Source organism: Epinephelus fuscoguttatus, linkage group LG21 (genome assembly GCF_011397635.1).
Source record: "Epinephelus fuscoguttatus linkage group LG21, E.fuscoguttatus.final_Chr_v1".
NCBI classification, from domain to species: Eukaryota; Metazoa; Chordata; class Actinopteri; order Perciformes; family Serranidae; genus Epinephelus; species Epinephelus fuscoguttatus.
This window is the reverse complement of record NC_064772.1, coordinates 11,524,665-11,668,843: the sequence shown is the minus strand read 5'-3', so window position 1 is coordinate 11,668,843 and position 144,179 is coordinate 11,524,665. Positions and strand designations below refer to the sequence as shown.

Here is a 144,179-nt window from a genome sequence, read left to right as displayed (position 1 = left end):
GTAATTCTACATGAATTTATGAACGGTTCACTTAATCACACAATCATTCCTCTAATAAAAAGTTTGTGCCAAAGTGCACTCCAGCACTTGGAATGAATATTTCATGTCTAAAACAAGCCAACTCGCTAGCTAGCACTAGCTAATGTCTATGGAGAATTGTTTTGCCTCTAGCTAAGCCCCGCCCACTAAAACACGTCATATATATTGTTTACTACAGTAAGAGGTTTATAACACTAAGACTAATAATATCTACACTGCCTTACAAGAACAATACTTTATCTATTTCCATTCCTTTGCATGTGTCACTATGGTGAGGATGCTGACTTTTAGCCCTGGTCCTGTTAGCTTTAGCCTCAGCCTTTTAGCACAATACCACGTATGTACCATGTGAGTTTTTAAGATCTCTTTCACAGGGTTACTGTTTTAGAACAAGTCAGCTGGAAACATTAAGAAGTCAGACACATTAAGAAGTCAGAAATATTAAAAAGTCAGCTGGACGTTTCCAATAAACTCATTGAGCTTACAGTACGTTAGCTTAATCCGCTAGCTATCCAGAGCTGATAAAATCTACTTGCAATGTAGCTGTCATTTTAGCCAATCTAAGACTAGAAATAAAAGTTTTCTATCTGAAATTAAGCAACATAATGTTTTTTCAGAACAGGGTGAATTCCAGATGCTGCTTTGCGTCACTGGAATCCCGGTGGCTGTTGCAAACTTGCATCACTTCAGACAAATCTATTTGCATTAAAAGTTTTTATTGAACAAGTGTTGCAACTGCAAATTGGAATTGCTGTGGTATGAAATATTTCACAATATGTCTTTAATTCATGAGCCCCTGGTGTGTAACAGCCTTAAGGTTTAGCAAATGGTCAATTACTAATGCATCAGTTAACATCAGTCATTTGGAACAGTTTATAGATAACATTAAAAGCTGGTGTTTTGTGAATGAGATTTTGCATCTCCACTGGAGGATGGAGGGAGGACTACCTGGCAGATTTTGTGTATGTGGACAGTAAAAGACCCTCTTTGTGATGTAATGCATGCACACTCCTATGTATGCGCACACACACACTCCCACGCCACCATCCCCCTCCCTTTGAATTCACCGTGCTCTGGCCTTAAGAGGAGTTCTGTTGTCGTGTATAATGAAGAGGAGGGAGGCGGCGAGGCAGGTGCTGCTGCCGGGGGAACAGTGGGCCACTTGTGGCTCTTTTGAGTGTCTCTCCACACTCGTCCATCTCTGTGGTTCCCCCCCACCCCCAACCTCCTCCACATTCACTTCATCTCACATGGTTCACCCCCACCATCATCACAAACAGGTGTGAGTGTCATTCCTCCTGCCTGTCAGTTCTCCCACTCCTCTTCATCATTTTCTTTTTTTAACCTTTACCTACAGAGTCTATCTACGACTGAACACATCTGAATTCTGATTAGCACATTTACATACAAGACAAAGACAGTCTAATTTCAGTCCCTGGACCACGTGGCTATGTCAGATCCTGAGGTGTGCAACCTACGTGCAACTCAGCTTATGTTCTAATGTTACATCGTTTTTCCAGCCGGCTATATTTTCATGCCCACTGCTCGGCTATTTTCTTGGAGGATTATGGAAAATGCAAAGAAAAGGAAGCTAATAAAATCTTTGGAAATAGTTGGCAGTCATAGTTTTTAGCTCTTAAAGTATGCACTGATTCAGCACAGACTAGAAATCATTCAGCTTCACAGACACTAAGCAAGATTCCCTCAGAGACTTGACTTTATTTGAATTTTTTACTGCTGCATTGTATTCTCTCTCGGTCAATGTGAGCAACACCTGCTCTGCAGATGAGCCTTTCACCACCATGACAATTCTCTCAAGGGTAATGGGCTCTGAAAGAGGCGATGAACTATTAAGAAGTGATCAAACTCCCATTTAGACCATCAGTACAGCTCATTTCTCTGTGCTTTGTCTCACAACAGATGGATAGCTCTGCCAAAACAAAACCCATGTCACATTTCGACTGGCGCATGAAGTCTTCTTTTTTCTCTCAAAGATGCCATTTGACATTTTAACGTCAGCAAATCAATATCACATCCATTCTGTGTAGTAAGGTCATCCCGTGTGGAGTATTTATTTGATTATAATTTATATTAAATTGTCAACCTTCATACACCGTAAACACAATAACAATGACCTATACACCAATTATACCATATCTTCTTATGCATAAATAATGCAGTGTTAAAGGAGCACTTTGGCATTTTAAGAAAATGTCACACTATTCCTTTAAACAATGGAGGTACATTGTTTTATCTGCATATTAAGCCTCTGTTGTGTATTGTTACACCTGATCAATGAACTGTGTTGAAACTGATTATCTCTATGTGTTGTGGAACTGTGTAAAACATCTACGCGGTTCACTTGTCTTTAAAAACAACTGAATGTCACTGAATATCTTTTACAGCTTATAATGCCTCATGAGAAAACACATTTAATGTCTAGATGTAATTTAGTGACATAGAAAACTGTGCTAACAGTTTCCACTAGATGAACCAAGAAGCCTGGAGAGAAATCTTTACATATTCATGAAGTTAAAAAATTGATAAGCACATTTTTATCACCTACTGCTGCGCTTGAAATTTGATGGCATTATCAATATTAATATATTTACAGACTGCTGGTACTTATATTTGCATTATCCTATCACTCTCACAGGGTGGTATCAGATAATTTTAAACCAAGTTTAAGACAGATTATTGGACAAATCATCTTTTTCTTATTCAAGCATTGCAGGTTAGTGTAAAAGTAAGTAGTAAGCTATATATGTAGTACATGCAGAGGTAGGTTTTATGTAGTAATATCATTACTGGAGTGAGTCAGGTTAATCTATATTTTGCCAACAGATAAGTAAAGGTATAAACATAAAATGCCATATTTCAGTCAGGACTTAAGCCACTTTAGTCAAAGAAAGCGTTATTTCCATTTGTAGTATTATATTTGGCAGTATGACTCTGTTCTGGGGCCTCTCTTCTTTTAATCGGGCCTACACAGAAAGCCTCTTCCACGCTCCTACTGTACATGGAAAGCCTAAGGGCACACCTCTCTGCCCTTCCACACGCAAACGAGGAAAGCCTGAGGCAGAGGGAGCAAACCTCCCTGCCCTTCCATGTGCCTATGTGGAAAGCCTAACTGTGCATTCACACCAAAAGCGTCATGAGCGTCATAAGCGGCCGGCAGCCATTCATTTTCAATGTACGCTTGCTATGAAGGGCGTCTGGAGTGTCGGCGGCAGCGAGCGGCGCGATGCCAGCAACCAGAGCATCACTGTGAAGTTGAGAGAAGCTCAACTTTATGCAAATGAGCAGCGCCGCTGCCGAAGCAGCAGCCAATTGCAGACCGAGATTCGGGTACGAAGGTCTGGGCTCTCCTGGAGCTGTACGAGCCGGTGTAATTCACCGTGGAGTTGCCGTGTTTGCAGGACACTGTGGACCCAGACGGCCCGACGGCTCCGGGCCCAGTGTTTCCTCAGCAAATACGGCAATGCAATAAAAAGGAGGCTTCCGAAAGTGCGATTAATGAGCTCCCGCTTATTTACCACCAATTACATTTCTCAGTGGTCCTACAACAGGAGAGTAAAATCATAATTATAAAAGACTCATAAAGGCTATATTGACTGTGTTTATTAGCGTTATTTTAATTGTGCAATGAAAGTCATGGATAATACAAAGTGAAGACATAAATGATATATTTGTTCATCCTTGTAAAATGAACAGCCGTGTCAGCCTTATATCTGCAGCAGCCGGCCCCGCCCCTTTGGCCGCTGCAAGCGCCTGCTGGAGCTGCTGCCAGGCAGCGCGATGCCAGCGACCTGAGCGACCGCTGATGCTCATGACGCTTTTGGTGTGAATGCACAGTAAGATAGGGAGAGCAGCAACAAAGACTCAGTTAATGATTTTTGTGATTATTAGAATTATTTTCTATTGAAGAGATTATGACCTGTTTAGGACTCATAACCTAAAGTTTAGGACTTGGGACTTGAGTGCAAGGACCTGAGACTTACTTGTGACTTGCAAAATAATAACTTGGTCCCACCTTTGGTTCTCTGCCTCCATAGTTTTAGCTTTGGTAGATAATTTTCTGTCCACGTAAACCTGCATTGCTCAGAGTAAAAAGATAATTGAACAAACAGATTTTTGGGGCCTTTTTGGACCTGTATTTCCATAAGATTTGCAAAAAAGAGGAAAAAACTACACCATGACCATAACACAGCCCTGCAAAACTTTTTAATTCATGCCACAGCACACACCGATAATTAATGTGTCATCGTCCATCCAGGATGTTCAATTAAGGCCCTTCCACTCTCCAGCCAATAGGGAGTTGTCTTGATTGTATTTTCCCATGGCTAACACTTGAGATGACTCACACTACAGTAATTTCAAGGTCATTTGCCATTGCGGGGATATGACAATTACCGGTGTGACATATACAGAAAAGAGCACGTCCGTGAACGCCGCTCTGAACAGTCTGAACCTCGAGCCCAGCGAGGAGCTCTCACTCACAGGGCGGCCTTGAATCAAATGCCCTCTCATCTCCAGCGACCAGGCAGCAATCTATTTCTCATTCTCTTCTCATTGTTGACACACTGTCATTGCGGGGTCTTGCTGCCTAGCAACAAAATCCGGGCGGACGTTTTTCCAATCTTCTGTCAGGGGGAAGCTCCGCCTCTCTCCGTCCCTGGAGGAATGATTGAAAGGTCACTTCACTCCTTGCCTTGTCTGACAGAGCACAGATTGTCTTTCCTGAAAACACTGAGGAGTATGTGTGTATGTTGGTGGTGGTGGTGGTGGAGGGGGGGCACTTCACTGTGGGTACAAAACACTCAGTGATGATGAGTGGGCAGAGCGGCAGTGGTTCTCCCCCCCACCCCCCCACCCCCACCACAGGCCCGCTGATCGAAGTGCTGAAGGGGGGTTTGCAACCAGATCGATGATGCCACACTTTCCTCATCACAGACTGAATGTGACCCCCATCGGATTGCCCCATTGTTGTTCTTGGAGAGGTCAGAGGCCCTGTGGAGTGGCATTAAAGGAAAAGTCTGTTTCTTTTTTTGTGTGGTTGTTACAAACTGAGTCATAGTATTGTATTTTTGGCCATCTTTTATATCAGCTATAGGAACGTTTTACTCACCTCCTTCATGCTGAGATGTGAGAACACGCTGACTACTCTTGAAACAGCTTTACAGTGAAGCCCACAGGACTACCCACACGAGAGATCAGGCAGGTTTGAAGGGAAAATATAGAATCTGCTCACTGTTTTATGCTCTCAAAATAACTGTCAGTATATATTACAGATGCTATGTTTGTCATAGATTTTCATCCAGCTCAAAAGGTTGTATCTCATGAAGGATACATGGATAGTAAGGCAGGTAGTCAGGAGTAGTAGTATAGCAGGATTTATACTTTCGCATCAAATCAACGCCATACCCACGGCGTAGACTCTGCACCTCCCCAGAGATTTAATTACACATTGTGGCAAAGCAGACCTCTTATTTATTTTTGTAAACTAAAAAAAAACATTTTCCTCAGTGGAAACAAAACTTGTATTTTCTTTGATTTCACAGATAAAAAAACAATAAATTGTGAAGACAAGAAAGCCCCCGCGAAATAGGATTTTAAGTCTTGAATGTGATTCATATGAGCCGAAGAAAGTCCACTAGCCACTAGGCTAGTTTATGTGATGTAAAATGTCACAGGTGCATGCTAATAATGTTAGCGGAAAACAAGTCTAGTATAAGGCCGTTGTTTTTTTATGGTGAAGCATATGAGCAGCGTCTGAAATTAACTTTTTGACTCATCGACCAAGGGGGTCGGTAGATGAAAAAATCCATCAGCCATCATATTTTTTTTTCACAGGGTAAAATAATATATCGTGCCTTTTTGTGTCACATATACATTTGTTTCAGTGCATTTAACTGATATAATTAAGTATTATGTTGAATACAAAAACCTTCCATACTGCAAGCGGCAATGCATTAGCTTCACTTCTTCTGTTTTTACCTTTCACAATAAAAGCCCTAGACACATACACTGCTTCACTGCTTCACAGAGGGAACTCATTCACATTCTGAGGCTGTGGTGATGAGCTCTTCAGTATGTCATATTCATTTTACTTCAGATTGTGCTCAGGCCTCTTCTGTAAGTTTGTTTTTCATGCTAAGGTTGTTAGCATAAGCCTATGACATTTTACATTGCATAAATTAGCCTTGTGGCTAGTGGACTTTCTTTTGTTCACTTTCTTCTGTTTCATTCTTCATTCTTCATACTTCTTCATTCATATGTATTTTCAAGCAGTTATTTTAATATTGCAACAATGTATTAAAAAGGAAAATATACTTTTGCATATTAAAGTGAAAATTTGTTAAATTAAGTAATATTTGACCAGGAGTATCTACACTTTGACTCAAGTAATGAAGGTGTGTACTTTTTCACCACTGCAGGTAGTAAATAATGATGCTTTGCTGCTACCTGCCACATGTTGGTGACAGAAACCGTCTTACTGATCATGTGTAAAGGCCCTAGCAGCATGTGTCCACTCTGAAAAGCCATTAGCTGCAACAAAAGATAACCATGAATTAATTTTCACCAGACAATGACTCATGATTGCTCGGTTGCCAATTAGACAGATTTTAAACTACAAACTCTAACCATGTTCTTTAAACCACTTATTTCAAGGACAACATAAATGTGAATCTTAATGCTGATGATGAAAGAAAAGGGCTGCACTCAGCATGAAGCAGGAGCTGCTTTCCGGCATCAGGCCTTAATAAATGCACATCCTCATTTTGAAGCATTTACTGAACAAGTCAGGCAGACACATGCACAGATAGACCCCAGGTGGTCCTCAAGCACCTTACCCTCTGTCTGGATAAGTGCCCTTTTTGTAAGATGGGTTTTTTTTCTTTTCCTTTTAATAATTTTAGTTTTTATTTTTTGAATTTGGCCCATTGCATCAATTTTTAGTTAAAACGTTGTTGTATGCCCGACAACTGCATTTGAGCCAAGCCTCTACCCATCCCTGTTCAACTTCCCTTGTGGCAGCTACACACAAATCGAGCGACCTGCCTTCATAGACAGCCAGGTAATGATACTGTTTGCCCTAAGCCTCAGCTTTGTTTGTCACTATTCTGAAATTAAACTACAATTGAAACCTCTCAGTACAGCCAGACTAATTTAGGCAATAACCCACCATTAACAACAAGCAAACCAGTCTGGTATAAAATCACAAAGTCTCCCTCCAACTCTGCCAGATTCAGGTTCACCAACTGCCCTCTGCAAGCATAGACTGACGCCAAATTGCATTCCCACTTCCACATGTCTTTTTAAACTAAAACTCAGTATGAAATGTAGTTTTATGTCTCCCATGTTGCATCTCTGATAATTAATTTAAAATAAAATGACACGCAGTTTGGGGCTGCGGTGCGTAAAGAGCGCAGAGGAGGAGAGGAGAAGCTGTACACATCCATTCTGTGGGACTCTTCAAGAATATTTAAAGCTTATTTAAAAGATTATTATAAGAACAAAAGTGGGACTATTTAAGACAAAAAAGAGGAAAAGAGACAGAGGAGAGGAGAGGAGAACGTCCTTAGCCTGATTGTTGCAGCTGAACACAGGCTTGCCTTGTGGTTTGGAGGGTACATTGGTTGGTTTATTTCATTAATTCAGAGAAAAGCGTTTTTCAGTTTTGTGTAAAGATTTGTTGACTGTAATAGTTTTTATATCGACCACTAAAGTGTACACAATGTGGCATTGTTTTCTTCGTTGTTGCCTGCTATAAATAAATGATACATGTAGAGAGTAAGCTAGACAGACATTTCCCTGCTCATTACTGTGCACAAATGTATTGTATATACTGAGGCCTCAAGCTGAAGAAACTCTCTGGTGCTGGCAGAAAAAAACCTCCCGGCAAGGTGCACGTTGTGTACACACACACTTGTTCATAAGTGCACAGCACTGGTCAGGTGCTTGCAATCGAGTGAGTAGCCTCTGGTATAGAACTGGATCATCTGGAGTCAGTAGATTAACATCCCTTTCAGAATGACAATCAGTCTATACATACATAAACACAAAAATAGTGTGTTCAAGGAAAAAAAAAATTTCCTGAGGTTTTACATCAATACCTCAATTTCATATTTTTGGAACAAGGGTGGAATGACTTGCTTGTGAAAATGATGAGGCGGAAATTAAAACAAAATGAGATTTATCTTTGTCTGTGGTGCTGCGGTACAATCTGACCCACACCATTAACTGCACTGTGTTTTCTCTGAAACAGCAATGACGTGAACATACAGCAGTGAGGGTCACAATGAAGGGAAAAAGAAGGACGGGTCCGTGGAGGTGGAGAGCTATATGTTTATTTAACGGAGCAACAGAGTGACTGTTTGATAGGAGACGTGATGTAACTGAACTTCCAACCATGTGCTTATTGCTGGCAGGGAACACAGATTGATACGGTTTGACTTTCTGCTCGGGGAGTTAAGTTATGTACTATAATGTATGTCCACAATTCTTTTCCATTACAGCAGATTATTGACCAATTATTGACCAAAACAGGTTTAATAAAGTTGCAGTTTGTGTCAGATGATGCAATGAATGTCAGATAAATTGTAGAACTAAAATGTGAGTAGAAAAAAAAGATGCAAGCAGAGAGAGATTTATTCGTTTGTAGCAAAACAATTATGTTTAATAGTGGCCAAACTGCAGAATTACAACTTCTGGATCTGTCATGTGATGCCATTGCACCCCACACATTTTCCACACTAATGGATCATTTATTTTAGGTGGATCAGCTTCCCAGTGAAACAGCTCTTATTTAAATTAATATGTCCTAAAAAGTTACTGTCACACATGTGAACAAGCCCAAAACAGTGGTTGGGAGGTGGAATGACAGAAAATGCTAACGCGTTAGCTCTATGGGCCCAGCGATGTGGAAGATCTGGATAATTTTATGCCTGCAAGTCAAACATTTTTGGCTTCATGCGCCACTGAGCAACTTTCATAGAAATTTGGGCCCTGCCTCCAACGCTGTATCCAGTTCTCTTTATACATCCATGTTTACGGCCAGGGAAAAGAGGGCAACATGAAATGCAGATTCTGTAAAGCAAGTTTGAGGTAAAAGTGTTTTAGCAGTAGCATTATGCTAGCTCGCCAGTGTGTTCCAAGAGTACCCAGCTGCAGACAAGATGGCGGACAAGGGCGCCGCCATATATCCAATCCATACTGTAAGTCCATACCGGAAGTTAATCTTCTTCGTGTCTACGATCCTGGAAGTCCATACCGGAAGTTGCATAATGGAAGTCAGGGGGGTTTTTTTTTCCTCAGAAGTTGGTTTTCAAGTCTGTCTTTTTAATATTATTTATGTTAGCAATACATTTACAAACTTTGAAGCAGTCAACAATTATAAATATACTGACCTCAACAAGTTAAACCTACAAAAATGGCACTTTCATTTATTGGGCTACAGTTGCAACATGCAGATTATTATCAGGTCACTCAAAACAACTGAAAACCATGGACACAACAAATGTCATACTTCGTCTTACATCAGTATGGTTAATTGTAACTATTTAACTATTAAATGAACGTAATAATTAGATTGTCATATTGTCAGATGTATTCTATTATATTTCAGGAACACATGTAAACACAATATTACACTGTTGCACTGGCAACATAAAGAAGTAGACTGAGAGTTATCTTTTTTGTGAGCAAGTTTTTATTCCAGATATTTAATTTTTGGTCTATAAAATCAACCACTGTTCTAGAAATCCCAAGATCCCAAGATGCAGCCTAAAATGTCTTGTTTTGTCCCAGACAAATATCATTTAACATTACTGTTATATGTAGAAGTATATGATCTCAAACAGATACTTCTCATCAACATACCATGGAAATGAACTGCATTTTCCGTATGGTTTTTCAGGTGCCTCTGGATCGCGCTCTCGTTTTTGGTTTTAAATTTGGGGCAGAGAGGACACCCAAACTCAGATGGTGAAAGGGTTGTGTGCCCCAGACTGGCTGCGTCACTCAAAATAGAGGGGTGCATCTGAAAAAAGGAGAAGTCAATCAACATTGATAGCTGGAAAACATACTGAACATCAACCATATTTTGCCGATCTAAAGGACTCATGGTGGGGGAGGCACTACAGCTATTTATGTATCCACATGTGTATGTGTATTAGTGCTCTGCATTACTAAAACATAATACAAATGTATTTTTCGCAGACACCCAGGGCTATGTATACGTTATTTATCTGACCCGGTTAACCCTCGGGGGGTCGCTCATGTCGTATACCACATGAGACGACTCTCGTTACTATTTTTAGAATATCTCCGGAAAAAAAAAATGTACAGGACTTGATCGAGCAGTGCAGGGTTGTGGTTATACAAGCATTAATACACAAGGTGACCAGGCGAACCAAAAATTGGGAACAAAATGTCTTGTGTGCAGTGAGTGTGTGCACAGATGTTTTACACCACAACACACCAAAAAGCAGAGGAACACATATTAACCCCGCTGCAAACTACACATCTAAATTAACCAACACATCAAGCGAGGGCAGTAATAGTCTCTGGCCAACATTAACACTGTTTACACACAGACATTGATGAAAGGGAGCACAACAGACCTTGAGCAGATAACGTTAAGTTAATACCAATCATGCCCTTGTTTTTACACAACAAATGTAGCTAAACCCACCATCCGGTGGTAGTAATTTGTGCATGCCGAGATTCCCCACATAGACGTCCCCCTAATGATTCGATACATTGCGTAGAATTGCATCTTAGAGAACATAACACATGTGTAAAAATATAATGAAGATGACAGTGTGTATAAACGCAGCGGCTTGGTACTCTATGCTAGTGCTAGCTACTAGCTAGTACTGCTAGTGCCGAACAGAATTTCGTTGTACAATGTACAATGACAATAAAGTCGTCTAATTCTAATAATTAAAAGACTCGTTCCCTTACCGCTCTTTCTCTTAGTCATGCGTGTATTGTTTGCATTCTTCTCTTCGTCTTCTCCGTTGTCTTCTTCTTCGGCGAATAATATACACACAGGCCAACTTCCGGTATGGACTTCCGGTATGGATTGGATATATGGCGGTGCCCATGTCCGCCATCATGTCTGCAGCTGGGTCCCTCTCATGTCTTCTGGGCCATTTAATGTTATATTCTGATTAGTTGGTTTGTAAACCCTGGTTGTAACAACATTTACACTTTAGGAATTTAGTCCTAAATTTTGGACATCATCAAAATTTAAGATCATTTGAAGGACTAAGCTTTGTGCAAAAAAATAATAATAAAAAAATAAATAACAGAAGCTCTCTGAGGCCCCTCTCACCCCTTAGAAGGCACAAAATGGTTTAGTCCGCCCCTGCAATAGGATTCATCTCTAAACACAGCTAAAGCAGAGTGAGTGACTGCTTATGTTGCTGGAACATGAACCTACACTGTCATGTTGTTCCCCAAGAGAGAAGGGGCTGGGGGCCCACAGAGACTGCCCAGAATTTGATGCTACACCCCTGTTTGTAAAGCCCAGTTCAGACCAAAGATTCACAACAAAAGAAGTTGAAACAGGCAACTACTTGCAATGTGCCATTCTACAATGTTCCAAAAACCTGCCGGTTCACACCAATGTAACTAGATGAGACGGTGTATCATCTCCATGCAGCAACTCTCTGTACCTCTGCTCTGTTTGCAGCTTTTTAGGCTTATTTTGTGGCTGAATATAATTAGTAGCTTCTTAAAATATGAATGAGGATAGTGATAGTGAGATACTGGCTACAGTTGCATTTGTAGTAGTGATGGAACAGCAATAAACAAACTAAACAAGCATCAGATGGACTGTGTTCATAATAGATATGCCACAATAACATAAATAACTAGCGCCAATTAATCAGTCAGTGAGAATGTGTGTGTGTGTGAGGGGGCATCAACACATACAGCGAGCAGCAGCAACCAACTGTCCAACACCAGCTCACCCTGAGGACAGAAACAGAGGGCTTGGCGGGCGAGCACCTGCCGCAGCAAGCACACACGCCAACTGCGGTCACTTTGGCATGACCAGCGGACTACACTACAAGCTGACTGGCTGTTGAAAGAGTTCGTGAGCATTATGTTCAAAAACCAGCCAATTTGACGAGTTGCAGATGACACCATTAGTGGCTTGAGTCGAGCTCAGACTGGCCAGTTCACACCACTTAACTTAAGACTTAACATAAGACTTAAGACAAAACATGCTAAGATTTGGTCAAAATATAATGAAACAGTAAAAGTTGTCAAAAAAATCCAGAAGCAAACAATGCATACTTTTTATTCACTATGTCTAAATCCAGTCTTTTTACTCTAAATCATTCTATTCAGTAAGAGTAGCGAATGATTCTTCCCAAAGTTCAAATGGTTGCACAACTTTTTATATTATACACGTTCAATGTATTAAAAACACTTAATACATATTATTTGCACTGTACATAAAAAATGGTTAGAAAAGAAGTAATAAATGTCACGCAAGTTACAGACTTAAGCATCTTTGCTGAAAATAGACCTTTTTCACAGCACTCATTTGGCCATATCATAGTACAGGTAGTTGTAGTAGTTTCACCTGTTCTTCTCCTACTATGACAAGTCAAAAGGTCTGCTATGAAAAAGGTCCATTTCACTTGACTTGGACCAGTGAAATATCTTAGGTAAGGAATGTCATAAAAAATAAAAAACATCATGACTTTCTTGCAAAGTTTTTAGCGACTTTGGCCACTGGTTTAGTGCTCCTGCTGCGTCACCACTCAACTAGGTAGAACATTTTTTAATGTAAAAGTTCTATCGTCAAAAAGAAAGCATCAGTGTTATGAAAAAGTTTAATTCAAAGCTACTTCTGTGAGTGTTCTTCTATCTTTAGATCCACTTTTCTGCTTTTCTGACCTGATCAATAAAACCTCACATAATTACCAGACGAAGAACACTAAGTCCCCTGGATGTATAATGGAAGAGAACTAAAGAGCCCGTCTCTCATTAACATTCCCCACAGTCACCTTCAACAATACATTCGCCTTACTGCGAGTGGCCGCACTCAGCAGGGAGATGGATTTCTCGCTTCTCATGTCAGAATATTTTAATGTGTCATCAAAGTGGCAGCTCATTTCTGGCACGGCGAAACACTAAGCCCGAGCCAAACACTGGAACGAGAAGTCTGTCTGTGGGATAATATTAGCATACTGCCTCCGCGGCTTGATACGAGAACCAATTCAGACACGACTTTTCATTTATGGTGCAGTGATTGTGGACCTTTGTGTCACTGGCATGAAATAGATTGCAGCACAGGGTGCGGATGCATGTAGTGCGTGTGAGAAACAGGGTGGATTCTTTTTTCTTCTGATTCAAGCAGAGCACTGTGACAAGTCTCTTAAATCCCAGTTCTGTTGAAACGCACCCAGCTTATCAGGCCTGTATTCCTCAGAGCATTCAAGAAACAGGCCTTTTCTCATATTTCAATCTGAGCACGAAAAAGTGCAAACTCAGAGAGCATTTAGATGCAAAAGTTAAAAGAACAATTTGACATTTTGGGGAACATGTCAGAGTGAGATAAGGAGATCGATATTCATTTAATCTTTGTGCTCCTTGTAAAGAAATCAGTTTGGGGGGTTTAGCACAAAGACCAGAGGGAAACATTTCAAAAAGTTGCAGAGAAATAAACTTGTCAGACATTCCTAATTTGTCCCATTCACATTAATCAGTGTCTGAAAACGTAAACATGGCACTGTGGTTTTAGCAGTAGGCAATTTGTGCAGTATCTTTTCCTCTTGTATGTGGCAAATCAGAAGTTTTCCTCCTTTAAACCAATCCCACAGAAAGGACTCTAATCTCAGAAAAGTTTTTAACTTTTTTGGACTGTGTAACAATTTTGGCTTGGTGGCCAGAGCTGGAACTGCTAGCTGTGTGACACCCTGAGGCACCAAAGCATTTTGCCGAACATATCCGTTACAAAATTCATGGTAATAAAAATAAATTTTACTCTCTGTCTGAAATTTTAAACAAGCATATTATTTATTTTAAAATTGTTTATTTATTTCAACCTACAAAATTAATGATTGCGTGTTCATAGAGGAGGTATAACTCGTGACCTGCCCTCTAGCTACATGACTCGCCCACCATACCTACATGTCAGTCCACGATCAGCCCCCTTCCCTCCTTGGTCTGGAAGTCCCAAGAAAATTGCTAAGTTAGCAAGGCTACATCTTGTTACTTATGCTAATGTTAAGGTAGCGAATAGCTAGCTATAAAGTTTAACATTAAAAAATAAGCAGTTACGTAAGGTTGGGGTAAGGCTAATGGGAAGGCTTTATCTCGTTACTTATGCTAATACTAAGTTAGCGATTAGCGATTAGCTAGCCATGAAGTGTGATGTTAAAATAGAGGCAGTTAAGGGTAAGGCTAATGGGAAGGCTACATCTCGTTACTTATGCTAATGTTAAGGTAGCGAATAGCTAGCTATAAAGTTTAACATTAAAAGATAAGCAGTTACGTAAGGTTGGGGTAAGGCTAATGGGAAGGCTACATCTTGTTACTTATCTAATGTTAAGTAAGCAATTAGCTAGCTATGAAGTTTAACATTAAAAGAGAAGCGGTTAAGGTTAGGGTAAGGCTAATGGGAAGGCAACATCTTCTTACTTACTAAGTAAATCACACCTTCATTGATTATGAATTATTACGTGGATTATTGCTACATTTGGTCTCATAGTAGGTCAGACAGTGTTGCATTGTAGCACAGTTCAGATAACTGTCGTGTTAGGGGGTTGTCTTGCACTAGTGGTTGGCACAGTTTGTGGGAATGTGTCATGTACGCTTCAAACAATGTGTCTGGAGCTGTCTACGGAAAGTTGGAGGAACCTCACCAACACCGACCTCAAAATCCAAAATGGCTACTCCTCACATCAACAGTGCTGAAAGCTGTAATAATTTACTGTTTATCAGCCCTTCTGTCTTATTTGTGTGCACAAAATACTGATATTGCTAACAATGGCTTACCTGGTCAGAATTGGTATCACTAACGACATCTTGGTTTGCCTGCTTGTTGTACTGGAAGGCCAAGGTAAAAGGAACGCAGCATGATCCAAGTCTCAACAATGCAGGGCTGCATGTCGAGTTTAGGCCTAAGTTGGAAGTGCAGGTCATGTGACACCCTGGGATCTGTGTTTTGCATGTCTTTTTGCTGTATAACCATTACACAACATACTGTAACTAAGAACAAAGATTACTGGCATTTAAAAAAATGTTCACTATGTATAAAATTAGGTAAGCCTGTCTGCAGAGGGTGCAGATCAACATGCAGTCTAACCTGTTAGAGAGCCATGTGGCAAAAAAAAAGAAAAGACAAATGCTTATTGGTGTTCACCCCCCTTTCATGCATCATGTTCTGTATGTACCCTGTACACTCTTAAAACTATAACATTACACATGGCAGACTATGATTAAAGCGGCTTGTCATGAACTGGCTCATGGTCCAGACAAAAGAAGGGGGACCACACAGAAGGGTGGAGGTCAGAAATGAAACTATTTATTACATAATGTTATTGACAAAACAAATAAATGAGATGTGAATCATCAGTAACAGCAGTGCTGTGTGTGAGTGCCAGGGTGAGTGAAATGTATGACAGTGTTGCATGCCAATAGAAAAGACAAAACAAAGGACCATGTGGGAGCTGAGAGAACTGCCAACCAGCTTGCTTGCTTATTAGCCCAGGTGAGCCAGCTCCCTAATTGTGAATGAACTTTAATAATTGTCATCTGACTCTGCAGCAAAACTGCTCTGATAAACCCACTACATATACCCTATTTACTGGTAGAGAAAACTGAGTATTTAGCAGCTAAATAACCAGATATTTCCTTTGGGAGTAGGTGGAGACCAAATAAGAGGGTAAATACTGAGCTTATATTTCTCAGGTGACCAAAAAGGAGACTCCAAATGAATGCTAATGTTGCTACGTGTCTGCTGAATGTATAAATAGGCAACTCTGTTAAAGGAATACTACAACCACAAAATGACATTGTTTCAATCAGGAGAGACAGAAGAATTAAGTAAAGATACTATTTAATACAGAATATGAGTGTGCAGATTAACAGATGATTTGTGCTGATTAAGATTTAACAGGAGTCTTTGGCGCTTGGACACCAGAGGGAGATATTTTGTGATTGAGAGACATCTGAGCGGCAGCAAGATAAATCCCCCCATGTAGGGGTGCTGAGGCAGATGAGGCTGAAGAATCTGTGAATACTAGATGGTGATGGGGAGGTGGAGGGCGCGCATGACTGCAGCAAGAACGAACTACGACAGAGAAAGAACCATATTTAAAATGAGGAGCAGTGAGAAAATAAGGCTGACAGAGAAGTTGTGTCGCTGTGCTGTTAGTTGATTGCGAACCAGCTGAAAACAGCTCATGACTCAATTGAAAGACACAGACAATGACACCTGGAGATAGTGAGTGAGCATGCGTGCAGAGTGGATGGCAGGGTGAGAAAAAGAACTTTCAGCTTAAGCATGGTCTTCATAACTCACTGTTTTACATTAAATTCTTGAAGAAAACTTTGTTTTCCTCAGTCATGACGAACAGAAGTAATCAGCGGCTGAGTTTAACAACAGAAAAACTAAATTGAAACATCTGTTAACAAACTCACACAACTCATGCAATATAATCCAAGTCTCATTTATCCAGTCTTGTGCTTAGTACTTCCCAAGTACATGCACTTTTACTAAAATATTAGGATTTAAAACACGGTAGTAGAAACAGTCTCATGCAGGCCGAGTGGCGTGCCTTGGCACATGCATACATTTGATCTCTGTTCAAGCAGCGCTTATTGTTTGCAAGTTTTCAGCCAGGCTCAGGACATGCTACTCCTAGGAGGAAGTGTTTAAATTGTAAAATTTTTAATGAATGTGTCTGGGAAGTACTGAGCATACCAGTGGATAAATGAGACTTAAATTATACTGCACGAGTTGCGTGTGTATTTGATATAGATTTTGTTAAACGTGGCCCCTAACAATTTTGATTTGTGAAGAATGTTCACGTATTTTGGATTCTCCATTCTTGGTGGAGGCAAGTGACAAAAACAATGTTTTCTTCTTGTTTTACAAACTGAACTTAACATGCGAGTGACTGAACTACAAATTATCAGTTTGAAGGTGAAATATCTTTTTAACATTTTTTGCAACCCTATAAAGTGATAATATGTCAGTATTGTGTTGAAGGTCTAAAGGCCCGGACTCACCAAACCAACTTCATAGATCTAAAAGTATTTTAAGGGCAGCAGTAGCTCAGTCCATAGGGACTTGAGTTGGGAACCGGAGGGTCGCCTGTTCGAGTCCCCGTCCGGACCAAAATATGGAGCGTTGAATTTCCCCTCAGGGGGATTAATAAAGTGAATAAACTTAAAACTTAAACTTAACTTAGCAGCAACGACAGCCTCCACTGCATTGCCTCACGTCATCTGTGTCTTCGCCAAAGATTTGCACATGAACACACCACAAAGACTTCAGATGATGGCCAACCAGTACGTTTTGCATCTGCATGAGAGGAAATAACTCTCCACAACAGCAGACAGCGGTCATCCGTAATCGTCATACAAAAAGGGAAATGGGAAGACCATCTCGATGCTAGTTAGCCAGTTAGCATTTTAACAACACAAGCCAATGCTGACAGAACAAAGGCTATTTACCATGCGCTAGTGAACAATCATGCAAACCATCAGGAAATGTTTCTGCTTAAGAATAATCTTACATTATACAACAAGTTTGTGTTGGTTTCACTCCCTCTTGACACTAGTTGTTTGTTTACTTTCCTCACTTCCATTTCTCTTCTCTCACACTGAGCTGAACTGCCAATCAGAGTGATTTCATTTACCGACAGGCGCCACAGTCATTGATGCTGATGAATCGGCAGGAAAAAGCTAACTACCGCTGATGAGAGCCACAGATGCTCACCAAAGGTCCAACACTGACAAACAGCCGACCTTCGGCTTGGTGTGTCAGGGCCTTAAAAGGAACCCTGACAACTTCTGAGGCGTGTAACCTGGATAGGTAACTTTCTGTAGAATCAATGATTTAGATTTTTGTATATCGAGGTATAGTGCTGGCAGGCAGATTCTGACATTTTTTTTCACCACACAAGCTAAGCTAATTGCAACTGACAAATGTGAGAGGTATCAATGTTCTCATCTAATTCTTGGCAAGAAACCCAAATGTCACACTGTTTCTTTCACACGTATGTATTAAGAAAGTAAACACATGGGATTCTCACCTAGGCGCTGCAGTGGTACATTATCTCTCATATCACAGCATTCAGGCTGAAACCATCTCACCTGTGGTTAACAGTCAGCACTAGCAGCTCGTCACCCTCTCATTTCCCTGAACTGCCGTGTGAGAAAAAGCTCTACTTTTGCTGCCACTGCTTCAAACCTCACTGTCCACACAGCCTGTGTGACTCATCTCCTTTGCAGAAGGTTTGAGCACTACAAAGCCTGCACAGGGCCACAGCCAATGCCACTGCACTGCCTCCAGTATTTTCACAGCAGCAGACAGGAAAAATCAAATTCAACATGCTTGGCAGTGTCTATCTAAAAATCCAAATTCTGCTCCCCTTGTCCTGACTTGTAATTAAGTGTGCATGTCAATTCCTGTTCTTGAAAGTGGAGTCACCTTACACAGAACCAGGGTGTCAGTTGCCACCGCCTGAACCGCTGCCTCCGGCCTCGCACCTGTTGTCTGAGACCGCAGGGAGCGTGAGCGCTGTTTACAGGTCTGCCTCTCTGCCTGTCCAATCACAACCCTGATCGCGACATCTGATCCAGTGGTGGCCAACAGCTGCACCATGTTTTTGGCACCGCCATGCCTGTCAGGCCTTTACATCCCCCTGATTGAATGCGTCATGGATGCAGAGGAATCTGTTTGCAAAAGCCAAAAGACTTTTTTCTTTTTTTAGGTAAACATGCAACTTTGACTAAACTCTCCTGCTGAGAACGTGGCCCGAGATGACAAGTTACTCAACAGTGAAAAAAATAAAGCCTGGTCGCCTTCTGGTCTGCAAGAGTGGACATTAACCTTCACACATGCTTAGTTTCCATTACAGACCAAATTATAGCTGAGAGAAAGAGAAAGAAGCTGCAGACTCTTGTTTGCACACACATAAGTCATTTCAGGAAAAAAAAATTGTGTAGTGAGTTTAATGGAAAAATACCAAGATATGAGCAACAGTTCCCCAGAGGACATCAGTGATTTACTTCCTCCACAAAGCTACTGTTAACACCCAGAAAAGTTGATGAGAAAAACAACTTTATTTCAGGTCTGCACCAAAATCCCTCAGTCTGGTAATGAGGAAGCATGTGGCAGGGTTAACGCCCACCCTGCAGATTGCGAGGTGGGCCAGTTGTCTTACTGCTGACTGATTTCTCTTCTCCAACATAAATAATCTGAGGCTGAATAATGCTGGCAGCGCTCCAGCAGGGCGAAATTGGAAAACTTGGTAGTAATTTGGCCTCTGATGGGAAAGTGATATCTATACAGCTGAGTTGCTACAGGGAATTTGTGTTGGTTTATTCTTCCTGAGACACTGATGCAGAACAAACTGTAAAGTGTTTCAGATGTGCAGCTCCACCTTACAGGACCACTGCTGTGACTAATTAACACATTACATCCAGTTGTTTTTTAATACATACAGAAACAGAAGAATAACTGGGGTTTATGTGCTAGACTAGCCAGCCATAGCTAGTTAATGGTTTCCCTCTGCTTCCAATATTTATTCTAAGCTAAGCTAACTGACTGCTGGCTGTAGCCTACACCTTGCTAGTACTGGGTTGGACCCCTTTTGCCTTCAAATCCACTCTAATTCTTGGTGGCATAGATTCAACAAGGTGCTGGAAACATTCCTCAGAGATTTTGGTCCAAAATGGTTAACATTGCCCAGGTTCCTTTGGCCTATAGGATCTTTCCATTGGATTTTGGATTATTGCAGATAATAAGCTCTGTGGCAACCAATAGTTTATGACACCTACACATTTGTTCAGCAAGCTAATCTTCACAAATAAACACCACTTTTATGAGGCAAGACAAGACCAAAACATGAAAGTCTCTTTAGCTTGTGTGTGACCTCTTTCAGCCATCTAATCAAAAACCCATTAAAAAACAATCTATTGACTGACGAGAGAACTAGGAGTGCTAAAATGCTAACTCATTTCTGGGTTTTAGGACTCATTCCTGCTCGACTTTACAACAGTGAAGCCATAAATGATGAAACACACTCCAGGACTTAACAGATAGCGCTTGCTAACTTTACTCACTCGTAAGACATTCCTGCCACCAACTAGCTGCGTTTGCCCACAGATGAGATCTGCACATACGGTCACTTTGCGAAACAGCGAGGCCACGCCACTTTTTGGGGGATAGAAGTTGAGATGCATTTGGATTATAAGTTGTATGCATTTATTTGTTAAACATATTTATGGACTTGTCTAATGATTTTATTGTGACCTTGTCTGAACAGAAACGCTCAGGTTCAGCACAGTGGCCGGACATGGACAATACCAGGTGATTCAATCAAATATGTAGATTTGATTAAATCACCGGTATGGTTAGGCTAAGTGTTGTCTGTAATTAACCAACCTGTTAACAGCCAACTGTTTGATCTACAGGCTGAGATTTAGCTGTGAAGTCTGATGTTCTGTATTTCTGTACCCCACTCAAGCTAATGTTAGCTCTCCATCAGTAGTAACTGTCACCAGCATCATTAAGTGATGTACCACACTGACAGTGAATATTTACAGATATTATGTGGCTAAAATCTTACAGTGAAGGCCTCAGTTAAGCAGTTAACAGGTTTTCACATTTTGTGGTCTTGGCGATGATGCGAGGCCAGTCTAGTCTATGTGTATCATGTGATATGAGTTTCCACTGTCATACAGCGCAGCGCTAGACTGTAAATTAGCAATACTGGACCCGATTTTGTTTCACGTGTTTTGGGATTTTTATGAACAGATTTTAGACAACAGCCAAAACAAAGTAAATTCAAAACTTTTCCAAAACATTCTGTCACCGTAACACTTCAATTAAATGCCTAGTCCCTATTACTACCCCGGTGTGGCTACATATTTGACAAATAAACACCTGTCTCAGGGTGCTTTCAGACCTAGAGTTTGCTTGCTTTGGTCTGAATCAGGGACTAATTTTGTTACAAAGTTGCCTAGAGCTGGTTCGTGTTCTCATGGCAGCATTTACAAGCTGACCAGATCAAATGCCTGCGTGAGAAAGCTGCTCTTGATTGGTCAGAATACCCATGTGGGAAAAATGTAGGAAGTAAACAAAATGTCGAAGAAGAGTACTCTTGAAAATTGAAGACTCAAAATTTAATTTGTCCAACAAAACATTACAGCGGTTTCGATCTTATCTGCTTGACCAAGAACAGTGTTTTATCATTGACGAGAAATCTTCTTTTCTATAGACTAGAACAGGAGTACCTCAGGGTTCTGTTCTTGGTCCACTCCTTTTTAGCGTGTACATTAATGACTTACCACAATCATGTGTTGGAGCAGGTTTTCAGATGTATGCAGATGATACAGTCATACATGTCTGTGAAAACTGCTCTGGCAGCTTCCAAACAGCTGTTACGTCATTTAGAGTCCATAGCAGCGTGGTTTGAAAAGTCACATCTTTCACTTAATATTAATAAAACAGTGTCAGTTTGCTTTTCTGCTAGGGCAAACTCATCAGCAGAAGCTGATGTGTTAAATCTAAATATTAATGGACAACATATCAAACAGGTCTCAGAGGTAAAATACCTTGGCCTCATGTTAGATTCACAGCTAAAATTCAAGAAGCACGTTAAGATGGTGGCAAAAGCAAACTTACATACATTTAGACTTATCAGGGACTGTCTGCCATTTCACACTGCAAACAGTTTCATGCATGCTATGATTTTTTCACATTTAAGTTACTGTGTAACCTCTTGGTCACAAGCAGCATCAACAAAAATTTAACCTCTTATGATGATATATAATCGAGCAATTAAAATTTTCCTGATTTCAATCACTTTAAACTGAAACTAAAACACTTTTGGAATAGGAATCAGTCATAAATAATTTGGTGCTTCCTATTCTATGGGGCTAATTATGTATTGCAGTTTGTGTCTTTTAGTGTTCCATCTGTATTTTTATGTGTGTGTACTTTACACGGTCACTTGTGTTTTTGTTGCTGAGTCTTTTGGATTTTGAGGCCCAGCTCGGGATGGGCATTGCAAATTAGCCTAGGCTATAAATGATGTAGTGTGTGGCATTTATGTATGCTATATACTTGTCCCTATACAAATAAACATTAAATAAATAAATAAAATAGTCTGTAAGAGTCCTCTGATCAAAAGAATCTAAAGGGTTTTTCATAAAAATTTATTCAAATTGTGAGTATTGTTTGAACAGGACAAAGTGGTGAGTCTGTGTGTCAGGGGCCATAATCCTGGAGTGCCATAACTTTCTCTGTTGCACTGTCACAGTAATGACTGATTCATAACTGATGTTATCAGAAGCCAAATTTTTATACAAGTAATAATCATATTGCTTTAAAAGAACAATTAGATTGTATTTCCTAATTTTTGCTGAGCAACAGTTTTTATGTGAAAGGAATTAAAGGCCTGTCCTAAATAGATACCTGTCCTTAATACAGGCCTGTTGATTTCAGTGGTTCAAGCAAATAATAGCCTGGGCTATTAATTGAAGTTTTACGGTAATTTCCAACCACTTCCAGTTGTGGAAGACAAGTTTTCGAGGACAGTGGTAACCCTGTATAGTGCACCTAGTTCCAGATCTGTGTGGACACTCACTCTCTCTCTCTCACACACACACACACGCACACACACGCATAAATGACACAGAGTCCGTAAGATTCACATTTAATGCCCTGGGCTTTATTGTCTTATTTTAGTGAGAGTTCTGTCACATTTTTTTTAGTCTTTTCAGCCTCCAGGTGGGACAAGTAAACCTCAAGGATATATCCTGCCATTGGACTGGGCATTCAGATTCTGACAAAGACGAGAAGCACTACTAAGTAATGCTGCCTTTGTGCCTAACTCTTCACAGAAGAGAGTACATAAAATTCCCCAAAGGAAGGCACCCAAATACTTGTGGTTTTTGGCCTTGCAGCCGTCTGGAGATTATTTTTTCAAAGAAAAAAAGAACATAAAGAAAAAGGGGAAGAGAGAGGAGAAAACATGTTTTCCCAACACCCCTCCATCCCCTCATTAGCATTTTTTTTTTTTTTATTAAAAACTGGAATGATGAAACACGTACAGCGATTACTGCCCATTCACCTCCCTTATCACCTATGCATGAACAAGTAACAAAAGAACCAAAGAATGAAGTCTTTCATTGAACAAAAAGCAAGTTACAATCAAGTTTACCACAAGGGAAGAAAAAAAAAAAAAAAAAAAAAAAAAAAAAAAGAAATACAAAAATAACTGAATTTTTGTTTTACAAAAATGTTTGTGGGATAAAACAAATAAAGGGGACTCCGCTTGCATGAAAATGAAGAACCCCTTTAAAAACAAACAAAATACAAAAGCAGCATTAATATTTTATCAAAACCATGGAGAAAAAAAAAAAAAAACATCACAAAAAAAAATAGTGCTTTAATCAGAAGCAGAAGAGGCTTCTGGGAACAGACTTCATCCCTGTTTTGTTACTTGTGTTTGGGACAATGTTAATGGAAGCTCCCAGGAAGAGAAGAGCGCCTCTCTTCAAGTGAACTGCAGTCACCCGCCAACACACTGCCTCATCTTCTTCATCCTCCTCCTCCTCCTCCTGGTTCTCCTGGCCTCCCGGTCTGTATGTATGTCACCATTGATTTTCACATGATCCACAGAGAGAAGCACAGGGACCCAAAATAAATGTGGGGGGGAACCTGCTTGGTGTTCACAATATACAAAAATACCCAGGAGTCCGTAGCTACCTAACATTTACTACAGCACAGGAACCAACGAAGGTACAGTGTACAAATAAAAAAACAAAACAAAACCAAAAACAAAACAAAAAAAACTGTAAACACAGCACAATAAATAGATAAAAACAGCAGGCTCCGCACCATGCACATGATGTGATAAAACTCTTGTCTATACAACTCCCACATCTCTCACACTCGCCACAAGTTACTTGGCTTACTTTTTTTTCCTTTAAGTTTGACTCCCAAGTGCAAAACATCACAAATGGACAGTTCTGTATTCAAGTAATATATACAAGGGGGATATTACAAATATGTAGTTACTGTACAGATACTAATTTTGCCATATTCATAATTTACAGATGTCATCTTTTACTTTTAACAGTAACAAAAAACAAAACAAAAAAAGGTTTAAAAAGTATGAGAGATGAGAATTGCAAGCGAGCGGCCTTGGCCACTCGTCATTCTGTCAGTCTGCATCAGAGTCCTGCTGTCCCTTTTGCATTCCCGATGCTACGATGCACAGCACCTAAAGAGCGGACTCTTCACTGCACCGCTACTACGTCACCTCCATGGCCACTGTGTTGTCTGCTATACTGTTCAGTGCTGGCTTGTCTTCGTCGTGATTATCCCTGTGGAGGAGAGCAGAGCCAAGATTAGCGCTGATGTTCTTTCATGTTTTATCTCCTGTGTGCCGTTACTTTGTCAAAACTATATCTTTAACTGTCCCAGATCTCACTCAACACATCTCCTCTGTGTGTGTGTGTGTGTGAATAGTGAAGAGCTGTGATGTAACATTATTTCAGCTCTTCTTTCAGGCAGATTTATGTGGATTCTCAGTTATCTCTGGCAGACACCGCTTTGGCAATATTTAGGTCCAACTGAATACTCCAACCAGAGATTGCATGTTGATGCAAAGGCTTAACTCTTACTTATCCACAAACAAACATTACATAAAATGTAATCTGTTACTGCTACAACAAAGCTCTCTTCTTCTGCATATTTAAATATATATATATTCTTGTTTTTCTTTATTAATGTGTGTCTTCTGTTGTGTCTGGGACACGGAGGCGTTGTTTGAGACAATGCCATAAGGAACTATCGTCTCATCGCCCACAACTGTGTGGAGGATTTAAGTCTTTGCAGCTTTAGTTTTAGTGTGAACTAATTACAGCCTGCGGCCAAACGTCTGTTTATTCTGCATCAGTATGAAGTCAATCAAAACAAATATCTCTTGTTTTGTCATTTCACATAGCTGGGGCGGTAAACACAGGAGCTGTGGTATCTGGTAATAAAAATGGAACCAACTGTAATACCTGGAATATTGTGCTATTTGCCAAAATGTGGATGAAATTTAAAAAAACAAAACAAAAAAAACACAGGGTTTTCCCGACCACAAGTGTTCTTTCACAGCACCTACAAAAAAAAGGACTATGCTGCTATGTTTTGGTGTCATCTTCAGGCTTGCTGCTTATGACCTCTGCTCCATGTTAAGCAGGATTTAGTTTCTGCTTTGAATCGACCCTGTACCTATGGCACAGACTCTTTAACCACATGTCAACGCGATGCAGACCTGCTGTTGATTTTGTAGAGTTCAGCTTTGGTTTATACAATCAGCAAGTTGATTGGGCCAATGCATGAAAAAATTGCCCCTGTGCCCCTGTATTCTGACCTGTAAATGTACTGAAACGTCTTGGCATACCCATGACTACCTCGTTCTGATGAAAGAATTCAGGAGTCTGGAAAAAATTAAAGTGGATTACACAGGGCCTGACTCATGGCGATGCCATACTGGTGTAACAAAGGCTCACCTTGAGCCCATGTCCATAGACGATGCTCCGGAGACTTTGGGCATCTGCAGGTTGGTGGTGGCGGACAGCTTTAAGGCAGAGGGTGGCACGTTGCCGAGGGTCCGGGGAATGTGGCGTCCGGCCAGGCTGGCGGCCGACGGCACGCTCAGACAGATGTTGTTCCCGATGAGGACCTGAGTGGTGGCAGGGGTGGCGTTGGCGGCGCTGCATCCCAGGATCCCCAGCGCTGCTGCTGCATGGGCGCTGGGGGTGGAGGTGAGGGAGGCGGGGACGGCGTTGGCGGGTGAAGGGGTGGCCGAGTTGGAGGAGGGCTGGAGGAAGGTCGGGGCCATGGAGGTGGTAGTGTGTGTCGACTGGTTGGTCTGGTGAAGAGCTGTGGTGGTGCTGGAGAGGTGCAAGCCTTTGAAAACACCTGACGAACAGAGAAACGGGGAAAAGCTCCCGTTAATGCAAATGAAAACAAGAACACCACATGAATCTGAATGTAGTAAAACCAACTTATGGCATATTCAGTGATAACACATGAGTTTGAGGGGCGCCTGTACAAGCTAATGCAATCTAATATAACCGCCAAACAACAAATCCTATCTTTGTGAAAGTTATTATGGTCAGTTTTTGTTGATTCTGAGGTAAATCTGAAGACATTTAGTAATGGTGTTAGCTGCAAAAGTGTTTTTAGTTTAGGTTTTTCCAAAAACTAGGCCACTAAGATACATTTTCCCTCAAGTTGCTTTCAGGATCTTTCAATTAGTAGTTCCCAGCTGTTTTTCCTTGTGACCCATAATCACAAGTTAAAGGAAAAGTTTTACTAAGTGACTAATAAGTTAACAATGTTTTAAAGTGGTTCGGTATTGCACTGCAGCAAAACAAGCTGCACTGTAAATTTATTTTTTTACTTAAAGAGCGTGGTTTTGCCACTGACAGGCTCAGAGTGTTATTTAGGTGTCTGATAACATTTGGAAAGCATCCCTACAGAGATAGAGCATTTTGTTTCAGAGCAAGATTTTTTTAACAACAACAAAAGCCCAGAGGTCGCCATTACCAGCTCCACCAGTCTCCATTTAAATAAACATTTATTTTAGTGTGTATAGAGCCAGTATATTTTCACATCTAACCAGGTAAATTGAAGGTTTATTTCAAGCAAACCAGAGTTGGTGATTGTTAAACACTGGGAAGATGACACAAGATGGGGTTTGTGAGTTTAATTTTGTTTCTGTCAACTGTGAATGAAGTGAGCATAACGATGATAAAATTACTGTTTATTCGAATGGAGTCTGGTGGGACTGGTCATGGTGATTTTGGTTAAGCAAAAAGGATGTTGCTCTTTAAAAAAACTGAAAGCATTATGGAAAGGACCCCTACAGAGAGACACTTAAAATAATAATCTGAGCCAGTTGGTGGCAAAAACAAGCACTTTCAGTGGACGTAAACTGACAGTGTAAACATGCCCCGAGTGGTGACACTGCAGCTTGTTTTGTGGCTGCCTGCTGCAGCCTTCTGGCTGAATCTTTGATCACTTTCAAAAAGCACTGTTCCCATTAGTCACTTAGACAAAAACAAACATGAGCAAATAGGGTCCAGGTTGGAAAATACTGAACTTAAACTTTCTGGCCTCATTGTGAACATGAGTTGAGGAAGTTAAACTACAGAGTGACTTTTTAGAGGCCTCAAAAGGCAAAAAATAATTAAGAAAAACAATAAAAGGAAACAAGGGATAAAAAAAAAAAAATCACTTCATGTAACAGAAATATTTTCATTAATAAAATAAGTGACACTCACCTGCACCTGCCAGGACCCCGTTGACTCCACTTGCCAGCACCAGCTCCTCTTTGGACTTGAAGGCCAGCAGCTGGTCCGTGGTGACGAGGGCCGAAGCAGCGAACTGGGCGCTGGCCTGGTCCAGCGTCTTGGACACGAGCGCCTAGATGGAACCACATAAAAAACATGTGGGTCCATGCCAAAGACTTGACCGCTCTGCAAAAATGTATGAAAACTGCTGAAAGTACCGAGTCAGCACTGCTGCTGCCTGACAGGAACTGAGCCAGTGGCATTAATATTGCTCGTGGGAATGAGGATGTGTCCCACTTCCTAAGGATGGGTGAACTGACCTTCAACTGTAAATGATTTCCATATTGGAAGAACTGGCTGATTCAGTTTAACAAAGCTCCCATTAACCTCCAATTGGTCATAACAAAACACTTGTCATGCACAAAAAGGCCTTTCAACACCTGCTGGATAAAACCTTTGACAAAACATTTACACCTGATATCGATCTGCTTTTTGGTTTTCAGTAAGTTTCCCTGTGAGCGCAGGTGGAGTGAGGGCTCTCAGTTGTGTGTCCATCCCTACTGACCTGTGTGTTGGTATTTGTTGCAGGGTTGTTGGCTTGTTGCTGCTGTTGGCTCTGCTCCAGCTGCTGTTTCTGCATGAGGGCCAGCTGCTCCTGGTGCTGCTGGTACTGCTCTGCTGTGTACACTGTGGACAGAAAGGAGAAGATGGCACCGCTCAAAACCAGAATTTAGACACTGTTTTTATTTGTTGGTTTACTTGGCATTCAGCTGAGACTCTGATCCAGAGAAAACAACACTGACAACAGACGAAACAAGCAGGGTATTTGATGTGTATGAATTTTACACAGCCAATATAAGAACTTTTGTTCAGATATTTAGCAACTTTTCAGGAGGGAAAAACCTCTGACATATATCAGTAATACAGTAAAGCAGTAACTGTGAAGCTGGCAACTTTTTAAGACAGGACAACCTCTATTCGAAAATGTGAGAAACATCTGGTGACATTTAGCCGTATCAAACTGCATTCCTAATCAACATGCTCCCAGGATGCTTGTCAATTCAAACAGCAGTCACTGACACAAACTGATTTTCTGTGTGGATACAACAGCGATGCCTCAGTGGGCTTTAGACAGAAAGAGCACTGTGGCACAACAACACAGTGGTCTGGTCGATGTGGGCATGTTGCCACGGGGTTCACGGTAAAGAAAATACAACACGAGCAGGAAATTCGAGTTTGCAGGCTTATCAAACACAAAGTCACAAACACACAGCGGTTTATGCTCCTGAGGCCTAATTGTACAGCCGTCAATCAAATTTGAACAATGGTGCAAGGTAAATGCTACGAGGTATTTTACCTGTAGGGTTATCTTGAGTGGTCAAAACTGAGTGTTACATTGTGTCGGGGAGGAGTCAAGCCAGAGCCAAACAACAAATGGGATGGGAGCATGTTTCATGTGTATTTCACTATCAGAAATAGAACTCCTATACTGTGTCCACACAGTGAGCAACACAGCAACAGGCTCATGAAGCAACAAACTCACACCAAACACTTGTTGCTGCATGACAGATGTGACGCACTACAAATCAAAGCAGAGCTGCTCTCAACTTTTTTCAGCGCTCCGATGACGTGGTGAAGCATCGACCAACCATGTTTGTTTCTAGCTGTGCCACTGTGTTATTTAGCTAAGTTAGGTGATGCTATGCTAGCTTTCTGTGAATTGCTCGACACATGGGGATGCAATGGGTGAATGAAAGGTAATGTAACGTTAAAATGAGAATCACTCATTGATCAAAAACTTAGATAAGTTTAAAAGTAGATACAAAAATTAAGATGAAAAATCATTCTGGGGCTTTGTCGCAAGGAGCACACACACATACACACACAAGCTATAAGTGACACTTCAACAGTGACTCTGCAATAATGTAGTTGGCCATGCTGTTCTGATGTGACACAGCATTAGGCTAGAGCAATAAACTAATAACAAATCACCAATCTGACATTACTACAAATGTGAACATCTACACAAAGAGATTTCAAAATGGTATCAGAATCAGGGCTGGGTATTAAACCTCAGTAAACAAGCCTGTTTGTCTTTTTGTATCAATCTGTGTCCTGTGTCTAAATTCTGTTTTGTGGGTCCACGAACGCAGCACAGCTGGAGCTTGTCATGAGTTCTGTTTTCTCCTCAGCAGCAGTTTGTGACTGGCTGGATGCATAATTGATCTACTGATCCGTTCAGAACTGATCAGAATGGATCAGTCGGTGAGAGGAGCAGCTGCTGTGAGTGAATGCAAACTTTTAGACCCAGCAGAATGGACATTCAAGTCTGTGTCTCTGCCCAGAGTGTGCTCTCCACTCCAACAATGTAGTTCCACAAATAATTGCACAGTTTATATATTCCAATAGTGCTGTTAATTAGGGATGTCCCGATCACAATTATTTTTTTTTTTATCTGATCCGATACTGAGTCCTTTATATTGAAACCGAGTCCGATAGAGTCTGATCCGATACATTGCAAAGCATTAAGAAAGAAAGAAAAATAAAAAAAAAAGATTGTCCCATAAGGTTTGTTTTTTATTTAAATAGTATCCAAAAAGCTTAATGGTGGTTCAGCAGCACAAAATGTAAACAAATTCAATATCTTCTTCTTGTCTTCAACAAACAAAATAGGCCTATATTTTTATATACTGGAAAGCGGAGGCAACAATAAACAACATAGATGAAAAACCTGGCCATTTTTGTTGTTTTGATTCCTCCAATCTTTTATTACCGATTCCGATTTTGTAAAAATAAAGTGATCAGAGCCGATACCCGATCCGACATCCCTACTGTTAATGAATGGTCCACCTCCAACAATCCATGGATGTTTTAATTGTGGCAAGCCACAACAAATAAATTAATGTGTGGGAAACCTTGTTATGTGACAATAAGCGAGCTTGCACAATAATTAATTAGATTAATTTTATCACTTAGCCTGCATCCATTTTCCCCTTATGTTGCATGTCAACTTGTCTTTCACAAAAACAATTTCAGAACCCATTGACTATCATCTGACGAAGCTAAAGCCTCTGGGGGTAATGGACAATATTTCCAGACATCCAGTGTAGCCAGCAGATATCCAGGCCAGCAATTCCTCTTCGGTGCACCAGTCATTGTTTACAGTTTGATAAGCATCTTGAGACAGGTCCAGACAAACATTTCAGTTAGTCACAACATGGAGATAAATTGGGAAAAAAAAAAAAAGCTAATAAAAACCCAGATCTTCATCAGATGATAGCCGATGGGTTTCAAGATTGCATTCTGACCGATGTGTTCTGCCTCTTTTGCTCTCCACCGTTTACCTGCAGGCAAACAAAGCCCACTCAAACTTGAATGTTCAATACTACTTGGACTACGAACAGAAACCACAACGTTTTCAATACCAGAATCTTGTACCATTGTCTCAACATGTCAGAGGAAATCTTTCAGTGCACTCTGAGGAAAATACTAGCCAGTAGTTTTTCAAATTATTCAAAAAAGAATAGGCTAAAATCCACTGCTGTTAACAACATGGACAAGGACTGACCAAAAGCATGATGCAACAGAGAAGTCTTCACTGACAGCTTGAATTCACCTGCTCCAACCAAGGGAGGAAAGGAAGAAAAATACTTAATTCCTACATGTGATAAGATTAGGCCTGAGATAAATGGCTCTCTTTAGAAAACCTCTGAAACAAAGCAACACCCACTCATGACTCCATGCTGTGGGCTTAATCTACAACAAATTATATATTTTCAACCCATTTCACTTTAATTACTGAAATAACCCTCAAGGCAGCAACTATTTATTATTTCCCTAAATACAGACATTGATCACAAAGATGAAAAACATAAATAAGCTGCCTTCTAATCCTCAACACATATTCCTAAACTTGATACCTTTAGTAGCAAACAATTTCATAACTTTATCTCAAAGTGAAATACGTTAGCAGCAATACAAAATAACTGGGAAAACAAATTCTATACATATTCCTCACTTATTACACTATGAAGATTTATGTAGAAAACCCATAATGTCTGACTGCACTGACACCAAGGGAATTATGAAACCTAAACAGAAGTAAATGTAAAAGTATCCAGAGACTAAAAAGTTATGGGCCACGTTTTAGATAACTTAACGTCCCTTGACATCCTCGCTCGACATCATGCTATTGTCCTGAACCAGCCCAGTGTGGTTCAAATATTCACTAAGTTACCCTTTCTACAGCCACCAGCCCAGACTCACACCAGCGCACTCATGAATCTATTTATACACAACCATTTCTAATTGACTCCCCCAAGCCATGGGAGCAGGAATTAATGTATTATAATATGGAGAGAGGGCTGAAAGCAAAGAGTTCATGTGATTTACCAGCAGCATGGGAGCCCGGCTGGAGCACAGCAATCTACCTTTGAGGTGCCTCATCAAAATGTGTTGCACAAGAGCAGCAGCAAGCCTCAACTAGACAACAACTGAGCTGGATTTTAAATCAAACATTTTTTTTCTAACCACTGAATATTCACATGCAGAAAATCAATAAAACAATAGCACCTCACATAATTTTATGCATGGAGAATTTTTTCAATTACAGCCCTCCACATGCACACCACAAAGGCAGTTTCCTGTGTTTTCTGTTCTCTGTACTAAGAGATGAAGAGCTGAAGTCCTACAGAGAGGATCCTCTAATGGTCAGAGCAGGCAGCCTGTCCTGCCACACCATCTGACTGAGCTTTTAACAGTCTATATACCTGACACTATGAGGCTGTCATTATTTATTCATTGAGCCTCTGTAAGTGTTGGCTGTTACGACAATATGTCCCATGAGATGTTAGAGGTTTTGCTATGTCATTCGTACTGAGGCAGTTACACCTTTTAAGGGGTATACTGTGGAGTTTTTGGCTATTAGCAGCGCTATGGAGCAATGTTTTTACAAGTGGATGCACTCATACAATGAAGCACACGCACACAGGTGATGCAATGTAAATTCCTGCAGCCCGTTTCACACAGTTCTGCCAATGACAGTTGCTTTGCTGTGCAGTGAAGCATATCAATGAGTCAAAGGCAAAGAAGAAAAGGAGGAAGAGAGCTAGTAAACATGTGTTAACAACGCAGGATTCTATATATTCAAAACAGTGGGATTACCACCTCATGGTTGTATACCTTTGCCAACAAGTTAAGTTGCAGTTAAGTGCAACACACACTGGTGCGGCGCTGTGGCCGTCACATACTGGCAGCGGCGCGTAGCGGCACTGTCAACGTGTATTTCCCACCCCAGCCCGCTAGGTGGCTGTACCTACACTAGTTGCCAACGGTTGCCAACTGCTAGTAATGGAAGAAGAAGAGGAAAAACTTTGAGGCAACAACTTGGATTTCACGGGTGAGTTTCTTATCAAAGTCGTCTTACTAAAAATTTGAAACAACCGGAGTTGATACAACGGCGGCCGGGACATACATAAAAGGCTTTTCTCGCAGCGCCGCCATGAGCGCCGGCCGTGCTGGAAATAGAGCAGTTGGCTGAAGCAGAGCAGCGCAGCGCGGCGGCCGGCGCCAGTGTGGTTGGTTCATAGAATATAATGGAGGCGGGCGTTTTGACGCGCGGTGTGTGTTGCACTTTACAGTTTACATCCATGTGTGTCCAGACTCATACGTACAGTAGACAATGCTTCAAATATGGATGTTTCTGCAAGAAACTACAAGTTCTACAACATGGTTGCTTCTACATATCTTCGACCAAACACTATACAATCAGCACAGTTCCAAAGTGGATACCCAAGATTAGTGTCACCAATTAATTATCTGTCCAATGTCTCCCCTTCTGCTCCTGAGTTTTGACGTTGAATAATGACCAAAGACGCGCAGAACATCATGATGTCACAGAGAAGCTGACCTTTTGCATATTAAAATGTCATCACTTTATCGTTTTATCATATTAGACATTTGTATGAAATTTTGCCATGATTACCGTATGAATTACTGAGTTCTGGCCGACAACACGCTCTGTGAGACCACAATGACCCTTGACTCCCATGATCTAATGAGTTCATCTTTGAGCTCAGGTGGAAGTATGTACCCAATCTGAGGAATTCCCTATAAACTGTTCTTGAGATGTTGAGTTCACAAGGATAGGGTGCCCAAAGGAACATATGACTGTACGAATACACAACCCAACAATATAACGCTTCGGGCCACAGCTGCACAGAGGCAAAGAAACCCAGCTTTGCAAGGAAATACATTTATCACATGTGTAAGGCCTTGAGGATACACACAATGCATTTGGTAAGAAATGCTGAATGTAAACACAACATCTGTTGGCTTGGAAGAAAACTCCATTGAGCACCTTTAATCTGTCTGGTTTTACTAGGCTATTGTAGACATTGTTGCTAATCAGTGACCAGGCAACTTCTTTTCCAAGCGTGTAGGCCAATATAGGCAGCAATATTACAAGTTCCCATAACAGATGACACTCTAAAACAAACTATAAGACAACCTGAAAGCGCTCTAAAACAATATAAAATCAATAAAAATAAGCAAGGCTCATCTAATCCTGCATACAATAAATAAAGGAGACAGAATCCAGAGTCATAACATGGCCTAAAGTGTGCTGGACCACAGGCCCTGAGAAAGCACCCTGAGTTCAAAGAGATTGATGTTGACATCTGATAGCAGCAGTTGCAAAACGAACTGAAGACAAACTGTATTTCTGACTGGTGTTCAGACTGATTCAGCTACTTTAATTACAGCATAGAGTGCACAAAGGGCGATCAGGCTTTGCTAAATTTACTCCCAGAAAGTGCTGCCAGAATCACCAACCGCAAAGACTGACAGCTTATCAACACTATATTAAATTCGATCCTTGTGACGCCAAGCCGCCTTTGCTTACATCGCAATAAAGCAACAAAATTAACTGTTCCACTTGGTGTTCAGACAAATGAAAACATTTAGCTGTACAACTTCAGGACGTACAATGCCAAAGTAAAAGAAAACAGTGAGCAGCATGGCAGAGAAAACAACTGACTCACCATTGACAGGGGTGGGGGCTGGGCCGGTGCGGTTCTGGGAGCTGGCTCCTCCAGACAGGGTCCGGGTTAGTCCTGACACTGTCCGGCTAAAATCCCTAAATCCTCTGCGAGACAAGTCTCCTCCACCCAAGGGGTGATGGGATAGCGTCCGTGGTCTGAAGTGCCTCCAGCGGCAAGATTTAATGTTCAAAAGAATCTGGCTGAGGTCCATAGGTGTTGGCGATGATGACGACAGGGGTGATGAGGAGGAGGGAAGGTGGGAGGAGCTGGTTGGGTCCGAGGTATTGGTTTCTGAGGTACTGGTGTTGGAGTTGCGGAGCGGAGAACTTGGAAGTGGTGAGGCGAGTGGTTCGGGCTCCGGGTCAGAGTCCAGGCTCTGACAGATGCTGTCGAGATCTGTGTGCGCTCTGTCCAACAAGATCCTGAAACAAACCCAAAACTTATTAAAATAAATCCCCACCAGCAAGCTGTTAAAAACCATTAAAGTCATCTGAGGTCAGATACAATGGAAAACATGCTGTAGTCATTATCAGCACATAACAACATCCTCATCCTTTGGTTATGGAGTATTGCACAAGTGTAGCTATTTCCTGCATACCATTCATGTAATTACAATGTCCACTGGGCCAGTACCAAGTATAGCTGGGTATTGCACAAAAAAAAAAACATAGGACAAAAACATGCAGTTCTGCCATGAGTAAAGAACACTTAGGAACACTTATGTAAGGGAACAAGACAAAGTTTACAGCTGCACTGATGTGCTTTGTAAAATCCAGAAAAAACACACAACATTGCTGAGGGGGGCAGTTCTGCAAACATGCACTTGCAAAGCTCAGTACTGGGACCAACCTGATATCCGTTACTATGTCTAAAACAAATCAAGACCAGCCCTGACATGTTGATAAAATTTCCCGCAACCCGACACATGATTAGATACACCATTACATTATTTTGCGAAAGACACTATCGCATTCAGACATGAAAAGCACACTCTCAGTGAGCTCCAACTTGTTGCTGACATAATGCAAAGTAACACACACTTTGAAAAGAAATAATAATTTTGCTGCTGTGTCTAAAGTAAACTTCTGGCCTCATCGGCCAAGGGGATCGGTAGGTGAAAAAAATCCACATGCCAAGTGCCCGTGAATCTATAGAAATGCATTTTGTACTTGTTACACAACTTTTGTGGACACCTGACCTGGTGAAGGACTCTGTAGTCTGGCTAAAATCTTTTTCAGTTAGGCATGAGACTGGTACCTTAGCAAAACTGTCCAGTAAGATTTTTAGGTGTTGAACAATTGTAAATTGTGCAGTGCTGGCTGAAACCTCAGGGAATAACTAAAGCCATAAGAATGTCTGTGCTAGATTTTATGGAGATCTGTGTTAAGATATTTAACTCTGGACCCATGTTGGAAAGAACAACAAATCAAACAACCAACAGAGCACAGACACACTGCTCCTCTGCCTAACCAAACATACCAAGCTCCCTGTATTCTAACATTATCAAGTATTGCTATCATAAGTACACCTCATATTGAAGTGGACTTTTAAATTCAGAGATAGACCAGTCCATCAGTCTCCCTAAGGGCAGGTGAGAAGGTTGACTGCAGAGAGAAGCAGAACATTGCTAATCTCATGTGCGCCTGTGAAACAGATACTGCCTCGACAACACCTGGCACTGTGGAAGCCGCTGGCTAACTCCTCCAGTCAGTGTGTTTTATTCAATCATCTGTGTAATTACTGAGGAGATATGAGACAAAGCTGCGGGACACGCTGCTGCTTAAACTCAGCGGTAGCAAAGTTTTCTGATTTGTCTGCAGGCCACAGTGACAGGTGAATCCCAAAATGGGACTGTCATGTTCATCACTTTACCAGCCAGCTTGATATTCATAAAAGAATGTGCCCGCCAAATGATCGCTGGTAACCTGCCAAAGAGCTGGTATGGTAAACAACCGCAGCAGATACAGCCAACGCTTGGCTGAATTTCCCCCGCTCAGTATTGGTACTGGCAGCATTCCTACACACATTTCATTTCAAATTTCAACATTTTCTCAGACTTCATTTTCTTCACTGAAATTGTAGTTTTCATGAATGTAATGAATACGTAGTGACAGAGCTACATGCTGATTATATCATACTTAATCTTTACATCACAAATGACAAAAATGTGAAAGAGTGGATTTAAAGCTCCACTAAATATAAAGTCATGCACACATCAGAATTTTCAATTGAGCCAAACTTCCACGACTTGGAAACAATCCACTTTTAATCTGCTTCTGTACCTGCGGAGGAATCCAAGCATTACTAATCAAATCAAGTGTGAGGAAGCCAAAACAGCCACATGGAACTCACCTGCCCCCTCTGCCCACACGGCGCCGTGCCAAACCTATGCAGCGCCGTGGCATGTTCAGCGAGGTCAGACAGAAGCGGAAGCGTGGGTCGCCAAGCCCACCCTCTGACGGGCTTACCCAGGGCCAGTTGCCATTCTTGTCTGGACGAGACTGCGGGAAGATGAAGAGGAGATGCAGGGAGAGAAAACAGGGGAGAGAAGATGTCACATATTTAAATAGAGAGAAAGGAGAGACATTGGGAAGAGAAAAAGGGGAGTCTTTGTTATTGCATTGTTGTGTCCAGCAGAGTGTGGAAGACTAACAGCCAGGGCAGCCAGACTGGCCAGCCTGCTGTTGGCACTATAAATAGAAGCACGGGGAGTCACAGGAGGGCACTCACAGCATAGTACTGACAGCCGGCCTTCCTCCTAAACGCATAGCAGCCATCTGGGTCATTCTCCTCTTCTGCCTCTGAGGAACCTGAATGGATCTATACAAGAAAAACAAAAGAAATGAATATTTTAGGATGTGAAATTACACACTTTTAAAGCTTGACAAAATCAGCATGATGTTTAGAGTTGCTTTACAACAAACAGTTTTTGAGTGGGTGATGACAGCTCATGTTTTCCGTTCCTTGTTTGTTCATTTTTGATATTAGTACCCACATGAAAAGTGAAACCACGTCATAACAAAATCCACTCACACTCATCTGAAAATAATTACCTGTGAGAAGGGTTCTTCATCTGAGCTGGGGAAATCATACTGGTTGAGGTCCTTGGGATTAAACACCGAGGGCCCTGAATGTTGAGGTGCCGACAAAGGAGGGATCTTGGGTTTCTTTACATATTGCCTTTTGGTTCGCACTGCCTCCGTCTTCTCCGGCTGTGAGGACAAGTGGGAAACCGTGCTTAGTGTTTATGCTACAGTCTGCGTAATCAGAAAGGCATTTCAAAATGCAGCGCAATACTGTTAGTGGCAGCGTGGTGTTGGTGGTCTATGCACAGGCGAGGAGTGTGTGCAGAAACAACAGTGAGTAAAAGAGGCATTGATATGCAGATGGCAGCATGTGCCAGATGCCGCTGCTGAGCCAGATGGCTGCCCCTCCCCTCAATCCAACCCGTGCCACCGTTCACCCCAACTTCCCCAGTGGGACGACCCCTCCCTGTCTGAACAGACTCCAACTCTACGAGGATTAGTCAGATTCTATTCAGTCCTTAGACGAAGGGGACAATGCAAACAGAGAGGCAGGGCCTCTACAGCGTAGAACTGCTGTGTCAAATCAGCGCAAGGAGGTGAGGGTTAGAGTGATGAGCGAGGAGGGGGCAGAGTTAAACCAAATCTGAGCGTCAGTAAACAAAAGGGAAAAGTCAACCAGCTGGTAGAGGAAAAGGGGGTGGAATGAAAAAGGGGGAAATAGTTGCCTCCCTGCAGGGCGGGGGGAGGGTTGTTGGACACAGGAGCTAATGAAGTTATAATGAGAAGAGGTGACGCAGAGTTCACAGTACTGCTGTGTAATGAAGTGCTACATTGTCAAAGCATATGGCAACTTAACATGAAATGTTTCGAGTTTGAAGGAGTCAGCAGATTAAGTATGTACCCTACTGCCTCAATGACATAACTCTGATTATCAGAATGTACATAACTTGATGCACAACTGTCAGTCTTTTTGTCCGAGGGGCCTGATAAAACTAATTCGTCATAAATGTGCACTACTTTATCTAAAAAAAAGTGAAACCATTTTCCTGAGGGAATTTACACATACATGAGAAAACTTGAACTGTAAATGGTGAGGCATACAGTAACATTTATTTCCTTATATCTATATCTATCTATCCATCCATCCATCCATCCATCCATCTATATCTAATTACTCTCAGTGTAGCAATGGTTTTCAATAATTTATATCTAGCTGCTGTTTAAAGGGGTCCTATTATGCAAATTTTCAGGTTCATACTTGTATTTTGGGCCTCTACTGGAAATATACATGCTTTAGTGTTCAAAAACCACTTCATTTTCCTCATACTGTCTGTGCTACAACACCTGAATTCATCCACTGTCTGAGACACTGTTTAACACCTTTCTCTTTATGTTCTTCCTGGAAAAGCCCAGCCTGCTCTGATTGGTTAGTGTTTTCAGGTCTTCCACATCTCAAAGTCTAGGCACCATCATTGCACCCCGGAAATGGCCACGACATCTGCAGCCAAATTTACATGTCTCCCTGATGTTTGCATGTAGCTACATGTACGTTAGCAGTGTACTTGTAGCCGCGGAATGACTGTACCAGAGATTAGCACCACTTTCTACCGTAAAAAAAAAACTGTGTGTTGCAGCAAGATGATCCTGTGATTATCCTAAATCAAGGAGATATTAACATCAGCAACCAAGATTACACGTTTCCCTGACGCTAGCATGTAGCTTCATGTAGCAGTTTTGGCTACGTAATGTAAACACTTGCAGTAACTTGTTAGAGCAGGTGACAATGTAAAGAAATCTGTCAAAAGCTGATGTAATTTGGTAAGCAAAGTAGAAAAAAAGAAACCTGTTGGAGACAGAGTATTCAGAGCAGGCTGAAACCTGAGGTTTCTGCTCACAGGGATTACATTTACATACCATTACCTTATTATTTGAAACTTTGCCCACATTTACTATGAGCATCTGACAAAGGAAAAGCATAATAGGCCCCTATAAATTATCCATCTTGCCAACAATGACAATGTCAAGATCTCCTGTGAGTCAGTGCTCAATGACAAGTATAATTTACAGCATTATACAGCTCCCCACTTCAATCCATCATCAACATGTGAATTGACTCAAGTGAAGGACAAATGTGAAGTCAATAATATTTTCTCTGGAAATCATTCCCCATTCTCTCCCTGACATTATTAGGAGGGAGCCACTGTGTTGTGAATGTAGGCGGCCTTACTTTCTTGTAGTCCTTCATATCCAAGTGGTCCTGGTGTCTGTACTGGTTACTGCTGGACGGGGGAATGATGGGGATGGTGTAGACAGGCTTCACCAGAGCTCGCTGTGCAAGTGCCTCTGCCATCACCTCGCTGCCAAAGTCTGGCATTGCATTCCTGGGGGACACAGAGAAAAGGAATGATACTTACAAATCAAATGCAGGACGGATTTAGAGATTATTTCATGGTTAAATTTAACCACTATTTATGAATTCACAGAAACAGGTCCCAGTACTATCAGTACAGGTACAAAAATACCTTTTACATTAACAGTCTAGTATGAAATCTGGACTAAAACTTTTGCATACTGTATTGTGATTTATACTGCAACATTCTGCTATATGAATGCTCATTAACGCATGATAGTCAACATCATATAGCTGCGGCCAACCGACAAAAGTACCCCAACGTCAGTGTGTAGGGACATGGCAAAACACGCTACTGTCAGGCTACACACACACCATGCTGTACACCTGGGTCACTATCTACACCAGCATAATATCATGAAGTGGGCTGGAGAAGCTATCTATTGAGAACAGAGCGGTCCAATCTGGGAGTGAACACTGGCAGTGATGCGCAGGCAGAAACCAGGCTGGGATAACAAGAGGAAATTGAAATGTCACTACAAATCAAAAGCACTTCAAGGAGAGGGGTCCAATTTAAGCTCACACTGACAGCTACTTTCAGAGTAAATTCATTCTATTCGCATGTCATGTTTAGATGGCTCACAAAGGCTCCACTGGGGGAAACAAAGAACAATTCATAGAGGAACTTGGAAAAGGAAACGAAAGAAAATGATTACAACACAAAATAATACAAACATGTAGTCTAGTGTACTTCCAAACAGACTGGGAGGAAAGATTCCAGCAGCCGCAGAGAAGTCAATAAGCTAATTTGCTCCTGACACTACTGAATAAAACAGGTGAACTCTAAATTGATAATGCATGCAAAACAGTGTGTGCATAACTGTGCCCCCAATTAACACAAGCAGCGGAGCCTGACTTCACAGAAAATATGTGGTTGACTCTTTTACACTATCAATCTTGCAGACAAGTGTCCTAATGGCCTCTACTTGGGATTTCAGCTTGACGAGTAAACAAAAGCCTAATCAAACATGAAGGTTAACCACATAAGCCATCCAAAACACCGCACGTAGTTAAAGGTCTGACACAGTCACCTTCTCAGCTTTCCGGAGTTGAACAATTAGTGCTTTAAAACCTTATCAGAAACCATTTCCAAAACACTGCTGGGGAGAACAGGAGCAAAGCTGCATGAAACAATATTATCCAAAAACAAAAAAGGATATCTGTTCATGAACATCTGTCATCTAATCAGACAAGTGAAGCATGCCTTTATCACACTCTTGCATTATAAATCCCAGTGAAAAAGCCTCCTAATAGCAACTACTTGCCTAACAAGGTAGCTGATGCAGTTCAGACAACCCTAACAAACGCTGCCAAACTCTCTCTGGGCCAATTTCACTCGCTGGTCTTTCCTACCTCTTCTCCACTATCTCCAGTGTGAGGTGCAGCAGTTCCCTCTTGCTCTTTTCCCTCCTCTTGATCATCTCCAGGATGGTGACAGCTCGGCTCAGGTCCCTGCGCAGTTTCAGCATCTTCTCATATGACACCTCGTCATTCTTTCGGTTCTGAAAATGGAACAGTGATAATTCAGGCATAAAGTGATCCCATTGATGCTGAAACTTTTTCAGACATCAAGTTACAGAGTCTCCTGCTACTAGGCCACCAAGACAGCACAATTTCTCCTATATGCCTTGTTGTCTGCCTCATTATCCTGGCTGCTGATTCCTACCTTCCTAGTCTGCATCTTCTCCGTCCGTCGGCGGAAGGCCACATAGGGGTCGCTGGTGCTAGAGCCATCCCGCTTCTCCTGCTTGACGTTGGGGATGAGGGAGCCACCCTTGCAGGTTTTCCTCTTTCGGCTCCAGTAGTCAAACACCTCCTTGATCAGCTCGTCGTCCTCCTTCAGCAGCAGTTTGGCCTCCTGGAGACTGACGAGCTGCAGAGTAACACAGGAGAGACCAAGTCAGTGCAACGCTCAGAGCCTCAGAACTGTGACGATTGATGGGACTCATTTGTTGCATGTATAATAACATAATAAACAGTACAGAGGAACCCAGTGTTTTAAACAAGCTGCAGTCATTTCAAACAGCCATAAATACTACAAAACAATCCTTTTTTGGCTTTCAGCAGTGTGGAGGAGTTGCGTTGCCTTCAGGCACATGTCATAACCTCATACTTCTAAGTTTGACAGTTGTATGACTTTAAGTAGCCTACGTATTAGTCAGAGATGACAAGAACTCCATGCAACAGCTCAGTGCACAAATGCAGTAGCTTTCCATAACTATTAAAGAAACCAGCCACTAAGGCAATGACCCACCTCTCGAATTACTAAATTACAGGGTCAAAACCAGAGAGTAAAGCACAGTCTGACTCAGTTAGTTTACTTAGTCTGTGTAAAAGCAAAACCAGAGATGTGTTTGTGCAAATACCGTGCAAACCAGTTCCTTCCCCCACACAGACTGACAAATACCTGCTGTCCGCTGCCTTTCTCCAGTCGGTCGATCATTTCTTCAAACTGCAGCGCCGTGATTTCCATTTTCTTCTTCAGCTTATTCACAAACGTCTCATCCTCTGAATCTAGGTCGTAGTCTGGCTGCTCTGTATCCAAACTGAAAGCTGTGAGATGGAGAGGAGTTTGTTACTAAAGAGACAGACACAGACACATTAATTCAAAGGCATTGCCAGGAACAGGACTGCCTGAAGTAGACACAACAGCGCTTCTGTAAACAATGCCTGAGCAGGCTGCACTGTGCATGAACCTGATGACATATTACTAAATAATTATGACATATTGAAGCATATTTACCATATTTCATTACTCAGCTCTTTACCTTACACGGACAAATTCACAATGTGCAGAAATTCTGTACCATTTGTTGAATAAGATGAGTTGGATGGAAATAAATTAAAAAGTGTGTTTTGAGAACAAAAGTGAAAAAGTGCCATGTCATGATTTCATAATGCATAGTCATTTTGGACTTAAGAAGCAGTACATTTCAGGCAAAGTCAATAAACACAGGCCACTGGGTATGAAATGCAGACGCCTTTGTCTTCAGACTACTGCCAACCTTCAAAAAATAAGCACACTATTTTAATCATGACAAAGCACTGTGCTTGTGCATGGTCATGTGCCCTCACCAACGCAATGAAGCAGTGCTTCAGGACAAACACCAGGATCCAGGCCAGGAACTTAACCAGCCACTTGCTCATAAATACTGCCTGTGGATAAGGTTTTCTGCCCTACCAGTCAGTCTTGCCAGAATTTCCAGCCATGGCCTGGAGATTCTCCAGACCGTAACATATTAGCCTGATATAATGTGGAAAATGTCTGTCCATCAGCTATTGTGACCACTGGACAAAAAGTATATGTTTACTGCACTGTCACTCTCAGAGCTGCACTCTAATAAACACATTAACCTGTCAAAACCTGAAGCATTTGGAAAGGCATGCATTCCCTCTCACCACCCCATATTTAAACTGTTAGATAACAGAAAGAGTGAGTGAGTTGAAAATTATGGTGAAAATATCTGCTAGAGCAGTCGCTGGGTTTACATGTTGCGAAATCAGACACAGCGCATTTAATGGCTGCAGTATTGAGCAAAACACACCGGATTTGTTCTCATATGTAAAATACGTCTTTGTTTAATGCCATCCCTGCAGATGAGGGAACTTTTGTAATCATTGTAGAAACCAGAAAACAAATCACTCTTGCACAAACTGCCACGAGTATCTTGTCACTGTTGACCAGATGCTGGTAACAGCATTTGAGTGTGTGTAAAATATTTGCACAGACGGATGTGTGAAATATTAGGCAGTAACACTGGTGATAGACAGCACACGCAGCACTTCATTTTGGTTGCAAACGTATTATTTTGCCTGTGCCAATATGCCAAATTCATTTTTGAACAGGGCGTTCTGTTGGTGCAATTCTCCTTTCAATCTCCCCCAATAACCTACTGACCTTTAATTTGTCTCATCTGTGGAGACTGCTCAAACACATTCAAACATTTTCTGAAATCACAGATCTGCTATCAGACTCTCTGGGGACAACAACAGTTCCAATGTAGCACATGGTGTGTGTCAAGACAGACATACAGATGTCCCTTTCCCACATGAAATCTGCAACACTGCTGTGTTTGATTATCCACACATGCTAGTGATATCCACAAGTGTCCACACTGAGACTCTATATGACAGCTCTACTTATTTTTTTTTAGCACATGATCTGACACAAACGCTGCATTAAGCAGCCAGGTGCACTGACCTCACAACCACAAAACTAACTGCTCTACAAACCCCAAACTCAAACACAAATCTCTCCATCAGCAGCACAAACCCCCTGAAACCATCTCCCAGTGCATCCAAACAGCAACAACATCACCACGTGCTCACAGACCACTAACACAGCTAAGAGGATAATCCTGTTGCAAGCGGCCCGCTACTCACGCTGTATGTGAATAAGCTGCTTTGGCATCTTGAACTCCCCGGGGTAGAGGGACTCGTAGTGCGTGATGTTGCGCTCTGCCTCTGGGACGGGGATAACCATGTTGTCCCGCTTCTCGCCATATACCTGCTGCGCCGAGATGGCCCGCTGGAGATGGTGCTCCTGCAAGAGAGACAGAAAACAGCTGTTTACAATAGACTGCTATTTAAGGAGCTCTGCAGACTTTGCTAATTTAGTTTTATAGTGTTCTTTTTCTCCCAGAGACATCCTCACACTCCCAAGGCAAAATGAATACCAGATTTATCAACCATTAGACCAAGACTGTTTTTGATAAATATTTCTTCATTACACGGATATGCATTGAGGAATAAAACACTTGGGTATGATGGGAATTAAAAGGAACAAGACTGATTTAGCTTGTGAAAAAATACAGCTGTTTAGTTTAATACATGTTTTATTTGTTTCCAGATGTTTTGAATACCCAGTCTCATTCAGAGAGGACTATCAACCACAGAACAACCCAATATTCCATATTACAAACATTAAAGTACAGGATTTAACAGCACAGGTTTGCTGTTTTAGTAACGTGGGTCTTCCACACAAGCTTCAGCACAATCACAAGTGACATCTCAGGAGGGATTACAATCCCAAACTCTCATTGGACTTGCAGGATAGTTTATGAGCACAATATGTTGCAGAAGCTATGAGGAAATAGTTGCACAATGTTTAAGAAATAGAAATCATAAATAACTGATAAAAAAAACCCATGAATTTCCTTTCTTTGCAGTTGTTTTTTTCTTCCCAGTATGAGTCCTGAAGCCTGTTAAAACGAGTGCAAAACATGCTGGCAATTATCCAAAAAGCAAGTATTTCAAAACAGGATCAGGCTGCCACAGTCACATATCATCCTAAATCCTTTTCCCTTCCTTTACTAATCATCTTCCAATGTTTTTCCTGGCATTTCTTAGCTCTTATTTTTCAACCCTATCTGTAATCATTTGTCTAGGCTTGTCTAACCAGGCAGAACACACTATTTGTCACAGTATGTTATGCTTATATATACCATCAGATCTCAGTGCTGTTTCTCAGGAGAAATGAGTCACTGGAAGAAAAATCGTGTAGGATTTGGGGAGCTGAGGGGGGCCTGTGAGATACAAGGAGCATCAGCAAGTGCACTGGTGTGTCAATCCACCGCCAACACACAGACGTGAGATTCACTCAGCGTAGTTGTACTTCAAAGCATGTGCTTTCTGGCAAAGACGTCATTTGGAGCCCTGCACAGGTAACCCTACTATCACAACAGTGACTCACTGTTTTCACTTGCTGCAACTGCCAGCTCAAGCCAGTCGCAAAGTTAGTCGAAGAAGTAAAAAAGTTTATGAAAATGCTGTTGCGCATTCTGAGACACGGGATCACAGATTAAATACCTGCATCTTTCTCCAGCAGCAAATCTGGTACTTTAACTAACTTGGCAACACAAGCAAGGACGTTGGCAAATGAGTCACACAGTTTGACTCTTGAACTCGGCGAGCACAGAATGTTTTTACATTATGCAATCTGATACAAACACCTAAAAAATGTGCCGCTGAGAGAAATCCCACACCATTAAATCACACACTGTTGAAATATGCCTGAATAGCATATTACTCGAGGGTCTTTAAAAGCACCCTTATTATTGAGTGATGAGAATGTAATGGTTGACTTTCATTGAAGAGACAGCTCATCCCAAAATCAAAAACATATTTTTTCCCCTCTTACCTACTTTTCAGTCTAGACTGTTTTGGTGTGATATGCCGAGCGTTGGGGATATTGGCCATCAAGATGTCCGCCTTCTCTCAAATATAGTAAAACTAGATGGCACTTGGCTTGTGGAGCTCAAAGTGCCCAAAAATATATTTGAGAAACACAACAGCAATGTCTTCTTCCAAAAAACATGATCTCATTACTCAAGACAAATCACAGACCTTGTTGTGAGCGGTTGCATACAGGAACTGTTTTTATTCCCCTGAACAACAGCCACCGACTGTGTCATGAGTATAAAGAGTGCTTATTAGTGCAATACTGCTAGCTCACCTGAGCTAGCTAAGGTTACAGCTAAGCTGTGGAGGACTCCATAAATGTTTACACTGTGCAATGCTATGAACACAAGCCTCTTATCCATTAGTAGTGTGTGGTGATATGGAAGAAGGGTGAAGTTTGGCAGAAAGAAAACAGCTCCTACATGACACTGCTGACAACGAGGTCTGTGGGTTATCTTGAGTAACTGGGAGGTGATTTCTGTAGGGGGGTAGAGTGGACGAGTGACATCTTGTTCCATTATTACGGGTGTGAATCACTAGTTTCATCCTGATGTGAAATGATGTTGATTTCCTTGGACAAAGGTACGATATTTGGAGATATCAGAAAGTCTGCCACAATACAATTTTGATTCTAATCAATTCAGGGGTCTACAATTGATTTGATTATGACAGTCAGTATCCTTATTATATTTTTTTTTTGGCTGCTTACCATTATCTGCATGGCACTAGGCTGCTAGCACTAATTAAATGTTTAGGAGGGAGGTTTTGCTTGGACAGAAGTAGTGACAATTTCAAAAATAAAGACGTATCTTAAAGGACATTATGGGTGGGGGAAAAAAACGATTTTTAGATGCATCAAGATTCTGTCTCGAACGATGCAAGCATCGATGTGGAAAACTCATAAATCGATTTTAATTTTATTCTTATATTTAATTTTCAAATTACTGCAACTCCTCGACCATTCACACTATCAATGTAATTCCAACGGATTCTGAAAGCTGAGAAGTGGTGCTATACGGTACATTACAGTAGTGACGTCATTACCTGTGGAGCAGGGGAGGGAAGTGAGCACAGCAGGAGGAGAGTTTGGGTGGCGTTTTTGTAAATAATATTTAGTGTTGGAATTAATAGTATTTGTGGTTTTTTGAGAGGTTTTGAGTTTTTTTATGCCATGTTTTTGGGTGTTTTTTGACGTGTTTTCATCGTGTTTTCACCATAGTTCGTAGTTTTGCAATCGTTCGTCTTTTTGCAATAGTTCGTTTTTTTATAGTTCATAGATAGTTATAGTCAGTTATAGTTTTGTAAATACTGGATGAGAAATGTCGAGGAGGTCGACGAGGGACAGGAGAGTCCTGTTGAGATTTCTGGATAAGAAGGATGGACCGGAGGAGACTGGTGGTGTGTAGTCATCTCAACCACAGTAAGTAATACAGTTTGTATGCACTGGATATGTATTCCCAGCTTCATTACAATAATGTTTTTCTGTTTTACAATCAAAATCGTTGCCCTTGGAATCGGAATTGAATCGAATTGTGAGCTGCCTAGAGATTCCCACCCCTAAACAACATGTACTGACATTTTCACTTTGCATCAACAATACTGGACCGTTAATTATTTCATTGATATATTGGTCCAGATTGATAAAACGCTGTAGCCCTATCCAATATATTATGGAAAAGGCAGCCGTCTCTGCAGCCAATATCTCCAATACTTGGCAACTCACACCAACACAGTATGGATTGATAAGAGGCACCACGGGTAAGAGGAAAATATTTTTATGATTTGGGGTGAACCACGTAAACTCTAGTAACATTTCCATCAAATAAATTGCAGCTTATTACAAATATATGCTCACTCTGTAGAGCACAATCTTTGAAGGCCTTCTCTTGGTGGTTGATGCAACAGATGGTCAATCCAGTCAAACTAACAGACCCATCTTGCTCTAACAAGTATTTTAACAGGGCTCCTACTCATTTTACACGTTACACACTTTCTTTTCACAGCCACAGTTTATTGGGTGGATTCTGAAATATGGGTCAGTGTTCAGTGACATACCAATTGAGGCTGGCAAATATGGCCATCGACGAAACCGCGTCTGTGCATGGCTAATTTTCATTACCCGGAAACCATTCAATTTTAGACACTTCCATACTTGCGTGGGAGCTTTAAGTGGTTAGGGCCTTAAGTATAATCCAAGGCCATGAGGAGCTCTGCATGGAGTAACAGGAGAACCATATCAGCGCTGTGAGCTGGCATGAAAGGACACAGCGTGTGTCCAGAGCTGAACCATCTGCCCCTGGTAAGCTTATCAACAAGCTGAGCGCTGTACACTTTCTCTGCAACCAATGGACAAAGAAAACAGCTTATTGCATGATCCAGACTATTGTGAAGTCTACCTCGAGGAGGTTGGGACTTAAGTGAAAGTGTTCACTCAAGAGGTTTCAGGCAGCATCCATCACCAAATGCCTGCTTGTTAAAGGCTGTAAATGATTTGGGATGTAAACATACATGTACCACAAACAAAACAGCCATCTATTCATAAATCACTAGTAAATTGTCACCAATATGAGCTGGCATGTTACTTTAAACACAACTGAATTTGGCATGTTCACACATGCAAATCACAGGTTTTGGAGGAAAGAAAGTGCCTCATTTGGCTTTGATTGTCGCAGTGTGTGCAGACAGTCAAGCCAAGCTCACTGAAACTTTCGCACAGCCCTGTTCGCTGCCCACAAACACACAACCACCCGCAATAAGCCAACAGTTTCTGCAGCCACTGTGGTTTTCTGTCCCCACATCTCAGCAACTTTCGACTTTAAATGTGTGTGTGTGTGTGTGTGTGTATATATATATATATATATATATATATATATATATATATATATATGTAGATAGATAGATAGATATACACACACTTTAAAAAACAAGCTCTGAACACTTAGTTGGGACTGCATTCTTGCAGTTCCTTCAGCTCTTCATGTAATGGCACTCTGACAACTGAGAACACAGCAAAATCAATTTTATTTATTTATTTTTTAATTATTGTTTGTGGGCTTTTTGCCTTTAATGACAGGACAGTTAGTGAAAGGGGGAGACAGAGAGAGAGTGGGGGCTGACCTGAGGGCCGTGAGCCAGATTCGAACCTGCAGCCGCTGCAGTGAGGCCATGCCTCTGTACATGGGGCGCCGGCACTATCCACTACGCTACCGACACCCCAGCAACAGTACACTGTCAGCCTTAACCAACGACTACAAGCAAAAGCTACTGTACATCTATGTTGACAGCAATTGCTACTTTTAATAGAGAAACATTTAAATGGCATGTATGTATGGGTCAGTACTGACCTAAGAACATGGTTTATTATGAGTAAAGATTACATTGTGTACATAAAAATAATAGCCCTGGTTTTGCTTCACATTATACAATGAGGCAAAAGTCTAAACAGGAGCATCCAAAGGAAACCTACCATATTTTGAAAGCCTAAATGTAAAATATGTTTCTTCCAAAACATCCATAAACATTGTATGCGCCATTACTCAGCGACAGCCACCTGGCATGACTGTGTGGACAGTAGTTACAGAGCTCTGATGACAAACAGACGCTGGCAAACACAAGAACAGATTCCTGCTTCATTAAGGAGTTGTCAGCCGATATGACATGACCTTATGTAAACTCTGTGAACCAACGCTTAACCGACACGGCGCTGGGGTTTGTTCTCTCATGTAGCTTGTCAAACACATCCTCAGACCTCGCCCTCTGTGAACCCCACTGTCTGACATGCTGATGAACCCTGAGCTTTGTGAGTTAAGGAACCTGCATAAAGAGTGAGCGTAAGGAACCAATTAAACCTGAGCCTGGCCCAGACTTCCTTTCGCATGCTTCTGTAGAGAATATCAGCCTGGCAGATTTGCAGCAGGCTACCCTGAGCTGCCTCTGACTTAAAGATATCCTGATCTTTCGCAGCTGTGATCCTCACAACCAAGGTGCACAGCCTAGGATTTCCTCTGTTGAGGAACTGGGTGAGTAGGGATAAAAGGGCTTTTGAGAATGGCACATGGGAAATAGTACACTAGGCTATTCTAGGACCTCTAGCAACTGTCTGTTTTAATCGAATTAAAAGCTGACAAGTCACTACTGTATGTTTGTTTCTGAAAAAGTCTACATTGTAAGATTGTTCAGGCTGAAACGCTGACTTCTCTTTATTCTCATTCTCCCCAAACAAACAAAAAAGCAGGCAAGAGTTCAAGGACACTTCCAAGAGAAAATGCAACTGAGTGTTAATGCTGGCCAGATGCACAGCGGGCACAAATGTTACAACGTCTCAGCGACAGAGTAGTTCCTAACTGCTCTGCCTCTCACCCCAGAAAACACAAGCTAATATCGAACCTACAATTCTCTTTCTTTCTACACAAAATGTTCTGGGACTGTGGAGACTTCACAGTGGCAGTGCTGCTTTCTGTCATGGCCACAGATGCAGATAGAGGAGAGACAAATGAAAATCTATTTTTCACAGCACCACGCGTTCCTTCCATTAAATGTTCCCAAGAAAAATAGATGACTCCAACAAAAGTTGCCATGGCAACAAAAGTGTGGCCTCCAGCAGGTGTTTTCAGCTCATGCCGACCAGAGGAAGGCAATCTGCTCAGTGAGTCAAGGCATAAACCCTATCTAAAATCCACAAAGCACAGCCACGCATGCCATGAAACTATCAGGCAGCCAAAACACAAGACAGGCTACCACTACATTCTTCCACAGCAAAATCAGAAGACATGTCTGATGTTTTATATTATCTATAATTAAAATGTAATGTAATGTTTCTTAATAAACCACCACAAAACACCAAAATGACATAATCTAAGTAGCAAAACATGCATCACACTGTTGCTGGGGCATGAGAGCTATGCAACTTTAATAAGGGTGTGTTCCTTCATAAGGTCATGCGGTTGCTGTGGCAAGTTGTCGCTATTTTGAGCACTAAAATGATTTCATAATTTAGGTCACATATATGCATGTTTTCATCTAATTACCAGAGGATAGCTAACATATATCTGAGCAACAATCTGTGTCAAACAGAGTTCATCTTCGCTGTTTGCGTTTTCTGATCTCTATTCGATCATGGACAGCTAGGACTGCAGCAATAACCAAAATATTGCAACACTGCGCCACTGACAAGCCAACCAGAGGACATGGCAAGCAACCATCACGACCATTATGTTCATCTTATTTTTTTCCATAGGACTGCTGAATATTTACACTATGCAATTAATGTCAGTGGCGTGATGAGGCACTGAGCATCTATCCACTGAACACTGCACACTTGCATTTTGTTTTCTGGTTGCCAAAAGTTGAAAAATATTAACTTTGGGTAACACGCTGCAGCTGCTTGTCACTGTCGCTTTTTACCTAGCCCTCCAATCCCAGTGGCGAAGAGGCGAGGGACCAGGGTTTACGTACCAGGCATATGCAGGCTTTTTGTTGGTATCACATGCAGCTGTCCGACAAAGAAAATATCAACGGCCTTTTAGAAGCTAAATCATTTAGGCTGTTTGCAAAATTGTATCGCGCTTGATGTGAATTAAACAGGCAGTTACATCGAAATTACGTCTCTGGGCAAGCATGTCATCATTGAATTGGATCATATAATGTTGTGGTGGTGACTTTAAAACTTCAGCATAGAGAACTTTTATTGCAACTTTCGTTTCTGTCTGGTTTCTGTTACCTTACCTTCAAAATTACTGCTGGCTTTCCGGAGCCTCTCCTGTTCCATCTGAGCTCTGAGTCTCAATGTGAAATGATGTGAAAGCATGCACAGGCATCAGTGTTGACTGGCTATCACTTGTGCCGTGCAACCAATCAGAGGGGGCTGTAGGCGGGACATTGCTACAAAGCCCAGTGCAGTGGGGACTGCAGGCAGGGAGCGAGACGGCTGTATCAGAGCCAAAGGAGGGAGTTTTAAAATACATTTATTTGATCGGTTATCAATGAAAAAACGTCCGATGCCGATTACGGTAAACAGTAGGTTGTGTTTACTCGCACACTGTGTGCCTAAATCATTTTCCCGGTTCGCACATATATTTTTAGGGGCTCGCACTGCAGAGCACTTCTGCCTGTGCCGGACAGAAACTTCGCCACGCTGGAAATCCGGCGCTGTGCGGGAGAACTTTAACCCCTGCTTACATTGAATGAACTATAATAAATTTGGGCAATACAGCTCAAATATAAACCCAGACAATGCAGATCAGATTTTAGGATGTTAATTACAGACTCATCTATTTATCCACCAAAGCTGTACAGAGTGCCTCCTTGCCTCTTCAGAGCACACACCATACTCACAGCAGTCACACTCTCCCTTTTAGTGTTCTCTGTGCGGTTAGGTGGCGGCATCAGGGATAAATTCTCCACAAAGACACCGCAAGTCTCCTCGTAGAACACACTGGCGATACACTTCACTCTACCACAGCAAGCCCGACAATGGATAGTGGGGTGATTTACAATAATGACGCGATTAGTCACTTTGCTCAATAGGCTGCTTCTTAATTAAACTTGTATTTAAGTTATTTAATTTGAAGTGATTTATTGCTGTTTAAATGTAACCATAGGCTTTTAAATGGCTATTTAAAACGTTCGTCCGGTAGCTGTTCAATATGGCGGGAATATTAAGGGCCACACTGGCCATCAAAAAAAAAACAAACAAAAAAAAAAAAAAACCACACACAAGTCTAATGTAAATCCCAGGTGGGACTAAAAGTCGACCACAATGACCAACCATCACAGCACTGAACTCTACCTTGTACAGACAGTTTAACTAATGTGGATATTTTATATCATAGCAACCAGACGCAACCAAAGCGTCTCAGCTGGAAAAACACTGCGCCCCTTAACAAGTGTTGACTTTGTTTTACAACTGTTACCTTTTTCATTTAAAAAGCATTAATACACCTCTTAACAGCCTCACAATAAAGATTTATAAAGCACTAAACTCAGGATAAACTAAATAATTTACAACAACAAAAATTATAGGTAATGCCACATATTGCGCTATTGAGCCACCCTTAATCACTGCGACAACCCCAACAACAGCAGTTAATATTGTAATCAACATACTTATTTATGACATACTTTATTTCTTCTTGTGCCCTTCCTACACTGCACATTGTAAGACTTTGCTGAGACCACTGTGACACTTGTGATTCCTGACACACTACATCTGCTCCTCTGAACATGACTTGATGAATATCTGCATATCTACGAGCGCAATTGTAACAATCACAGACTCCCTGATTAGGCGATGGGACAAAATGTCCTTGTTGGCTATTGTCTTGGCGATGCATGTACTAACTCTACTGCTTCTACAAACTGTGCAAGTACAGATTAATAGTGAATGAAGTGCCATATTTCCAGTTTCATTGCAGCTACTGATGGCGCACAAATTGTGCTTTTAGAGGTGAATTATTTCTGTCAACTTATTTTGGTGATTCAAATGAGCCTAAAAAGCAACCTGTAAGCTATGGATTCAGCTTATCGCTGACACCGGGTGTATTCTATCACCAAACTGTATACCTCGAAGAGGACAACCTGTCAGCACCATTAGTGGGTAACAAAAAGATGTTACTTCCTATGTGTGAGAGCACCTCATCAACATCACAACATGTGCTTACTCGCTTCATAAATAGACATTCTCAGGTCAGCATGTGGTCACTCAGTCAGTTCAGCACAGCAAGAATCCATTGTTGCTGGACAGGAAGTGGGTCAGGGAGCTAAGCCATGCACAGCCTTGTAGTAAAACTGTCCTCTTTATCTCTTCCGTCACTCTGTTATGTAATGCCGCTGTGTGTATGTGTACAGTAGGTGGGGGAGGGCCGGCAGGGGGGCAGGATTTCTGCTGACTTTGCGGCCCCCGTATGTGCTTTCCTAGTGTTTGTGTCTGCTGAGGCATCTCAGTGGCATAGAGGGGCTCTCCTGCTGATGCGGTGACAGTGAGAAATTCAGCAGAGCGGGCCAGAAGGGGTAATAAACACTGGCTAATACACTAGCCATTAATGTTTTTTTTTTTGTTACAACAAGATATGTATTACAACATACATCCATGAATAATTTTACAAATCTAAAGGCAGAGCAAGTTTGAAGTCTAAACATAGAGGGCTAGTTGGACAGGTTTTTCTACAGTGTGTTCAGCAAATAAGAGTGAATTGAAAGGCCTAACCCTGTTTGACTTGTGCTGCAAATTCAGTATCTGAGCTGTAGCCAAAGTAACAAGCTGTGGTCCCGACGGGTTATACTTATGTGGCTTTGCATGATCTATCTACAGGCACAATGCAAATCATGACTATATTTAGACATGATTTGAATGTGAGTAATGTGTAATACAGACCTACTACACACAAGAGTAAACAACCTAGAAAGACAGCACAGATTCAATGAAAAATTCTGACCAGCTAAAACACACTGTACATAACAAGAATACTATCTGAAAAAACGAAAAACAATCTGAAAAGTAATAAAAGTCAAGCTTTAAGTGACAATCTGAGCACCCAGAGTGTTGCAGAAAACCTGAATTATGTTGCAGATAAACAAATAAACAAACTCTTTGACAGTGAGACAACATCCTGCAAATGCCTGAAAACAGCAAATAAAGCCCTTGATTCATATGCCATCAGCACCACAAAATAAATTCCCTAATTTTACAATTGTTTACACACCACACACTGAATAACACACCCTGAACTGTTACATGTTGCAATTAGGTGACCCTCCTCAATTTTCAATAATGCATACACATTTGAAAATATGGCTACATCAGTCAAGACTTCTATCACCATCAGTCCAGAGACCAAAACAGATGTCATGCTGAAAACACGAATACAGCCGCCTCTAGGATAACATCATCATCGCCATACCGTGCATGTCATAACACATTATGCTCCCAAGACACTGTGCAACTCTGCAAATGTGTGTTATGATTAAATACAGGGCAGGATCTGCAGAATTCTTCCCCCCTCTGCGTTCTCCGCCAAACTGGCGGCGGCAAGTGCAGGCAGTGTGCAGCACACATGGCAGAGCTGGAGCTGTCAACACGCAACACCTAGCTGTCAAACCGGGCTGGGGGGCTCACTGTCTCCCCCTGGCATTTGTTCACGGAAAGTACACCACGTCCAAGGCCTGTCCCCGCTTGCCTTTACCAAAGAGAAAGTCAACAAAATGGTGGAACAGATACAAGTCACGTGACTTCTTTGTGCTTTCGGGTGCAATTTGAAGTGAAACAAACGGACACAACACGGCTTACGAATACAATATCGCACCGCTGCGACCTTATGATAACACCTGTAATGGAGCGGGGTCGTAATATTCAGTATTCGTCGAGATCCGTCGTGTGCACGAAAGAGAAGACATGGCGGCCATTTTGCACAAGCTTGCGCAGGCAACATAGTGGCGCCCCTCGATATGAAAACACAGCCAAAGTGATCCAGCACCAGTCGGACAGCAATAAAAAAACATACCGATTCCTCCTCTTTTTCCATCCCAGTCGGCATCTGCGGCACTGCCCGGTTGATTGAGGCATACTCGTGCAGGTCCGGCAAATCCTCGCAGCGGAAGACGGGTAGAGGCTTACTAGCATCCAGCGCCCGTGCCCGAAACGACAATTTACTCATTTTTATAGTAAAAGATGCAGCATAAATCTATTCGATCTGCTCGGAATAACAGCAGGTCTGCCTCGAGTTCTCATGGATGAATCTGTGACGGTCTCTAGGAGTCAGCCGGTCGATTGAGGGCAGGCTTGGGTCCGTAGCAGCGCGAACAGAGCCGGGCAGGCCCGGGTCTCGGTCGCTCTCTGTCGGTCTCTTTTTTTCGTAGGCTCCGCTGTTCCTCCCCGGTTCAATACGCCATGGCCAACATGGCGGACATTACAAACTCATGCAGCTCTCAGCTCGCTCCAAGCGGCCCAACCCCCTCGATCACACAAACAGCCATTCCCACGCAGTTTCGCACGCGTGCGCGCTCGCGAGACCCTTGGGGTACGGGGGAAGGAGGGAGGGGTGTACCCGACGGTGGGGGCAAGATGCTGGATGCTGATGAAGGGATGTGAACTTCCCAGGCTCGGGATGTTCTCATCCTGTAATACGCCAGGCTGATGCTGACGTACGAAAACATATTTATTCTCGGTGTTAAATAAATAAATAATAAAAAAAAGTAGCAATAAAAAAAAAAAAATAATAATAAAAACTGAACACCTGTCGGCAGCACCACAGCAATAAAACAGATGACATTTATGAGTTAAACACAATCACCACAGGTTATGTTAGATTGCTTTTTAACCTTAAAAAGGACACAAAATAATTACCTTCCATCGTGTGTTAAAATTAACATGCAACCAAAAATAGGACACGTTCTGCCGGTTAGGTTCAATTGTTTTGCAAATAGCGCCACCCTATGGTACAAGCTCTAACACACTATAACGCTCTATTATGATTACAGGAGAGCTGTCTCTGCTTTCCTTTTCTGTTAATGCAAAACACATATTAACAGGGTCAGACAGAGCTAGAAAAGTGGGCAAACATTTCCCTCTTCACAACTGTGCTGTCATTACTGCCGTTTTTTAAACAAATAAATACAAAGATTGTTTATTCACACTGTACATGCACCTGCTGAGGCTGGACACAACAGAAACACCACAATAACAGGCTGAGCAATAAATACTAATCTAGTGAGGCTATGTAATTTAAATTTTGGATAATATCATATATATATTTTGGACACATCCAATATATATATGATATATATATATATTGGATATATATAGCTCTTGTCCAGGTCTCTTTTCCATTCAACTTCATAGAAGCCAAAATGCTTCCATACCCTAGCTTTTGAACCAGGGGTGTCAGTCAGGTTGTGTCCCTGTGCAGTTGCTCGCGCTAACCTTTTGTGGGATATTTATGCCGGCGTAGTGTCCAGAGTTTACATACTGTAATACTTTACTGGCAACATTATGCAATTTACATACTGTTGAATAATAAATGGTCAACAGCCTTTTTATTTTAACACATGAAGTGCATTAATGACACACTAAGAAAGCCAGGAGCAGGGTTTTTGAGGTGAACAGACTAAGCATAGTTATTTCTTCACCACAGAGGTGTTTGAAGTTGGTTAATGCTGCAGTGTCTGTTGGTCAGCTGGTCTCATTCGTTTACTTACTGTCAGCCGCTGCAGCGCTCAGTTAACATTGGTCTCTATTAGGGTTGGGCCGATGTCAAAATGGTCAAACCGGTTTGAAATAAAGCCAAACACTTGACCAGACTGGTATACCCAATTTTACAGGTGTCACTGCTCCCAAGTGGAAAGATAAATAAAGACACTGTGGGCAGCAGACTGTCGTCTCACATCATGCAACATCAGAGCTCTCTGTCCATACTAAATCCATTAAATATGCACTTCCGTTACTTCATATTAACAAACCATGTGAATATCAGCTATTTGCTTGAGATCAGACTAGAGATATAACCACTTAAAAGATGACTTGCTATCCTTGTACATTACTTTTTAAACAGAAAACACACATTATGTTGTGATATTTAATGGAAATGACAAATGATATAGCCAGCAGGAAGTAGCCTAGCTTGCAAGGGTCATTTAGCTCATCAGGAACTTTCCTCTCCCTGGTGATCTTCGTCCATCCAGCCTCCACCTGATGTAGGTTTTTGTAGTGAAGTTACCTTAACTTCATGATTCAGCTGTTCTTGTCCATTGCAGTGCTTTCAAATTGAGCGACAGATATAAATGAAAAACACACCTACCAACAAAAGTTCAGCTGACAACAGCAGCACTGCGTCACTTGCATGTACTTAGGACACCTCTCATGTCAGCTTCAAACCCCAAACGTTGCCATATTAGTGCAGTTTAAGGTTTTTTTTGCTGCGTCTTCTCTCGTCACCTCAAAAAACAATCTCTTAAATTGTGATCTCCTTCATGTTGCCGACACTGGCCAATCAAATACTGTTAGCTCCATTTATAAACATAATATTAAGTTGATAACATTGTTATATTGCTTGTTACTGATGCAATACATGTTGAATTTAGCGCTGTGAAGCCATCAACAAAGGTTGCAGATGTACACTACTTTTCAGTTAGCCATCAGGCGTTATAGTAACAAATGCCATTTCACATAAAATCAATCCGGTTTAAGCTCATACACCAGACCGGATAGGACCAGCAAAACCTGAGATCGTCCCAACTCTAGTCTCTAGGTAATGGCGTAGAAAAGTATTCACAATATACTTCACATTCACCTCGCAAATGTAATCATTTAGACATTAAATTAAAACCTGGTTGCGACCTCTGCCTTTTGGATCGATACATTATAATGAAAATACACTCTAGCGTGTTAAACTGTAGACTGTCTGGGGGTTGCACTGCCCACACAGTTGAGTTGCATCTCTTCATTCTGTCTGTTAACAAACATTTAGATTTGTAAACTGATGCTGAATTGTCCACGTCCACTTGCAATGCATCTACGAATCAATTATTTCCCCAACCCCTACTCACATAAAATTACTGATTCTGTTTTGTAATTCTTGACAATGTGCTTGGCCGATAACAAATTGTGTGCTATTGTGGTGGTTCTAATGGTCCTTGAAGAATATTATGACCACAAAAAGAGCAGAATAGATCCATGGATTCACACCTTGTCAAGCAACAGTAATCAAGATTCACTCAGACTGGCAACACTGTTTAATTTATCAGCTGTCAACAAGTGTTGGTTCATCCCAGTGTAGCTTCATCCTCTTGTTCATAACTGTCAGATGTGGAAACCAGCACAGTCTTCTGCTGCTGTAGCCCAAAAGTGTCAAGGATGAGCACTGCATGTCTTGATAGGTCCTTCTGCACATTACTGATGAACTGTCATGTTATTTACATATGATCGCTCATTAGATGATGTATGTCTTGCCTTTCTCAGCTGACATCTTTTGACAATGTGCCATTTTTTAGCCACAGGAGTGCAACTGCAGGGCTTGACGCTAACTTTTTTCCCAAGGAGCACATGTGCTCCTAAGTTGAAAAAGTAAGAACTTTAGGGGCACAATGTAAATTGATCAAATAATGTGTTTTCCGTAATAAACGTGATACAAATAGACATTTACAAGCAAAATTATTTAATGAATTTGTATACAAAATATACAGAAATGTAAAATCATCAAGTTTTGAAAAAGTATTGCAATTTAATTTTGTCTTTACTGTTATTACCTTATATATATTATCTTTGCAATATGATTGTCATATATAATGTTATTACCATCCTAAAATATTCTCCAGGTCCCCTGAAACTCTGCAGGACTTATTTCCACCCTGCCCAGCAGCGGTACCGTGGCGAACGGTCCCTAACTGTGGGGAGAACGGAGCAGGCTTCCCCGGAGGTCCGCCACTTAACCTGGTCCGTCTCCTCTGCCACACTTTGACTTATTTCCACCCTGCCGACAGTGGGACTTATATTCATTGTGCCGACAGTGGCTTGGAAAACCGCCCATAACCGTGTCACACGGGGAAGAGGGAAGGCGGCTGGAGTTCCTCCCACATTTGCGGTTAGATTATCATTTTTTTTTTATTGACAAAAATATAGGCTGCTTCGGCTGATTTTTTTATGCGCACATGTGCCCCTAAATATTTTTTACAGTTCGCACACACCTATTTTTAGTCGCAAATGTGAGTGAAACGCTCGCACTGTCGAGCGCTGAACTGCCTGTCTTTCAATCAAATCATTGTTGGTTATATTACATCAATCACAGTAGTCACTAAACTGAAACGTTTAAAAGGTGATGTGTTTTGCACAAATGATCTAACGACACTCTAAGTCACCAAAATCATATGCTTTGTCCATTTGTGCGATCTAGGCCAACAGCTGCTTAACATCTTCACACAAAACTTAATATTTATGTTTGATTTAAATTAGGCCCTAACAAGCGTCAAGAAGACCCTAAGACACATAACTATACACACAAGTGCAATAACTGTCACATTAGTGTTACAGTTCAAAGCTCCTTTCTTCAGATGTAAAAGTAAAAAGCTTTATTATGTCATTTTAGTAACTCTAAAACCTCACTCAAGGCAAACTTCCTTCTGCAGGACAAGAGCAAGCCTCATTATAAATGTTTCAAAGTATAATAATTTGCATTCTCTGGCTTTACCACTAACTATCTAACTGTTTGCACACTACCCCTGTCTACAGACATTTTGTGCTTATGATGCAAGTCAGCTCAAGTGTTTATGTCCACACAGACAAACTCATTGGCTATATTCATCTTTACAACACGTGCGTAAAGATTGACATTGCAACACATACTGTTAGTGCCACATGATTGTGTAAATACCGGTTTTCTCCATATGCAACACTGAGAAATAAGAAATGCACATGCAGACATTTTTAAGGCGGATCCTGAACAACACCCTGATTTTTACATTGTGATATATAAGAATACAAAAAAAACTAAATTATATATATTTCACTGTGTTATCAAAAAAGAATTAGAAAGATAGGAAATGCAAATAACCTGTAGGGGTGGATGAGAATTCCTGTAAGTGAGTGATACAGATGTGGGAGGCTGACATGATAATCATCATCCATTTGGGAGCAATAGGCTCGCAGCTGTAGACCATAATGGAGACCTGTGAAACAGAGAGTTGCAAGAAAGACATACTAATATAAAACACATCATTAACAGACTCTAATATGTTAAAAAAAAAAACCACGGTTAATATGATTTATTAGCGAGATAAATGCACCATGTCTTAGCAATTACTGTCAAATTGTTATTTTCTTCTCTGTTGGGCAATAATTACAATGATAAACTGAAATATGTGGGATCACTGTTTTGGGGGGGGGGCAAGACATGACAATTATCAACACACACCCACAATAGCGTTCACAAATCAGCATTGGCTCTTTTTATGTTCAAATGACGGTATGAATTTAGTCAGGGAGGCGACTGCCTTTGGACTGTCTTTAATAATGTAGAACAAGTTTTGTTGCTACAACACCAAGAGTGCACATTAGTGCAAACCCATACATGGAAGAGTGGAGGAATAAATACAACAGGACACGACAGGAAAAGAGAGTCAAAAACCATCTTAGCAAATGTGGACGACAACCATGCGCCGCTACGAAGCCGATTACCAAGCAGCTTTTAACGGGTTTGTAATTCGCTTCGAGCCCAAAGATCACACACAGCTGTGTTTGCACAAGGAACAGCGACACCGAGGCTAGCTGACAGGCTGCTAACGCTAGCTTAGCCCAGTTACCCTGACCCTGCGCCATTTACCAGCCAGCTAACAGTTTGCGGACAGGCTGCCAACAGTTTCATTTCAACTCGCAACTTACTTGTCCGCAATTGAAACGCGGCACGCTCGATTCCCACGGAGACAACATGGGGAAAACTAGCTTGAGCCGGAGTTGCAACTTACCTGCTGCTAGCAAAGCCACAGGGGAGGATGATGATGATGGCAGTTCTTCTTCGGGTTGTCATGCTAGCTCGATGCTAACGCTGGTTAGCTCCCTTCAGGACGCCTCAGAGGAAAACGATTTTAGAGGTTTTGTGTTTCAAAGTGCGGTGAACTCGCGGTGAGAGGTCGCTGGAGACAAAAGCTGCGGCGGAGAAAGTGTTATCCTAGCGGCGACGGTAAACTTGGAGAGTTCGCTAAGGTTACTTCGACAAAAAAAAAGATCCAAACTGACCACCAAGCCACTTTGCAGGCGAATTGTGATTGGAGGGTGAATGCCACCAATCACCTGTGGAGAGCTCGGGGAGGATGAGCTCACTGGTCCCCCGCCCACCATGAACAATAATAATAATAATAATAATAACAATAATAATAATAATAATCACAATAATAATCATAATCATAATAATAACAATAATGTGTACATAATTATGATATGGTTAATCTACTATAATATTCTTTGTTCAAATTATGCATTCAAGTAACTAGAAGATGGTTACACATAAAAAAAATAAGTGATACAGAGGCACTTAAAAGGCAGCCACAGACAAAATGTCACTAATTTATTTAAACCACTCACACACCAACAAGTGATGAGATGCAACAGCTTCAGTGTTTTTCCAACATGATTGCAGTATTTGTTATGTAACTGTCTCCAGGGCTGGTCACCTCCCTCCACCCCCCCCCAATCTCTGCCCCCTTAACACGAGCCTTGTCGCAGGGCAGGGCTGCCTCTGCTGCCTCCTCTGAAGCAGTGATATTTCCACTGCACATTTTTTATGATCAGACACAGATGAAAGAGAATGCTGCATAGTGGAAGCATATGGAGTCATTTTCTCTGATGCTCCAACACCACTACCTCCCACTGGCTGTTAAAGCTGCATGCACGCCTGCCCAGTGGCTCTGGGAGTGGAGGAGGCACCGCTATGATTAATATCGCTTTGCTCAACTCTCCCAGCAAGGTCATCAGCAGCCATCTGTAGGCAGTGGAAAAACCCTAATATCCATTTAGATTTGAACATCCCATTGTTTCTCTGCGCTTACACGATTCAGCTCAGTGCACTGGCAAAGTGGCTGGCACGTACACTGGCTGCTCTTTTTAAAGTTGTACAGTACACTGCACCACATGAAGCCTGCAGAGTTCCACGTGATGAATTCACAGGTGTCTGCTGGAATACAAAAGCACCCAGGAGTCTGGGTTGCACGTTGGTGTCCAAAATAGCATCCTCTCCGATTATGCTGAACTGTAAATGAATGTGAAGCTGCTTCATCATTTCCAGCAGGATGTCAGTTTCTTCCCCTCTCATCTAGAGGGCAGTGGAGACTCACGTAAAGACCCGTGTCTCCACTGGGATTACAGTGCATAATGCAGAATGCTCACCTCACTATCTCTTTGCCTTCTGAGACCCAAGTTACACAGCTGAGCCAACCAGTCAGCATGTATAGGAGAGCTTCATTGCATATGCCTTGCAAAATATTACACTGTATGTAATTAGCTTTTGTGGATTTAATGTTAATAATATATTATATAGTAATGTGAGGACATTGACTTTGCATGCATCCCACAGACAACCTTGTGTAAGAAGCAGCTTATATAGGGGATGCTGTTTGAGTTTGTGTGCATGCAGTGCATGCAGGGCAAGGCAAGGTTGGAGACTAGCAGTCCAGGGTTGCATATTGAGATCAAAGGACAGCAAATCAGACATCAACATCCGTCCCCCACCCTCCCTCGCCAAACAAGTTGGACCAACTGCTGACAACAGTTCAGATGAAGGATGTTGTTGCATTGTGCTTCACAACAGGGATCCTGATTGAAAAGTAGATCTGTTTCCGGGACTATTACTGATCTTTATATTCCATGCTGACAGTTGTTGTGATGGTACTCTTGGAGATGGGGTTGTCCCTCTGCAACAGAGTGGGAACAACATAGTTATTCTTAGACACATATTATGTGTCATGTTACCACTGATGACTTGCTATTTTAAGGTATTTTTCCATCAGAGTTGTTATGACATGTATGCAAACAATGCTGCATGTTTATTTTTTTAAAGAATATGTATATGTGGCAATCTTTAAAATATGTCTTGTGCCTTTCCACAGCTCTTACTGTAATTTCCTGTTCCCTCTGTACCACGTTTACCACTATGCTCTTGTTCTACTGTGTAAGTTGTCAAAATGTCCCTGCAGCAATGTCACAAAGACAAATTCCTGCATTTATTGTAGAGCCTCTGACTGACAGCTACTGACAGAAGGGTTTGTTTGGGCAGGGTTCACCCTGTTCCAGCGTCTCAGCTCCAGTTCTCTGTGGAAACGGGCAAACTCCCTCCGGTCATGGATGCTGGTGAGTAGTTTCCATAGCAGCAAACCAAGCCACACCCAGAACCACAACAGAGGTTGATAGCACTGCAGTGATCAAGATCACGTTCGGACCTGATGGGTATTCTTGAGAGACGGAGGAGGCGGTATCTCTTTATTGGAAACAGATTGTCGTTATTCATTCCAAACATTTAGTTCAGATTAAATTAATATGTTTGTTAAATTTCATGGTGGTGAGCGAGCACAGCATTAAATAACTTTTTGAGAAAAAACGTGGATTAATATGTACAGATTAATTTGCACTGCACATGATACACCAATCCAATCTGCCCAAAAACTGATGAGACAGGCAGATGGATCAAATAATGCTCACTCTATTCTCTGAACAGACTGCAGTTTGCGCTTTTATTCAATTTCACAATTTGTGTGGGTGTAGAAGGAACCATACCTGACACCATGAGCAAAAAGGGGACTGAGGGGTTTAGTCTAAAAAATAAGTTCAGATGATTCACAGAGCTCTACTTTGTGATTCATCATTATGACATACAGAAGATACATTTTTACATTAGGAATGTAAAATCCCTAGTGCTGCTTTAACTGACAAAATATATAGAATTGTTCTATTGTTGTAGATATATTGGTGCAGTCATAAAAAATATAAAATCTGGTTCTCAAACCTTGTTCAAGAGCTACATCGTTGTGAACATAGTGTCCTTTTTGTCCAGTCCGCAGCAGGAAGTGTACTCTCCAGCCCTCTGTGTTCACTTCCATAAAGGTGTGAAGGCCTGAAGAAATGGGCACAGTTGCTAAGACACCAGTCTCAGAGAGGTTCAGGTGGGGACACCTCGTCTCGCACTCCTTTGGATTGAAGCCCGTTGAGAAGGCCCTGTACAAGATGAATTCTCTGTGGAAAAGAAACATCAGTGTAATCAGAACTGAAGCAGTATTTGGTAAGGTGGTAAAGGAAAGACTTCTCTTGTACCTTTTTGTCCTATATCCAGTACATACTTTCATACTCCATTTGAGTTTTCACCCAATTTGTAAGGATTAAAAAGGTCATGGTACCTGTGCAAGGTGCAGAGGCTGGGGCAAGGAGGGCAAAGCTCACAAGGTGGGCCTTGAAAGTGGTTGTCATGGCAAATGCAGGTGCCACGGTGACAGTCCCCTCTGCCTGCACACATCTTTTTTATCCTGAGACAGACAAGACTCCAAGCTGAGAGGGCACTAACATGCTTAACCAGTGACCGCTGGGAAACATATACACACCATAGGCTGTATAAAGATAATGGACGTAGCCTCCGTGATGCCATCCCTTGGTTTGTGGACTCCTGTCTTGAAGCCTCAAGTTTGGAATTTTGACCATCACTATCTTGGATTTTTGGAGAAAGAAGTGACAAGAAATGACCATATTTGGATGAGAGGGTTGAACTAATGCTGCGTTACATTTACTTTGGAAGTCAGAAGTTGCAGCTGGGAATGACGTCACCCCCAGGTAGATTGTTTTTCACTACAACAAATTGAAAAACTACGATTTCTTTTCATTAGGGTGACCATATTTTGATTTCCAAAAAAGAGGACACTCGGCCGACCACGACATAGCCTACTTAAATGATACTCGCAGTTTACTCAAAGATGCCTTATAATTTTAATATATTTAAAATTTATATGTATGTTTAGAAAATTGAGTTATATTACAAAATAATATCTGTCAAAGACAGAAATTCAGATAGCCCCCAATAGGGGCCTGTTAAATAGCCTGTAACCACTGTGTGACACAAACTCAGTGCTTTGGTCATTAAATAATGTCAGGCTCGGTTCGGGTTCGGACAGAAATATGCTGCCCGTGCTGCACTCTAACATACATGCACAAACACACAGAAAACCGGACATTATCATCAGTTTATAAAAACCCCCCAGACGCCCTGGACGGGACGTGAAAAGTGGACATGTCCGGGCAAAAGAGGACATTTGGTCAGCCTACATAATAATTACAGAGCTGCCAAGCGTCACGCTTTGAGTGTGACAGTCACGCAATTTGACCCATTCTCACACCACACGCCACACTTGACATTTCTCACGCTTATATTTCCCCACTCAATACTCTGTATTTATTTTTTTCATGCTAATAAACTTTGGTCCTCGCGGCTTGCCGTAGTTCGAGTAACTCTGATTGACTGACCGAGATAACCAATCCCAGACCAATCCATCAGTCCTTTGTGCCTAAATCTAACCAACCACGGAAGGCACCACGCAATATAAACCAATCAGAAGCAACGTAAGGCGGGTCTTGGCGTCTCTAACTATCTTTCACTAGCCTGCGTCACCAGGCGTCTATTCACTCTGAATTTTGTCTGGATTCTGGTTCCGGTCTAGGGAGCGGATGCGGTATTCACCAAATTCACCAAACTAAAAGTGTTCACCATAGTAAAACTTTAAATTCTGGCGCACCATCAATTTGGGGTGATGAGGGGTGTAAGAAAATTGATTAACTTAATGGCTTGGGGCTTTTCTTGTTAATTATATTCTTTAAATTAAAAGTTTCACCGCAATTTTGTTTGCTTGGTGCTTTTATTTTTACGGAAAGGCACATCCATCGAATTCCGGATCCTGTCTCACTCGCCCTGGTTCCGTTTCCTTACCAAAACGGCCACAAACGGCCCCAAACTAATCTTTCACACACAACAGCACCGACATTTATGGAATGGAACCATTTGGTTCCATTTGTACACTGTCAGAGTTACAGACCTTGTAAGGGTCAATTTAGACCCCCCTAAAGGAACCCACAGAGTCCCTGGAATCCACTTTGAGAACCACTGTAAAACAGTATTCAATCAAACAGTAACATGTAGCTATCTTTTGAAAGATGCCAGGTAAGAGGAAGAGACAGCAGAGAGATCTGCTGTCATTCTGGGCAGTGCCAGTGACAGCCCCCCCTTATGCACCCCCTGAAAATGAGACTTTGAGAGCTTTTGGGGGAACATGGCATCAACGAAGAATAAGGTAAGAATTATTCTGTACTCATGGGAATACCCATTGACATAATCAACTTAATACTACACAAAAGTACTTGAGAGTAATTAGGCTTCCTATGTACATTTTTCAAAGGTGACCGGTATGAGCAAGTATTGCCAAGTTGGTCTTGGTACTTCCTCATTCAAATGCTGATGCAGAACAAGTTTTCTCTGTGGTTGGACTGAACAAAACCAAAACCCAAAACAGTTTGGCTCTGGAGGGAACTCTATCATCCATCATGACAGTGAAGATGGCGAGCCTTGAGCCACATTGTTTTAAGACATGTCCCCAGCTAAATGATGGAGAGTTGGTTGAAATGAAATATAGACAAATAAATGTATTTTGTCAAAATTCTTGTTACTGTTCATTTCTAATTTCTGGTTAATTAAGACTAGCATTAGGAGGCCACAGTGCAGGGAGAGCCACTGGCATGGAGGTGAGGACATCAGTCTTAAGGTATAAATCAACGTTAAAACAGGCCAAATCGATGTTAAAAAAGGCCAAATTTTTACGAACGCATTATGACACTAAAGTCTCACTCTTGTCATTTTCTGAAACTTGGCAGCCCTGTTATTAATAATACCAGTTCAAGCCAGACTGACCATTGTTAGCAATACCAGTTGCTAACAACGCATCACTGTGTATTAACACTTTAGCATTATGTCCACAGATAGATGTTGGACAGTACTGTGTGTACAACTGTTTGAGTTACACACAAACAACACAGGAATGCTAACAAATAGTAGCCTATATTGATACAGCTTTCACTACTGTTGATGCATGGATTGGCCATCTTGAATTTTTGAGTTTGGGGTTGGTGAGGTTCTCTTGACTTCCTGAGTTGGAAATCTGACTTCAAGGGGTGTTGCAGTTGAAATTTCCGACTGGGAACTCGAAAATACCGACTTCCAAGGGCAAATGGAATGCACCATAACCCTGATGCTAGCTGCTAGTTACTTGGTTAGCATGTTGCATTTACAGTCTATGGTTAACTGTGATAATGCTAATGCAATTTGCACTGTCAAAAAACAGGCTTAAAACCATTACGACAAAAGGTACTTACTGTAAAAACTTAACAGCTTAAATGACTCTTTTAGAGAAGACCAAAATGCTACAATTAAGTTTCATGAACTGAAAACAAACTTAAAGCAATAGCTATGGCTGCTGATATGCTCTGTGAATCTGGAATTATGTCATGGTTATGTTACCTTATCAACGTCGCCATAGCCCACCTACGTTCCAACCCTCACCTATGGTCAGGAGCTTTGGGGAGTGACCCAAAGAATGAGGCCACAGATACAAGCAGCCAGATGAGGCAACCAGAAGTCAATTCATTTCTATGGGAATGTCTGTCATATCCGATGTGTCAGTAAAATCTCCCCTCCCCTCTATAATATTTCGGTCCGCAATTTGCCGTGTGTTAAAAAATTGAACTCCTGCGGTGGATTTCAGAAAGACTGTATGACAGTGTGCTAGCTTAGCTAACAGGCTGCTAACTCGCTAACAGGCTATTTCCTTAAGTTCAGTTGCTTGTGGTGATTGTCAAGTGTGTTTGTGTGATTAAAAACAATTTGTTGATCTAGTTTTGTCACATTGTGACTCTAAGTTATGTTATTCTGCTAAAATATGGTTATATATTATATACAGTCAGATTGTCAGTATGACTTGCTCAGCGGTACATGTGTCTTTTTACTTAAATATATCACAAAACATGCCACGTACCTGGCAGGTCCTGTTTCTGTCCTGGTAATGTTCCAAGCGCATATTCCAAACTACTGGATGGCTACCTGGCTACAGGTAGTTTCTATCAGGTTTCTATCCATCTGAAAAGAAATGCACTTCCTTGCATTGGACACTAGAGGCATCATCCATATATTTGCGGATCTACAGACACCAGTCACATATGTCAGTGGAAACGAGGCGTCACTCTTATAGATAGGGTGAGCACCAATGTCCAAAAGGAGCGCGGAGTAGAGCCACTGCACAATCATGTCGAAAGGGGCCAGTTGAGGTGGTTTGGGCAATTGATTAGGATGCCTTTTATGTGCCTCCCGCTGACTGTTTTCTGGGCATGTCTAACTGGTAGGAGGCCCTGAGGTGGACACACAACACACTGGAAGGCTTTTACATATCTCATCTGACCTGGGAACGGCTCAGGATCCCTCAGGAGGAGGTGGAAAGCGTTGCTGAGGATAGGGATGTCTGGAATACCTTGCTCAGCCCGCTGTCCCTGCAACTAAGTCCCAGATAAGTGGATAAATGGATGGATGGAAGTCTTTCTCTGGTTTTAAAGGCTGCATTACGATAACATTGTGTAATATTTTAACCTACCCCACTGTTGTAGCCTTTCTATTACTTGCTTTTGCCCATTTAGTCATAATAGCCACATTACAGAAGATTATTTCTCAAAAATCTCATTGTGTTAATATTTTGTGAAAGCACCAGTAGTCAACTCAACAATTTCGTAGCAATATTGATATCAAGGTATTTGGTCAAAGCCATATTTTCTAGCCACCATAATGTCAAACAATGATGTATTTATACCATCTATTCAGAGAGGCAGATACATTGCAAGCTTCATCTGATTGTTCATTTGATTCTGATTTTTGTTTATTTGATATATTTTGGGGCAATTCAGAGTTTCCAATCAGCCTAAAGTGCTTATCTTTGGATTGTGGGAGGAAACCTGAGGACCAGGAGAAAACCCACACAGACACAGGGAGGACATACAAACTCCACACGGAGACAGGAGGAGGTTTCTCTGTGAGGTTGCAGTGCTAATCACTGAGCCACTGTGGTCCAGCTTCAAAATCTCTTCTTCTTTTTCTTCTCCTTTTCTTTCTCCACCATCTCGTGCTTGTCTTTTTCTTTCATCTCAGTCATCTCCTCCTTTGTTTCTCTGCCTTCTCCTCCTTTTCTCTCTTCTGCTGCATTTTGCTTTTCATCCTCTCCAACTCTGTCTGTCTTTCCTCTGTCTTCTTGCGAAACAAGAAACCTCTTTTCTTGTTCTTCATTTCCAGACAGAGCTCCTCCAGTTCATTCTTCTCTTCCTCCAGTTGTTTGTTCTCTCCCTCCATCTGTTATACCTCTATCTCCCAGGTCTTTTGTTTCTCTGCCTCATGGCGACTATCTCGTTGCGCTTCAGCTTGTTCAGGTGCTGAGCTGCATCCATTTTGTCCTCTCCTTCATGAGGTCCAGGATTCTGGTGTCCCTGTCATGGATCTGCTCCTCCACCTGTTTCAGTTTTTTCTTGAAATCAAGCTGCAGCTTCTGACACTCAGACATCACCATCAAGCTTATTTTCTGCTGACCGTTGTTGATGGTGTGGCAAAGGCTCTCCATTTCCTTCAGGGATTTTTGAAATCCGCCAGGTCTTGTATCTTTTTCATCTGGTAGACCTGCTCGTGAGCACGATCAAGTTCAGCTTGCAGATGTAGGGGGACATATATATTGCATATATATTTTTAAATAAAAAGTCAAATGGTACAAGAGGCCTGTGAGCATTAAGAAGAAACTGAAGAAGAGAGGTCAGCTATAACTCCCACTTACTGCATTAAAATCCAATTGCAAAGCTTTAAAATTCTGTTTCATGCACTCTAATGGTGGGTTACAGTGACAAGAAAACTGATTTCATGAGCTGCATTTTAAATCAATTGACTTTCAGACTGAGGGGGAGCTGATTTAATGAAAAATAAATAAATAAATCAAATGTGTGATGCTTTTAGGCAACACTTAATAACCAAATGCTTCATTCCTTCATGGTGGATTTCCGTTTGAAACACTGATTTTCTTTGGAAGTAAATTCTGCTTATTTGAGTTTCTTTTCTTACAATACACCACTCTGGTATATTTTGGTAGTCAGCAAAGACTTTAGACAATCTACAGTTTCTTTTAATGTCAACATATCCTTTTAATATACTCTCAGTAATTGAATGTGTGCCATATTTATTTTTAATTAATCACTTTACAACTCAGTCAGTACTCATACTGGAGGTCTTAAGCACTTTAGTGCACATTGAAACGCCACCAGGTAGTAAGAAAATTAGTCTCCCGCCAGAGTACACTTCACCAACACATGATGCATACTACTCAGTCAGCACACTTAAGTAACACATTCAGAGCCAAGTGTATCCCACATTGCATTGCATGTAAGACCGGGTCACCTGCTGGTGGAAAAGTTGTCAGACAGACACTGCAGTTATGTCATAGATTGCCATGAAATTTTGGTTCAGACATGCGTCCACCTCTGAATGAACTGTAACAACAAACATGTTCTCATCCCAGCTCATCAAATACTGCTGCTTTGCTTTGGGCTCTCACGTCTACATATGATGCGCTAGGTATATCCCTGTGTCTGTTCTGATTGTTTTGGGATGCTGTGTCAACATTCATAAATAACAGCGCGCTCCCAGGTTAAAGTCCTGGGTTTGTTGGACCCATCCACCTCCCCTCATGCCTGCCCTTCAAGGATGTTCCAGCTCCTTAAATAACGTTGTGACCGGTAGCATAACAGACTGCTGCCAGCCAGTGTGTTTAATAATGCCCAAAAGTTGCCTTTGTGTGTTGGTATCTTACATGGACGTCCACTGACAACTTTGTTGGTGGCTGCTGCGTCCAGACCTGCCGCTGCCTGGTGTGTATTATACCTATCTGTGTCTAACGCTCAGATCACTGACAAAGCAGTGATATTTGACGAGTTTGACGGAATGAAAACAGGCTGTAATAACTGTTGCCATCCAGGTCAGAATCATCAGGTCAGAATTTTCACTTTGTGTGATACTGTGATTTATGGCAAAACAACTAAATACATTTCCATCAGCCCTTCGCTAAATATAGCCAACAGTGAGTTATATAAAAATTCAACCTCTGTATAGTTGTTATGTATGGAGAAATAAGCTATAGACGTCTAAACCACTTTTTGTTGCAGGCTGTTAACATGTTTATTTCTTCTGGACATTTTTACATGGTGGTTGAAGTGGACTGACTCACTTTTAGAGCAGGCCTCAAGTGGCCATTCAAGGAATTGCCATTTTTGACACTTCTGCGTTGGCTGCATTTTTTTGTTTTGTTTTTTTTTTTGCCCTGAGGGCTGTCATTCTTGGATTATGTAATAAATATTTAACAGTACATGTCCATGTGCTACCCATACTTTCACACTTACTAATGTTCACAGCTGAAAGCACTGCATTTACACAACGGCCTGTGGTAAGCTTGATCGGACCTTTTGCTGCTCTTACGACAAACACACTTCCCACAAACACAATCTCCATGTCCGCTGCACAGTTCTGAAGCATTATCACGTTGGCACAGTGTGAGTCAGCCGTCTTGTCTGACTGCTTGATTGCATTTGTTCCCACTTTCCCTTTTTCACACCTGTAAAACAGAAACAAAGATCTGTTGCTTGCTTTTTATCCCTGTATTACCAGAAATTAAGCTTGTTAGCAAAATTGATGCCATCAAGCCACTTCACCTACCTGCATGTGCCACACTCCAGAGCGCCGTTGCCATGGCTACAGGAAGGACTGTAAGGGGCCATGTCCTTTTGACATGAACACTCACATATGGGGCTCAGCAAGACCTCAACCTCTTCACTACAGCTTGGGGCTTAATAATAACACGTGATGGTCTTTGTGAAGCAGTCATGCACAGAGGTGCTGTAATACTTACATTAAAACTCACCTAGAGGGGACGTGAGAATTCCTTCAGCACAATATAATGCTCCACTAATGAGATAATCATAATTAGCATTACCGTGGCTTCGGCTGTGAACAGCCACATGCTAACAGCAGCACTTACCACACACAGAGCCAGGCACGTGACTACACACCTCGTCACCTAAGGTGATGGTGGACCACTGCTCACCGTGCCTCTGTTAGCAGCCCTTACAGTGTGATGTATAGGAGAGGTGATACCATGGTGGCAGCGTGCTGTTCTCCATAGCAACCTCAGAGGTCAGTGTCGGCAGTCAATAGAGCAGTTAACCTCTTAAACTGGAGACGGTGTCAGCATGCTACACGAGGCTAATGACCTTTGCAGGAAGGGTGCCTCACTTGCATTATATGCTTCAACTATTATCTGCAGGATGTTGTGGGAGTTGTTGGAAAGGGTTCCGACTGCACATTTTGGGATGATGCTTCTTAGGCCCTGCAGCGAAGCAACAATATCCTCAACACAGATGAATGAATGTGCTTATTGACAGTCTGCCAGCTGATTTATATGCTACTCTTTCTAGCAATCCTTCTATTACGGTGGCATAGACAAACTGAAGATTGTGTCAAAGCATGGATGCTTGAATTAGTGGTGGATGAAAATTTCCCCCTCTGATGGAAGAAGGTATGGGTAGGGATGTCAGTTTCAGTTAATTTCACTTTTAAAAGACCGACACCCATTAACCGGTAACTGTTGGGGTTTCCTAGATATACTGTTGTAGTATAGCTTGACTCCCGAATGCAGGGTGTGTATATGTTCCTGTGATACTTGTATAATTACCAGGACATGGAGACGATGTTCAGGGTATAACGGTAGCCTTTACTGGTAGCCATGTCAAGGACAACAGACACGAGCAATTGAGCCCTGATCAAATACAGTACAGGTGAACATATTCAAGTACCGAGTGCTCGATCAAGATATATCACATCCCCCTTTTCCAAATTGGGAAATAGACTGGGTCATACTATATTAACTCTTACTGTAACCTCTAGTGACAAGCACTGTCAAGAACACTTCAATCAATATATCTCAATTAGTTCTGTTTGTTTTTTCTCAATAAGAACTTCAATAAAGCATCAAGATAACACTCTCAAAGTATTGCAACTTGACATTTCAATAAAACATTCCTGAACATTTCAGTCAGAATTCTCCTCCCTTTTCATTTATTACTCTTTTTTTTTTTTTTTTTTTTTTTAAATCAAGCAAACTTAACTTGGCAACAAACTCAACCGCTCTATTACTTTTCCATGACATAGTCTTTGTATCTGGCAGGGTGCCTGACTGCCCTACCACTCCTGGTGCAGTGTGTGTGAGAGCGATCAGTGCTCTCTGCTGGAAGATCTTGTGGTGGTGGGTGTCTGAGGACACATCTCCTCTGACATTTCATCAGGGTTAGTGTCTCTGTACAGACTTGGGTGTATCTTCCTTAGATGACGCCTATTCCTCCTGAAAGTCTTTCCGGTAGGTGTCTGCACAGTGTAGGAACGCGGCTCGTCTCTTTGATGTATCACTACAGCAGGTTCCCATCCACGCCGTGTCTGCATGTGCACGGTGGTACCTGGGTGCAGTGCTGGTAACGGCTTGGCGTCTTGGTTGTAGTAGCGCTGCTGGCGTGCCTGCAGATCCTGTAGTTTGCTGTGCACATGCTGTGGAGTTGACTGCTGCAGCACAAGGGTGGAACATGGGAGTGTGCTCCGCAGGACTCTTCCCATCAACATTTGTGCAGGTGACATGTGCAGGCCTGTCACTGGTGTGTTTCTTAGTGACAGCAGGACAAGATGATCTGTGCCAGTTTCCAGTGCTTTCATCATGGCATGTTTGACAGTCTTTATGGTTCTCTCGGTGAGCCCATTCGATTGTGAATATCCTGGGCTGGAGTGTGTGAGCTTAAATTCCCATGATGTAGCGAACAACTTCATCTCATAACTGGCAAATGGGACGTGGTCACACACCACCTCTTTGGGGATACCATGCCTGGCAAAGACAGTCTTCATTTTTTTGATTACCGTGTGGGCTGTCTTATCAAACAGGTTCAACACTTCTGGATACTTTGACAAGTAGTCCACCAGTAAAAGATATGACTGTCCTCTCAGCTCGAAGATGTCTGCTCCGACCTTCATCCATGGTATCTCTGGAACCTCATGTGTAATTAGGGGTTCTTTCTGCTGCTGTGGCTGCAGCTGCTGGCACTGAGCACACTTCTCAACCATCACCTCAATATCACGTGACATTCCAGGCCAGTAGAGGACTATTCTTGCTTTGGCTTTTGTGCGTTGAACTCCTTGGTGAGCTAGATATAGCTTCTCCAAGATGATTTTTCTGAAGCTCTGTGGTATGATAATTTTGTTTCCGACCATCACAATACCATTTTGAAGGCTAATGTTGTGTTGCATTGGCCAGTAGCTGTGTACATTTCTGTCCACGCTTCGTCTTGTAGATGGCCATCCTGTCATGTGTTTTTCACACACAGCTTGCAACACACAGTAGTTGCCTCTCTCAGTTTGGCAAGCGTCTCCTCACTCAGTGCATCTGTGGCTTCCACAGCGTACACAACTCTTTCTTCACAGGGGTTCTCATCTTCTCCCTTCCTTTCCACTGTTGCATGTGACAGCGTGTCAGCAACATACATGTGCTTGCCAGCTGTGTATGTGATGTTCAGGTCATACCTCTGCAGTTGTAGCAGCATACCTTGCAGCCGTGCTGGTACCTTGCATAGCGGTTTCTGTACAAATATCTCTAGAGGCTTGTCGTCTGTCTGCACAGTCACTGCCCTGCCATAGACGTACTGATGAAATCTTTTGGCTGCGAAGACTATGGCGAGCAGCTCCTTCTCTATCTGAGCATATCTCCGTTCAGTCTCAGTGAGAGCTCGTGATGCATAGCATATGGGGTGACCTTCCTGGAGTAGACATGCTCCAAGCCCGTGTTTAGAGGAGTCTGCCTGCAGTGTCAGTGGTTTCTTGTGGTCATAGAACCCCAATACCGGTGCTTGTGCGAGGGCAGTTTTTAGTTTGTCCAGTGCTGCACTGTGGTGTGGATTCCACTGCCACACAGCATCTTTCTTGAGCAGCTGTCTGAGAGGTGCTGTCAACGAGGCTTTGTTCGGGATGTACTGTGCTAAGAACTTTGTCATTCCCAACAGGCGGTGCAGGCCTTGTTCGTCCTCTGGGGGTGGCATGTCGACTATTGCTTTCACTTTTGCTTCATCAGCTCTCTGTCCTCCTGCTGTGATGATGTGCCCCATGTATTTTACTGTGTTGTCTTTGAACTGGATCTTTTCTCTGTTAAACTTCACATTTGCTGTCTTTGCTCTCTCCATTACCTTGTGCAGGATTTCGTCATGCTCTTGGTCTGATGACGCTGCAATGATCATGTCATCTGCGATGATATGCACGCCCTGTATGTCACCAAAGGTTTCACAGTTCTTTTGTTGGAACAATTCACTTGCAGATTTCATCCCGAAGGGGAGCCTGAGGAAGCGGAACCGGCCCCATGGTGTGTTGAAGGTGCACCGTTTTGAAGATGGCTCGTCCAGTTTAATCTGCCAGTATCCGTCTTTCTCATCAAGGATGTTGAAGATGGATTTTCCTGATAATTTACTGCGCACATTCTCGGGGGGTGGGAATAGAATAGTGCTAGCGTTTAACAGCCTTATTCAGGTCACAAGGGTCCAAACACACCCTCAGTGAACCATTCTTTTTCGTTGTGGCAACAAGACTGTTCACCCATTCTGTCGGTTCTGTGACAGTCTTTATGACCTCCCTTCTCTCTAGGTCATGTAGTGTGTCTTTTAGTTTGTCCATAATTGAGAGGGGAATGTTCCTGCAGCCATGTATCACAGGCACAACATCAGGGTCAACATGTATGTGGTGTACCCCGGGAAACTCACCCAGCCCTGTGAAGACTTCTGCATATCTTTCAACCAACTCCTCTTTGGTAGCTGGAGATTTTGGTGGCTTCGGCAGTGTTGTGAGCGCCTCCACCCTTGTAACCAGGTGTAAATCCACACATGCTGTTCCGCCCAGGATCGACGTATCAGTCCGACTAGTCACATGGAACTGCAGAGTTGCTGTATGCTTGGCTGCATTCCAGAAACACAGCACCTTCTGAAGGCAGGCGAGCACCCCCAAAAGCAACTAACACTGTCTTTGTTGGCTGCAGCTGAAGGGGACCTGGCAGCCGTTGGAAAATGGACATAGGCAGCACATTTGCATCAGCTCCTCTGTCAAGCTTGAACTTTATGTCCATGCCTCTGACGCTGGCCATTGTGTACCATGGGTTGACATCTGTCTGTGCCTCAGCACCCTCTATATCACTTCCTAGCTGGCCAATATACAGAGAATCAACTTCGCTCTCTATACAGTTCATAGTCCTTGTTTTATTATTGCCAGTGTTGTGGCTGGCCGCTCGACATACCTTGGAAAAATGGTTCTTCTTTCCACATGTGTGACATGCTGCTCCAAAAGCCGGACACTGGCGTGGCTCATGTTTTCTTCCACATTTTTGACAGTTGTTGGTCGCTGGCGCTGCATGCTTTTTGCTGCTCTTGTTCCAAGCGCCCACTCTCTTTTGTCCTGATGCTTTCTCTATAGCTTCTACTGGAGCCTCATGTATGACGTGTAGCCTGCATTGCCTGTATCTGTGTCTTGGCTAGCTCTGTTGCTCTGCATATTTCTATGGCTCTGTGAAGTGTTTGGCCATTTTCACGTAACAGTCTCAACAATCATTTATGCTGAATACGAGTTTATCTCTGAGCATATCATTTTCACTTATGCCAAACTCACAGTCTTTGCTTTTCTGCCGCAGCTCTGTGATGAATCTGTCCACGGATGTACCTCCTATCATCGGATGTGACCAAAACTGATGTCGTTCAAATACAACATTTTTCAGAGGACTGCAGTAGTCTTTGAATGCGTTGAGAACGTCTTCCATTGTCACATCATTATCAGTTGGGGTAACTGTGAGTGTATTGTACACTTCAAGTGCCTCCTCTGCGATGGTGTGAAGAAGGATTGCTACTTTAACCTCCTCTTCGTCACACGCACCTGAGGCTGTTGCATACAGCCGAAAACGCTGTTCCCATCTGCGCCAGTTTTCAGCGAGGTTACCAGTTAGATTCAGCAGCGACGGCGGTTTGAACTGCTCTATATTCGCGCTAGCCTGTTGCTATCCCCTGTTAGCTTATTCTGAACTTCATCTGTCACTCTGTAACTCCGTCTTCATGTTGTGGTTTCCTAGATATACTGTTGTAGTATAGCTTGACTCCCGAATGCAGGGTGTGTATATGTTCCTGTGATACTTGTATAATTACCAGGACACGGAGACGATGTTCAGAGTATAACGGTAGCCTCTACTGGTAGCCATGTCAAGGACAACAGACACGAGCAATCGAGCCCTGATCAAACACACAGGTGAACATAGTCGAGTACCGAGTGCTCGATCAAGATATATCACAGTAACTACCCACATAATTTCTAATTAAAAAAGAAAAAAAAAAGGGAAATACAAGAGGTCTTTTATAGTGTAGACGATGATGATGACCTCCAGCGCTCCACTGGCTCAGTGAGCTTTAGCACTGCATTTCAAAGCGCTATACATTAAGAGATGGAATTTGTTTTGTGTAGTAAAAGTTTGGCTTTTATTTTAGTTTCTGTTGGCTTTGCTGACACACAGCCGGCCAGCTGCATTAAAATGTGGAAACATTGTGCCCACTGCGCAGCCTCTGGTCTCCACTGGTTTCTTGGCCACTTTGCAGTGCAAACCATGCCGGGCCAGGAGGGAGCTAATGTTAGCTAACTAGCTGCGCTGCTTGTTTGGCTATTACATTCCATTCCATTGGCGGAACCTGTTGCTACAGAAACATTGTACCCACCCTCCAGTCTTCCCGGGGTTGCCCTATTGAGCTTCATTTTGAAACACAAAACCCTTTCAGCATTATTTACAACGTTAGCACCACTATCCATGCTAACGGTGATAACATCGTCAGCAATGCTAGAGGGGTTTTATGGCTGAAAACTGAACTGCTTACTTACCATGGTGAGCTGGGGGGGAGACTGGAGAGTGGGCAGTGCTTCCACAGCAATGCTGTTGTGTTGAGACAATACTACTAGCAGTAATGGCTTGATGAGCGGTGCCACTCACGTTAGCTAGCTTCCATTGGACCTGGGTGGTGTACAGTGCGATAAACTGAAGAGAAGCAAAATTAAACTACAGACTGACGTGTCATATTCTCAGCAGTTGCAGATTAACTGTTTACATCCCTATCCACAGGAAAATGGTCGAATTTAAAAAAATAATGAACAAAACAACTTAATATCTAACCACCAGACTGTATGAAACAATATACAACAGTTGGTTCTGACTGAGCATTTTGACTGGACAGGAGACATTCCATGAGTGCTGATATACAGTGTAACAGCACTGGGACTTTGAACTGTGGTCGTTGTAACAAACTTTGCACCGCAAAATTAAACATATTACCCAAATGACATTTGAGTTAAATAATGAATGGTCAGAAAAGGACAAAGGAATGGAAAGAAGCCTGGACACTTCACTGCACATCTCCAGTGTGCTCATATGACAGCAGGAGACGACGCAACGTAGTGATTAAGTTTTTCATCAAGAATGAAAGACACACAGATGTAGCCTATGTGATACTACTTGATTACTGTTGTATAAAAGCAATATCACACTTGAGGTCACAAAGTCATATCAGCTCAGCTTACAACCAAATCACAGCCAGGCTGATATACAGTTCATTTTGACATTGTTTAAATGAAGGAAACCCCCATGACGACACCCATTGGTTTGTGGACTCCCATTTTGAATCTTCAAGTTTAGCATTTTGGTCATTACCACTCTGGATTTATGGAGCTCAAAGTGATGAAAAGTGACAATATTGGGAGAGGTGACACCGAACAGACAGCCTGTCCTTCGAAGTGGCAACCACTTTAAATATGTATAACTTTAAGCCTTATTAAAATTTAAACGGTTGAGTTATGTAAAAATTCACCCCCCCTACAGTTGTCATGAGGGGAAAATAGAGACCCAAAATGTTGTTTTTTTTTTGCATCAGGCTGTATACATGTTTATTTGTGCTGTAAATTTGGGCATTTTAGGATTGACTTATTTATGGAGCCATCCTCAAGTGGCCATTTGAGGAACTGCAGTTTCTGGCACTATACGTTGGCTTTATTTTTAAGCCCCAGAGGTTACTGCTTGGTTACTACTTTTGATTGACCTCAGGGTACACGTTGATTATGAAGGATAAGTCTGTTGATATTCTATAAAGTTCTAATTGTTAGCAAATACCCAATTAAAGGCCAAAACCAACAACTCATTGATCTAAACATGTGTTGCTTGTATTGTCAAAGCTCATATATCTTATTTCTGGGTGCCACAGTCCTCCACTGTTGTCCAAAACCTATTAAAAACAAATCAATGAGCCACACCATTGCAGTGGGTGACATTTTTCTTCATTACAATGCACTCAGGCACTGTATCGTTTGAGCCGATCCTAGCTGCACTCTCCATCTGCCGTTAATACTCACCAGCACCAAATCCACAGTTGAAAACAGTTATCAACAAACACATCATTTACTCCTGTTTTCTACAAACTACAGTACTCTGCTCTTTTAGGATTTTAAAAAATTTTGTTTGACAGTAACAAAAATGTAGAATATCATGAGATTAAACCTTTGATCTAACATGATTTGAGGCTTAGTCAGTATTGGTTTCAGGTTTATCATCATCTAATCATTTCCTTAAAGGTCCAGTGTGTAGGGTTTAGGGGGATATATATTGGCAGAAATGGAATATAATATAATAAGTATGTTTTCTTTGGTGTACAATCACCTGAAAATAAGAACTGTAGTGTTTTCATTACCTTAGAACAAGCTGTTTATATTAACATAGGGAGCAGATCGCCATGTTGTAGTGCCATGTTTCTACAGTAACCCAGAATGGACAAACCAAACACTGGCTCTACATAGGGTCATTTGCATTGCCATGTTTTTTCGAGTCAGCCACCATAGTTAGCAGGCCATCTGCGATGTAAAACAATGAATTTAATATGAACCTGCTTAAATCACTGGGTCCATTTGTTTGGAGAGAGAGAGAGACCTCTGTGGATAATTCGACTGTCACTAAAAACCTCCCTAACATTAAGTTATCCGAGAAAAATGGTGAGTGTACATCAGCATGTGGTGGGCGAGCAACCCATTTGCGAGCAACCCCAATGCTGATTTATTCAGTTTTTTTAATGGTTTTAATAACCTGGTGTGCTTGTTTTTGAGAGGAGGAGACCTCTGTGCATAATTTGGCTCCTGGTGAAATCCTCCTGAACGTTTGGATCATTATTATTATTAGGTATCAAAGCGAAAAGGTGAGCACAAATTAGCAGGTGCTAGGCTAGGGGCTTGTCTCCAACATGCCAAACAGCATTGGAGACACACTGACTGATAATGTAAATCACTGTTTGAAAAGGTGAGCACCCATTATCAGGCACATGGCTAGCAGCCTGACTGCGATGAGCCAAACAGCTTGATAGAAACACTCATTTGTAATGTATACTGTTTTATTCTGTGTTTTTACAGGTTTAGTTCACCTTAAGCATCTTAAGTTTGCTCCTTAAGTATGACACCTCAGGCTTACACGAAATACCTCACCAATAACTGACTGGAAAGATCCCGTTGCATAAAACCGCAGAGCAGTCATTAGCCCTTTTTAAATAGGAATTGTGCAAATTTGCAGGAAAGCCCAATCAGTCTTCTTCCAGCATTTGCAGTATAAAAACAAAATCGGGAAGTGGAGAAAAATGCTGCCTACCTACTTTTGTTCATATAGAATGCACCTTTTTCGGGGCAATGGGGGGCATAAGCAAGTAACATAATGTGTAGCTCAGTGTGTGACGTAAACAGTGACGTACTCCGAGGGAAGCAGCGGCTGGTCAGTCCTTCGGCAATTCTTTCATAAGTTGGCCCGTCCTTCACCGTCCCCATCACTTGATGGTTTGTGGGGCAAGGAGGGTGCGCAATTGACCTATGGCTAAGCCACGCCCCCCTCCACTCACTTGGACAAAATATCAACATTCAGTGACTGGCGCTATGGCAGGTGTCACTGTACATGGCATTTTGCTGGAGTCAATTGATAATTTTTGGAGACATAACGATCAGATGTCATTGAGAAGTAAACAAAAGGGCCTAAACTACGCATTGGAGGGATGTATTCATCATTTTATTGTTGAGAAGGTCGATGAAAAGCTTAAATTACAAGCCAAAAATTTACAGGTCTCAGTGTAAGCGTGATAAACCGCATCTCGTTGCCATCACCATCAAAGACAACAAGATAGAGGATCAGCATTGAAAGGATAACGGCCTTTTAACCATCTTTACCAAGAGTGTCTCTCCATTAGTTTGGTGCTACAGTATTTACATTGAATCATTCAGGATAACGTTTGCCAACCTTTGTTATCTCTGCGATTACTATTAGCTAATTTTAGCTAACATTAGCTAGAGATGTTAAAGATACTACTTACTTACTTTACTTTATATTTCTTTCCAGCAAAGTGACAATATGTTGCCTCAAACACGATGTTGACTTACCTTAGAACAGATGTAGACATCCTTGTTAATCTTATTCACGTTGAGTTGATGTTGTGGTCTAACGTTACCACACAACTTTATTCAAAGAAGACACTTTTCTCGGTTTAGATGTACACCCCTTTGCCCAGCCTCTCAGGATACCTTGTGTCAGAGTTGCATGTACCCCATGCACACCGTTTGACCATTTTTAGACTTCATATCTCAAAAAAAGCTCATAAAATCGAACAAAACTGACCTTCTGTAATGCATTACAATGGATGTCCAGGCAGAGAATGGGAGTGTATGGGAATGGTTATATGCACTGTGATTGGCTCATCGCGTTTGAGGGCGGGGCTTAGCCATAGGTCAATTCCTTGTCTCCCCAGTTGCTCATCTTTACAGTGCCACTCAGATTTACGTTTCCCTCTTGCTACTAGCTGCTCATTCCTGCTATCAGCTGTTTCCTGTTTATCCACCCCCAGTGGGTTGCATGTGCAATGTCATCAACAGCTCCTCCCACAAGTCATCAACAGGTGCCTCGTTCTTTTTAAACCAAAAAGGTTCCACCAATATGTCTACCCTACGAGGCGGAAAATTGGGCACCTCGGATCAACTCGCTAATCCGGCTCTGAGTGTCTAAACGACAAAATTGAACAAATTTTAAGCAATTCCTTCAGTTATAAGACCAAGATAAGGAGAAACTTAAAATCCTTCACCATTTTAAGGAAACCTTAAGGAGAAGATCTGAGAATGTTTTTGTGCAACCGTTTTTGTTGTTGTTGGTTTTTTTTTTACAAGGAAATCTTAAAAATTTCAACTTAAGGTGCTTTGTGCAACTGGCCCCAGGTCCTGTGTTTTGGAGAAGAGACCTCTGCAGATCATTTAGCTTTCTGTAAAAATCTCCTGATCAATGAACACTGAAGGAATCCCAACTGCTAGGTCAAGCTTTGCACGTGAGAAATTTTAGCTGATTGCAATCTGAGATCCTCACCGCACGATGCCTCTAAATCGTACACAGTGCTCCTGTTCAAAGAGTGTGGTTCAGATGGAGCATTAGATGAAGATTTCATGGAGGGGAGGCTTGTGAATTCAGCAAATTTCTCGGGAAAAGCTCCATAAAAGTCGTTAAAAGTGAAATTCTTAAATGGCATTTTGCAAGTTTACGACCGTGGGGCCAGCACTGTAATGGCAGCATTACTTCAGCTGGACTAGTATATTACAGTAAAGTTATAGTATATAATATAGTATATTGACAGCAACTCTTCATAGCTCTCTTAAAAAAAAGGATGAATAATAAATGACTACAGAGTCTCTGCTGTGCCTCATACAAGTGTGTGACGTCTACAGTGACAGCGAAGACAACTTGGATGTTCTCCTGTCTCACTCTTTCGGCGATATGAGCCACCGAGGGACAGAGTGGAATTCGGGGCAGATGCAAAATGCAATGCATAACACTCTAGCAAGTGTATATATGTGTAATCAGTAGTTAAGCATGCTCTCCCTCTTCCCTTGATCCCTGTCCTCCCCCTCTCCCTCCCATCTAACAACACTTTCACATCACTCATTTCATTCACTCTCCCTGACAGACTTTCCATTTCCTCCAAATAGATAAATAAGTACCATTCAGAGAGAAGCGGCACCCACATCTCTCACATCCATTTTCAGCCTTGGGTGGCCATTTATCCAGACAGAAATAGATTAATAATGTATCTATATTCACTCCACCTGTCAACTGCCTGGACTGCAATGAGGTCAGGACACATAACAACCTCATGAACCCAGTGAGAGTGTAATGTGGATGTTTAACACACAGGGACAAAGACATACAATGCATACACAAGCAGATAAGCAGGCACACGTTCAGACACCCCCGCACCCGCCTATAGCCGTATATACAGAAACACAGTGAGATTAAGAGATGAAAGCTTGGGTTTGGATTACTCCACAAACACTCCAGCTGTTTCCCATCAGGGTGTGCCTGTCAGCATCTTCTTTACCCAGGGAACTGTGCTGTTGATTCTGACCTTTAAATCACTGTCTTTGACTTCTGTCTGCAGAAGCCTGGGACTCTATTTCGCTGCTAGGATTGCTGACGGGAATCAATTTAGCACACACTGCAATATCTGGTCTATAGGATAAACGTTGTATGCTCCTCGGGACCACTGCAACCCCATGGATGCTACAAACAGAATGAAAAGACACACACACACACACACACACACGCAGATGTGTTCTGCTGAGCTAAAGCTTTGGTCTTTGTGCGTGAGTATTAGCATGAGATATCACAAAGCTACATCAATAATTTTTCCACAAAGGAGAGGAACTTGAAAACAAATAGACAACAGCCCTGAGCAGCATTATTATTATGCCATTAAAATCCTGTTTACGTCCACTGAATGAATGGAAGGCTGATGTTTACTCTGCTTTTAGCTGTTGTTTGGACTCAGGTTCTCAAGTTAGATGCTCACGTTCTTTTTAAAGGGATATTTAGGATTTTTTGAAGTAGGGTTGTATGAGTGACCAAGCCATAGTCAGTGTATTGCCTACAGTAGATGTCAGTCGGCCCGCTCCCACTTTGGTGAAGCAGACAGGAGTACTGCCATGGAAGCAAAGCTATGTACTGCTGTAGATGGAGGTTAGCAGCAAAACGTATTTCAGCCACTTAATAAAATCAATATCAGATTAAATTAATGCAACATTTTCACCGTGGTAGCTTGCCATCAAACAGCCCTTTCCTTTGGCACTACATTTTTTCAGCCATAAAACTTCAGTAAGTTCTTCTTTTGTATACTCCGGTTTATAAAGATATCCTCTTGTCTCCACAGTGAACAGCATTTCATTGTCCCTGTCATCATCTCCATTTTAATTTTTATTTTCTTGTATTTGTTGTCTCTTCCATGAACTACTGTCTGACCCAAACAGCTGTGTGGCACAATGGCGCTTTTGCGTAGGAATACACAAGCTCTGAAGTTGAGAAAATGTAGGTTCCAAGGACAGGTGCTGTCTGATGGCAAGGTGAATATATTTTTTATATAATGTAACATATAGCAACATGTTGGTGGATAAACAGAGGACTTTTATTCCTCTGATTAGTGTGTGCAAGGCTGGAATTATTTTCATTGTTGATTATTCTGTTGATTACTCTTTCGAACTACTTAGTTATATGGCCTAAAAATGTAAGAAAATGATGAAAAATGTTTATCTGTATTTCTAAAAGCCTAAGATGACATCATCAGATGTATTAATATACGCAACATAAACATATCCTTCATATAGCATTTACTGTCATACAGTGGTAAAAAACAAACAAAAAAATTATAGAATATATTCACATATAAGAGGCTAGAATCAGAATTTTTACTTTTTAAAATGTTTTACTCAAACCTATTGATCGATTATCAAATTAGTTGGCGATTAGTACAATAGTCTATATCTAAGTGATTAAGTGTTGCAGTTACACCTATACCGATTCTTTTAGGTGGGACTTTTATTAGGTGGCTAAGGGTGCTTTCAGACCTAGAGTTCGCTTGCTTTGGTCCGAATCAGGGACTAATTTTGTTTCAAAGTTGCGTAATTGCCTAGAGTTGGTTTGTGTTCTTACAGCAGCAATATCAAGCAGGCAAAATTTTGCAAGCGGACCAGATAAAATGCCTTGTGTGAGAAAGGTGTTCTTGACTGATCAGAATTTTCATGTGGGAAAAATCCAGGAAGTAAACAAAAAGCTGAAGAAGAGTACACTTGCAAGATAAATGTGACACTTTCTAATGTCACAATGGAGGGACAACTACGCAGGTTGATCTTAGCACTAGCCTGGTTCCAGACCATAGACCCAGCCCACTCAACTGAGTAGGCTTGCATCTCTGGTCTGGCATACTGCAATGAATTTGCGATTTATCTCGTCCAAACGATGGACGGACGAATGAATGCCGGGGGTGGGGGCGGGTCTAGCGATTAGCCAATCAGCGCCACACTGATGTCAAGCTGTACGCTGGTGGGTTACTGGTGAGGATAGCAACAATGGCGACCGCTACAGATCCTACAGACCACATTAGCGATGCTATCGAGGTATTTCGCCACTACTCGCGTTAATGGAGGACCAAATTAAGGAAGCTGCTAAACTGGATTTAACAGCGATGCAGCTGGGCGTGCACGACGACGGAGACATTTTAAACGGGCAATGCTCGCTTGTTTTCAGCAGCCCCGAGGCATGGATACTAATGACGTCAGATTCTGGGTGAGTCATTGATCTCTACTGATTGTTTAGGGAAAAATCAAATTCCCTCCCCCTTGTAAATCGCCTTCAATGGAGGCGATGTCAGACTGAAGGTTCTGGGAGCTTCAGTCTGACGCTCAGGCTATCTTACCACTGGTCATCGTGTATTATATTGCTGTCATTTTTCATTTTAGGCAAACCATACAGTTTGAAAACGAGGCGCAGCTCCAACTAGAAAACAATGTTTTGATGTATTGGATGTGCTGATTGTATTAAGGCAGTACAGGAGGAGGCGCACATTAATAATCCTCTGGAGCTCTAACATGGTCATGTTGTTTAACCCAAACAATGTGTAATGTGACTGCAGTTGGTTGGGATCAAGGTCAGAACACGTTCCCCACAAATGAACCACAGAGTTTGTTTGTAACCGGACCAAGACCACCCTAAAATATATTCAAAATCAGTAGCCATGTTGGTTGTTTACGAAATGCATTCACTCCGTTCTTGTCCCTCCTATTCTGATGATGTGCCCAGCCCAAAGTTATAAACGGTTGTGATTGGCCCGGTAAGCTTTAACTGATGCTAGAATGCGCCTTAATGATTGCATGGCCAGACAGACAGAAATCGAATATGAGCTTGCGAGATCAGGATGGTTTCACCAGGCTACTCATACAGTCCAATCCAAACTATCCCTTTAAGCTAGTTGCTAACTTTGTTTGTCTGTTTGGCGCCTGGCAGCCCAGATAGTAAAATCTGATTGAATCAAGATTGAAATATTGTCAGCCAGAAGTACTGAATCTAAACTGATGCCTGACACTGAAACCAAATTGAATCAATACTGATTTACTCATCACCTAAGAGGATGTCTGGGATTTGATTTTAATTGATTTTGTTATACTGAGACAAAACACAAGTCAATCAGACATTGTTTTGGAAACAACATTTGTATTGTTCTCAAAATGTAAATAAAGTTCAAGAAAACTTTTTCTTCCATAGAAAAATAGTTAACTCATAAACATTTCCAAAAAGTAAGACCAATATGATCAAGTTAAATTCACATAATGTTTCTGACACAAGGATTTAAGTGTGCCTTATGAAACTACACTTCAAGATCAAATATATAAAGTGAAATATAATATCACAACATGTCTTACAAATTAGAACAGTGAGTGAAATACTCCTACAATCTTAAAATAATCACCTCAGGTCAGATCAGACTCGTGGAAATTAAATTATTTTTCATCTGAAGTTGTTCCTTTGTCGTTCCTCCTGTTCTCTTTGTCTCAGCGTCTCTCTTTCTCCAGTGCACTTCCTTTCTGAAACCCTGAAGGTCAGCCTCAATATATTTTTGTGCTGCAGTGAAGTTAGAGGGCAAAAACAAAAAAAGATATAAACCTATTTTAAGATGAGTGCAGAGGGAATAAAAATGAGTAAACCCTGCAAACACCAGGGAAAGAATATAACATTGATAGATATGGAATTATATTATAACAAAGATAATGTTTATACACATTTTCAAATGCCTCTGTTTTTTACATTTAAGACAGTTTGTATTCAAAACAAGACATAGTGATCACTAATTAAGTTTTTATGGTCAACACACAGGTCATTCAGGTTTTCAGGAGTTTGTGTATCTTGCTGAAATGAAGTATGTAAGTAAGTTAGTAAATGAGTATCAATAACGTTCTTCCTAACAAATCAAAGACCTTATTTTATTATCATGATAATGGATGACATTAGCCTATCTGGCATTTTGTTAAATAAATAAATACCACATTACAATAGTTTACAAGACAATAATATAGTGGCACTTGTTCAGGTGATTGTTTTTTTCAAGGGTTTCTAGAAAAATCTGTTTTACATTCCTCAAAGTGAGGTATCTAGGGAAAAAAGTATTATTTAGGTATTGCTTGGTTTTGTCTTCCCCCCTGGCAGGACAGAAGATCTATACAATCAGCACAATTTCCAGATTAGTGTCACCAATTCAGTGTCTGACCAAGTGCCTCCCCGTCTGTTCCTGAGATATGACATTGAATGATGATGTCATAATCAAGTTGACTTTGGACTTGGATTTAATCGCTACATCAGTATATCCTCAGACATTTGTGGGATTTTTTTTGTCATAATTGTCATAAATTCTTGAGTTATGGCTGAAAATGTGTTTTATGTGGTCACACTGACCTTTGACCACCAAAATCTAATCAGTTCTTTCTTGACTCAAATTGGATGTTCGCGCCAAATTTCAAGAAATTCCCTCAAGGTGTTTTTTAGATATTGCACTCCCCAGAACGAGATGGATGCAAGGTCACGTGCACTTTACTTTTGACCCTTGACCACCAAAATCTTATCAATTCATCCTTGAGTTCAAGTGAACGTTTGTGCCAAATTTGAAAAAAAAAAGAAAAAAAAATCCCTCGAGGCATTCTTGAGGTTTTTTGCCTATGAGAATGAGAAGGATGAAGTCACAGTGACCTTGATTTTTGACCTATGACAACCAAAAAGTAATGAGTTCGTCATTGAGTCCAAGTAGACATTTGTGCCAAATTTGAAGAATTTCCCTTGAGGCGGTCTTGAGATAACGCATATGGACAAATGTATGTGGGTACATATGGATGGACATCAGGACGGATGGATGGAGGGATGGACAACCCAAAAACATCATGCCTCCGACCACGACTATCGACAACACAGAGGCATACAAATGAGGGTGAAAAGGTAAAAAAGTTCTGTAGAGCTGCAGGGCTTGGTGATAATTTTCTGTAGGTTTGTCAGTACCATATGACTCCACACACTTTGCCCAGAGATAATTATGCGTTAATATAAAAAAAAAAATATATATATATATACACACATATATATATATATATATATATATATATATATATATATATATATATATAAGATCTTTCTTTAATATAATATCTGTGAATTTCCTGTGGTGCACACATTTTTATGCAAGTGACACTTTCTATCATTGGGATCTAAGATGTTGCCCAATTTACTGTCTCCAGCAAAGCTGAAGCCAGCGTCTGAAGAAAACACCAGCAGATGAGCCACATTCCTCCAGCCGATCAACTCCTGCAAGGGAGGAACATCAAACAGTCAATGAATAGCCAATTGGCAGCAAATAGAGCACTGTGACTGATATAAGTGTTTCTGACAGGCTTTGGGAATAGAATTACCTTTCTGCTTTTGCATGAAATCAAATGACTACGGATGAGTAATACTTTATGCATTCACGCTCTGTAGGACTGAAATCTAAAACCTGTCATTATGAAATTATTGAAGTCAAATTTTCAAATTGGAAAACTCAATAATGAGTTTAAAATCCACCCAAAACTGACTGGTGTGGTTTCCCAAAGGAAGCTTAGTATTCTAAAACACCCCTCACATCTATTGTCTGCAGTCTTTTCACTTCCTCCACATAACGCCCACCCAAACCAAAACAACAATCTCTGTATTGCAGTCCTGCTCCCTGCTGGGCTTCCACACAGACGGCTGCGTGCATCGGGACATTCAGCCCCCCCTCTGGTAAACCCAGGTTACTAGAGATCTGCTGCTCCCCTACAAGCTCTGTGAAGAGGCTTCTGTAGGTGTAAGGCTCTAGATGTGGTGCTAGGTCAAAAGAGGGATGCAGGGGCAGGGCTTAGTCGTCTTACAGTGTTTCCTGAGCATGTCCCTGCAGTACTGATGTGTTGCATCGCCGTCTTATCCACAAATGCCCCAAAGCCTTTTGGAGTGGGAATGAATGGAGGGGAGTAAGAAGTAGTACAAAGTTTTGAGATGTAATTTTGAGACTGAAGGGTGGAAAGTGAATAACTAATATTCTCCATTCTCTCCAAAGCTACCAGTTGTCCTTGAGCAAAGCGCTTAATCCCCAATCACTACTAGCAGTGCTGCTCAGTGGCCGGTAGTAAGATTATGATTGTACTGGGCAGCTCCCAGGTGTGTAACTCTGTGAATGTGACAAAAGGGTATACCATATAAAGGAGTATGGAGGTATAAAAAAGAGAAAAAAATTATGTTAGCCTACATTTCAGGTGAGAAGGAAATGGAAATTGAGGCAGACAGACCCATTCTGCAAGTCACTAGTAGTATTCTTCATTTCTTCAGCTCCCAGCTTCTTGACATTGGCCACGTCACCCTCCATGGAGAATGACAGATCCATCACATAGTACAGGTTTATAAGGAAGTAAATGAAATGTGGTCACTCTACAGCTATGTACATGGAAACACATTTTAGCCAGGGGGTGCTGTGCAGTTATGTGTGCACATGACTATGTATGTACATGCACTAAGACGAGATGGATGCCAGCTGAGGACCGCTGTTCCAGACATAGAGTACTTTCATCAGACCAAACAACTGACACAGACACATTTTCTCTCTGGACTGCATATGCCAAAATATCTAATATTTCTTTTGAATGGTGTCAGACATCCAGTTGGCCATTTGGTGAAGCAACTTAGGCAGTATTATAACATAAAGTCCACTTGTCTGGTGCTTTGTCAGTAGCTAGCTATAAAACTTGTAAGTCCCTCGTGTCCAAGATAATTGTCTAAAAAGATGCTCCCAAACTCTCCTGCTGAAGTTGTCATGTCTGATCAGAGAAATTAATTCAATTCACTCATTTTAACAGTTTTTCGTGTATTTTCTCACAGTCACCAAATCACACGCTACTTGAAATTTAAAACAAATGTTTAGATAGCCCATGAGCACCTAGAGCTCACCTGGCAAAATTCCACTGGGTGACGGTAAAAGTGTCATCAAAGTAAAAGTGTCACCAAAGTCCGTAGACTTCCGCCGGTGAATGAGCAGGGAGTTGTGGGTGCTCTAACACCACTCACCTGCACACACAATGACACAGAGCTTGTTGAAAATTGGTAACGTTTCCCTTTCAATATTTTTTTTTTCCACAATTAAATTTTTAAAGGGAAGCAAAGTTCCCTTTTAGGAATTTGTTTTGTGGTAGCTTGTTTCTTTGGGGGCTTCTGGGGTATTTGGAATTCATGACCACAGTATTTCTACCTATGGTCCTACAATATGGTTTTTACAAGTAAGACTGAAATCCCAAACTACATACTTCCCCATGAGTATACTACATGTATCATTTTGAAATCACACAGCAAAACAAATAACAGCTTGTTTATGCTGCTGTGCACCTTCTATCTATACCAGGAGTACCACGCTTCCCACAAAGGCCACTGCTTCTGTTTGCAAACAGGACCTTTGCCTTCTGTGCCACTGCCAAAAACTCTCTGCTGTTTTTTTTTTGTTCCCTGAAAGAACAGTTCACTTCACTGAGGTCTGAAGCAAAGCACATCACAACTGCGATTACAAGACTTTGGAATTCCTGAGACATCACAGCCTGTGTGTCTGGACTTTTCTAAGTGTGTGTTTGACTGTCACCAGACCTCCGTCACCTTAATGAAACAATGTGGAAGATATTTACTACCATCTGGAAAACAGGAGAAATGTGTTCTAATCTATACGAGAACAAAAAACATGTTTTTTTTTTAACCAGCATTGATGATAAGATACCCCACCTGGCCTGAGGTGCAGTTGCACAGTCTGAGCCTGGAGTTGCGTGACCAGTCTGTGCCGCTGTTGGTGTCTTTGTTCTTAAGGGTGGAAGGTGATTTTTCAGTCCTTTAGAAAAACAGTGGAACCTCTGGGGTACTCCAAGCGATCAAAAGGACAGCCCCTCCTCTGCAGTGCCCTGGCTGTGTCACAGTGCTCCCATACGTGCTGGCCCACTTCTAGAAAGTTCTTGACACAGGTTTAGGTTGACTTCAACCCTTTATATAAACATTCACCCACAGAAACATCACACTAAGACAGCTACTTAAAAAACTAACTGACACAGCATGTATTCAACTATAGAGCTCAACAGTCATTTGCATAAAGAAATATCACTGATTGAGAAGGTGTCAATGTGATAATGAAAAACAGCATGTGTGTATGTTCTGTCTCTCATAACAAGGCTGCATCTTTTGTATCTAATGTGCAAATTAATTTAATGAAAAATTACACAAACATTTAACACATTTATGATGGTTTACTTCAACACTTGCTTTTATGGTATTTATGTTGGGACAAAATTCAGCAAGCAAATATGACTGGTCAACACAACATGTTAACAACAACAGAACATGTGTCAAATGTAATATAAATCATTTTGACCATATGGCATTTGACATATGTTGCTAGCACATAAGTAATGTGTTTTTCTAGATTTTAAAACTAGATTTCCGCAGTTTTGAAACATTACAACTGCCTTTTTATAGTACGCAGAAAATCTTGTTTTTCCCCACAATTTTATTTCAGTCAGGAACACTTTAGTAAAAGAAAACTTTATTTCTATTTGCAGTATTGTATTTGGCAGTATGGCTCTGATCTGGGGCCTCTCTGCTTTTCCTTGGGCCTACGCAGGATAAGGATATATATATATATATATATATATGCACACACATATATACATATATATATACATATGTATATGTATATATATATATATATATATGTATATATATATACATATGTATATATATATATATATATATGTATATATATATACATACACACACACATATCCTTATCCTTTAGCAAGCCAATCGCCAGAAAAAAATGTTGGCATTTTACATTTCTACAAACCACAGATATGTTACATTTATGTGTTATTATGTAGCTGATTCGATGAGTGTGTGTGTGGGTTTAGGCACAAAAAACACTTGATTATGGTTAGGAGAAGATCATGTATTGGCCTAAAATACCTGATCTGGGGGACACACTTCCAGAGGGAAAAGCAGCAATGTGTCGTTTAAAAATAAAACACTTATCGTGCCCAAAACACTGTGGAAACACAGTGATGGGTCGCTATAAAACACCTAAATTTGGTGCCTAAAAAGCTGCTAAAAGACAGCCATGACTAACTATATCAAAACCGGTTTGGTTTTTTGTTGGTTTTGAACAGTGGTCTGCAGTAGTGGCAGGCATCTCACCTAGGCAACACACCATCCACCATCCCATCCACCTCCAAGTGACAAAGTCAGCTCACATATTTGTTTCCTTTCGGAATGTTAATAAGAAACATATGAAAAGTCCAAAATGTAATGTATTTGTGGTTTGCAGAAATGTACAATAACACTGTTTTCTCCTGGCGACTGGGCTGCCTTTAAAGGCCAAATCACTAGTTTATCATTCCATATAAATTACATTACAGTTGTAGAATTTGACCTTCAGACAGTCAGTATTTTGGTGAGTGTGGCAAGAGTGTGTGTAACATCCACTGACTTTCACTGGCCTCTGTCTTTTAGAAGAGAGCTGTCTCTATGGGTCTTTCCCAAACCACTCCCTTAACTACCCTCTCCCTATCCACTTCCACTCTGTTTCACCATTTACACTGAGAGTGTGCCACATTAAGTGCCGTCTCAAACCAATTGGTGTGGAGTGGAAGTGGGTCATTAAACCCTCAAACAGCGACCCTGCACCAATGCTGACTTACTGACCATGTGCAACGCAGAACTGTGGTCATCATGGAAGAAGCTTCGTACAAATAAAGTTCCACACGACTGCCCATAGGAATGTAAACTGTTTAAACTAAAATAGACATTTAATATTGTCATACAGATGTTAACAACTTGAATGGTACATTGTATTTAGGATCAATATACACCTCTCTAGTCTCTATAAAACGGTAGTCGTGTTTATTTTGTAACAGGAACTGTAACAAAAATGAGCAGCTGATAAACAGAGTGAAAAACGAGAAGCTGTTTACAAAAGTAAAAGACAAGAAATGTCACCAATAAATCTCAGGGATATGTTTTATTCCCCTTTATGTATTAGTTATGTATGTGCTTATTTGTTTACATATTTATTGATTCTTTTATTGATTGTAATGGCGAATCGATAACATAAGCTACCAAAATTCTGGTAATTTTACTGTTCTCCCTAGTAACCAAGTATGACAACAGCTGCCAAGCTATAAGTGTGTCCCAAAGCTTGCCACTGTGTTTACACCCTACACCTCATTGTAGGGTGCTTCATTCGGCTGTGAATGTGACTACAAACGGAGTAACACTCTGAGACGGAGTGGAAGTGAGCAGGGTTTTGTAGTAGTTTTAGAAATACCTTCTGTGTTCTAAATCTGACACACCCCTTTTCTGAGTTCCTGATCACCCACACCTCTGCCCGTTTAATCACACCTGACCTGCATTCAGTCGTCAGTGGAGCAGTATATAAACTCCAAGACCACTGTTCATTGCTTTTGGCCACAGAGCTGTTTGTTGGGCTGTTGCTGCTGTTTGTTTCTGGTAAAACTCTGATTTGGAGATACTAGTGCTACAGCTCTGTTTAATCCGTCTGAAGCCTTTGTCTATGCTGACAAGGGAAGCCCAGTAGGGGTTCTCTGCCTTTTTATTTTTGCTTCACTTTTCTCCTATTTTGTGGCTACTCAGGGAGCTTATTAGGCTATTGTCTTTGTGTTTATTTCCACAGGTAAAGTGCATTTTTATTTCCCAGTTAGTGTTGAGTTTTGTTTATTTGCCTTAGAGACCATGATGCCTTACTTGCTTCCATTTCTGCTTTTGTTAGTTGGTTAATTTCATTTGTTTTTTACATTTTACAGTTTTAGTTTTACACCCTGTGTTCCCCTAGACAATTAAGTAAAGGTCCAAATAGTTCATTTCCTGGCTAAATGGTATCTCATGGACAAGCAGCAACAGTAGGCAGGCCAGAGCAGTTTAAATAGGGCGCCCTGAATGGGATTTGGGCTGTTTGAGATCAGCTGATGTAGCTGGGATATGAGCTGAGCTTGACATCATGTCCTGCCTGAACTAATGCTATGCTCAATTGTTATGGTAAAAAAAAAAAAAAACAACGTTATGTGTGTGTGTGTGTGTGTGTGTGTGTGTGTGTGTGTGTATACATATATACATACATATATATACACACACACGTGTGTATATATATATATATATATATATATATATATGTCTTTATGCTGTATGCAGCATTCAGTGCATATCTACAGCCCTTTTTAAACAGGAATTGCGCAAATTTGCAGGAAAGCCCAATCAGTCTTACTGCATTGGCAGTATAAAAACAAAATCGGGGAGTGCGGCAAAATGCCGCCTACCTATTTGTGTTTAGTGTTGCACGGTATACCGGTACTAAAATAGTAGCGCAGTACTAGAGTATTCCAAACGGTACTACACTGCATTCGGAAAATACCGGTACTTTGAGACTGATTCAATTCATTAATTTAGTTAATTTATTTTACTCAATTATGCACACAAACGCCTTTCTTGTTCCTATTGGAGCACAGATTGCGCAAGTGGTGTGTATGACAACACCTGTATCAACATTCGCAGCTGGCGCACGTGAAAAAAGACAAGAGAAAGTCTGCCTGGCAAAGGGAGACAACACGAGACAACACAAACTTGGTGGAACATTTGAGTTACTAAACCGTGACGTACCGAGGTACTTACCGAACCCTGATTTTTTTGGTACCGTTACACCCCTACTATTTATTGTTCTAAAGGTTTGTATCCAAAAGGACTGTACCGAAGGAAAAGTACCGAAGAGTATCGAAAAGTATCGAAATTCATATTGGTATTGGTACCGAAACAAAGATTTTGTTATCGTGACAACACTACTTGTGTTCATACAGAATGCACCTTTTTCGGGGCAATGGGAGGCGTGAGGAAGTAACAAAATGTGTAGCTCAGCGTGTGACGTAAACAGTGACGTGGGAGGGAAGCCACGGCTGGTCAGTCCTTCAGCGATTCTCTCGTAAATTAGCCCGTTCTTCACTGTCCCCGTCACTTGATGGTTAATGGCCTCTTTGTTTATGAGGGCAAGGAGGGTGCGCAATTCTTTGTCTCCCCAGTTGCTCATCTTTACAGTGTCTGACAGGCGTTTCCCTCTTGCTACTAGCTGCTCGCTAATTCCTGCTATCAGCTGTTTCCTGTTTATCCACTGCCAGTGGCTCGCACGTGCGGCGTCATCAACATCTCCTCCCACAAGTCTTCAACAGCCCCTCCCGTTGTGGAAGGCCGCCTCTGTCTTTTTAAACTGAAAGGGTTCTGCCAATATGTCTACCCTACGAGGCGGAAAATTGGGCATCTCTGATAAACTTGCCAATCCGGCTCTGTGTCTAAATGCTCGCAGCTTGCCGGCAAAATGGCCCAACATTCGCGGAAAATCTGGCAGTGTAAAAGGGGCTTATGAGTCAGAGTCTGATTCAGATTGTCCGCACACAGTTCTCAACATGGAGGTGACTGAATCAGCAGCCTGCAGCTAGCAGCTAACGGTGCTAAGAGCTCGAACAGCCTTGACAGTGGTTACAGTGCTGACGGAGCTTATGGTGTTAACTGAGGGTGGAAGCATAGGCTGGGTGCTACGCTTCTGTGACAATGTTGTGGGTTGGGACAGGGTTATCAGCGGTAAGTGCTGTATGAGCGCAATGCTGAGCGCTGGTGATTAGCTAGCCAGTAGAATACACAAACAGGGACTCACATGCACTAAAATGCACCACAACAAAGAACAGAGATGCTCAAATTACAACACACAAAGAGGGAGCATGACTTCATTCTCTGCTCAGGATGCTTTTACTTGCTGCTGTATTACTCCTCTGAAAGACATATACAGAGTAAATACACAAACAATATATAGCATTTCCCAATAAGACTCATTCTGACAAAAGACCTGAGCACTGAGAAGCGTCTTCATATTCCCAGATGGAACAAAGGGTTGTGTTAACAGTGCTCCCTTCGAAGAAGGCAGAGTGTGTTTCCGAGGCCACTCACCTCTTCAGCACACCAAGCACAGTGTGGCCCTGCTGCTAGACACTCTCCACAGCTCCTGACCCCCTGACTTTGGCATCCGTGAGCTGAATGGTCTGGAGGTGGAACAGAAACCAGCAGAAAGTTAGACTTTTCCTCCACATAAATGTACTGTATCATATTTGTGAAGGTGAAGTTTGCTTTTCATATTCTTGTTTGGTATGACAGAGTTCACTTTGGGAGCAAAGTTACTTTAGTTTTTCTTTTCCTCTCATTTTTTGTTTCTTAACAATACAATTATCAGTCAGCAATGTCTATTTCTGATGTCAGGTGCTTAGTAACAGTGTCCTTACTATTTACACCTTGAAAACCATGTATCTTGTACTTGAATTTCCATATCAGAAATACAACCTTAAAAATTCCATTTGAAGGCAGCCTGTGATCTGTATCCTCCTGCTGGCAGACTGGAGGCCAACCAGCCATGCTAGACATCTTGACACATCTATACCACCAAACTCACATGCACTGGGCACAGAATTTAAAGAAATACAACCATTGGAGATTCTTTCAGTCCATTTTCAGGCCACAAAGGGATTTTGAGTCATCATGGAAATTCCTATTCATATTTTCACTCAGACTTGTGATAACTAAGTAGGTGGGGGCTCAGTGCTTTGCCAGAACACATTATGTTCCAGACTGTTTCTTGGCCGGGAGCAGTGACTTCCTAGAGTCTTGTCTTCACCCTGAGGTTGCCAGGCAACCAGTGGAGACTTCAGGAAGTGACTGCTCTCTGGCAAGAAATAATTTGGCACATAACCTCCTGTAAAATGACACATTTTTACACACTTGTACGGACAGAACAAATGAGATATGTATGTGTTAGTGAGCTTTAGCTGTGTTGGCAGGCACCTTGTTGTTTTCCGCCTGTTTCCAGTCTTTCTGTGAAACCAAGCTAACCCCCTGCAGGCTGTAGCTTCAGATTTAACGGACAGGCATGTTGAGCTCCTCATCTAACTGTCGAAAAGAAAGCCAAATGAAGCCCAAAATGTCCAACTATCCTTTGACGTATCATTCAAATCCAACCTGTTTCGTTTGATCAACACGACACTGCCTCGCAGAGGTGAATACTCGTCCACCTGCTGTCCCATCACGTCCGAATCTACATTGAAAGTAGAGCCACTCAGCCCCGAGGAGATGACAAGTGCAAAATTTAAGTGGCAAACAACTGGTGGGATCCAGGCTACAATCTAAATGAGAATTTCTGAGTAGGAAGAATAATGAGACGGTTTACTTTTATTGCATCCTCAATGAGAAAAGTATTGACCCACCTCGTGTTCCTGTGGCGCTGTATCTGCAGCACAATAACAGGACAGCGGCAAATAGCAGGCTCATCTGGAAAAAAAAAAAAGAAGAAGGAAAGCAATTTACTGACTGAAAATGTGAACCATTCTTTCCTCTCAAATCATTAAGGTGGAGTGCAGCTGTAATTGCTGTTTAAGGAAAATAATCTCTACACAGAGCAGCTCACAATAACCCCCAATATTTGATCTACTGGGTGCTTGGTTTATACAATAGAAATAATAAGGGGCACTTACCTCGAATGATTCAACTGTATGGAGCAGGGCCGTAATCATCTATTTAACATTGCAGGGATGAGGGGTGGGTGGGGGGGCAGTTTCAATCTACACCTTCTTCGAGTGGGTAAGGAGAAATTTTTAGAAACATAACAGCTAAATTGACCACTGTAGAGCATTTTAAATCTAAACTCTGAGGTAAGGGTTTTGAAACTGACTGCCATTTTTGCCACACAGGAAAAGTGCACGTGCTGTGACTTTTTGAATATTTTTTAAAACATATTATGACATTGTTAATGACTTTGACTGACATACTAAAGTGTGATTTTTCTGATATATACTTTACTATGACTTTTTATGACATACTATACCGTGACTTTTCATGACTTACTATACTGTGACTTTTCATGACATACTATGTTATGACTTTTTATGACATACTATAGTATGACTTTTCATGACTTACTATACTGTGACTTTTCATGACATACTATGTTATGACTTTTTATGACATACTGGGCTCTAGTTTCCCGGCTCAGCGCAGGGTGGCACAGGGTGGCGAACCCTGCGCAGAGCTAGTTTCGAGTAGTGCAACCCGAGGTGCGCTCAGTTTGGTAGTTTGGCAGACCGAGGTGCGCTGAGATGGGTGTGGCAGCGCAGCAGGGGGAGGTGTCGACAGATCCAGCTTGGCGCAGTGACAGTTTCATGCCAAAAGACTTGGCCAAAGGTGCGCTAAAAGCTCGCCAGCTGAAACCAGGTCTACTGTCAGCGCAGGCGGAGCGCAGCCGGTGTAAGCCGAAGTTTGGCTGACCGGCGGACAGTGCGCACACGTCACCAAAACCTCACAGGCAGGTTTCCAGAATGTCAGGCACATTAACAATGCAATAAATACCCAAAAACCACTATTCAATGCAACTATCTGCACATAAATGTATCTCTATATCGACTGTCCCGTCACATCTGATGTCAGATCAAAGGGGATTGGCACCGTTTGGCACGCATAATGGAAACCCAACCTGATTTGATTAACAAAACTAATGAGTTCACATCCCTCTCAGCCAACCACAAACAGCCACAGCATCAGATAGGGAGTATATATTCAGCATCTGTCATCTTAGAAAAGTCAAATGAAAACAAACAAAGTGAAACTGTGAGAGAGAAAGAGAGAGCGCACGCGCACGAGAGAAATGCAACACTGATTTACCATCGTGGTGACATGACATGACGTGGAGGTCTGCTCGCAGTTCCGTTTATTCGGACACTGCGAGCTTGGACCTCCCGAACCAAAACATCAGTTTCCTCCTGGGAGAAGTTTGGCTGTCTGACGCTGCTGCTCTCTTCTGCCACGAGAGTAAACTCTCATTACGCCTTCACGCGGCACATTTAAGGGCGGGGAGAGGGGCTTATTTGATTGGTGTGATGTGTGTAAAACCCACTCCACACCTTCCCTCCTCCCTCTTTCCGACTTGCGCAGGTAGGAGGGACGGAGGTGGGAAAGAGGAGTAGCTGTGCCAGCATGCACGGTGTGTCAAACTTGCAAAATCCGCCTGGCCACACCCAGTTGGCGAAGCGCAGGTGAGCTGCGCCCCCGCCTCGCCCGGTCTGCGAAACTAGAGCCCACTATGTTATGACTTTTCATGACACTATGTTATGATTTTTTATGACATACTATGTTATGACTTTTCATGACATAATATAGTATGACTTTTCATGACACTATGTTATGACTTTTTGTGACATACTATGTTATGACTTTTTATGACATACTATGTTATGACTTTTCATGACATAATATAGTATGACTTTTCATGACATACTATGTTATGAATTTTCTATAGTATAACTTTTTATGACATACTGTATTATGACTTTTTATGACATTAACATGTTTTTATGGAATATTTAATTGCCATTCATATACTAACAAATATCAGAAATATAAATATACAGAAGAAAAACATCAGCGTTTAAGGGGTTACTAATTCCTGTGTGAGCGTGTTTTTAACATTTTTTTAATTACTAATCTTTATATTACTTTTAATATGTATTTAAATATTTATTGGTTTTTTTTTAGCAGTTATGAATGCACTGATCACTAACGTACAAGCTGATAATACTTCCTTCTATATATATCTAATAAAACGTGAATCTGCAATTTTCAATTGGCATATTAACTCTTAATAGTATAATTTTAATTCTGTCAATATTTTAGGGGTGACTGTATATTTAACTGTGCTTAATATCAATAAACTATCTTGTGTAGGAGCTGTATAAACCCGGGAAATATTTTGTGAGAACCCACACTCCTCCGCCCATCCTGAGCTGTAGAGTTTTTTTTTTATCTATGACTCAAGCATGGCTTTAACAAAGAAACATTTTAAAGTATATTTTATATTTATGCCTCCTGTGCCTACTCCCCATGTAACAGTCATCTAGACTGTTGTGCTTTTAACCATACTAGGACTTTTTGTGACCATTTCTATGACTTTTTCCTTCAGGGAGTAAAGTTAGTAAACTCGAGTAAACTTACAATCTCTACTAAGACTAAGTGACATGTTTTATGGATATATCATTATTATATTCAGTGCATAATAACTGATAAACTGTACAATTAACCCAAATAGTGTACACAATAACTGCAGTTTGTGTAAAATGAGTCATTTGGATGAATTTTGAGCAGATTTTTTCCTGTGAATATTACATCAGGGGTGAGTTTTCCTGATATTTTTAGAAACTTTTTTATGATTTTCTTGATTTTACTTAATAGAATATTTCTTTTGAACAAATTCAGTGTTTTCTTCTCCCTGACGCTTGGCCATTGTTGTTTTAGCTGCTTGGTTGTAGTAAGTTACGGCTCTGTGAATATAGCTTATTTGGTGTTCACTGTGCCCTGTGAGATTTTTTTTAAGTATGTATATTTAGTGATGATCTAAACTTATTAAAAAAAAATCATTTTCATCACAGAAATGAATGAAATCCTGAGACATAGGCTTACTGTATATATATATATATATATATATATTTTTTTTTTTTTTTTGTTAAAAAGTTTAATGTAAGGGTCGGGACGTGTCCTATGTGACTCATTTTACAGTTTAGTTTTCCACTTTTTAATACATTTGAAAGTAATGAAATATAGAGACAGTACACGATTTGACACTGATTGCACCCATAGGCCTCTAGTTTCGCAGACTGGGTGAGGCGGGGGCGCAGCGCACCTGTGCTTCGCCAACTGGGTGTGGCCAGGCAGATTTTGCTACTCCTCTTTCCCACCTCCGTCCCTCCTAACTCCGCAAGTTGGAAAGAGGGAGGAGACAAGGCGTGGAGTGGGTTTTACACAGCCCATTCACATCACACCAATCAAATGAGCCCCTCTCCTCGCCCTTAAATGCGTTGCACGAAGGCGTAATGAGAGTTTACTCAATTCGTCATGGCAGAAGAGAGCAGCAGCGTCAGACGGCCAAACTTCTCCCAGGAGGAAACTGATGTTTTGGTCCGGGAGCTCCAAGCTCGCAGTGTCCAAATATACGGAACTGCGAGCAGACCTCCACGGGCTGATGATGCAAAGGTAGCCTGGGAGGAGGTCACCACAATTGTCAATCAATGTTGCGTTTCTCTTGTGCACACGCGCTCTCTCTTTCTCTCTCGCAGTCTCACTCTGTTTCTTTTCTTTTGACTTTTCTAAGATGACAGATGCTGAATATATACTCCCTGTCTGATGCTGTGGCTGTTTGTGGTTGGCTGAGAGGGATGTGAACTCATTAGTTTGCAGCTGTGTTAATCAAATCAGGTTGGGTTTCCATTACGCGTGCCAAACGTGCCAAACGGTGCCAATCCCCTTTGATCTGACATCAGATGTGACGGGACAGTCGATATAGAGATACATTTATGTGCTGATTGCAGATAGTTGCATTGAATAGTGTTTTTTGTGGGTATTTATTGCATCGTTAATGTGCCTGACATTCTGGAGACCTGCCTGTAAGGTTTTGGTGATGTGTGCGCACTGTCCACCGGTCAGCCAAACTTCCCCTACACCGGCTGTGCTCCGCCTGCGCTGACAGTAGACCTGGTTTCAGCTGGCGAGCTTTTAGTGCACCTTCGGCCAAGTCTTTTGGCACGAAACTGTCACTGCGCCAAGCTGGATCTGTCGACACCTCCCCCTGCTGCGCTGCCACACCCATCTCAGCGCACCTTGGTCTGCCAAATTACCAAACCGAGCGCGCCTTGGGTTGCACTGCTCGAAACTAGCTCTGTGCGGGCTTCGCCACCCTGCGCTGTGCCGGAAAACTAGAGGCCTAAGACTGTAAAAATGATGGACACAGCTACTGAGACATCACCCACTGGTTTGTGGACTCCCGTTTTGAAACCTCAAGTTTGACATTTCAGCCGTCACCATCTTGATGTTTTGCACTCAGGAGAGACAATACTTGGATGAGAAGCTGGGGCTCTGCAGGAGTAAGGGGTGTGGCTGACTGACAAAAGGAGGGTGCTATTGGCAGACAGCCTGTCACTCAACGCGACCACGCCCTTAATTATGCATAACTTTAAGCCTTAACAGAATATAAATGGATGACTTACATAAACATCCCTGTACAGTTGCCATGAAGAGGGGATTTAGCTAAGGAGACGAAAACCATTTTTTGTACAAGGCTGTAAACATGTTTAGTTCTGCTGTAAAGTTGGCCATTTTAACACGGGGTCTGTGGGGATTGACTCGCTACAGAAGTCAGCCTCTGGTGGCCATTCAGGGAACTACAGTTTTTGGCACTTCGTGTTGGCTTCAATTTTCATTCCCGATGGGTTGCCACTTGATTGTACGTACCAACAGCAGTCAAGCAATGGCTTTTTGGGGTACAGCAATGCCTCTTGCACAGACCATATGCAGAACTGCAGTACATCCTAATACTAAAACTAGAACTTGTTACATTTATTTATAATTATTAATGATGATTATTTTGCAAATTGCCAGCCAATTTTTAAAAATATTTTTTTTATCAATATACTAGGGGGACATTTTGAGCATATCTGAATATTGGGGGGATGCGTCCCTCCCATTAAATACTATAATTACTGCCAAGGTGTGGAGACCACTTTGCAGGCAAGACAGGGTGTCTTTCCTCTGGGGGAAGGACCAGATGGTTCCTCTGCACATTCTGTGCAGGAGCTGCAGGACTCTACCACCACTTCCTCTGTTATCCCCCCCTTTTTTATTACAGCAGCCACAAGTGGATCTGCCAGCTTATGTTTCAGGGTCCTGAGCAGCAAATGATCTCTTCAAGTAAGGCCAAAGATAAAGCGAATAAGTCCTCAGTTTTCTGCTGAGAGAAGCTGAAGAAAAGAAAAAGACACTTTCTGTCGTTCTTGTCCTCGTGTAGCACAGGGCTGGTGTTAGAGAGCAAATGCTATCTGCTGCAATCTTTGCTATGCTTTGCTTTCTCAATTGTTCGGCCTTGCTGACCACTGCATGAGACTAAAGCCTATGCGGAAAGATATTGACCCAGCTGCACACAAGCCAAATGAGTTTTGAGGATGCATTTTTTTTGGCTCAGAATCCACCATACCTATGCAGAAGCTTGGGAGTTTCCTCGAGCAAGAGCAGAGCCTTTAAACCTTTTGGTCAGATCCGCTGTCCTGCTGCACAATGCAGATGAGTCAATTAATACGAAAGCTGATCCACAGCTAATGGCAGGTTTATTTGCATCTGGTGGGATTGCAGTTTTATCCCACGGAGGAGTCAGTTCCCAGGGCTATGTTGAAATAAACTGCCCAATGATCACACAGCATCAGACTAAAATAATAGAAGGATTATGTGCAGCACTCTATTAAAGACTTGAAGTAAATATGTGGTGAATTTATTCAAGATCAAGCAGCTTTCACTGCCCACTCTAAACCCACTGTAACTGCACAAGACAATGGCATTAGTCAGTGTGCAGAAATGAGATGGACAATACGTCGAAGCGACAGTTGGTTTGTTATTCCCTTTTGAAAGATAATGGCACTGAGAATGGAACGATAACAGTTAGAGGAAGGGGGGAAAAAACTCACTTTCCATTACTGCTGACTTGTATTTGGTTTAATTCAATTCAAATTTCTTTATCAGTCTGTGAGTGGAATTTTGTTTGCAGACAGGGTTTAAAATAAAAATGCATAACAAATCACCCTCTCCTAGACCGTGCAGTCAAACATTCGATAACGCCAGATATGGAGTCAATTGCAGAATGCAGTTCAAAACAATTCGGTAGAAAATATGTTTTCTCACAGCTGCATGTCGTTGTACGTGCAAAAAAAGTTACTGTGACTCTTCTTTTTTTTTTTTTTTTTCACAGCTCACAGCAAAGCACAAAAGAAGCAGACCACGCACCGTTTACTCCAGCAATTTAAGGAGATTTCCTCTTCGCCCACTAACATCCTACTTTCAGTTTGGTGCCCTCTCTGTATTTCTACTTGCTGACACGTTACTTCCAAAACACACCAGCAGCGCTCATCCCTTCCCCAAAGGGACATTGATCTCAGGTCAGTGAGTATGGGCAGCCATTGAAAGGCATTAACAACTCTCCAAAGCCCCTTGCTAGAGAAATAATGCATGAGCCTCCTCCAAATGACATCATCAGTATTTGCAATTTAGCAAGGCACTAAATAGAGCCTTGTTGAATCTGTGAGACTGAGACTGAGTAAAGTGTTTGCTCTTAGTGGTAACCAACCAAAGTCTGAATTACAGCAGCTGCAAAACCAGTTTGACAAGCACAAAAAAAAAAAAATCTCAAGATCCACTTACTCGCATTTTCCAGTGCTTTCAACAGCATCTCACTGTCTTCATTATCAGATGAGCAAACACAATAGCAAGTCGAATTGTTTCCAAGGTCAAGCATGAAAAGCATGACTTCTTCTGCATTTTGCAGTCTTCTGCTAAAGCCTCATTTATGCTCAACTTTAGATCCTAAGATGCATGGAGCCCTCTGTTCGTACACTGTGTTCATTTCTATCTTCTTCCAGGTTTTCTGGAAGCTCACGGATACAGACGAAACAAAGCAGTACCACCCAAGATTGTGGAGGCACTGTAGTGTAGTTCAAGTGACAACGGAAAATTTAAATAATGGCGGAACACAATGAATCGGTAATATACTAATACATAACGCTATCATGATATGTAGTGAAAATAGTTTAAAAATTCTCTGTCCATATGTTGGGATGTATAAAATGGCCTCACAGACCACCTCCATCTACAGTGCTGCCTCCGTCTAAAGGTACAATATGACGACCTCCTCCACCACCACCTGGTTTGTTGTTGTGTGAAACTTTTGACTCAACCCTTTACTGCCATCTATTGGCTGTACCTAGACACATGTATGAGGATGGTGATGTTTACAACGTTTGAAACTGACATTTTTATTTTTTTTTTGCACTAAAGTTAGTATAAATGAACCTTAAAGCAAAAGCTAATAAGTGGACCTTAAATTAATATACATAGCCTATTTGTTATTGTCAAACTAGAAAATGTGCCCTTTATATTAGATTATTTTAAAGTTTAAAGGCCAGGCAAGACTTAAGCTTTTGCAGAGCTCTTAAAGTCCCCCTCCAAACCCATTTTACGATATGTTAAAGTACTCTGCTATTCTATTCTTGTGCTTTTCTCACATAATAAGCTGTAGAAAATAAATAAATAAATTGAGAAGGGGCTAAAAGCAGATCTACTCTTTTTCTTTCATTGAGAAATTCTTGATCTGGACTCATGCCCCATCCACTGCTGCTTGCAGTGGTTTTTACTTTCTGCCCTCTCCAGTGCTGAAACTGTGCTAAAACAAGGTTTGGAGACAGGTCTAGCTATGCGAGACTTGCGCTAGGTTGACCAATGATGGAGCAGTGCCCATCAAGATGGCTAGCATTAGTGTAAACATCTGAGACATTCAGCCATACATTTGAGCCTCAGTCAGACCCGGACTCGGATGAGGAGTCTGTTGTGCACCAAAGTATTAGAATAGTAAGTCTAGTTAGCATCTTTATTTGTTTAACTTGTTTGTTAGCTTGTTAGCTTGTAACTGGCAGTGGCTGAAACATTGTTAAAGATGTGAAACAAACAATAACATCTGGTACGATGGGGTTTTTAATAGATAGTGGAAGGAAGTTCCAGGGTACAGTTTACATCCCAGAACTGCACACTCTACCATGTTTGCTGTCAAAACTTTCATTATGCTATGCTAATTTCTTCTCCATAATGACAAGGTTGCTCTGCGTTTGAGGTTTCAGTTTTCTTTGCTGATGAGTCAAAATCTGTTCCCTCATCAATATGTGTTTCCTGTATTAGACGGCGATTAGCTTTTCTATAAGTGACATAGCTAATCTAGCTAGCTAACATAGCTACTAAAGTGTGCAGACATCCCCTCCTTCACTAGAGGGATGTGAAAACACCTCTCTGGTGACAAACTTTGCATAGATAGAAGTTAGTATAGTCAAGGTCAGATATTTTAGGGGACATAAACTTGAGAAAAACTAATTTTCAAGTGGAGGGGGACTTTAGTTATGCAGTCTCCCACTGGTGAAGATCATGCAAAGTGACTGAAAGCTAAAGAAAAAGCAAGTAAGGGGATCTCAAGTTATGCTGTTTTTTTTTTTTGTCAAACTATTGTTTCCAAGGTAAAGCATTAACTTTGATGCTATGAATTAGCTGCACCACAACACATTTGGTTGGTTCACTGAATTCAAGTAATTTTTTAAGATTATTTTTTATGGCTTTTGCCTTTATCAGACAGGACGGTATTAACCATGAAAGGGAGAGAAAAAGGGAATGACATGCAGAAAAGGGCAACAGACTGGCATTGAATCCGCGGCCGCTGTGGCAAAGACATTGTCTTTTACGTGGGACGCCTGCTCTGCCCGCTGAGCTACTGGGCACCTCTACTGAGCAATTTCAAAAATACCTACACCTGTTAGCTCAAAAAGTGTCAGGAATAGCCCTAAAAATTATATTTTCATCTTGGACTTGACCAGCTGTTGGTGAAAAATAATTTCCAGAAATGCAAAAAATCAATAAATTAATGCTAATCTTGATATTAAAGGAAATGATGATGATGATGTTCTTGAATGACAAAATGACACTTTTCTTGTCAATTTGTCATGAGTTGTTTACATTTACTCCCTTTACTCATCCTGTTTGAATCTGTCTTGTTCCTAGATGTTGTATATCCTTGTATGTAGATCCAGCTCAACACAGCGTGAGCCCAATACATGACTTCTGCAACCAAAAGCATTAATCATAAATGATTAATACAGGGAAAAACCCCACAATACACAATGTGTGATATTGCTAAACACGACTGAACTTCCTTGGTAATTATGTTTTGCATCCTACTCACAGTTTAATGCACTCCTGTTGCATACTAATATTACCGATTTAATTTAAAACTTCTCACTGGAAAAAAGGGTTATTTTGACAATGCTGTTGTTTACAGCTTACATAATGTTTGGGGGAGAGTAAAGAGCTCTTTAAACCCAGAGCTTCATTTTTAACTTGACAGAGGCCTGTCACCAAATATCTGGATTGTGCTTTCAGTGGTTGCACAGGGCTGTGGGTGCTGCTATGTAGGAGGAGTGACAACAAAAGAAAAGACTACGGTGTATTTGCTTCTTTCTGCCTCAAAAATGTTAAAAAAAAATAAATCTCCCTGCTGTTTGGTGGTGGGGAGTTCAAACTCGTTTTAAAAAAGGAAAAAGATCAGAACAAGTTTTCTTCTACTTTTACATCATCCTTGCTAAGATTAGCTCCCATCTCTCCAATGATGAATTTCTCATTTTTGGAATGAACCTCTTCACAGGCAGGTAATGTGGTGACTCATAATGATCTAGATGAGACCTTGGACCCATTAGTTTGAGCTGTGTGAATAACCAGGGGCTAGAGACCTTGTGGAGGTGGACAGTTCTCTCAATATAAGCCTGGACCTGAAAAAAACACAGAGGGATATTCACTAACAGCTTAACCCCACCACGAGAAACTAATGGAGGATGGAACTTGGCCTTCAGGGGAACCTGGGTTATTAGTCTAGTGGAGAAGTCTGAGTGAAGTCCAGAGAAGGGAGGAAACTTTTTTTTGTCACAACACCTGTCCCAGACACTTTAGCTTCCTGTTTGCAGCTGTGAGGTTTGTTATTGCAATACACACTGAGCTTTGGGCAGCTGGTTCTATCCATTAGCCTTCTTATGAATCTGGTGCTTTAGTTGGATGGGGATGATGCTCCTGGAACCCTCTGGCTGAATGTTGTATGGCTCTCAGAGGAAGAGTCACTCCAGATGCTCTGCCCTGCTGCTGCTCTTGGTTTTCCTCCAGCGATATTAGCTTTCCCAGGCCCACGCTATTGGACTCGCCGGAGCTCGCGGTGCTGCTCGGGCACCGGGAGGAGCTGCGTGATGCCCGCTGCCTGAGGTTCTGAGAGATAGATCGATGGAGGTTCCTCATGGAGGAGCTGGCTGCCATGGTGACCACCCATGGGTGACGGATGGCTTGGTCAGCGGTCAGGCGGGCAGCAGGGTCCAACGGCAGCAGGCGCTGGATAAAGTCTTTGGCCAGGTTGGACACTGAGGGCCAAGGCTGTGGAACAGAGGAAGCAGAGGAGCGACTGCCGTAAGTGTGGATATAAAAACACTAACCCCAGAATGTCAATTCAGCCTACACACACAGACACTCTGGAACCCACAGCTCTCCCAAAGCAGCGGCTGGGTATCTAGACGAGACGCCTGCATGGATTCAAAGCCTCTTCATAGCGGGATGAAAGATTTCATTCTAACAAAGAAATAAAACTATGATCCCTGTGCTCTGCAGGCCTAACAAGCAGAACTAAACACAAAGGAAAGCTAAATGTCACTGGGCAAAGGGAAGCAGCAGTCTTGGCTGAATGAATACGAAGCCTGGGACGTAGGACAGCCCCGCCGTATGTGTGGGATTTGGGTGCATGTTTATTCTAAGCCTGCATTAGCTTCCCCAATAAAGGCACCACAGATGAGCCTCAGTGGGATCTTTTGCTCTTTGTTAATTCAAACAGCAAATCATTCCCCTTGTCATGACCCAAGCTGACATTCAAGAATGCTTTGAAATCTGCCATGCCATCTTTCCAGTCGGAGAGAAGGCATCAGAATCATTATCATAATTCAGAATCATTAAATTATTCATGAAGGCTTTGGTTCTTTGTCATGAAGACAACATTGTGGAGGCCTGCCTCAGGAAATTGATGACCTTTGTGCTTCCATCTTATTTTATATAAAATATTACTGATACAGACATTGAATTAGATTGATGTGGCATCAGATTAAAAAGATGACAGAGGAACATTGGTTATGGAGACTGGGCCACAACACAATAACCTTTATTACTGTCAAAAAGCATGAATGCTCTCTCTCTTCATGATGTTTGGTTGGGACTGTTTGAATCAAGTCAGCTAATGATTATTCAAAGGAACCTAAATTAAAGGGAACCCATTATGCTTTTCCGTACTTTGAATAAATAATTCATATATATGTTGGAGTAATCCCTGTGAGCAAAAACCTCAGGCTTTAGACTGTTCTGAATACTCTGTTTCCAATGTTTTTTTTTTTTCTACTCCAAAAAGTAGATTATGAGCCTATGACTTCATAGTGACCAGGATCTGACACGCTAGAATGAGAACGCTGTTATTCAAAGAAACAGTGTTCTGTGTTTATAAGAATTAACAAACAATTAAGTTCATCACACATTGCCTCCGGTTGGTGCTCTGCTGCTCCATCTCCTCAGACAGAGTGCCCAGAGTACGTTCAGCTTCTCCGAGAGTGTGGTGCTCTTAATTACCCCGCCGGTACATCCCAAAAGTGCTCCGAATCTATAACAGTCAAGTTTGTGCCACAGTGCTCTGGCTCTGGTACCCAGAAAGGTACTTATAATCACTTGCTCTAGCAATGCTACTGTAAGTGTTTACATTACATAGCCTACACCTCTACAGGAGGCTACATGCTAACATCAGGAAAACATGTAAATGTGGTTGCAAATGTTATTTTCTCTCCAGTTTCAGATCAAATTCCTGCTGGAATGTGTCTGGTCATGTTTCAAAGCTTTCATTGGTAGTTTTCCATGTTAGTATCACGAGTACACTGCTAGCGTACATGTAGCTACATGCTAACATCAGGGAAATGTGTAATCTCTGCTACCGATGTTGTAAATTTCTCCCTGATTTTGGATCATATTTCTGCTGGAACATATCCAGTTGTGTGTAGAAGCTTTTATTTGTCATTTTTCATGGTAGAAAGTACTGCTATTCTCAGTTACAGGCATTCCCCAGCTACAGGTACACTGCTACATGTAGCTACATGCTAATGTCAGGGAAACAAGCAATCTTGGCTATCAATGTTAAAAAATTTCTCCCCATTTTTGGATCATATACCTCCTGGAACATGTTGGCTTGTGTTTAGAAGCTTTTATTAGAGATTTTTCATGGTAGAAACTACCTATCTTCTCTGTTTCAGTTATTCCTGCAGCTGCTGTACACTGGAAACGTACACATAGCTACATGCTAACATCAGGGAAACATGTTATCTTAGTGGCTGATGTTGTACACTTCTCCCTGATTTGGGATCATATTCCTGTTGGAGCATGTATGGTTGTGTTTAGAGGCTTCTTTTGGGGACTTTCACCAGGAAATAGTGCTGCTATCCGTTGTTACAGTCATTCCCCCACTGCGAGTACACTGCTAATGTACATGTAGCTGCATGCTGATGTCAGGGAAACGGGCTGCCAATGTTGGAAATTTGTCGCAGATTTTGGATCACACTCATGCTTGAAAATGTACGGTTGTGTTTAGAAGCTTTTATTGGTAATTTTTCATGGTGGAAAGTGCTGCTATTTTCCATTACAGTCATTGCTGCGATGACAGTGCATAGACATCAAGATATGGAAAACACAGAAAGCCTTACCAATCAGCCAACTTAGCTTTTTTGGGAGGGGAGCTTAAAGAGACAGGTGTTTAACGGAGCTTAGGCAGAGGTCTGAATAAAGGTGTTCCAGCACAGAGAGTATGAAGGAAAAAGTGTTTTTTGGACCATTAAAGCCTGTAAAAATATTCAAGTAAAAACCTTAAATACAAGTATAAACCCGAAAATGAGCATAATAGGTCCTCTTTAAACACTTTCTTGTCTTTAAGATGCAAAAATATCCACCAGTAAGCTGTAAAATTCTCCATTGTGTCTGGCTGAGGCGAATAAAGGCTAAATACAGTAAAATCCGTGTGTGCAAAATTCTCTCATTCTTCGCTCAACCTCGCACAGACTAAATCTCACTCTTTAGGGAGGTCTCGCTCTCCATTTTAATCCCGAAATGCATTTCTCTCCCCCTTTTTTGTCTCTCGCAGAGTAATGACAATTAATCAAGCATGAAATTGACAATCGTGAGACTGTTGCCGGTGAGAGGAATTCAAAGAAGCAGGGACTCGCTTTTTCTCACAGTGCACTGACTGGAAGAGGAGTGTGTGTGCGAGCACAGCTAGCGCGGGGTGCAGAGCCGCCCCACCGAACGAGTCATAAAAATGCTTCTCACTCAAACTTTCTTCTCATTGTGTTGTTATTTCACACCTGAGAGGCAGGCAGAGTGACAGTCAGTTTCCCTGGGAAGGAGAGAAAGTGTTTGATTGAGCTCCCAAGACTAACAAGTCTGACTTTCCTCCTCATCTAGTACTGTTGGTGATTCGGTGAGGCTCCTTATTACTGTGCCATGAAAAAAACATTTGATGGCTAGCAGGTGTCTTTTGTTCTTCCTCTGAAATGACGGAGACACATGAGGCTACATAGAAGAAATGGTGAAGCCTTCATGAGGCAGCAATGATGTGGAGAAAAATCTTTAAAGAGGTAGCAAAAGTTTGCTTCCCAACTGCTTTCAACATGGCACACCTAAAGAAGAGGAGACATAACTGTGTTGTTTTCCTGGAACCAAGCCACCTGCAGGAAGTTTATCTCTCGGCCTTATTTCGAACATTTTTCACGTCAAAATACACAAAGGCTTTATTGTGTTTGGAGGAGGGGGCGAGAGCTGGTGTTATACATCAATGTTGAGCAGACAGAGCTAGCCGAAGAGGAGGGAGAGACAAGTGGAGTGCAGATATGGCATAAGCAGTGGAGAAACCTACAGGGCTTGGCAACGTCTCGTTAGAGTGAATGAGGAGCTGACTGTGTTTGCGGCGCGCTACATCTTTACCTGACAAAGCCGTGATTGCAACAAATGAAGAAAACGCTTGAAGGTTGGATCACGCTAATGTGATCACGAGGATAATGCACTTTTGAGTAATGAACTACTCCACGCAAGAGTCTCCGCCTTTACAATTTACTCCGATCTGATTCGCCTGGCAGCATTTCCTGAGAAACAAAGTCAAGTTTATATATGCCTCGTCATAATGAGTCCAAATGGGAAACGGCGGCCTGTTGCTAATTCAGGTGAAAGTCGCAGCTAAACTGCAGTAATCAAAATATCAATACCCGGATGCAAGAGAGATTGGGCTGTCATGTATAATACACTGTGGCCAAGTGGAGGCTGGGTTTGTTCACATGGAGCTCACTAGGGGGCAGACTGGGCTAACCATTACCCATGTTGCCCTGCTGCTGAGGGATGCAGATGTTTGGGTTGGGCCAGGAAAGTGTGTCTTCAATAACACAGCAGCAGAATGCAGAGGAGGTCACCAGGCTGCTGTCTGGCCTGAACTAATGCATGGATTTGTGCTTTACATACTAAAGTCTGCCGTGACATGAGCACATGCATGCACGCAGACACACACACACAGAAATCCAGTTATACGCTTGTACACATCAGATGAGATGCCCTGATTCGGTGCGAGGGAAGCGCTTCGTCCTACGTGCGGCGGGCGGATTGAGTGATAAGGTGCAAAAAGCCCCCAAGGCTACACCCGCTCTTCCTCTGCCTTGCTTGTCCTCTGTCCTCTCCTTTCTCTTCCCTCCCATCTCCTCCACCCTGCCATCCATCCCCCTGACTCCTCCACCTCCTCCTCAGCTCCCCTCCACCCTCCCGCTGTTGAGTAAACACATCAGTGTCAGTCTGCACTACAGGTCTTCAGGCCAGGGGCTGTTGCAGCAGTGGTGGTGGGGGTGGAATGTATGCATGGTGTGTGTGTGTGTGTGTGTGTGTGTGTGTGTGTGTGTTGCTAGTGCATTGGGTAACGGGCGGGGCGGGGGGTGTGGGGGGGTGCTGGGGAGACAGAGGGACCTGGTTCATGGGCAGGTGCCGGGGGCCGTTTGCATTTCTTAGTGAGTCTCACCTCCATCTTACTGCTGAAAGCCCCCCCTGGCCCACACACACACACACACACACACACACACACACACACACACACATTTACGGCCTCTCCCCATTCTGCTTCAGTAAACACACAAGGTTACTTATACTTTTGGAAGAATGTTTGTAATTGCAGCCCTTGAGTATTAATTTGCATAGCAGAGAAGAAGAGTAACTTTCAAAATCTTTATTTGTCCATCTGGAAAAATAATATCTGAAATGAATCCCTTTTTATTACGCTGACAATATTCTGCAGTCCGCTATTGATGAATATCAAATGTGTTGCATAACTGTGCATGCTATTGCCCTAAAGAGTCTTAAATATGGTTATACAGCAATTTGTGTACTCATATTTGACTCCAAATGAATAACTCATTCATATCAATAACTAGACATAATTTAAAGGAGGTTGTTGGAAGGAGATTGATATGTATGGATTTGTAGAAGAATTTAACAATACAGCTTTGCAGTCTTTCAAAAGCAAATTACAAGGACTATTTGGGTTTTGATTTACATCTTAATCTACCAGATGGTTTCGCCTTTCCTATTTAATTTATAACAGCTGATATCGCTTGTAGGTCCTTGTTGTGCACTGCTACCTTAGGCCAAAAATGTCCTGGGTTTGAGTCAAGCAGCCAGTTACACCTTCCCGCAAGAAGTCTGCATGTTCTCTTCTGTTTCTTTCCACAATCTAAGAAGACAGGTCAGAGGTCTGTCTCCAAGAAGCAGATTTACTGAGTAATCCTGTAACTTGGCTGAATAAAACTGTCTACATCATTTTGTGTTCCAGATTCCAGGGCTCTTGTTTTTCTGAGGTCACATCCACACTAATACATTAACTGAAATTGATGAACAATTCCTGTTTTAGTTTTAAAAACTGCATTAAAATGAAAACGATCTCCGTACACATGGGCACATTAGCACCATTTCAGAAATAATCTGTCTACACTAACACATCTGAAAATGCATATTACATGACTATTCATGTGAGCCCGGTCTCACTCCGAAGTTTAACAGTTTTTTTTAGTCTGCAGTTTGTTGCCACAGAAAATATTACACAGGAACAATAGCAATGGTGAAAATTGAAAATTGTTCCTGAAAGTAACAAGGTAGCCAAGGTGATGGAAAAAATAGACGTTGTCGCAGAGCAAATACACCGACATGTTAGAGCGGTAGCGGGAGCATTAGCCACTGTTGAAAGAAGCCATGGCAAATATGGATGATGGATGAAATCACAAAAGGCATGTTTTGGCTTGACATGTAATGAATGAAAAGACTCTTTTAGGAAGTCTGCTACCTAGCAGAACGTGTCTGCTGCTAGGTAACCTTTCATTTACTTGTTAACCGTCTGTTTATGAAAACACATTAGTTCTGCCTTCCTACTTGATGCATGTCCACAAACTCTACAATAGTCCTGCCATTGTGAGTTGAGCTGGAAAAATGTGAAAAGTGATCTTACTTCATTAACCATTATTGTGTGGCAGGTCATATATATTTTGAAAGACAAGTTGCTGGCTGTTTAAAATCAGTCTATGGGCCACGATTGGCCCCTGTGCTGACTTTGGATATGCCTGTTATAGACTGTATAAAATAATGGACACATCTACCGTGATTTCACCATTTGGTTCGTGGCCTCGATTCTATTTTGTTGGCCATCTTGCCAGAAGTGACCATTTCTGGATGAAAGGTTGGAGCTGTGGAGGAGCGAGGGATGGATCTGACTAGGACACTATTGGCAGACAAACAAAACTTTAAGCCTTAATAAAATGTGGCCTGTAAGACTATGTTTCGCCTATGTTTCACTGTCGACATTCACAGACAATACAGCACGGGTGTAAGTAATCAAATGAAAGATGGCTGAATTCCATTCAGCTGCCTTGGTTTCAGGGTTGTGGAATTGCGTGCTGGCTCACTGTCACACTGACTTACTGGGACGCTTGAACAGAACAGAGCCATCGTTAATGTCAGTAGTAACACCTGTGCTTTTCATACAATGACAAGTCAACACATCCACTGTGAAAAGCCCTATAGACATCTAATTACACTGACAGGTAACATCTTAAATCAAAAAGACACCATTACTACTATGAAAGGCTTCATGTGCATCATGCAGGTCTCTGTGTCACGTTGCTCAACTGGCAGACAGCTCATCTCAAATGAAACTCTTCAAGTGGAGTTTAATATGTGAAGGGAATTGCTCAAGCTGTTGAAACTGTTCTCACCCCGAGGAGAAGCACCCTTCTGAATGACACGGAGAGCCCTTGCAGTGACAGACGTCCACATTTCGTGGATACTTGTGAACCTTCATCACGCATTACAGCATTATTATCACAGTGTGTGTGTGTTGTCTATCAGAGAGGGTGGAGACTTGCACATGATGGAGAAGAAGTGTTCTGTCAACATGAAAATATGATTGATGGCTGATACATCAAGCCGTGGACCGCTACTCAGCCATGTATGATGTCTTCATATTGTCATCAAGTGAATTTGATGTCTCTACTGTTTCTCAGTGGGATGTAAGACGCTATACGTGAGGTCCTTGAAAATGTGGGTTTCTCTACCAGTGTGGCCTATATATGAGCTGTGTCGAAAGCCACCATGAAAAACGTGAAATAAGCCCTTGCATAAACTCGAGAAGGATTTTGCACTATTGTTCAGTTGGTGGTCAGTGCAGCGGTAAACACAGGGATAATAGTCCAGGGCCTATGTAAGGGAGCCTCTTGTATACCAGACTAAAATGTCAGACTGCATCCCTGAGAATCGGGCCAGGCTTAAAGCCCAGTGAATAATCCAGCCTTGGGTGTAATCAGCGTGAAAGAACAAGCTCGAACTCACCACTGAGCTCCACAGAATAGGCTGTTAAAAATACCCACTTCAGTTGTATGACAGAAGAAAAGGGGGGGTAGAAAAAAACACGCAGGGCCGCCTTTTCCCCCATTTCGAAGCATCCTCAAAGAGCAAAACCAAGCCGAAACTCGAGACACCACAACAAACTTTCACATATCCATTCTTGTGCTTTACAAGGCTGCAGAGGAAGGGATGAAAACGAGGAAAAATTCACCTTGTTACCACACCTGCACTGCTACATGCTCAGTTGAAAATGTTCTCCTTATACCAGGCAACGATGGAATAATGTAGCTATTTCTGGTAGTTCTAATAGCATAATGATTAAGGTATGAATCACTCTTGTGCAGCGAGTAGATGTAACGGCATATGTGAAGGAATATGTTTCTGGGGTTGGATGATTTGAAAGCATGCACATCGTACACAACAAACCAGATTGTGTTGTGGGGAAAAGGCCGGATGTCGAAATGGAATTGGCAGATGGATGATTTACTTAAACTTGTTTATTTATTTATTTACTGACTTATTTTTTGAGGCAGAGATACACTACCAGGCAGAAATAGTCTTAGTAACTGTGTTAAACCTCAGCTGGCAAAATAATTACACCTGACCATAGAATGTGTTCTTGAGCTTCTGGTTAGAATTCGCAGAACAAAAAAAGTTTCCATTTTGACTGCATGACTGCACAGCGGTGGGAATTATGTGTGAGACTGTCAAAACACTGTCAAAATAGCATCTCTAGAAGCAGAGGTCAAGTCTATATTATGTGAAGGAATCTGTAAGCATTATGAGAATGACAACTTCCACCTTTTCAATGAGGGAATATCTCTTAAAAACAACTTGAACAGAATGTAGTGGCGACTTCTTTTCACTCTTTGCAAGGACAGCTTTTACACACAACACTCTATAAGGATAAACAAAGGCTGTCTAGGTGGTGTAACAGGTAAAAACTGACTTACTGCTACTATATATAAATTTAAGTTTGCACGTCAAAATACTATACTTTCTTGGTTCTGTGCTTTCTAAGCTGGCAGCAGATGTCTTTATGACATTATAAAGAGGGACTCTTGTTGGACAGATGTTGAAGTTTGGTTAGAATTTGGTGAGACAACATTAGAATTTCACATTGTGTGGACGTTTTGCAGGCTTTGGGTTTACCCATACCTTACAGCTAAATGCCTTCATTCTATGTCAAGAAGACGTTGGCATGACACCTTTGGAAGACATTTGATTTTGGTTACTTGAAACCAACAAAATGTTCTACAAATTGATGCTGTTATTAGACGTTGTTCTGAGACTAAATTTTGGTCACCTGGCTTGACAACATTGGATCAACTCCTAACCACATTGGTGGCCATCTGGGTTGAGTTGTAGCACTATCTGGACCTGCTAAATTTCCCTACATTAGGTCTCCCCCATCCACCACAACCTGTTGCTTTTAACCACAAGTTCACCTTTGCATGATGGCTGCCTTGCGTATCCTGTGTCCGTTGGGAAAGTTGGTTGTGCACATCCTTGGAAATTGACCCAGCATCCACAAGATGCAATACACACACGAACGAAAGAAATATACTGGCTATTGTCACAACGTTCACTCTTCATCTGCTATGGTGCTAATGGTGTTTTTTGCTGTGATTTGCGATGATCTCAGGATTAAGAATATACTGACCTCCTCAAGTGTTGCCATCTTTATTGTTTACATCAAGCAAGTCAAGAAGTTCTACTGACCAAATCACTGCTAGTTCAACAACACCACAACGACTTTTGGGTAGGCATCTGGCAGTTGGTTACAACTGCAGAGACATGTGAAATCTGCAAACTTGTGGATTTTTGTTGTTGTTTTTTTTAGCCGTAACTGTAATGTTGAAAGATATATAGTTAAACATGGTGGTCTGACCTACCCAATGTTTCTGCTGTGCTTATTTTATGTACTTTGTTGCTTTGCTACCATCTTTGATAAACCAAATCTACCGCCATGGAAGCCAAGTAATGTACTGCTGTGGACGGGGCCACAGCAAAACATATTCTAACCACCTAAAAAAATCAGTATCAGTGGAAGTGTATGCTGTATCTGAATATTTGCTCCGCTTTACCTTAGACACCACAGATCGATGCCACGATGGACCATCAACTCAGCGTTCTGCTAAGTTGAGTTTGGTGGCTTTGAGGTAACGGCTTCTGACAGTGAGGTAAACTGCTAAAAATATTCTACACATAGTGTACATTTACACTGATATTGATTCTTTTAGGTGAGCCTTTTCAGGTGGTTAAAAACTAACTGAGGCAGAGTTTGCTCATCACTGTTTGTTATCATATATGTGACACCAGGATTTTCTACCCGGGATTGTAAATTAACAGTAAGATTGGGTCTGTGCATTCTGAGTTATCTGGTGAGCCTTCTTTTGGAATCCTCCTGTAACACTCGTAGAACATATATCACAAAGTATGAGAGCAATTCTCCTTGTGACGTAGCTGGTTTTCTGTGTGAATGCATGATTAAAAAGCAAATAAATCTTCGGCCTTAGTTTCTGCCTTGCTACATTTAGGGGACAAACTGGCATTCAGTATAAGTCTTGGGGTGTAGAATCATGCAACATGCATTTCAAAGGATACTGAGCTGGTATGAGATTATTTTTAGCCTCTAGAACTTTCATGTGTCATAAAGAAATATTCTACAACTTATCTCCAATGTGCAATGAAAAGACCAGTAAACTTACATCTCCATGAAAGCTGTATTTTCCTCTCACAATGGATCTGTAGAGCCGCGTACGACTGTCGTCCTCAAACGGCATGGATCCACTCAGCACAATGTAGGTGATCACCCCCAGGGCCCACATGTCCACTGCACAGGAATAGGGTCTCCTCAGCAACACCTCAGGGGCCATATACTCAGGGGTTCCACAGGTAGTTCTGAGGAACCACATCCTGTCTGCTCTGGTATGATCTCCCCCATCACTTCTGTCATGGTCTGAAACTTCAGACCCTGTGCCGCCAAAAGTGGCCAGTCCAAAGTCAGTCACGAGCAGCCTGGATTCGGCACCAGGGTGGTAGTACAGAAGATTCTCAGGCTTCAAGTCTCTGTGGGTGATCCCCAGGTTGTGGAGGTATCCCACCCCAGCCAGCACCATCCGGAGAGCCTGGGTGGCGTCCCTCTCTGTGAAGTGGCCCCTGCTAACGACACGGTCCAACAGTTCCCCTCCTGTGGCCAGTTCCAGCACCATGTAAACCCGCTGTGGGAACTGAAACACCTCGATCAGCTGTATCACATTAGAGTGACTCACCCGCTGCAGCACTGCCAGCTCCGCGGTGCACACCTCACGCCCCTCTGGGGCCTCTACCTCCATCATTTTAATGGCGAAGGGCTGGCGAGTCGTCCTGTGCTCCACACGCACGACGCGGCTGAAGCTTCCTCGACCGATCAGAGCTTTGATGTCGTATCTGACAGGGCAGGAGGGGAAAGATGACTCATTACAGCATAACTATCTCATGATACACTGTTGCAGAGCACTCAGTGTCTCTCACTGCCACTGCAGCTGTGATGTATGGGAAGATATCTGCATGTTGTATAGCACACTGGGGCTAGTTGGCCAGGCAAACTCATACAGTAATTTAGATAACCAAAAAGGTAATATATAATCTGTGACTAATCAGATGTTGAGGGAGACATGCACTTCCCTTAAAGCCATCACTTTCCTTTCTTTAATTGTCTCTATGCTCTCATCTGACAAGTACAGGAAGCCAGTCTTCAGGTATTACAAGGCGTAGGCCTCTCAAATAAATGTCTGCTGTTACTGATAATAAATTGTATCGCATGAATGCTGGTGCTGGCAGGCTGAGCGAATGAGAAAGCTGGTGACATTAACAGTCTTCCATGAGTGCTGTGAATGCTCTTAATAAGTCACTTCACATTGTGTTGTGCTGAAAAAAAAAATCATTTTTGAATAAATGTTAAAAACTGGCTGCTGACAAGGTTGAGATAATATCACTTGTTTTCAATGCTGCCTCAGTTATTCAGCATGTTTTTTTTTCTAAACCTAATCAAGTACTTTTGTTGCCTAAACCTATAACCATGACTATTTGACAGCTTCAACCACATGTTACAACAGGTTTCATCCATCACACAGAGACATGAAATAGTGCATCTCATAGGGACGCCAAAGGGTGCCTTCGGTTTAGGTATCACACACTGAGAGCAAGAGAAAACAACAGTATTTGACAACCTGGGATGCCAGCGTGCAGACAATACTGGATGCTATACTGGATTCCCATGATATAACTAAGTAGTGTCCAGTGTTGGGTAAGGGTTACTTAAAAAGTAATCAAAGTATGTTACTGTGTTAGTTTTTAAAAAGTAACCAGTTACTTTACTGCGTTACTCCCTGAGAAAAGTAACTCAAGCACTTTTAAAGTACTTTTGCGCTAAGCCTACATTTTTTGTCTCCAAAATTAAAGTTATGGACCACTTGCCCTTCACTGAGATCCAGTTCTCCCATCACAGCCGTCACTTTGACCAGTAGAAACACAGAACGATCTGCTGCCGTAGACAACTGTATGACAACACCACCCCAGCGTTTTAATATTTCCTCTAGGGATGTTACCACACAGAGTAAAAGGGGGAAATGATGGTGTGAAACAGCAGAGGCACTTTGTCAACCCGCTGAGTTAACGTTACTGTCATTAGCATCAAGCTAGCAAACAATGGTACATCCTCACGGTCGGACATAAAGTAATAACATTAAGCTATTGTCAGTCCTCTTATAGTAGATTACTCACCACAACTGCAGAGGCTCCCAGCTTCATTTGAAACAAACTACATTATAAAGTCAAGACTTATTTATTAATCCCTCTGTGTGTTTATATATTTACTTTTATCCGCTCTGTTGTCTTTGTAAAGTTAACATATCACACAAATTTCAAACTCAACACTTGTTTCAAATTAAAGCCCTTATAACCTCAGCAGAGAGAATCTCCATTTTCTAAATAGGCTTTTATTCTGAAACATTTGTCAGAACTTCCTGTGGAAGATACAGTAGCTTGACAGTTTACGTGTGGCGCTTCAAATGTAGCTCCTGCCATCTGCTGACGCTTTTAGGTGACTACAACATGTCGGCTGGCACATGAACACACACACAGTGACTCAAATAATAGTGAAAGTAATGAAAATAGAGAATGACCTAATGACATCACACACGCAGTGAAAGACGACCGGGGATAATTGGTGAGTACCAGCATGTAGTGTGTACCAGGCATAATGCAAGTCCTGAGTCTGAAATATGTCTGTCAGCGAGTCTTCCTCTACCTTTTTTTAGACTCCACCGTAGACAACGGCAGCATTTCTTCTACCACGTAGCAAGCCACAAGCTCCATGGCTTCTTTCAGACTGACAGGTTTAACGTTATCTCTGTTATTAGAACCAAACGACAGCCGTTGCCGTTTCGGAGCTGAAGGACCAGCGTTCTACAAGTAACGGAATAACTGATTATACCTGATAACTGATACAGTGCCCTCCAAAAATATTGGAACAGTGAGTCCAATTCGTTTACTTTTGTTGTAGACTGAAAACATTTGGGTTTGACATCAAAAGATGAATATGAGACAAGAGATCAACATTTCAGCTTTTATTTCCAGGTATTTACATCTGGATCTGATACACAACTTAGAAGATAGCATTATTTGTAATGGAACACAAAATTTTTAGGTGAGCAAAAGTATTGGAACATATAAACTTAAAATAGATTAAAGTGAATGAGACTTAATATTTAGTTGCAAATCCTTTGCTTTCAATAACTGCATCAAGCCTGTGACCCACTGACATCACCAAACTTTTGCATTCTTCTTTTGTGATGCTTTTCCAGGCTTTCACCGCAGCCTCTTTCAGTTGTTGTTTGTTTTGGGGGGTTACTCCCTTCAGTCTGCTCTTCAGCAGGTAAAATGCATGCTCTACTGGGTTTAAGTCTGGAGACTGACTTGGCCAGTCTAAAACCTTTCACTTCTTGCCCCTGATGAACTCCTTTGTTGTTTTGGCAGTGTGTTTTGGGTCGTTATCTTGCTGCATGATGAAGGATCTCCCAATCAGTTTTTGCATCTTTCTTTAAATTAGCAGACAAAATGTTTCTGTAGACCCTTCTGAGTTCATTTTGCTGCTGCCATCATGTGTTACATCATCAATAAAGATGAACGAGCTGCCGTCCCAGAAGAAGCCATGCAAGCCCAAGCCATGACATTTCCTCTAGGGATGTTTACCAGATGAGCTTGTATGTTTGGGATCATGAGCAGATCCTTTCTTTCTCCAAACTTTCGCCTTTCCGTCACTTTGGAAAAAGTTAATCTTACTGTCTCATCAGTCCATAAAACTTTTCCCAGAATTTTTGAGGCCCATCTCTGTACCTTTTGGCAAATTCTAGCCTGGCTTCCTATTCTTCTTGCTAATGAGTGGTTTGCATCTTCTGGTGTAGCCTCTGTACTTCTGTTCATTAAGTCTTCTGCGAACAGTGTGTGATTTACCTTCACTCCTGCCCTCTGGAGGTTGTTGCTGATGTCACTAACAGTTGTTTTAGGGTCTTTCTTTACAGCTCTCACAATGTTTCAAATCATCAACTGCTGATGTTTCCTTGGTCTACCTGTTTGACGCCTGTTGCTCAGTACACCAGTGGTTTCTTTCTTCTTCAGGACATTCCAAATGGTTGTACTGGCTATGGCCAATGTTTGTGCAATGGCTCTGATTGATTGTCCATCTTCTCTCAGATTCACAATTGCTTCTTTTTCACCCATAGACAGCTCTCTGGTTTTCATGTTGGTTCCACCGCTAAATGCAGTCTGCACAGGCAAAATCTATCGTACCCAATCTGAAACTGAGCTCAGACATTCAGTGCTATTTATTGTTTGAATAATCAATGTAACTGAGAGACACCTGAGCAACAAAACACACCTGTCAGTGACATGTTCCAATACTTTTGCTCTCATGAAAAATGGGTGGGTTCAAACAAAAGGTGCTATCTTCTAAGTTGTGTATCAGATCCAGATGTAAGTACCTGGAAATAAAAACTGAAATGTTGATCTCTTGTCCCATATTCATCTTTTGATGTCAAACCCAAATATTTTCAGTCTACAACAAAAATAAAGGAATTGGACTCACTGTTCCAATACTTTTGGAGGGCACTGTATATACCCAACTCTGGTAGTGTCTTATGACATCCTCCAGATTTGTTTTTTTTTTTAAAATCAGAATTTAGAAAGCTCCTCCCTGAGCAATGTAAGACATTCAGCTGCTTTCGCAGGCTGACTCCTAATGGGGAGTAAACTAACTTTGATGTATAAAATTGGTGGAGTGCCCCTTTAAGTTTGCCAGTTTTGCAGATGTATTTTTAACTTGCGTGTGTATTGCTATTAAGTAAATTTTTCTGCCACCACTGTCAACATAACAGCATGTAACACAATGATAAATCAACTTAACTTCAAGTTAAACCCACTCCTGTTATATTTTTGGTGTACTTTGAGTAACACCAAATGACCTTGGAAATGTAGTGTTTGTCTTGTTTTAGCTTTTTACCTGGAGACACAGCACCCACATACAACTCATCCTGTCAAACTGACAGTGGCAACATGAAAAAAATCATCCTCACGAAGTTGTATTTGCACTTATTATAGCAAACCCTGAGACACATTTACTTTTCTAAAAGTGAAATATAGTATAAAATGCTATGTTTTTGACTTTCATCCCCAGCGTGTTCCTCACTGGTTGCAGATTATGTCTTATTGTGTCAGGAAGTAACGCAGAATGTATACATGTTCATTGTATTGTTTGTATTGTTGAGCCCAGTATGTCATACAGTGTCCCTGTCAAGAGCGCTAAGCTACTTTTCTATTTTCTGCATTATGTTGTGCTGCTGTCATCATGTGTCCATAATCTTCAGAGAATGGAGCAGGGATGGAAAAGAAAATAACATACAGCCTCCTCTCCCTGCCTCTGCCCTGTACATTGTTTAAAAGAGCTAAACCTTGCAGAAACCGGAGACACCACAAAAAAACATGCACATATTTATTCATATGAGACTGCAGAGAGGAAGCAAGGGATCAAAATGAGGGAAGAAGCACCTTTTTACCACAAGTAGTGTGCTGTGCACAGAGTTTCAATTATTCTTTTTCACTTGAGCAGGGCAGAAATAATGTGGTTATGTGAGGTTTGTATAATGAGTTCATGTTTTTGAATAAATTGTGCAGCATGTTTTTGTATTTAGGAAGATTTGCAGAGCATGCCTCCAAAACAAGGTGTTCTATATTTGAAAAAGAGCTACCTATAGTCTTAAATGGATAATGGTTTTGACATGTGTTGTTTACAAGGCTGCATTGTGTTCATGCCAGAGCAGGAATTAGAATATATATTTGGTGGACATATCGTCCCCTGTATTCAAATTTGCTCAAAATGTCCCACTCAATTTATTGATGAAAATCATGTATATATATATGTATATGCTATGCTATGAGACAACTACACACCACCATCTAAAATAACCATTAGCAAATGTAATCATAATCTTACTATATAATGACGAAAACTGTAGGTGTGTCTGTGTGTCTCTGTTCCATGTTTTTCTCCTCACTGACTTGGTCAATCCATGTGAAATTTGGCACAGTGGTAGAGGGTCATGAGAGGATGTGAATGAAGCAATATTACATCAATTGGCCAAAGGGGGGCGCTATAGCAACCGATTGAAATTGCAAACTTTGAATGGGCATATCTGCCCCGTATGTCGTAGAGACATGAAACTGTGCACAGAGATGCCTCTCCTCATGAAGAACAAATTTGCCTCAAGAACCCATAACTTCCGGTTTTATAGATTTTTCGCCATTTTGAATTTTTTGAAAAACACTTAAAATCGATCTCTTCCTAGGAAGTTTGACCGATCTGCATGAAACTGGGTGAACATAATCTAGGGATCAATATCTAAAGTTTCCTCTTGGCAAAAGTTGGAAAACTTTCTAAAACTGAGCTTCTATAAGGCAATGAATATTGCGGAGGGCGTGGCTCATCACATAAAGGTGTATAACATCTCAAGGGTTTCACCGATCACCACACAACTTTGTAGGCATATGAGCACACATAAACAAAATGGGGCGCTAGAGAGCTAATTTCTTATCTAGGCCTAACCGCCGCATAGATTTTTACTAAACTTGGTAGATATGTAGAACAGGACGCCTCAAGGTGACTGGAGAAATTTAACTCTAATTGGCAACTGGGTGGCGCTATAACAACAGAAAAATGCTTAAAAATGGCTAAAATGTGACCGATTGCTGTGGCTCCCCCTGTGGCCCAATGTTGTGGGGTTTTTTCCTAAGTACATGGGGAAAGATTGATTCGTTTCACTGAGGCATCCACAGTCGTCCTTGGGTCAAAATATCTTTATACACAAAAATGAAGATATGGGTAAGAATTACAATTCTGCAGTTATTGAAAAAGTCTGCAATAAAAGACCATAAATAAATACTTTCTATATGCAAATGTTCTATTGTATATTGGCCACGATCAATTTGAGTGTTCCCAAAAGTTTTGTCAGGCCCAAAAGAGGATAAAAAAAAAAGTTGGGTATTTTAACATGGGTGTTTTGTGGGATTATCCATAGATAATATAATTATATAATTCTAATTCTAAAATACCAGACCCCAAGATGGCACCTACGCAGTCCAGTAGAACTGCTCACCTGGCGCATATGCCCAAAAAGTTTCCAACGTGCGGGTTTACTTCCACAGTATGCAGCCCACTGAATATGCACAGAAGTCTTTCTACTGCTTGCGGCCGCTTGGCTCATAGACTTTACATGGTATAAAGTAACAGATTTTGAAATTGCTTGGATCAAATATTCATTATAAAGTCGTAACTCGTTTGCAGTTCAAGGGACTCTGTCAACAAATTTACTGACGTCTCTTCTGTTATGGTGGTCTATGGGAAATATGTTCTTTGGTCAACACGACAAGGAGCTTTTTTTTTTTTTTGCTGCAGTAACACAAGTGTCCAGGAAGAAAAATTGCCAGTAAGGTCAACATGTTCTCATTCCAAGTCATCACATATTGCAGCTTTGTCAGTGGCCTATAATGCCTGCATACTAGGCTGACCAAACGTCCTCTATTGCCCGGACACTTTTCACGTCCTGTCCGGGGCGTCCGGGTTTTTTTTATAAACTGATGATAATGTCCGTTTTTCCGTGTGTTTGTGTGTGTGTGTGTTAGAGTGCGGCAGGGGTGCATATTTCTGTCCGAACCCGAACCGAGCCCGACATTATTTAATGACCAAAGCACTGAGTTTGTGTCACACAGTGGTAACAGGCTATTTAACAGTCCGGGCGTGCGCCGTGGGTGCTCAGATGCGGAGAGGGAGACCTCCGTGTTTGAGACAGGAGCGGGAGGCGGGAGGTTCGACGCTTCCAGCGAGAGGAGAGGGAGAAATAAAACAAAATAAGACAAAATAGGAAAAACCTGTCTCCTTCTTTTATTTTATTTTCAGCGTTTAATCAAGGTGGAGGCGGGCGGCTGGAGGTCCGAAACTTCCAGCGAGGAGAGAGGTAGAAACAAACAGCCAATGTGTGTCTGTGTGTGTTATGTTCAGGTGTTGTCATGTAAATAACAGTGCCCAAGCAATAAACAGGACAGACAATAGGATTTTATTTATTTTTACACTACATTTTCACTGAAAGCTGACCGAATCCGACCCTAGCCCGAATACAATTTATAGCTACATTTCTGACCGAACCCGGCCGACCCGTCGGGTACCGTCGGGCTCGGATCGCCACACTCTAGTGTGTGTATGTGTCCCCTATTGGGGCCTATCTGAATTTCTGTCTTTGAGAGATATTATTTTGTAATATAACTGAATTTTCTATCCATATATATAAATTTTAAATATATTAAAATGATAAGGCATCTTTGAGTAAACTGCGAGTATCATTTAAGTAGGCTATGTCGTGGCCGGCTGAATGAAAACTACATACTATGTACTGAGTATCCTCCTGTATCTGCTGTTTATAGTCCAGGATGCTGCTACCAACACCGGGATAGCAACAAAAGCACATGGTTAGGTTTGGACAACAAATGCACGTGGCTAGGTCTGGAAAAAAAGATTGTTTGGCACTGAAACAAAAACCATGCTCCTGGGTGAAAGTCTGGGCTTTTGGATCCATCCACTACCCTTCCCGCCAGCCCTATAGGGCCTTCGCAGCTCCTTATATTATGTTGTTACCTGCAGCATTTCAACCTAACACCGTCCACCTGCTGTGACAGGTACCGTCCAGCTGACCAGTGGTGTATCATAACACCGCAAAGTTATGTCTGGCTGCGGTACATACTGACGCCGCCCGGCTACGTATCATACCACCGCCGAAGGTGGTTTTTGGCGTCAGGTGTCTGACACCGAAATTGCTGACAAAACAAACAAGTATTTGACAACTTCGGAATGAGGATGGGCTCGCAAGATTGAGCTCCTTTTCTGGGGGCCTGAGGTTGAATCCCTTCTGGAGCCAGTCCCGTAGGTTGCTGCTTCATGAAAAGGTAACGTAAAGATCAATATGTCAATTTGCGCTAGAACTATAATTGTAATTGTGAGAACTTGGACAATTATGGAGAATTTTTAATAGTCCTCATATTTAAATTTAATTATTTGTAGCTGGGGCAACCCAAAGACCCCACCAGCAGATTTGGTCCTTCTGAATGTTGACCCCATGGCTATAGCTGTGGTTCATGCATCACACTTGTCAATCAAACTCTTGATTCTCTCTTCATTTTCTATTTATTTATTAAGTTTAACTTTCTGTAGTCGCTGCTTTGAAAGTGGTAGCTAATGCTGCTTATGCTCAGTTTTTTAATTCCCCACATTTTCTTGTACTTATTGAAAGATATGTGCTGCTGTTGCAACATGAGAAAAATGCACCATTTCCTGTGTGCCAGGAGGATTATTCCACACTAAAGGCCCACCAGATGCAGAGAAGCAGCAAATGGAAAAGCTTTCATGAAATGAGCAGTGGTTTAATCGCTATTGTGTTATATCCATTGGCAGTTAAGAGGAGGGAAATGTTTATTTATATGAAAATGTCATAGATGCTATTATACAATACTGTGTCTTTTCAAAGGTGTAAATTGTGTTGTCATTGGACAGAGAAATAGGCTGCATCATCAGTTGCTTGTCTGCTGCAGTTTTTTTTTTCTTTCAGAGAAGCCAAAGGGGATGCTGGGCCTATCAGTCTGTTCTGCTGTCACACAATGTCTATCCCTTCTCAAAGGACTGCACACACACGCTCAAACACAAGAGAGAGGGAGAGAGAGACTGAGAGAGACATAGAACCCCAACACCCCCCTCCATACACAGACACAAAGAGCCAACAGAGGATAGACATCACATCAGCACTGAGGTGGTAAATCGCCCTTCAGAAGCCTTCCTCAAGGGAGTCAGCAGTTCAGCGTTTATCGAACCACTATCTGATTACTAAAAGGCTGTCCTCGGTTATAAATGAACCCACAACATGTGTGTGGTATTGGTAACGCCGGGGCCTTGGGAGTAAAAGCCATTATGGGCTGCTGTGAATCAGTTTAGGCCAGAGGAGCGGTCAGAGCGCAGCTGCCACTTGCCAGTCAGTTCATTACTGTTGTTATTGTAGTCAGAGGATGTGATACCTGTGTGTGAGAGGAGTGGACTACAACTAAAGCAAACTAAAAGCTGAAGTAGCTCACAAGCACAGCCAAGTGAAAGGCTGCAAAAGAGCTGTTGTTCCTAGGTTGAAAGTATATTTTTTAAAAAAAAGTTGGGTTCAGAAAAAAAGAAAATGTTTCAATGAACACTTGAACTTTGAAAATGTTAGCTTTGGGTGGGCGAGACAGCATGGAGCCTATTTCTGGTGAGCACTTAACATCAAAACTAGCAAGGATGATTGGAAACAGCATAATAAAAAAAATCTGCATTTCCAGTTGGTTGCATAATTCATGAAGATTTTCCTTTTTTACCTAGCCTGTGCCTGTGTATATAAACGTCACACTCAAAGGCATGTGGTTTGGGTTAATCTTTGGGGAAATCTTAATTCTACAGCACTGAATTATATTTTTGACAATAGTGTGCTTCCGACTTTGTGGTAACAGTTTGGGACCTCTCCCTGTTTTCACATGACAGTTCCCCCATGCACAAAGTCAGGTCTACAAAGACATGTCTTCTCTATTTTGGTGTGGAAGAACTTGACCTGACCTCAACCCCAGCCAACACCTCTGGGATGAATTTGAATTCCCACTGCGAGAAATGTATTATCACCCAACATCAGTGCCTGACTTCACTAATACCCTTGTGGCTCCAAAATTAAATCAGCAGATTAGTGTCCATGGTTTTGCAACAAGACATTTGACAATTACATATAATAATCTGGCATTTGCATTCTTTTGGAAGGGCATGCACCTGCTGTAAAAGAAACATCAGATCCATATTTTGGAGATTGTTTGGATGTAAAATTTCAGACCGGAAGCCAACAAAGAAAGGACTCCGACGCAGGACTCAAAAACACAAGCTCTTTTACTGAAAAAAGGTGTGAGTGCACAGATAATTAGTCCAAAAAACACAAACAAAGCTTTCCAAAGACAGTAGGCTTAACCAGGGTCAAAAATGCAAAGATCAGGTCAAATCCAAAGAGAACAATGGGGAAAATGGCAAGAATACACACTAAAACAACTGAGAACGAACTGGCAACAGACAAACAGCAGCACAAGGACTAAAAACAAGGGAGGAGGGGTAATGAGAGACAGGAGAAACCAATCAGGGTGGGGCAGATAATCACACAGGATGGAAAAACACAGGGGCAGGAAGTAAAGTACCTGAAATGAAAGACAAGTCTGAATATCAAAACAGGCACAACTGACAAAAACTGAAAACAAGGAAAACACGACCTTAATGGGGACCTCAGAGTGTAATACATGCATTAAAAGGGTCAAACTTCAACATATCCTCATACAACAGTTTGTATGATATCTTTCAAATTAGTGCCCGCAAATTATGTTGTGTACTGTACGTAAAGTGAAGTCGGTTAGGTTTAGGAAAAGAAACATGGTGATGACATACCTTAAAAATAACTCAAAGTTCATTTGGTTTCACACAGTTCTGAACACTGGTCTCCTGAAGGAAAGACCTGGGAGAAAGTCCTCTGTTTTGTGATCATCCACCACCCCAACCTGACTCATTACATGTATTACTTCCTGCTTTGCTCCTGTCAGCACATTGACCACATGATCACAGCTTTCCCAAATACATAGATTATACACACATGCCGGGCTGATGATAACATGGGTTACATATATTAATTGTCTTGCATTACTTCGAATAAAACGGCCTGCAAGTTTTAATATACAGAGAGAGAGAGAGAGAGAATAAAGGGAATGAAACAGGACCTACAACAGAGCCTTGTGGTACACCACAGGAGAAGGGAGCAGAGGAAGAACAAACAAGATCAGTCCTAGCTAATGTCTTTGAGGCAAGTGGAAAACCACTGTATAACATGATGCTGAATGTCAACATGAATGAAGATCAAGTGATCCGTGGCAGCAGAGACGACTTAAGGCCCAGACAACCAAACCAACATCAAAGAACAAGCAGTGATTAAAGTTGACTGTTGTGTCGCCTTGTGTCGCCTGTGTCTCTGGAAAAAATTGCACATGAACGCACTGGAAAAACTACAGCCAACAACAAACCAGCATGTACATTCTGTGCCTGCGAGAGAGGAAAGAACTCTCCCCCCCAGCAGATGGTGGTAGTCTGTATTTGTCATTTAAAAAAGCAAAACTGGGAGAGTGTCTTGACACAAGTGAGCCAGTTAAGCTGATTTAATGTTATTAATGCTTAAAATGATGCATAATTAAAGGCGTGGCTAGTTGAAGTGATAGGTTTCCTACACATTGTTGTAGTGACTTAGACAGCATTCACTAACTATATTATAACCGCAGATTCACAGAGTCTAGCTGTAGCCGTAGCTATTCCTATTTCAGTGTGTTTTCAGTTCATGAAAGTTAAATGTAACATTTTGGGTGCTTAAAAAGTTTGGTTGTGCTAAAAGACCCTCTGAGGAGTTGGATATTCATTTTTTTCCTAGTAAGTAGGCCTATTATTTTAATAGTTTTGAGCCTGTTTTTTTTTTTTTTTTTGATAGAAAAAAAAAATAGCATTAACATTATCACAGTTAGCCATAGCTTGTACATTTCTGGGGCAGCATGTATGTTCTGTGCCTGAGGAAATAACTCTCCACCCCAGCATATGGCGGTAGTCTTTTTTTATCATTCAAAAAGGAAAACCGGAAGAATGTCTTGACTATAGTTAGTCAGTTGGCATATTAACAACATAACTCAATGCTGAAAAAAAAAAACTAAGGATATTTTCTCTGCACCAGTGAACAATAATACATAACACCAGGAAATGTTTCTGCTTAAGAGCTCAGTGTAAAAGAAAAATAATCTTCCCTTGTATCTTGTTTGTTTTTAACTCACTCCTTCTTGACTTTAGCTTTTGTTTACTTTCCTCACTTATGTTTTTCTTCTTGTGCGCTGAGCTGAACTACCAATCAGAGTGATTTTGTTCACTGACGAGCTCTGCCGTTGCTAATTCAACATGATGAAAAAAACAAAACAGATAAGGGCTGGCAGGGGCCTACGTGGGTCAGTGGTGCAAGATACTCAGGAGTGACCAGGGAAACAGACACTCACCAATGGTCCAGCATTGACCAATGGTCAACTGTCAGCTTGGTGTGTCAGGGTCTTTACACAGGTAAAAAAAAATCACAATTTCCAGAATGCAATGACACCAGCAAATCATCTATCAGGAGTATTGTGTCAAATTACCATATCCTCTTTGTAAGATCTAAACAAGTCTAGCAATGTCACCTGGAAGTATGTCAGTGCACAAATGTGCTCTCAATATCCCTTATACCTCTAAATGGCTTTCTTACTACTAGAAATGGTAGTGATACTGTTTTTTGTTCTGCTCCATGTCCTAAAATCCTGTGCACATACTTGCAGAGAGCCCATGCTGATAAAATAACACTGCTGCTGTTGATCAGTCTCTGAGATTTGCTCTCCCATCCATGATGGGCCAAGTCCCCTCATGACCTCTTTTGTCCCCACTGAACTCACATGCAGCATTATCCTGCTGATTAATTAAAGCCATCCACGATTCATCAATGGAACACTGGCCTGTAATTGTTGTTTTGCGGAGAGATACAAATAAGTGGGGAGCTGGACACAAGAAGTATGTTTGCTTATTACAAGCAGTTGAGAGCAGAAGAAATCAATGCTGGAGGAGAATACTTGTTTTTTCATGTCAGGGCATTTAAAGCCAGCCTACTTTAATACAACGCTGTGGAATGAGTCCCGACTGCACACAGCTACGCAGCAATAAAGCAGGGCTGCTGAGCACAATGGTAGCGAAACAAAACTAATTACAGTGACAAGTGAGGCAGGCGCCAGGTCTGTGAACAGGGAGGGAGGATGCTACATCTCCCAAAGGCAGGACCCTTAGGGACGGCTGACGGATACTCTAATTTTCTTTTCTGTGAAGAGCTCGGAGGTGGCCAACGGATGAAGCACGCCAGACAAATTGTCTGTGACGTCTTGATTGAACAAATCATGAACATTGCGTGAGTTGGTAAAATTGGATTCAGTTGACAGATACAGTCACCTGCCCGGGCAGCGCTCTGATGTCTGGCCTTGGACTCACATGTGTAATTAATGAACAGCTCTGCTAATTACTCTTCAGCAGACAGAAGGATAAAGGAAACAACTGAGGGAGGGTCAAGTGGTCTAATAACTCTTTTTTTTTTTTAAGCAGAACTACTGCGCTGTGGCTTGTAAAGAGATATGGTGACTTGTATACAGAGTAATCTCTGTGGAGATGCTTAAATCACTCCTTAAATGAAGAGTATGAATAACTTACATGATAAATTATATGGGTAATTGTGCCTTAAACATGGATAATGTTTTACTTACATTTGCCGTCAACTTGAGAAAGAGTTAACTCCTCTGGGCACAAACTATCTGACATTTGAGATATATCCTTTAACTTAGAACCTGACCTCTGACAAAAGTTTACGCCCAAAGACTCTCAGGTGAACAGCTGGTGTTCTCCCCATGGCTCAGAGACCACTTTTTCCAATCATCAGACTTGACCTTTAAAATCACCTGGTGACAAGGGTAAAATATTAAAAATCTTCCCCAAATAAAGACTATTCCATGTAATACTTGCACAGTCTCAGGCTATCAATACACTGTCCCTTATAAAAAAAAATACATGTGAAATGATTGTTTTTCACAATCTGTCACTACTGACCTTGGAAACAACAGTTGAGAAAACCATTCAGTACCTGTTCTGGACTTTTTGATCATATCATATGATCTTTATCAGCAGATGGACTTTGCCCAGCTGTAATGGAATCACAGACTTTATCTGATCACGATATGGACTTCTCTTCCATGTTGGATGCAAAGCAAGCAGCAGCCTCTGGGGCTGAAAATGCAGCCAACACAGAAGTGCCAAAACTTGCAGTTCCTTCAGTGGCCACTTGAGGCTGGCTCCATGAGCGAGTCAGTCCCCTTAGACTTCCATGTTAAAATGCCCAACCTTACAGCAGAAACATACATGTTTACAGCCTGGTACAAAAACCAGTTTTGGTCTCTAAAGCTAATTTCAACATTTATGATCACTGCTCAGGGGGTAAATTGTTATGTACCTCACCTCTTTTAATGTTATTAGGGCTTAATGTAATGCATAATTAAAGGAATGGCTGGTATAACACGCATTTTATAGTTCTGTGTTGAATCGACGGCGTAGCTACGTTGTAACAGAGCCAAATTGTGTGCCATTACCTTTGTTAAATGTGACTGTTGTCCCTGGTTTTACATGAGAAGAGGAAAAGATCGCTGGCCGCTAAGCTAATCAATACAATGTAAAATGCTATAGGCTTGTGCTAATAACGTTAGCATGTTGTATTTGTGGGGAAAATGTGTCCGGATTTGTCTGTGAATGCTGTGAGTTATAGTGAAGCTGATTTATGTAGGCCCTACTTGTGTTTGAAATTGTCGCTATTAAGCCATGTTTAATGTGTGTTTAATGTGTGTATAGCCGGAGCACTGTGTACTTCCTCTCGCAGCAGGGCGCTGTATTGATTTTATCTGAAGCACTGATTGATGGGCGGCGCCGCGCCGCACCACGCCGCACCACGCCGCTATATAGTGTGACCATACCGTGCGCGCCTCTCTCTCTCTCCTTCCCGGATCTGCTGGTCCCCCGTGGTGGCTGTGACCTGGTGTGTCGGGCCTTGTGCAGGTATGGTGGAGCTGGCGTGGCTGTGTTGTAGTGCTTGTTGGCGCGTCTGCCATTGAGGCGCACGCTTCCTCTTGCAGCACACAGGTAGGGTGCGCATCGCTGCTTCCTTCTTCTATTTAATGTGCCAGATTGCGTAATGGTGACACGATCTTCCTCTTGACGGAGTGTGGCAGACTGCTGGTGGCGTGGGGCCGGGTTTGCCCTGCTGGGAGCCCTCCTGGGTGCGGTTGTGTCTCCAGGTGGTAAGTTGGCTGTTTCTGTTTCCCGGCTGATTGTAGTTATTTTGTGCTGCAGCCCTAGAGTATCTCTCCTCTGGCCCTCCGTGAGGCTGTGCCGGTGAGGCTCGAAGTGGTTGAATTTACTGCCACCGTTTCCTGGACGGTGCTGCTGTTTTGGCTCTGCTCTTTTCTTCGTGGCCTGTTTTGGATCTCCCGGACCCTGTCTTGGTCCTTGGGTTTGTGTGGCGCTGTTTGGCCCGTTGACTCCCCGTGGCCATTTAGCTCTTCATTGAGCTGGCGTCTGGACTCTTACATTGCCACTAGCTTTTATTGATTTATTAACTGGCCTCCTGTTCATGTGATTTATTTTGTATGTAAATTTGTTGAGTTTATTATTACATGTTTAATGGTATTTTGGTTTGTGTGTGTGTGTGCGTGAGCATTAGCATGTATGTGTTTTAAGGCAGCTGTTTGTTCACTGTGAGGCCTGTTTTAATTCTCCCTCACCTTGTGGACAGGTGCTGCGGGCCCAAGGCAGCAACCCAATCCCTGGTGGTGGGTTTTGCTCACAGATCCTCAGTTGTGTGTGTGTGCGGTGCCACGGGTGTTTGATTTAGTTTCTTCTCCTCCTTGATTTTGGTTCTGGTCCGCCATGGTAAGCCCCAGCTCTGTCCACTCATCTGTCCATTCCCCCTTTTTTGGCCCAAGTGCAGCTACTGCGTGCAACAGGTGATGTTCACCTATAGATTTCATTGATTGTTGTTGAAATAAAATTTGTGGTATATTTTCCTATAAACCGTCTCTTGTCCTGTGATAATTTCGGACCTCGTGTGACCTTTAACATCGTTAAAATTAACTATTTCCGGGGGCGCAATTCCCCAGGTGCCGTTGTCTGGCAGCAAATCTTTTTCCACCCTTCCCTTGCCACATGTGTTTTGAATCAACTAAACTTTACAGCACTTCACAGAAACCTCTGGTGCTGACTAGTGTTTTGGAGATGTAACTGCAGAGTGACACAGACACACCACCGCACAAGTATAAATGCTCACAACGTCATAAGTGACGAGCATAGGCTATGTGCGTAGGGTCTGCGCACAACCATAAATCCCCTTTAAGTGGTAGGTGGATGCCGTCTGTAGGTAACCTGGTCATAACCCCAAATTCACAGAACATAGGAGTAGCAGTAGCTGTCGTTATTTCAGTGTGTTTTCAATTTGTGAAAGTTGAATGTAACATTTTGGTTGCCTTAGCGTCTATATCAGGGCCATCACAACCGGACAGGCAAACTAGACAATTGCCTAGGGCCCCGAGCTGGAAGGGGCCCACAGAGACGGCTGACATTGGTCCATATCAATGACAATATGATGGAACCCCTATAAACACTGCAACAATGACAACACGTTGGAATCCCCCCCTACTAGCTGCTGCTTGTGAGTGGCAGTGGAAGTAGGGTGACCAGACATCCCGCATTGTGCGGGACTGCACGGCATTTCTGTCTCTTTTTACGTGTCATGCAAATTGAGACCATGTCCCGCATGATTGGTTGCCACCGCATTGCAGTATTGTTGGAGTACTCAGAGTACTCACGGCACTTCACTGTGGGATAAGTTCAAAGTCCAATTGCAAGAGGGTGAGTGTCCATGTGCTGTCCTATAACGACGTGCACTGGCCACCTGGCACTCAATATGCTGCTGCAGTGGTTTGTATCCAGTGATATTTCAGGAATTAGCTGAGCTATTGAGTATCTTTAAGCAGTGAAAGTTACTGTTTATTTCTTTTTACTTGTAGGTTAGATTTGTTTATATGCTACAGTGATTTGTTTTCCACAGAGCTCTACGGTGCGAGCATTTTACTCGCATTTGCGACTAAAAATAGTTTTGCGCAAGCAAAACAAATCATTCAGGAGCATAATATGCGAGTACAGCCGGTTGTGGGTTGAACAGGGGTCACAGACGCCGTATTCCTGTCAAATACGGTGCAAGATAAGGGCTTACCGGCGACGGAGAAGTCCGGCTCCAGGTCCAATAATTTCTTCTTTGTTGATTTCATGACTGCCCAGAAATTCCTGAACAGCCGAGCCGTGGCAGCACACAGGTATGTGGTATGTCAGAGGAGAAACGAGCCATTCACATTTCTCTCTGTGGCTGGTAACGTCCCACAAACCTCACTGCACTTTAGGGACTGTTCTTTACTTATGGAGGGACTGTTCTTTATTTGTCAGGGGAGGAGGGTCGCTGGTTGATTTTTATTTATTTATTTTATTTTGATCCCCCCTATGTTAATCACTTATTGATGCTGTTTTTGAAGTATGAATAAGTCAATAAGTAATTTATTCCATTGAAATATCATTGATGTATTATTATACATCACTTATCCCAATTTTGGTACCGTGACAAGTCTCTGATGACTAAACTTCGCGCTGGGGGCGGGTGTCCCACATTGTCCCTCACTCACCAAAACTACTCCTTGTCCCACATTTGGTTTATTGGGACCTGGTCACCCTGGGATGGGGGGGGGGGGGCAGGCAAGGTGCCTCTTACGTGGGGCCCCCAGAGTGTCTTGAAACAGCCCTGGTCTAAATGCATTGTGTGCATTGTGCTAACCAAGCTGCAGCTACTGTTAGGGTTATCGCCACCCTCTCATCCAAAAATGGTCACTTCTGGCTCCAGAAATCCACGATAGTGATGGCCAACATGCCAAACTCAAGGCTTCAAAACAGGAGTCCACAAACCAGTGGGTGACATCATGGTGGCTATGACCATTATTTTACACAGTCTTTGATTAAAAGCTGAGGTTTAAAGTCCATTTCTGACCTTGGAAACAGCAATTAAAAACATGTCAACACAAGGTCCATTTAATAGCTGTTCTGGGGCTTTCAGTCATATTGCATGATCCTCATCCTGGACATCATGGATAAGACCTTAAAGTGCTGAGAAAAAAAAAAGGAAAATTAGATGCCCTCAATTTTATTTACACTGCTCTCAAGAATTCCATCGGCTAATAAAAACCATGCAATCCAAACAATTCATCATATCTGAAATGATATTTTTCATGTGATATTTTATGCATGGTTTAACTATCTTGCATTTCAAATGGGAGATCTGTAAAATACATGTACCCATGTCATGTGAATTTATGACATATCAAACATCACGTTTAATTTGTCATAAATGTCTACGCGCTTCCTATGTAAGGGTAAGGAACGGCTGTAAAATAATTGAATCTTTAATTTTAGCACGTCTTTTTTTTTTAATCATCAATATATCTTTAATTATCAGGGTAGAATCAAATAAAAAGAATAATATTTTACAATACCAAGGGAGTTATTAACAGAGTTTGACATCTTAACATATTAAAATGATGTGTATTACATGTATAAATGTAATGTTTCCAAAGATCTGACACATACTTTTACAAAATAAATGTTGGAGTGAAAGCGAGTCATTTGAAGGCCTGTGCTTACAGGATAGTTACGCTGCTGGGAATAGACTCATCCTCACTTTTGAAATATTGACTGATAAATTTGAGGAAGCAACATTTTTCTCAAACAGATATATTGCGTTTTTATGGGAGAAGTCTTCAATTATTTAGTCACCCAGTGGCAGAAACTTCAGAGTTTGAAGTGATGGAAATCTAATATCTGTATCACATCCATCAAGCCTTGGGGGAAGTTATTCAAACCGAGGATTTGCTTCCAAGAGTCGAGCACACACACTCCTCTCACCACGAACACCAAAATTTAATTTGAAAATGGGCAGCAGGATTATTCCCATTATCCTGCTCCCAGACACTCATTTTTAAATGACAGACAGAAATATGCAAGTGGCTGTAATTATATTGCGAGCGCGGCAAGGTTTTTCTCTTTTCCCCCCCATGCTTTGATTGTACCGGTGGTGGTTTTTAGCAGTGTTATTGGACACTGCATTAGAGTTTAATCAACCATGAATTAATTTTCATATTAACACCTCACAAAACAAAAACATTATTCTGAATGCGGGCTGATTATTGGTGTGATTAACTACTTTTTATAACAAACCTTGAGGTGCAGCAACAACACTAAATTCACGTGTGAGTGAGAGTGCATGTGACACATTTATGGGTGCAGTAAAAGCTGGGATTTTAGTTTTGATACCAAAGTTTACAGAATTAACTTTTTCCCCATTTCACAAACACATGACAGCAACTTTCCTTACAGGCACTGTTCAGAGTATCAGATTGATCAAGATGCATCCCAGCTGTGCTGATAATTCCTGTAAAGAGCACAGAAAGCTTGGCTTCATTGTTGCTATGCCAACACCAACTGGGGAGCTATTCAGTAACTGTTTTTGATTTTGCTTGTTTTATTCTATTTTATTTTTTTGAGGGAAGAAAATCCCCAGTCAGTACACTTGCATTTTGTGTATAAAAGTCATTAAAACCCTCAGGATGTTATTTAAAAAGAAACATTTCGTTTTTTCATCCACTTATTAATCTCATATTTTGTCCAAATGTCTTGCTGGTTGTGCAATTTACTCACCAGCCTCATTTTTATGGTGTGTGGAGGTTACACTAGTTTAACCAATTAAGTCAAACTTGAACATAATAGTTAAGGTATTAGTCAAACTGTCCATGTAAACATTCAGTGTAGATGCTTCCTGCTTCAACTTTGATCCATCACACTTACTATAGCAGTGCACAGACAGTGTTAAATAGTGCTGGATGATTGTAAGTGACAGACAAACTCCTTCAGCCAATCAGCATGACATACCACTAGGGAACATCTTCTACATCACCAACAGACATACTTGATAAATAAAGCTTTTGCCAAATTGAGTTAGAAGAATGGCAAAAAAGGTCTTTTCCTCTGAGAAACTCTGCGAGTGCATACTCTTGTTCTTGTTTAACTGTTCTTATTGACTCTATTTCTGCAATGATTTCACTTATTTCTGTGTTTACAAACATTACAGTTAGTGCTTTTTGCTTCAGGAGCTGCCATTACTGTTTTGCAAGCTGCTGCCTGCATTTTATGTCATCAACTACAACACAGTCCCTGATTGGCCCCAGTTGGATTTTAATTTATCTTAAGTGTCTGGGGTGGCACTGGGTTTAACAGGATACCACACCAGGGGGTAGAGATAATTAACGAGAGGTAATAGGCATTCATGTCCCCCTCAGGATGAATTGTAATGATGACTATGGTGCAGAGCTATGATCGAGCCCAAAAAAAACAGGCCTGACCCCACAAGAACCTGCATACTGACCTGAGCCTGAACCATGGCAGCAGTTTTGGCCCAAGCCTACATTACTACAAGTCAACTAAAATGTTTTCAGTGTGATAACAGACATTTGTGGCACTAGGTCCGACATGTTCCTTCACCTACTGAATGTTCAGCACAGCCCAAAAACGTTTATATGCAACATTAAGTAAAGGTTGTCTAACATTTATAGGAAATTGTAACGAATCCAAAACTATTCAAGGATGGGTAAATTTGAAAAATTACAGCCCAGCCCAGGCACGCCCAACCTGACCTGCTAGGTTTGGGCAGAGAATCAAAGCTCTACTTTGGTGATCCCTTTAATAGCGCTACCATCGAAATTATAATTTGTCCAATAGCTCCTTTGCGTATGACATTACTCATCAGTGCGCTGTCCAGATGGAGGGCAGGCATCTAGAGGCAAAATCTGACAACACTGTGCAAATGCCAATGATTTGCACTGTTTATGACTGTTCCAGTAGATCAAAATGGGAGAAAAACAAAAGCAACTTAAAATACTGAAAATAGGGGGATGTAAAGGGAAGAGGATCACTGAGAAACAGCAGCAGATGTGGATCAAAAGCCTCCATCTTCAGTCTGGAGGAGCGGAGTCAGCTAATTTCAAACGTCAAGGTAAAGTATTCTGTTAATCATGCCTAAAACATGTCTACCATGATTTTAATGTGATGTCACAACACAGATTTTTAATGGCATTTCACCAAACCATGACCCAGAACGATTGACCCAGTGGGCAGAAATAGTAGCTTAAGTTAGCTAACGTTAGCTACTAATGTTAGTCAGACAACGGTGCAGTCATAACCTGGAAATCCAGATGCCCCGCCCCTAGCAAATTCAAATTTGCTCTGCACGGGGGCTGGCCCCGATGAGCAGAGCCCACTGAATTGCCAGTCGGACCAATCAGATCAGTCTATCTGACAGAGGCGGGCTCTGGGCGGGCGTAACACGATGAGGACAGCACTGCACCGTAGGAGTCGAAAAGTAAACAACCAAAATGGCCGCTGCCGAAGGACTGCGTCCATTCAACTTAGCTTTGGAAGAAATGCTAAGCCAACTGCACTTATCCTTTTCCTTGAGAGAGAAGACTGCCCTAGAAGCCTTCGTTTCCAGGAAGGACGTTTTTGCTGTTTTGCCAACGGGATAAGGCAAAAGCATAATATATCAGTTGACCCCACTGGTTGGCAAACCAATGGGGCTTAGTGCAATGAATACACCTTGTTTTTTGCTCTGATTGGCCATCGTGCTATCCAATTGTGTGTGGCGACATTTGAAATGCCTCAGTTAGTGCCGCACCTTGGATAGGAAAGGTGTAGGCCTACTGGTGAGGGCCAGACTCAAAATCTCTCTAGATTTGAGTCTGGATTTCCAGGCTACTGCTGTCATGTACAGAGTTGAAATAAAAAAGACAGTTACACCCTTGCCAAAAACAAATCAGCAGTAGTTTCAGTCGTGGACCCAACCACACAACAAATAGTTACAGTCAACAAGACTCTTGTATGCTTTCATGGGCTCGCTGTGTACCATTAATAATATCAGGAGGTCTGGAGGTTGAGGTAATTTGTTACAACTATCATGATCACACTGGGCAAATCGATCATGTTGTGGGGAAAAAAAAAATCACTTTTCTTTGTTTTGTATTGATCTCATCACACGTGAGAGTAAATTTTCTGACAATACCTGCTGTCTGCAGGTTCACGCAACCTTTGTAGTGACGTTCCTCTATTTTCAATTCATGCAGTTTATAATCAGGGATGCGTCATAATAGCCACGTGATTGCAAGCAAGCTATTCTTTGGTTTGTGACTATGCATTTGGAACACTAGTGACATTTCCATCAGGGACACCCCAGTAGCACACAGGGAAGAGTGCATACCATTAAGGCTGAGTCCTCACCGCAGTGACTCTGGTTTGTGTCTGGCCCAGGGCCCATTGCTGCAGATCCTCCCCTCTCTCTCTCCACTTTCATATCTGTCACACTTTCACAATAAAGCCTAAAACGTTCGAAAAAATTATCTTTGAAAATGATATTCCCATCGGTCTCAGCTATACCTTGTGTTTAGTATTAATTAACAAAAAAAAATTCCATGTGCAACTTTAACAAGCTTCACCTCTTGGTGTCTCTAAACTATTAAAATATTACAGTCAGTGAAGGGAATATCACTCTTTGGAAGAGCTGCTCACACACGTGCAAACTGTGATGGGAGCTGTGAGAAAATATTGCTTGGCTATAAAGGGTCACGAGCCATAAATGTTGGGAGCCCTTGGTTCCGATTAAATGGTTAACCTCTGACCCTTTATGGCACTTGTGCTAAGGGTCTGCAATGCATGACTGTGTCTATACCAATGTTGCCAAGTGCCCACATGAAAATAACAACGATTGATGACTAAAATGTTAACATTAGTGACTGAACTTGATTTATGAAATACTATTTCAAAAAACTGAATTTTGAGCTAAAGTTTACGACTGTTTAGGGATCAACTCTGAAGCCAAACTATCTTTTCAGCTGCTTCATTGCTTTTTGACTTCTATTATATATTCCAGTGCATCATATTTTCAAGGTTATACACTTAAAAGAAATGGGACAAAAACACCACTGGGATTCAAAGGAAGCAGCTTTGGGAGTTTTAACAGTGAGGACTAATTTGTCACTTGATGAAAAGAGGTCTCATTTTAAATTTGGACATTTTGGTGGACTCTATTTGTCAGCTCATCAATTTAAAACACTGTGAGGGAGGAAAATGGAAAAAACAGACAGGATACTTATCTTCTGTGTTTTGCAAGAGTTTGTAAAAGTCTTCCTTACACTTATCTTTCTTTTAAGTTTAGCTTTGTCAGTAGAAGGTGTGAACAACTTTGCGATCATTTAGCTGAAGCATGCAGAAACCTTAACTGTGATAATGGGACTTTTGTATTGCTGACAATACCTGGCTGTCCCTCTCACCTCTCAGCATTGCTGTCAAAACCGTAATCACTGTAACGAACGCCCTCTCAGGTGCTATAACACGCCGTACCAAAAGCTGTTATCTCTCCATGGTCTTATCATCTCCCAGCAGCTCTACCGTGGAATATATGCCTCCAGGGGGAAAAAATGAACTCATGCAGTCAGGCGACTTATTATCAAGTGAAATCATTGCCGCCCACTCTGAGCACGAGGTGTCAATATGGAGTCTGGAAGAAACATCCATCTTGATGGAGTGACGTGGTACTGGAGCTGCTCGATTTCAGAGGTTGTGTGTGTGTGTGTGTGTGTGTGTGTGTGTGTGTGTGTGTGTGTTTGTGTGTAACGTAAGGTGAGGTAATACGAGTGTAAGTACAGTTCCAGGTAATG

The 144,179-nt window shown here is 41.7% G+C and overlaps 2 protein-coding genes and 1 pseudogene across 3 annotated transcripts; all 3 read right to left on the bottom strand.

The window, feature by feature from the left end:
* Positions 1–22,951: 22,951 nt before the first annotated feature.
* Positions 22,952–61,984, bottom strand: LOC125882062 (enhancer of polycomb homolog 1-like). Of its 2 annotated transcripts, XM_049565699.1 has the most exons (15): positions 61,704–61,984; positions 60,794–60,908; positions 44,460–44,619; positions 42,484–42,629; positions 41,743–41,949; positions 41,430–41,578; positions 39,894–40,047; positions 37,694–37,852; positions 37,371–37,460; positions 36,993–37,141; positions 34,641–35,062; positions 28,166–28,287; positions 27,592–27,733; positions 25,813–26,224; positions 22,952–24,633 (listed from the first exon to the last, which is right to left on the bottom strand). In XM_049565699.1, exons 3-15 carry the CDS (start codon positions 44,557–44,559, stop codon positions 24,561–24,563), a joined length of 2,325 nt encoding a protein of 774 aa, XP_049421656.1. In that variant the 5' UTR covers positions 44,560–44,619; positions 60,794–60,908; positions 61,704–61,984; the 3' UTR covers positions 22,952–24,560. The 2 variants fall into 2 exon arrangements, with proteins under 2 accessions (XP_049421656.1, XP_049421655.1); XM_049565698.1 differs by lacking the exons at positions 60,794–60,908; positions 61,704–61,984 and adding an exon at positions 55,754–56,237.
* A 1,594-nt stretch (positions 61,985–63,578) lies between these two features.
* LOC125882278 (integrin beta-1-B-like) lies at positions 63,579–104,569 on the bottom strand (annotated as a pseudogene).
* A 3,478-nt stretch (positions 104,570–108,047) lies between these two features.
* On the bottom strand, positions 108,048–135,478 carry LOC125882277 (serine/threonine-protein kinase H1-like). The gene is given in 4 exon segments (XM_049566062.1): positions 108,048–109,270; positions 109,272–109,502; positions 119,774–120,494; positions 135,300–135,478. Coding segments are annotated over 4 exon segments (1,206 nt in total). The 3' UTR covers positions 108,048–109,195.
* Positions 135,479–144,179: the final 8,701 nt, after the last annotated feature.

Excerpts from the sequence above, each read along its gene's own strand:
- LOC125882062 (XM_049565698.1), bottom strand. The coding sequence starts at position 55,906 with ATGAGTAAATTGTCGTTTCGGGCACGGGCGCTGGATGCTAGTAAGCCT. Across the intron at positions 37,142-37,370 it reads CCGGCTGTCAGTACTATGCT|TCTCGTCCAGACAAGAATGG; the intron begins GTGAGTGCCCTC and ends ATCTTCCCGCAG. Across the intron at positions 27,734-28,165 it reads CAACAAATACCAACACACAG|GCGCTCGTGTCCAAGACGCT; the intron begins GTCAGTAGGGAT and ends GGTTCCATCTAG.